A 144,179-nucleotide genomic window follows, 5' to 3' on the forward strand; every position below is an offset into this window, starting at 1 on the left:
GCATCTAGCCTGTCCAACCCCTTAAGAATTTTGTAAGTTTCTATAAGAGTACGGGTTGCTCATCGGTCGGTGCAGAGTGGGTGGGTCGAAGGGGATCTGTTTCCACACCGTATCTGTGCCTCTAAACTACACCGGCCAAGTCATAATGTTCATAATGGAAATAGTAGAATTAGGCCATTCGGCCCATCGCGTCTACTCCGCCATTCAATCGTGGCTGATCTATATCTCTCTCCTAAACCCCATTATCCAGCCTTTCCCGCCATAACCCCTCATGACTAATCGAGAAACTACCCTATCTCTGCCTTCAACAAAAAACATCTCACAGTGGGTGAGTCTCTCTAGAGCTTTGTGTTTCATTTACAAATCATTATCCTTCAAAACCTGTACGTCTTTGGAGTGTGGGAGGAGGCAGGAGCACCCGGAGAAAACCCACGCAGGTCACGGGGAGAATGCACAATCTCAGTACAGACAGCACCCGTAGTCGGAATCGAACCCGGGTCTCTGGCGCTGTAAGGCAGAAATTCTGTTGCTGTGCCACCATGTTTCCCCAATTGTGCCTGTTCTGTTGTACATAAATACATAGACAATAGGTGCAGGAGTAGGCCATTCGGCCCTTCGAGCCAGCATCGTTATTCAATGTGATCATGGCTGATCATCCACATGCCTTGTTGTCTCAAGATATCAGTTTCATTCACCCAGAGAGTTGTGAGTCTGTGGAATTCTCTGCCACAGATGGTAGTGGAGGCCAATTCACTGGATGTATTCAAGAGAGAGTAGAATTTAGCTCTTAGGGCTAACAGAATCAAGAGATATGGGGAGAAAGCAGGAACGGGGTACTGATTCTGGATGATCAGCCATGATCATATTGAATGGCGGTGCTGGCTCGAAGGGCCGAATGGCCTACTCCAGCGCCTATCTTCTATGTTTCTGTGTTCCTTTAGTAAACATGCACGTAGGTGGTTTTGGAGTCAGTGCCCAGTAAGTTGCGCGCGGTGCATTTGTAGAAGCCGGTGTCCCTGTTGGTGGGGTTCTGGAGGACAAGCGAGCCTTGTGGGTGGAGGAACTTGTTGCCGATGAGCCGGGCTTGAGACGCGGTGGCGATGAGACGCGAGCGGTCGGGCAGCTCCCAAGAGATCTCAGCTCTGGGTATCGCCAAAGCCATGCAGTTGAGCTGCACAGAGGCGCCGTGCCGGGCGTAGGTGACGGGCGCGGGTCCGCTGGTGATTCGGGGAGGGTAGGAGATGACTATCACCGCCACGCTGGTCAGGGTGGTGCCCAGCTCGCTGGCCGCCCGGCATGAGTAGGTGCCCCGGTCGTACACCGACGCCTCGCGTACCCACAGGCTCCCGTTCAGCAGGAGGGAGAAGCGCCCGAGGGTCTGCGGTTTGCTCAAGACCGTGCCTCCGGGCAAAACCCACGAGAGCCGCGGGGTTGGAGACGGCGAGCCGCCGCTGACCAGGCAGTCGAGACGCATGCTCTCGCCGGGCAGGATCTTGACCAGGCTGGTGTAGCCACTGCGGATCTCCGGCTTGCGGCTGATCTCCAGGGTGACCAGCCTCTCCACCGAGCCCAACGTGTTGCGGGCGATGCAGCGGTAAGCGCCGGCCTCGGCGGCGGTGGGACCGCTGATGTGCAGCGTGCCGTCGCGCCCGTGGGACATCCTGGGCAGCTGCTGCCCGCTCGGCAGCCTCTTGCCGCTGGGCAACACCCAGGTCACCTCCGGGGTCGGGTTGCCCTTTGAGGAGCAGTTGAGGTCGACGCCTTTGCCGATCACCACGACCACTCCTGCGCTAAGCGGGTTGGTGAACGAGGGCTTCTCCAAGTCATTCCTCATCTCCAGTTGCACGGTGAGCCTCGCCTCTCCTCCTTCGTTGTGGGCGATACACACGAACTGGATACCGTCCGACTGCTTCAGGCTCTTGATGTCCAGGGTGCCGTTCCGATGCACCTTGATCCTGTCTCCATAATAAGGTGCGGTCAGGATAACATTCTCGTGCAACACCCACATAATCCGTGGAGTCGGTACCCCTTCGGCCCGGCAGTCAATGAGTTTGCGGCTCTCCCTGGTAGCTGTCTCCTTCACCACTGTGTTGGTGCTCCTCTGCCCGTTGATGCTGGGCGCTTCGACCACCACTCTCAGGGCGATGATCCTGGCGCTCTCCCCAGCCGCGTTACTGGCCGTACAGGTATAGTTGCCGCTGTCCGCCCTCTGCACCTTCTGGATCAACAGGGTGCCGTCGCTGCTGAGCTGGTACTTGGAGGACGGGGAGATCAGCCTGTTGGCCGGGGAGTGCCAGGCAATGCGAGGGGTGGGCTGGCCCTTGGCTTGGCACCTGATAGAGACCGACCCGCCGTGCGCCACCTCCACCAGCGCGGGCGAGTGGTCCCTGAAGGTCGGCGGCTCCGCCAACACCTTCACCTTGACCCTCATCTCGTCCTTGCCGACCCGGTTGACCGCGTAGCAGGTGTAGTCGCCTTCGTCCTTCAGGCCGACCTCGTTGAAGTACAAGGTGCCGTTGCCGAAGACGGTGTACCGGCGGGTCCTCGCCCCGCTGTCGTCCGACTGCAAGGCTTGGTTGACCATGGTGCCGTCGGGCAAAGCCCAGGAGATCTCCGGGTCCGGCAGCCCCGACGCCACGCAGTCCACCTTGAGGTCTTTGCCGGACATCACCTTGTGGTTGCCCTCTTGCTTGTGTTCAATCCTGGCCGGCTTCATCATCACGTGGACCTCCAGCACCATGAAATCATCCCCCTTGCTGTTTCTGGCCACGCACAGGTAGCCCCCCGCATCGCCCTCCGTCACCGAGAGAACCACAAGGGTCCCGTTGTCGTGCACTTTGATCCTCTTGCTGTAGCTGCAAAAAAAGCAAGACGGTTCGAGTTCAATGTCAAACAATTGAGTTTAGAGATTAGAGACACAGAAATATAGACAATAGGTTATTAAAATACAGGTACAGCAGGCAGTGAAGAAAGCTCATGGAATGTTGGCCTTCATAACAAGAGGATTTCAGTATAGGAGTAAAGAGGTTCTTCTGCAGTTGTATAGGGCTCTGGTAAGACCACACCTGGAGTATTGTGTACAGTTTTAATCTCCTAATTTGAGGAAGGACATCCTTGTGATTGAGGCAGTGCAGCGTAGGTTCACGAGATTGATCCCTGGGATGGCGGGACTGTCGTATGAGGAAAGATTGAAAAGACTAGGCTTGTATTCACTGGAGTTTAGAAGGATGAGGGGTGTTCTTATAGAAACATATAAAATTATAAAAGGACTGGACAAGCTAGATGCAGGAAAAATGTTCCCAATGTTGGGCGAGTCCAGAACCAGGGGCCACAGTCTTAGAATAAAGGGGAGGTCATTTAAGACTGAGGTGAGAAAAAACTTTTTCACCCAGTGAGTTGTGAATTTGTGGAGTTCCCTGCCACAGAGGGCGGTGGAGACCAAATCACTGGATGGATTTAAGAGAGAGTTAGATAGAGCTCTAGGGGCTAGTGGTGTCAAGGGATATGGGGAGAAGGCAGGCACGGGTTATTGATAGGGGACAATCAGCCATGATCAGAATGAATGGCGGTGCTGGCTCGAAGGGCCGAATGGCCTCCTTCTGCACTTATTTTCTATGTTTCTATGTTTTTATGTTTCTATGAGTAGGTCATTCAGCCCTTCGAGCCAGCACCGCTATTCAATATGATCATGGCTGATCACCCAAAATCAGTACCCCGTTCCTGCTTTCTACCCATATCCCGTGGTTCCTTTAGCCCCAAGAGCTAAATCTAACTCTATCTTGAAAACATCCAGTGAATTGGCCTCCACTGCCTTCTGTGGCAGAGAATGCCACAGATTCAAACAGGTCCTTCGGCCCACCGAATCTGCAACGACCAGCGATCCCCACACATTAACACTATCCTACACACACTAGGGACAATTTTACATTTGCACCAAGCCAATTAACCTTCAAACTTGTATTTCTTTGGAGTGTGGGAGGAAACCGGAGATCTCGGAGAAAACCCATGCAGGTCACTGGAAAAACGTACAAACTCCGTACAGACAGCACCCGAATTCAGGATCGAACCCGGGTCTCTGGCGCTGTGAAGCAGTAACTCTACCGCTGTGCCATAGTACCGCCCAATTGAAGAGATTGAAATTTAAAATTTGACCATTTGACAATTAGAGTCATACAGCGTGGAAACAGGCCCTTCGGCCCAACTTACCTGCACCGACCAACATGTCCCATCTACACTAGTCCCACCTGCCTGCTTTTGGCCCATATCCTTCCAAACTTCTCCTGTCCATGTACCTTCATTGTTTCTTAAACCTTGTAAATAGGACAGCACATTAACACAGTTAGTCAAGCTGCTGCCCTCATGGTGCCAGAGTTCCAGGGGTTCCATCCTGGGAACAATTCACAATTTCACAGAAGTCAATTAACCTACAATCCTTTACGTTTTTGGAGTGTGGGAAGAAACCGGAGCATCCGGAGAAAACCCATGCAGGTCACAAGGAGAACGTATACATTCTGTGCAGGCACTGCCCATAGTCAGGATCGAACCCCGATTCATAGGCTAATTAGCTTATATTCCACCTAGTGTGTGGGGACAGAATGAGAAGGTGAGATATAATGTAGAACTAGTGTGAATGGGTGTTTAAGAAAGAACTGCTGATGCTGGAAAAATCGAAGGTAGACAAAAAATGCTGTAGAAACTCAGCGGGTGAGGCAGCATCCATGGAGAGAAGGAATTGGCAATGTTTCGGGTCGAGCCCCTTCTTCAGACTGGGTGATCGATGGTCAGTGTGGACTCGGTGGGCCGAATGGCCTGTTTCTATCCTGTTTGCATTGCTTGGGGCACAAGGGAGAACATCCTTAAAAATAATAGGATGGGGGTGCACAGTGGCGCAAAGGTACAGTGGCTGCCTTGCAGAGTCAACGACCCAGGTTCGATCCTGACTATTGTTGCTGTCTATATGGAGTTTGTACGTTCTCCCTGTGGATTTTCTTCGGGTGATCCAGTTTCCTCCCACACTCCTAAGACGGTTTGTAGGTTAATTGGCCTTCGATAAAATAGTAAATTGTCAATAGTGTATGGGATAGTACTAGTCTACGAGATGATCGCTGGTTGGTGGGCCAAAGGGCTTGTTTTCTGTGCTATATCTCTAAAGTCTAAAGTGTAAAGTCAGGGGAATGGATGAGCTACCAGAGGAGGTGATTGAGGCAGGTACTATAACAACATGTGCTAGATATTTGGACAGGCACAGGGATAAGAAAGGTTTTCGAAGGATACGAGCCAAATGCAGGCAGGTGAGACAAGTGTAGATGTGGCACCTTGGTTGGCATGGGCAAGTTGAGCTGAAGAGCCTATTTATCACGCTATGATATCACAGCCACCACATATCCCTTTATCTGCTTCATAAGGCCATGAGTGATGGGAACAGAATTAGGCCATTCGGCCCATCAAGTCTACTCCGCCATTCAACCATGGGCGATCTACCTTTCCCTCTCAATCCCATTCTCCTACCTTCTCCCCATAACCCCAGACACCCAGACTAATCAAGCATCTATCTGTCTCTGCCATAAAAATACCCATTGACCTGGCCTCCACAGCCTTCTGCGGCAATGGATTCCACGGACTCACTGCCCTCTGACTAAAGAAATTCCTCCTGCTCTCCTTTCTAAAGGAACGTCCTTTAATTCTGAGCTATGACCTCTGATGACGTAGACATAGACATAGAAAATAGGTGCAGGAGGAGGCCATTCGGCCCTTCGAGCCAGCACCGCCATTCATTGTAATCATGGCTGATCGTCCCCTTTTAAATAACCCATGCCTGCCTTCTCCCCATATCCCTTGACCCCACTAGCCCACAGAGCTCTATCTAACTCTCTCTTAAATCCATCCAGTGGCCTCCACTGCCCTCTGTGGCAGGGAATTCCACAAATTCACAACTCTCTGGGCGAAAAGTTTTTTCTCACCTCAGTCTTAAATGACCTCCCCTTTATTCTAAGACTGTGTGGCCCCTGGTTCTGCTCTCGCCCAACATTGGGAACATTTTTCTGCTGGACTCTCCCACACGTTCGTGTTGCCACGCTGCCCGTACCTGTACCGCGAGTCCACGAGCACTTTGGAAGGCAGTCTCCAGAGCACCCTAGGCCCTGGCTCTCCCGCAGCCTGGCAGTCCAATTGCAGGAGGCTGCCGTAGGCGATGTCCACTTTCCGGGGGGACAAGGGTGTGATCTTGGCCACGGCCGGAGTCCTGTGGATGGAGATGCCCACCGTCCTTCTGGCAATGCCCACCACGTTGGTGGCCAGGCACTCGTAGGTGCCCACCTCGCGGGCGGACAGGCTGCGCACGTACAGCGTCCCATTGGGGAAGACGAAGAGGTTGCCGTTGATGAACTGGGAGGGCCGGATCTGCATGCCGTCGGACAGGACCCAGCGTATGTTGGCCGGGGGGGCAGCACGGGCGGTGCAGTGGGCATGGACCCCCTTGCCCGCCGCCGCCGAGATGTTCTCCGACCGCTGCTCCAGGATGCGGGGCGGCAGGGCCAGGACGTGGAGCCGGACGGTCACGGTGTCTGCCCCCACCGCATTGCCCGCCACGCACTTGTACACCCCCCGGTCGGAGAAGACGGTCTGCCGGATGGACAGGGTGCCGTTGGCGGAGAGGGTGACCCTGCGGCCGGAGTCGCCCGGCGCCCGCAGCATCCCCCGACCCGGCAGGATCCAGGCCACCTGCGGCCCGGGCATCCCCTGCGCCCGGCAGTCGGCCGCGAAGGGTTCGCCCAGGTAGCTGGTGGCCTCCCGGTAACGGGCACCGGCGATCCGCGGCTGCTGGGCCAGCACCACCAGCGTGACCAGGATCCGGTCCATGCCGTGGGCGTTCTGCGCCTCGCACATGTACTGCCCGCGGTCCTGCACCTCTGCGCTGTGGATGCCGAGCGTCCCGCTGGGCAGGACTTCAAACCTCCTGGATTTACTGCTTGCGGCCACCACTGCACCTGCAAGAAGCACAAAGCATTTAGCCCTTGGACCACTTCGTCATAGAGTACAGACCTCACTGGGATTAAGCGCAGTCACAGAGTCATAGAGTGTGGGCAAGTTGTGATCCACCCAACCGTTGCCCACACCGACCAACATGCCCCACCTACACTGACATAGAAACATAGAAAATAGGTGCAGGAGGAGGATTCATTGTTATCATGGCTGATCGTCCCCTATCAATAACCCGTGCCTGCCTTCTCCCCATATCCCTTGACTCCACTAGCCCCTAGAGCTCTATCTAACTCTCTCTTAAATCCATCCAGTGACTTGGCCTCCACCGCCCTCTGTGGCAGGGAATTCTACAAATTCACAACTCTCTGGGTGAAAAAGTTTTTTCTCACCTCAGTCTTAAATGACCTCCCCTTTATTCTAAGATTGTGGCCCCTGGTTCTGGACTAGTTCCAACTGCCTGCGTTTGGTCCAAACCTGTCCTATCCATGTACCTATCTAGATGTTTCTTAAACGTTGCTATTGAGGCAGTTCAGCATTGCGAAAGGACATCCTTGCTATTGAGGCAGTGCAGCGTAGGTTCACGAGGTTAATCCCCGGGATGGCGGGACTGTCATATGAGGAAAGATTGGAAAATCTGGGCTTGCATTCACTGGAATTTAGGATGAGAGGGATTCTTATAGAAACATAAAAAATGATTAAAGGACTGGCCAAGCTAAAAGCAGGAAAAATGTTCCCAGTGATGAGGGAGTCCAGAACCAGGAGCCACAGAAAAGAATAAAGGGAAGGCCATTTAAAATTGAGAACTTTTTCACCCAGAGAGTAGTGAATTTGAGGAATTCTCTGCCTCAGAAGGCAGTCGAGGCATATTCACTGGATGGATTTAAAAGAGAATTAGATAGAGCTCTTTGGGCTGGCAGATTCAAGGGATATGGGGAGAAGGCAGGCACAAGTTACTGATTGTGGATGATCAGCCATGATCACTATGGGGTGGGAGATTGCAACCTTCACGTGGTCCACTCTGTTTCAACGAATGCAATCAACCTGGCGTGCACAATCAAATAAGATCAAATAGAACAAGTTGTCCTACAACTTTAGACTGTGCACGCCATACGCAAGAAGAAGAAGTAGATCACTAAAATTTAGAAGATTGAGGGGGGATCTTATAGAAACTTACAAAATTCTTAAGGGGTTGGACAGGCTAGATGCAGGAAGATTGTTCCCGATGTTGGGGAAGTCCAGGACAAGGGGTCACAGTTTAAGGATAAGGGGGATGTCTTTTAGGACCGAGATGAGAAAAACATTTTTCACACAGAGAGTGGTGAATCTCAGGAATTCTCTGCCACAGAAAGTAGTTGAGGCCACAGTTCATTGGCTATATTTAAGAGGGAGTTAGATGTGGCCCTTGTGGCTAAAGGGATCAGGGGGTATGGAGAGAAGGCAGGTACGGGATACTGAGTTGGATGATCAGCCATGATCATATTGAATGGCGGTGCAGGCTCGAAGGGCCGACTGGCCTACTCCTGCACCTACAGTATTTTCTATGTTTCTATGTTTCTATCACAATGGATGGCAGTGCAGGCTCAAAGGGCCAAATGGCCTCCTCCTGCACCTATTTTCTATGTTTCTATGTAATACCAACCTCAACTACCTCCTCCGGCAGCTCGTTCCGTACACCTACCACGATTTGCGTCACCATACACCCTTCTGATTCCTATTAAATCTTCCCCCCTCACCTTAAACCCATGGCCTCTGGTTCTCAATTCCTCTACTCTGGGCAAGAGACTCTATGAGTCTACCCGATCTATGGATTTATGCACCTCTATGAGATCACCCCTCATTCTCATAGACACTTACAACATTGAATCCTAATCCTACCTTGACAACTTTTGACTTTAGAGATACAGCATAGAAACGGGCCCTTTGGCCGACTGAGTCGGCGCCGATCAGTGGTCCCCATAAACGAGCACTATCCTACACAGTAGGGGCAATTTACAATTTACAGAAGCCAATTATCCTACAAACCTGTACCTCTTTGGAGAGTTGGAGGAAACCGGAGCACCCGGAGAAATCCCATGCGGTCACAAGGAGAAGGTAAACAAAACTCCATCCACACAGCAGCCAAGGTCAGGATTGAACCCGGGCCTCTGCAACTGTAAGGTAGGAACTCTACCGCTTCACCACTGTGCTGCCCCAAATTTAGCTTAGGGATACAACAGGGAAACAGGCCCTTCGGCCCACTGAGTCCATGCCAGCCATCGATCACTCCTTCAGCGTAGTTCTACGTTAGCCCACTTTCTCTCCACACCCAACGCACTTGTGGGCAATTTGCCAGAGGGTCAATTAATCGACCAAGCCATCGCTTGCGCCCATGGTTTCTAATTGTGTTTTGTACCAATTACTTTTTTTGCGTAAACCTTCATATTAAAAATGATTTTTATGATGTATACAGCCCTTTTTTCATGGTTTTACAAATTTTTCTTTATCTGTTTCATAAGTTCCTGGGGGCAGAATTAGGCCATTTGGCCCATCGGGTAAACTCCGCCATTCATTCATAGCTGGTCTATCTTTCCCTCCCAACCACATTCTCCTGCCTTCTCCACACAGCCTCTGACACCCGTACTAGTCAAGAGCCTATCAATCTCTGTCTGAAAATTATCCATTGCCTTGGCCTCCAAAGCCTAGAAATGGGAGTCATTGGCAGGGAGGTCTTAAAGAATAAGAGTAGAATCTGGCCATTCAGCCCATCAAGTCCACAATTCCATCATGGCTAATCTACCTCACCATCCTAATCTCATTCTCCTGTCTTCTCCCTATAACCTCTGACACATGTACTAATCAAGCATCTATATCTGCCTTAAATATATCCACTGACAACTTCCACAGCCTTCTGTGGCAGTGATTTCCATAAATTCACCACCCTCTGACAAAAGAAATTCATCCTCACCTTTCTAAAGGTTTTATTCTGAGGCTGTGTCCTCTGGTCCTAGACTCTCCCACCTTTGCCTGTGTGTGAATGTGTGTGAATGTGTGTGAGTGATTGGTGGTGGTCGGAGGGGCCGTATGCGCAGATTGGCTGCCACGCTTCCGTCAGTCTGCCCCAGGGCAGCTGTGGCTACAGAAGTAGCTTACCACCACCGAGTGTGACTGAGGAGTGAATGAATAATGCGATGTAAAGCGCCTTGAGTATTAGAAAGGCGCTATATAAATCCCATCCATTATTATTATTATTAGTGGAAACATCCTCTCCACATCCACTCTATCCAGGCCTTGCACTATGAAGGAAGTTTCAATGAGGTGCCCACTCATCCTTCTGAACTCCAGCGAGTACAGGCCCAGTGCCATCAAATGCTCATCAGACATTATTAACTCAATCATTCCTGGGATCATTCCCGTAAATCTCCACTGGACCCTCCCCAATGCCAACGCATCCTTTCTCAGATATAGGGCCCAAAACTGCTCGGATATAGGGCCCAAATCTGCTCACAATATTCCAAATGCGTTCTGACCACTTCATTTCCCTCTTGGAAGGAACCTGCCACCACCACACCTAGAACAGATTGGGTAGACCTTCAGCTGACTGGATAGAGAATTGGCAACATGGAAGGAAGCAGAGATTGATGGTGGAAGGTTGTTTTTCAGACTGGAGGCCTGTGACTAGTGGTGTGCCTCAGGGGTCGGTGGTGGGCCCATTGCTGTTTGTGGTTTATATCAACAATCTGGAGAACCTGTGCCCCATCCAGGTAACACATCCATTTGTCCCACAATCCCACCGCCCCTTTCCACCTGTATCCCTTCCTCTGGCTTCACATCTCCCTCCTCCTCTCTCATTATCTTACACCCTTTTTTCTCCTTTTAACCTCCAGCCTTCGTCCACCCATCCTGCCAATTAAACCCAGTTCACCTCTATCCAACTATTACTTGCCAGGATTTGTCCCACCCTCTCTGAATTCCCAGCTTTCTCTTCCCACTTAAATCAGTCTGAAGAAGGGTGCTGACACAAAACGCCACTGATCCATGTCTTCCTGTTGCCAGGCTAGCTGAGTTACTCCAGCACTTTGTGTCTTTGTTTTGTATACCGGCATCTGCAGTCCCTTGTGTCAGGCTATCCATGTCTTTGAGATTATGCTGCCGGATCTGCAGAGTTAAGGGCCTGTTCCACTTGGGCGCCATTTACGCGATATCATTTACGCGTCACGATGCACGACGCATGTACCGTGACGCGTTACGTGCGACACATTACGTGCGCATGGTGCGCATTACACGCGCATGTTGCATCGTGACGAACGCAGTGACGCGCCCCAGGATTTTGGGATGTACAAAAGCTCCGCTCGCCATCTGCGTGACGCGCAAATGACGCCCGTGGGACAGGCCCTTAAATCTAGCACTTTGTGCTTTACACACTATAATATTACGGGCAACATTCTTGCAAAGTTGTATTGAAGGCCAGCACACCTAAAATATCTTTCCTAGCACGGTGGCACAATGGTAGGGTTGCTGCCTTACAGCACCAGTGGTCGATCCTGACTACGGGTGCTGTCTGTACGGAGCTTGTACGTTCTCCCCGTGACCGCGTGGGTTTTCTCCGAGGTCTTCGGTTTCCTCCCACACTCCAAAGACGTACAGGTTTGCCGGCAAATTGGCTTGGAGTATCTGTAAATTGTTCCTAATGTGTAGGATAGTATTAGTGTGCAGGGATCACTGGTCGGTGTGGATTCAATGTGCCTCGCAGCTGCTATCAGGCAACTGATTCATCCAACCACAACCAGAGAGCAGTCCTGAACTACTATCTACCTCTTTGATGACCCACGGACTATCCTAGATCAGACTTTACTTACTGGCTTTACCTTGCACTAAACGTTATTCCCTTATCATGTAACTGTAAATGGCTCAATGAAAATCATGTATTGTCTTTCTACTGACTGGATAGCACGTAACAGAAGATTTTCACTGTACCTCGATACATGTGACAATAAACTAAACTGAAACTGTTTCTGCACTGTATCTCTAAACTTGACAAAACTAAGATGGAAGATATAGTTGACCTTTTTTCAGAGAGAAAATCTCTGGAATGAGCAGAGTATTAGCTTGCCACGACTTGGTAAGGATTGGGTGATTGAAAGACCATAAACATTATAGGCACTTCCTGAGTTTATAGCCTTGTAATTTACAGCAATTCCAAAGCAAGTTATAAAATGTCTTATCACGAAACCAGCAATTTTTTTAAAATCCGCTATTACCCAATGGTGGATCTTATTACACTAGCACTGCAGACCAAGTACCAATTAGAGGCAGAGTCACACAGCATGGAAACATGACCTTCGGCCCATCTCGTTCATGATAACCAAGTTAACTAAGTTACATGGGCAAGAGGGATATGGGCCAAACGCACGCAGGTGGGACTAGTGCAGATGGGACATGTTGGCCAGTGTGGGCAAGTTGAGCTGAAGGGCCAGTTTGCATGCTGTAAGACTCTAATGCCACTTAGGAAACCTGAACGGAAACCTCTGGAGACTTTGCGCCCCACCCAAGGTTTCCGTGTGGAGGTTGCAGGTGGTTGCCGGAGGTTGCAGGTAGTGGAAGCAGGTCGGGAGACTGACAAAAACCTCCGGGAACCTCCGGGAACCACACGGAAACCTTGGGTGGGGCGCAAAGTCTCCAGATGTTTCCGTTCAGGTTTCCTAAGTGGGACAGGGGCATTAGACTCTATGACTCTATCCAAGCTAAGTTCATCCCATATGCATGTGTTTGGCCCTTAACACTTTAAACCTTTCCTATCCATGTGCCAAATGTAATAAAAATAACTGAAAATTCCTCAAGTGCTGCGGTTAGATTTGAACTCAGGTTTAGGTCTCCAGATTACTAGTCCAGCAGTTTAACCATTGCACTAACTGCATACCTAATGATGTAAATTGTTATTCTTTATGCTTTATGTTAGATAGCATTTTATCGAGATGCATTACAGCATGGTTTGGGAACAGCTCCATTCAATTGCAGTGAAATGGAGAATTTGCCGTGAAATTACACAAACAGACCTCCCTTCCATTGACTGCACCTCAATCTGCCTCAGTAAGATCACCAGCAAAATCCATGACAAGTCTCACTTCCTATTCTCCCCTACCATCAGGCAAGAGGTACAGAGGTATGAAAACACACATCTCCAGATTCAGGGACGGTTTCTTCCCAGCTGTTTTTCCCATCAGGCAACCAACTCATCCCATCAACAACTAGAGAGTGGTTCTCAGCTACTAGTTACCTCATTGGAGACCCTTGGATTACCTTGCACTAGATGTTATTCCCTTTAGCTTGTAGCTGTAGACTGTGGACGGCTCGATTGTCATGTCATAAGTGACAGGAGCAGAATTAGGCCATTCGGTCTACTCTGCCATTCTATCAGGGCTGATTTATCTCTCCCTCCTAATCCTATTACATAGATACATAGATACATAGAAAATAGGTGCAGGAGTAGGCCATTCGGCCCTTCGAGCCCGCACCGCCATTCAATATGATCATGGCTGATCATCCAACTCAATATCCCGTACCTGCTTTCTCTCCATACCCCTGATCCCTTTAGCCACAAGGGCCACATCTAACTCCCTCTTAAAAATAGGGATTAAATATATTCTCCTGCCTTCTCCCCATAACCCCTGGCAGCCATACCAATCAAGAAACTATCTAACTAAGCCTTAAAAATATCCATTGATTTGGCCTCCACAGCCTTCTGTGTAAAAGAATTCCACCGATTCACCACCCTATGACTAAATAAATTATTTCTCATCTTCCTAAAGGTACGCCCTTTAATTCTGAGGCTGTGACCTCTGGTCCTAGACTCTCCCACGTGGAAACCTCTCTCACTATTCGGGTAGGTTTCACCGAGCCCCGAGCCCCCACCCATTCTTCTAAACTCCAGCTAGTACAAGTCCAGTGCCATCAAACAAATGTAATCACCCATATAGTATTTCCCACTGACTGGTAAAGGGCCTGGCCCACTTACACGACCTTTACAGGCGACTGCCGGCACCCGTGATAGGTCGCCGAAATTTTCAACACGTTGATAATTCAGCGGCGACCAGAAAGACGCTACGACTCTTTGGAGACTTCTCACGACCATAGGAGACCTCTCAGGACCGTACGGTCGTGAGAGGTCTCCTATGGTCGTGAGAGGTCACCCGTGACATGTCGCCAGGGGTCGCCCGTATGGTCCTGCGAGGTCTCCTATGGTCGTGAGAGGTTTCCAAAGAGTCGTGGCGTGTTTCTGGCCACCGCTGAATTTTCAACATGTTGAAAATTTCGGCGACCTATCACGGGTGCCGGCAGTCGCCTGTAAAGGTTGCGTAAGTGGGACGGGCCCTTTAGCACGCAACAAAAGCCTTTCGCCGTACCTCACAGTACAGGTGACGATAAACTATGCAAATTAACTAATTATGCTATAACTCCAGGTGTGTAAACTAGGCACGGAATCTCTCTTACCTGTTGATATCTTTGACCAAGTAATAACAGGCTTGGGTTCCCCACTCGCTTCACAGGGAAGATATGCATCCATCTCAGCTTTCACCGACACGGTCAGGGAGTTACTGGTGAGTATTTTCGGGTTGGTTTTTGTGGCTCTGAAGCTGGGAGTTGGCAGAGTCACGCCGGCCGAGCCTTTGTCCGCCTTGCTGGAGACCAGCGAGTAATAACCCCTTCTGTTCACCAAAGCGTTACTAAACGGTTGTCCGGTGGTGGCCGGGGTGGGCGTTGTTGTCTCGGTGGGCGCAGCCAGCGGTTCACCGGCCACCTTGGCGGTGGTGGCTAAGCCTTTGACGTTCGTAAACTGCACGGGAATCTGCATGTAATTGAACTTTGGGTTGCCCCGGTTCATTTTGGACCTTTGGACGACCTTCAAGGGTGGTATGTGGTTCATTTTCTTATTAGCCCTTGAGATGCTGCCTGGATCGGGGACCATCTTATTGCCGGGTTTGTTGAATACCACCGGGATGGTTCTCACCGGTGTTACCAAGGTGGTCGCGGGGGGTTCGGGGGACGTCTCCCTGGGCTTAGACGCGTCCGGCAGCATCCTCGGGGCAAATGCATGGGGATACATCTGTCTGCTATTCACCACAGACGCTCCAGTGGTGGAGGGAGAAGTTCTGTTCATCGCTGTCGGGACGAGGTATTTTTGTGTCATTTCCACACGCACGTATTTGGGCGATTTGCGGCGTGCGTCGGTGGTGGACACGGGCACCGTCCGGAGCCGGACCCTGCCACCCTTTGCAGCCCACGTGGAGTTGCTGGCCGGCAGGGTTTGTTTTCCCTGGAGTCGCTGCCAGCCCCTGGTGTAGTGTTTGGGAAAGATCCTCTGGGGAACAGCATTACTCTCCGGCGTTTTCACCGCCCCCATCCTCTCTCCTTCCCATTCCTTCTTCCCGACGCCCAGCTGAATGGTCGAGGGAGGGGTTTGTCCCTCAGAGGTAACTCCACCCGGTTTAACGGTGGGAGACGGAGTTGATTTGCCCTCTGTTGAGGCAGGGTGGGAGAGCAAAGCAGGAACGGTGGCCGGGGTTCCAATATTCGGTGGCCTTCCCGGGACGATATTTTCCTTCCCCGTCCCCTTGCCCACAACGGCGGCGGCGGGCAGCGAAGCAAGAGTATTGCCATGAGAAAAGGGAGGTATTCTTGCTGGGACATCAACTCTGTGGTCCTGAACTCCAGAATTCCCACCGGCGGGAGGTAGCACTGGTGATTGAGGACTCGTCCCCAAAGCTGTTGCAGTTGGCACTTTGACCACGATGCTCGATGCTGGAGTACTCCTTTGTACCTTTATATTAGAAGCAGTGGTTGATTCCACACGGTAATGCTCCAGTACTGTTGGCGTTGGCACTTTGACCACGATGCTCGGTGCTGGAGTACTCCTTGGTACCTTTATGATAGAAGCAATGATTGATGCCACACTGTTATGCTGCAGCACTGGTGTAGTTGGCACTTTTACCACAGTGCTCGATGCTGGAGTGGTCCTTGATAGCTTTATATTAGAAGCAGTGGTTGGTGCTATACTGTATTGCTGTAGAACTGTAGGCGTTGGCACTTTGACCACAGTGCTCGGTGCTGGAGTACTCCTTGATAATTTTATATTAGAGGCAGTGGTTGATGCTATACTGTAATGCCCCAGAACTGTTGGCGTTGGCACTTTGACCACAGTGCTGGGTGCTGGAGTACTCCTTGATAATTTTATATTAGAGGCAGTGGCTGGTGCTATACTGTAATGCCCCAGAACTGTTGGCGTTGGCACTTTGACCACAGTACTCGGTGCTGGAGTACTCCTTGAGCCCTTTATATTAGGAGCAGTGGTTGGTGCTATACTGTTTTGCTGTAGAACTGTTGTCGTTGGCACTGGGGAAGCTGGTGGTCTAGCAGTGGGCTTGGTGATCAGAGGTGACGCGGGGGCCGTGGTGGCTGTGTATTTCGGGCCGTAGCGCAGTTCGTAGTGGCTTTGGATGAGCAGAGTTTTGGACAGGTGGAGGTGGTGCGTGGGGTTGGCGGCTTTGGGGGTCTGCGCGGTTGGAGGTGGGTTGGGCCCCGGCAGCGTGGGACGGGAAGGCGAGGTCGGGGGCTTGCCTGGGCGTTCGGGCTTCACAGCGACCGGGACCTTGGCCGGTTGCTCGGTGGTCAGTCGCTGCGCGGCGACCTTGTGGTACGACGTCGGGACGGACTCGTCTCCTGTCGTAGCCTTGACCTTTCTAGTCGGAGCCGCTTTCACAGCCGGATCAGCCGTTGATGTCACGTTGGCCTTGGCCTTCCGTTGTAAGCTCTGCCTAAATCTCTGGAGCCGATACCTCCTGCCAGGGCGCCTTCTCTTGCCGTACCTCCGAAGAGGCAGACGTCTTCTCTCCGGCATCTGTGCGTTGGAGTTGGCGGCAGTAGTGGTCGTGGTGGTCGCCGTTGTCGTGGTGGTGGTCGTCGTCGTTGTCGCAGCGTTGGACCCCAACGAACTCGCTGTAGATGCTCCGGCCGACGAGGTGGGGACAGTGGCCGGAGTTGTTCCAACGTGATCAGTGCTGGTGGGAGCGGTGGTCGTGCGAGGCGTGGTGGTCGTACCAGCCGTGGTGGTCGTACCAGCCGTGGTGGTCGTACCAGCCGTGGTGGTCGTAGACGGCGCGACAGTACTGGTCAATGCATTGGCCACTGTGCTCGCTTCTTCGGGAGTGACCACCGCTGCAGTGGCGTTGCTCGTCACACTGAGGTTCTCCCTGATGGATGAAGTAGCGTCTTTCCCACCGGTCACAGCCGGGGTGTCAAGTATAGTCCTGACGGGGTGGTCCAGACTCTTGGCCACCCAACTCTTCACGATGTACTCATCCCCGTTCAGTTTGTGAAGAAACCCTTGCTTGGCGTCTATCCCAACTTCCCCGAGGGTCAGGTTGAAGTTAATGAACAACCCCGTGGCTTCGCTAGGGTGCATCTCGACCGGCGGGTGAGGAGTAGCTGCCGTACTCAACATCTCGGGGTCTTCGCTGGACGGCTCGGAAGCGGGCTCTGGCTCTGGCCCTGGGGCAGCAGTGGATGTGGACCACCACTGTTCCGAAGTGGCCTCTGGTCGTACCTGAGCCGGCGGTGTTTGGACATCGAGGCGGGCCGTGGGCGTGCTCACGTGGATTAACTCGTCCGCCGTGAAATTCAGATCCCCGTTGCCCGACGAGTCTTCCTCGTCGAGGTCATCGATGGGGTCGGTGGTCTCCATCGGGGCCGGGTGGGGTTGGCCAGTGGGTGCGGGCGCCACCGCCTTGGGGGCCGACTTGCCCCTCACCTTGGCCAGGATATCAGCCCACTTGCGCGGGTCGATCTTCCTATTGCTCACGTTGATCCGCCGGTGGGAGTCCAGTCGCCTCCTGCCCTCGGCCGCCAACATCCCGCGGCCCCTCTTCATGCCTCTCCTCCTCAGATGCACGTCCCTGCCGTGGTCCACCCTGGGGTTGTGGTGGGCTCCATCTGCGTGGAGCTTCCTCCTCCTGCTGAACGGCCTGCCCGTGTACGAGTCGAAGGTGACCTGGCCCTGACTCTGGAACGGCGCCTCGTACCCCGAACCCACCTCCTCCCGCTCCGTTTCCTTCTGAAAGCCGGGCTTGAAGTAGAACTTGGGAGAAGGTTTCACCTTCTTCACCTTGTTCTGGCTGGGCACCTTCTTGATGACGGCCACGTTGACGGTCAACACATCCAACCCGTACCTGTTGGCGGCCACGCATCTGTAGTGGCCGCTGTTGCCGTCGTGGCCGCCGGCGATGACCAGGGTCCCGTTGGCCATGACCGAGCCGGCCTTGGAGATCTTCGGGGAGATGAGCACGCTGTTGTTGGGAAGGATCCAGCTCAGTTGGGCGTCCGGTATGGAGTTGGCCGCGCAGGGCAGGGAGATGGTGTCGCCGTAGGGCACCGTGATGCCCTTGTCGCCCACCTGAGACGCGTCCACTTGCGCCGGCTGGACGATCACCCTGTAGGTGACCGTGTCCGTGTCCTCCTTCACGGCCGCCGCGCACTGGTACAAGCCCGAGTCGTGGACCTCCACCGACTTCACCACCAACCGGCCCGTGTTGGACACGGACACGCGGTTGTCCTCGCTGGTGTAGGGTGCCGTCACCTGGCTCCCGCCCGGGAGAACCCACCTGATAGACGGCCTCTCGGACGCGATCACCTGGCACTTGATCTGCAACATATTCCCCGTGACCAACACGTGGACCATCCTAGTCCTGTCGTTCGTTTTGATCAACACCCAGTTGGTTTTCTCCTTGGTTGCGTTCAGCACGGAAATCAGTTGGGACAGCTGCAGGGAGAACTCCAGGACCACGTTGTTGGCAATGGTCAGCTTCCTATCCAATTTGATGTTGACATCATCTTGCATTAACCAAGAGGGAACGGCTGTGATATTGGCCCTCACGTCGGTGTAGTAGAAGGAACTATTGTCCACCGCCTGCCTGTATTCGAAGCACGGGGGCCCGTTCGACACCACCAGGGTCTTCTTTAATTTCACCGGGGTTTCGCTGTAGTAGGCGATGAGTTTCCAGAGCTTCTCCATGCTGTCCTGGTTCATGGAGCAGGTGAGTTGCACGGCGCAGCTGACGTTCACTCCAATGTCCTGGTCGCTCAGCCGGCCAAACTGCTTGTGCCTGTCACTTCGCAGACCGTGGACCTGGCAAGACACGTCGTTTTGGTTGCCATGCTGGTCGGTTAGGTTGAGGGTCATCCGCCCGAGAGGTTTCTGGTACTCCTCCGGCCAAAGGTCTTCCCCATCGTCCGCTTCCCACTCGTCCCCGCGATTCTTAGTCAGCGAGGATTTGATGGTCGGCTTGGCGCAGGCCATTTCGTTGGAGCTCATGGTGAACAGCTCCCGCTTGCTCAGCAGCTTGGGGTCGGAGCACACGGGGCACACCCGGCCTCGGGGGTTAGAGCGATCCTTCTTGCACTTCACCACATCTGTGGGCGAGAAAGAACGGATTTAAGACTAGGGCGGCAGGGGTCATAGAGTCATACAGCGTGGAAACTAACCTTTCAGCTCAAGTAAGCCCGGCTCCCCACCCCCCACCCCTCTCTCCTCACATCCCTCCCCCACCCAAGTCGCACCAGCTTCTCGTTCTCACCCAACAAACAGCTGACAATGTGTCGGAAGGAACTTCAGATCGAAACATAGAAAATAGGTGCAGGAGGAGGCCATTCGGCCCTTCGAGCCAGCACCGCCATTCATTGTGATCATGGCTGTGAGAAAAAACTTTTTCACCCAGAGAGTTGTGAGCTAATGAAATTCCCTGCCACAGATGGCAGTGGAGGCCAAGTCACTGGATGGATTCAAGAGAGAGTTAGATAGAGCTCTAGGGGCTAGTGGAGTCAAGGGATATGGGGAGAAGGCAGGCACGGGTTATTGATAGGGGACGATCAGCCATGATCACAATGAATGGCGGTGCCGGCACCGGAGGGACATGCAGTATCTCTGGAGGGAAGGAACCGGAGCTCCTCGAGAAAATTCACACAGGTCACGGGGAGGTCAGGAACGTACAAACTCTGTACAGACAGCACCCGTAGTCAGGATGGAACCCGGGTCTCTGGCGCTGTAAGGCAGCAACTCTACCGCTGTGCCAACTACCGCCCTAATAGCACATATTCCAATTCCTTCTCTCACGTTATGCTTCATCTGCCCACCACCCTCATGTGGTTCTGTTATATCATCGCGATGTGGAACTAGTGTGTAGAGGTTGGGAGTTCATGTTGTAGTTGTATAAGGCTTGGATAGATTGATAATAGACAATAGACAATAGGTGCAGGAGTAGGCCATTCGGCCCTTCCAGCCAGCATCGGCATTCAATGTGATCATGGCTGATCACCCCCAATCAGTACCCCGTTCCTGCCTTCTCCCCATATCCCCTGACTCCGCTATCTTTAAGAGCCCTATCTATCTCTCTCTTGAAAGCATCCAGAGAACCTGCCTCCACCGCCCTCTGAGGCAGAGAATTCCACAGAGAGTCCCGCCATCACGGGAATTAACCTTGTAAACCTATGCTGTACTGCCTCAATAGCAAGAATGCGCTTCCTCAAATTAGGGGACCAAAACTGCACACAATACTCCAGGTGTGGTCACACACAACAACGTACCTCGGTGACTGCCAATCACCCCCCCACCCCCCGGACACTTATTATTATTTATTTAAATCATTTGCTATGTCGCTCTTCCAGGGAGATGCTAAATGCATTTCGTTGTCTCTGTACTGTACACTGACAATGACAATTAAAATTGAATCTGAATCTGAATCTGACTAGGGCCCTGTACAACTGCAGAAGGACCTCTTTGCTCTTATATTCGATTCCTCTTTTTATAAAGGCCAACATGCCATTCGCTTTCTTCACTGCCTGCTGTACCTGCATGCTTACTTTCATAGACTGATGTACAAGGACCCCAGATCCTGTTGTACTTCCCCTTTTCCCAACGTGGATGTGGAGAGGATGTTTCCACTAGTGGGAGGAGAGTCTAGGACTAGAGGTCATAGCCTCAGAGAAAACCCATGGGGAGAAAGTACAAACTCCGTACAGACAGCACCCGAGGTCAGGATCGAACCCGGGTCTCTGGCGCTCTGAGGCAAGCAACTCTGCTGCTGCACCACTGTGGCGCCCATCGTTTCTACATCCTTGCTTCGCAAGTCTCAGTGATTACCTCCAGCCTCCTTCCCCCAGTTCAGCAGCCACTGTAGTCTGCAGTCACATCTCCATGGGTTGTCGTGCAGATAGATGCTATCCAGCTGTAGCAGCTGACTCAGCATTTTCCCGGGCAGCGTGTGGATGGAATTATCAGCCAAGTAGAGGTGCTTTATTGATGAGAACTTAAAATGCTGGAAGAATGAGAAGGTCACAAAGGTGTTGGGATGGATCTGTTGCAATTTGTTCCCTTCCAGGTGCACAAGGGCCAGCGAGGTCATCCCGTAGAACGCGCCGGGCTGAATGAATACTATCTTGTTGTGATCCAAGTGCAACCTTTGCAGATTCACCAGTCCCTGAAACGTCGTTCCCGTTATGGCAGTCATTTTATTGTAGCTCATTTTCAGCGCCTGGAAGAGAAGACAAAATTACATTGACTAAAACGAGGCAATTCCAAAACCAACACTAAATCAGTTCAAGATGCTTCGTAAGGCTTCGACCAAATTGCCACGGATTTACAGTAACAAGCAACACATGTACACTATTCACAGATTATTGAGGCGATTAGTCTTGTGTTTCCCACAGGGAATTGTTGGACTTTGTTGAACATTCTTGGGAGGTTTGAGGGAAATATTGGAGATGGAGGGCATAAGGTCATATGTAATAGGAGTAGAATTAGGCCATTCGGCCCATCAAGTCTACTCCGCCCTTAAATCGTGGATGATCAATCTCTCCCTCCTAACTCTCTCAATTCTATATAACCATATAACCATATAACAATTACAGCATGGAAACAGGCCATCTCGGCCCTTCTAGTCCGTGCCGAACACTTACTCTCACCTAGTCCCATCTACCTGCACTCAGACCATAACCCTCCATTCCTTTCCCATCCATATACCTATCCAATTTATTTTTAAATGATAAAATCAAACCTGCCTCCACCACTTCCACTGGAAGCTCATTCCACACAGCTACCACTCTCTGAGTAAAGAAGTTCCCCCTCATGTTACCCCTAAACTTCTGTCCCTTAATTCTGAAGTCATGTCCCCTTGTTTGAATCTTCCCTACTCTCAATGGGAAAAGCTTATCCACGTCAACTCTGTCTATCCCTCTCATCATTTTAAAGTCCTCCATCAAGTCCCCCCCCTTAACCTTCTGCGCTCCATAGAATAAAGACCTAACTTGTTCAACATTTCTCTGTAACTTAGTTGCTGAAACCCAGGCAACATTCTAGTAAATCTCCTCTGTACTCTCTCTATTTTGTTGACATCCTTCCTATAATTGGGCGACCAAAATTGTACCCCATACTCCAGAATTGGCCTCACCAATGCCTTGTCCCCATAACCTCTAATACATGTACTAATCAAGAAAGGAGGAAAAATGAAAAGAGAACTAGACCAGGAGCCAATGGATTATTTCCTTTGGAGAGATGGAATGGGTGACGTTTCATGTCAAGACCCTTCTTCAGACCCGACCAGAAACGTCACCCATTTCCTTCTCTCCGGAGATACTGCATGTCCCACTGAGTTACTCCAGTTTTTCTTCTACGGTGTAAGTTCAGAGGTTCATAAGTGATAAGCCATTCGGCCCATCAGGTCTACTCCACCATTCAATCGTGGCTGAACTATCTTTCCCTCTTAACCCCATTCTCCTGCCTTCTCCCCGTAACCCTCGACACCCGTACTAATCAAGAATCTATCTATCTCTGGCTTAAAAATATCCACTGACTTGGCCTCCACGGCCTTCTGTGGCAAAGAAATCCACAGATTCAACACCCTCTGACTAAAGAAATTCCTTCTCATATCTTTCCTAAAGGGCCGTCCTTTAATTCTGAGGCTATGACCTCTAGTCCTAGACTCTCCAACTAGTGGAAATCTTTACATTATTTTTTCGTTGCAGTATTTTAATTAGCCACAAATGGGATTCCTCCTCTGCCAAATTTTAATGAAGGAGTTCTGAACCACCGTGTCTGTAAAATGTAAGAAAAATTATAAGGGTCGCAGGGCAGCAGGGTGGTGCTGCGGTAGAGTTGCTGCCTCACTGTGCCAAAGACCCCGGGTTCGATCCTGATAATGGATGCTGTCTGTACAGTGTTTGTACCTTCTCCCCCGTGACCGCATGGGTTTTCTCCAGATGCTGCCGTTTACTCCCGCACTCCAAAGACATAAAGGCTTGTGGGTTAATTGGCTTCTGTAAATTTTAATTCAGCCCTGGTGTGTAGGATAGTGCTAGTGTTGGCATGGAATGAAGGGCCTGTTTCCACGCACGGTTTCTCCAAAGTCTAATGTTTGTAAGTCAAGATGTTTTCTCAACTTTACCCAGTCTCTTAAAGTGGTTGACGTAACAACCCGTTCATAGAAAAATAGAAAATAGTTGCAGGAGTAGGCCATTCGGCCCTTCGTGCCTGCACCGCTATTCAATATGATCATGGCTGATCATCCAACTCAGTATCCTGTACCTGCCTTCTCTCCATACCCCCTGATCCCTTTAGCCACAAGGGCCACATCTAACTCCCTCTTAAATATAGCATGTTGGAAGAGGCCTGGCAAGTCATTCCAGTGTCAGAATAGGTTTTATCACCATTTCTCAAGAGAAATAATGAGCAAGGTTTGATGATTTATGGCTGAATAGTTTTTTTTATTTCAAACTGACAGCTTGATAGAGTGGATGTGGAGAGGATGTTCCCACTAGTGGGAGAGTCTAGGACCGGAGGTCATAGCCTCAGAATTAAAGGACATTCCTTTGGGAAGGAGATGAGGAGGAATTTATTGAGTCAGAGGGAGGTGAATTTTTGGAATTCATTGCCACAGAAGACCGTGGAGGCCAAGTCAATCAATATTTTTAAGGCAGAGATAGATAAATTCTTGATTACTCTGGATGTTGGAGGTTATGGGGAGAAGGCAGGAGACTGGAGTTAAGAGGAAGAGATATATCAGCCATGATTGAATGGTGGATTAGACAATGGCCAAATTCTGCTCCTATCGCTTATGAATTTAAGATGTAAACTTAACTTCAAGAAGGAGGTGAAGGTCCTGGAAAAGGAACAGTAATAGATGACTAAATTGGTTAGAAGACTGAGCAATTTTAGCCTCAGGGTAAAATTAAAGAAGCTAGGTTGGTTACTTTGGAGCAGAGAAGTTTGAAAGGAGATTTGATGGAGGTGAATAAAATAGATAATTATTGTGGAGGTAAACAGTGGCCTTTAGCTAGGGGCAGGGTGAACTGATTTAACATTCTGCACAGAGGATACAGGAAGAATATGAGTAAACATTTTTTTAGTTTAGTTTAGTTTTGTTTAGATTATTGTCATATGTACCGAGGTACAGAGAAAAGCTTTTGTTGCATGTTATCCAGTCAGTGGAAAAACTATATATGATATTTTCAAGAGAGAGTTAGATTTAGCTCTTGGGGCTAAAGGGATAGGGGGGAAAAGCAGGAATGGGGTACTGATTTTGGATGATCATATTGAATGCTGGTGCTGGCTCGAAGGGCTGAATGGCCTAATCCTGCACCAATTGTCTATGTTTCTATACATGATTACAATTGAGCCATCCACAGTGTACAGAATCATTATAGTGGGAATAACATTTAGTGCCAGAAAAAGTCTGTAAATTGTCCCAAGTGTGAGTAGGATAGTGTTAATGTGCGGGGTGATCGCTGGTCGGCATGGTCTTGGTGGGCAAATGGGCCTGCATCTGCGCTGTATCTCGAAAGCCTCTTGAGTCTAAAATCCAATCAAGAATCTGTCAAACCCCACTTTAAAAATACCCAATAACACGGCCTCCACAGCCTTCTGTGGCAATGAATTCCACAAATTCACCACCCTCTGATTTTCTAAAGGTAAATCCTTTTATTCTGAGGCTGTGCCCTCGGGTCCTAGACTCTCCCACTAGTGGAAACATCCACCCCATCCAGGTCTTTCACCATTTGGTACGTTTCAACGAGGTGTCCCCTCACCTTCTAAACTCCAGCGAGTACAGGCCCAGTGCCGTCAAAAGTGCTTCACCCAGAGAGTTGTGAATCTGTGGAATTCTCTGCCTCAGAAGGCGGTGGAGGCCGATTCTATGGGTATTTTCAAGAGAGAGTTAGATCGAGCTCTTAAAGATAGCCGAGTCAAGGGATATGGGGAGAAGGCAGGAACGGGATACTGATTGTGGATGACAGTGAATGGTGGTGCTGGCTTGAAGGGCCGAAAGGTCTACTCCTGCACATTGCAGGGGAGAGATAAGACTTTGCCTTCCATCACAGTGAGGCGGAGATTCGCTGTGATGGATGTTTGTGTAAATTGTGTTGTGTCTTGGTTCTTCTACTTGTGTGTATGACTGCAGAAACCAAATTTCGTTTGAACCTCAATGAGGTTCAAATGACAACAAATAAATTGTATCTACACAAAAAAGCTGGAGAAACTCAGCGGGTGCAGCAGCATCTATGGAGCGAAGGAAATAGGCAACGTTTCGGGCCAAAACCCTTCTTCAGATAAATAAATTGTATAATTGTATCATTATCGATTGTCTAAATGCTCATCATTATACTTTACATTCATTCTTTTGCAAAAGAAAACATAAATGCAGTTTTAAACAGCTTATACGATATAAATAATGTACCAAAGCCAGGTACTACCTGCAGTGAACTCAGGTTTTTGAAGACTTTATCTGGAAGATTTTGAATGTCATTGCCGTGAAGCATCAGAAGTTCCAGTCGCTGCAGACCATCGAAGAATTCCTTGCGCACGCTCTGTATGTTGTTGAAGCTGTACAATACAGAAGAGTATCACTCCTATTATCCATGTGGAAAATCCAACTAATGCAGTGCTTTATAGGGTTAAGGGCCTGTCCCACTGTACAAGCTAATTCAAGAGCTCTCCCGAGTTTGAAAAAAAAAATCAAACTCGTGGTAAGCACGTAGAATGTACGTAGCGGGTACGTCAGGACTCAGGACATCTCTTAGCGGCTCGTAACGCTAACGGCAGGTACTCGGGAAACGTGGTAAGCTCGTGAAGACTCGTGAAGATTTTTCAACATGTTGAAAAATGTCCACGAGAGCCCCGAGTACCTACGAGCGGCCATTACCGTAATTCTCCGAGTTCGAATCAGGGGAAACTCGGGAGAACTCTTGAATTAGCTCGTACAGTGGGACAGCCCGTTAAGGAGGGAGAGATAGATCATCCATGATTAAATGGCGGAGTACACTTGATGGGCCGAATGGCCTAATTCGACTCCAATTCCTTCTAACCTTCTGACCTTTATCGAAGTCAAAGATCACTCTTTCTCTCTCTCTCTTTTAGTTTAGTTTAGTTTAGAGATACAGCGAGGAAACAGGCCATTTGGCCCACCGAGTCCGTGCCGACCAGCGATTCCCGTACACCAACACTATTCCACACACACTAGGGACAATTCACATTTATACCAAGCCAATTAACCTACAAACCTGTAATTCTTTGGAGTGTGGGAGGAAACCAAAGATCTCGGAGAAAACCCACGCAGGTCACGGGGAGAACGTACAAACTCCGTTCAGACAGCGCCCGTGGTCAGGATTGAACCCGGATCTCTGGCGCTGTGAGGCAGCAACGTGTCACCCTCAATCTATACCAGACATTTTACTTGTCAGAAAGATTTCTTTCTTTTCGTCGCATTTTTACTTTTATACGATTTGAACGTCGACTTATTAGGGAATTTAATGTACAGAGATACTGCGATGTTTGACTATACTCTGCCTGTCACAAAACACAATGTAGCAGACAGTGGTGTTTTGAAGAAAGGACGGCACGGTGGCGCAGCGGTAGTGTTGCTGCCTTACAGCGCCAGAGGCCCGGGTTCCATCCTGACTACGGGTGCTGTATGTACGGAGTTTGTACACTCTCCCCGTGACCACTTAGGTTTCCTCTGGGATCTCCCGCTGAGTTTCTCCAGCATTTTTGTCTACCTTCGATTTTCCAGCATCTGCAGTTCCTTCTTAAACACTTTGTATAGGATGGTGCTAGTGTATGGGGGAGCTCGCTGGTCGGCGTGGACCCGGGGGGCTGAAAGGCCTGTTTCCGCGCTGTATCTCTGAACTGAACTAAGCATAACGTGTAGGAGTAACTCAGCGGGTCTTGAGCTAAAGTCTCTTGAGAGAGGTTTGAACCCACATCCCTTTGACTCAGCGAGCAGAGTCCACCACTAAGCTATAGCTGAGGGCATGCAGAAATCATAGACATAGAAACATAGAAAATAGGTGCAGGAGGAGGCCATTCGGCCCTTCGAGCCAGCACCGCCATTCATTGTGATCATGGCTGATCGCCCCCTATCAATAACCCGTGCCTGCCTTCCCCCCCATATCCCTTGACTCCACTAGCCCCTAGAGCTCTATCTAACTCTCTCTTAAATCCATCCACTGACTTGGCCTCCACTGCCCTCTGTGGCAGGGAATTCCACAAATTCACAACTCTCTGGGCGAAAACGTTTTTTTCTCACCTCAGTCTTAAATGACCTCCCCTTTATTCTAAGACTGTGGCCCCAGGTTCTGGACGCGCCCAACATTGGGAACATTTTTCCTGCGTCTAGCTCGTCCAGTCCTTTTATAATTTTATATGTTTCTATAAGATCCCCCTCATCCTTCTAAACTCCAGTGAATACAAGCCGTCTTTTCAATCTTTCCTCATATGACAGTCCCGCATCAAATTTACCAAGCGCATACAAAGTTACTTATATAAAACCTTGGGGTTAAGTATTGTCATGGAATCAGAGGTATATTGCTTTGAAACAGGCCCGTCAGCCCAACGTGCCCACACTGACCAACAGGCCCCATCTACACTAGTCCCACCTGCCTCCATTTGGCCCACATCCCTCTAAACCTGTCCTATCCATGCACCTGTCAAAATGTTTTTTAAAGATTGTGATGTTACTTGCCTCAGGTAACTCCTCTGGCGGCTCAATCCATATACCTATCACCCTTTGTGTAAAAACGTCTGTTTCTAGACTCCCCTACTCTGGGTAAAAGACCACCCTGGCCACTCTCTCATTTCACCCCTGGTAGAAGGTACAGGAGCCTTAAAACTGTAACGTCCGGGTTCAGGAGCAGCTTCTTCACCAACAGCCATCAGGCTATTCTATACGGCCATCGTAGAGTCTGTCCTCACCTTCTCCATCATGGTCTGGTTTGGCTCAGCCACCAAGCACGACACCTGGAGGCTGCAGCGAATCGTACGATCAGCTGCACACTGCAAGGGCCAGGAAGCGAGCCGGCAAGATCATCTCTGACCCCTCTCACCCTGGCCACAAACTCTTTGAATCACTTCCCTCTGGAAGGCGACTCCGGACTGTCAAAGCTGCCACAGCCAGACATAAAAACAGTTCTTATCCACGAGTAGTTGCTCTACTCAACAGCCAAAAATCTGTAGCCTCCCTTTGATCTGGTATTTTATTTCATTCACATGTTTAAACCACAATGTTTTATTATTAAAGTTTAATATTTTATATGTCATTCTTAATTGGTTACTGTATGTTGTGTTGTTACTTGCGAGCGGAGCACCAAGGCAAATTCCTTGTATGTGAACATACTTGGCCATTAAGCTTATTCATTCATTCATTCATTCATTCATTCATTCATTCATTCATAAATAAAACATTCTTGACTTTCTTGTCTCTGTGCATTGACCCTATAATTTCCTTTCCAAGAAACATAGAAGCATAGAAATTAGGTGCAGGAGTAGGCCATTCGGCCCTTCGAGCCTGCACCGCCATTCAATGTGATCATGACTGACCATCCAACTCAGTATCCTGTACCTGCCTTCTCTCCATACCCGCCGATCCCTTTAGCCACAAGGGCCACATCTAACTCCCTCGTAAATATAGCCAATGAACTGGCCTCAACTACATTCCGTGGCAGATAATTCCACAGATTCACCACTCTCTGTGTGAAAAAAAAATGTTTTTCTCATCCCGGTCGTAAAAGATTTCCCCCTTATCCTTAAACTGTGACCCCCTTGTTCTGGACTTCCCCAACATTGGGAACAATCTTCCTGCATCTAGCCTGTCCAACCCCTTAAGAATTTTGTAAGTTTCTATAAGATCCCCCCCTCAATCTTCTAAATTCTAGCGAGTACAAACCGAGTCTATCCAGTCTTTCTTCATATGAAAGTCCTTACATACCAGGAATCAGTCTGATCTTATGCACATATGCACATCTCCTGATCTTATGCACATTGCTGTGCAAAATTTTTGCAGCTTGGTAGATACTCCAGCTATGGAGTAACCATGCCTTATGGATTTAAGACATCATGCTGATGATGGAACCAAGTACTTACCCAAAATTGATCCTCTCCACCAGCTTCGGTATTCCAGATGGCACAGCTGTCAGAGATCGAAAAGTGCAGTGGACTTCAGTGGAAAAGTAGCAGGCACAGGGTTGTGGACAGGAGAGGGTGAAGCCTGGATAGCCCAGAGACAACATCAGTACAATGGAGAGAGTTACCACAGGGATCAGGTGGGATGATGCCTCACACATCATTGCCTTCCTTCAGTAAGCGTTACCGGATTAGGAATGGTGCAGATGGCGGAACGAGAGACGGCGCTGTATGTTGTAAGCTCTTCGAGTGCTGTACAATCTACCTAGCTTATCTTCGTGTTGTACCTTTGACAAACGACGAGCGTTTCACCAAGTCGGGTGCTTTTTAAAAAGTGTTACATACAATTCTGGCTCATTCTGTTGAGAAAGAAAGAAAAAAACATTTATCCACTGATCTACTGTTATCCAAAAACATGAGGCACAGTTCGAGTAAAGGACCTTTCATTGTCCATTCCCTGATTCCATACAATCTGACCCGACCATGAACAGAATGATCAACCCAGCCAGGAAGCGAGCGGGCAAGACCATCTCTGACCCCTCTCATCCTGGCCACAAACTCTTTGAATCACTTCCCTCTGGAAGGCGACTCCGGACTGTCAAAGCTGCCACAGCCAGACATAAAAACAGTTTTTATCCACGAGTAGTTGCTCTACTCAACAGCCAAAAATCTGTAGCCTCCCTTTGATCTGGTATTTTGTTGGTTCACATGCTTGATCAATGGTGTTTTATCATTAATGTTTTATTATTATTAATGTTTAGTGTTTTCTGAGTCATTCGTAACTGTCACTGTATGTCATGTTATTACTTGTGGGCGGAGCACCAAGGCAAATTCCTTGTATGTGAATACTTGGCCAATAAACGTACTTACTTATTGCTTCACATAAAGGTTCAGCATGACTTTTCGCTGCTCAGGGACTAAATCCAGGAAACTTCCACGAACCATGCATGATCATAGATTATAATTTTTTTTCAAATATTTATAATTTATCTCTCCTAGTTCCATGTTCTGTCTTAAGAAAATTAATTGTTTTTTTTAATAGAAAATATATCCAATTATTTTCAATAATAATATTTCCAAAACAAACAACAGCCACCACCATGCTCTGGGTAGTGTTGTAGAGCAGAGGGATCTAGGAGTACAGGTGCATGGTTCCTTGAAGGTCGAGTCGCAGGTAGATAAGGTGGTCAAAAAGGCATTTTGGCACATTGGCCTTCATCAGTCAGAGTATTGAGTATAGAAGTTGGGAGGTCATGTTGCAGTTGTATCAGACGTTGGTGAGTCCGCATTTAGAGTATTGTGCATAGTTCTGGACACTGTGTTATAGGAAAGATGTCGTCAAGCTGGAAAGGGTACAGAGAAGATTTACAAGGATGTTGCCAGGGCTAGAGGGTCTGAGCCACAGGGAGAGGTTGGGGCAGGCTGGGACTCTATTCCTTGGAGTACAGGAGGATGAGGGGTGATTTTATTGAGGTATATAAAATAATGAGAGGAATTGATCGGGTAGATGCACAGAGTCTCTTGCCCAGAGTAGGGGAATTGAGGACAAGAGCACAAAGGTTTAAGGTGAAGGGTAAAAGATTTAATAGGAATCTGAATGGGAAATTTGATGGTGATCAGAGGGTGGTAGGTGTATGGAACAAGCTGCCAGTAGAGGTAGTTGAGGCTGGGACTATCCCAAAATTTGAGAAACAGTTAGACAGGTATGCGGATAGGACAGGTTTGGAGGGCAGATGGGACTAGTGTAGCTGGAACATGTTGGCCGGTGTGGGCAAGTTGGGCCGAAGGGCCTGTTTCCACACTGTATCACTCTAGGACTCTATGACTCTATGACCACCATAAAACAAAGTTACAAAATATTCGTAATACTAAATATTAAATGACTATGTTATGGGCCAGTCCTACTTACGCGACTTTTTCGGCGACTGCCGGCACCCATCATAGGTCGTTGCAGGTAGCGGAAAGTTTTCAACATGTTGAAAACTCTTTGGGCAACTAAGGAAACGACTCACGACCATACAGGCAACAGCCCGGCCACATGTCGTGGGGTGAAGCCCGTATGGTCGTGCGTTGTCGCTCAAAGAGTCGTAACTTGTTCTGGTCGGATTTTCAACATGTTGAACATTTTCGGCGACCTGCTTGCGACTATGATGGGTGCCCGCAAGTCGCCGAAAAATTTGCGTAAGTGGGACAGGCCCTTTACAATTCTGGTCCAGGATGCATTCAACACAGTGCCCATCGGTCCTGGAAATCCCCCACTGAATTGAATTTGAATTGAATTGAATTGATTTTATTAGGGACAGTGCATATTAATAAACATTTGCATGTAATACGCAAGATTGTAGCCAGTAGCTAATTTCCATCTTTAGTCCCACACAAGGTAAACACATCCCAAACAAGGTAAAAACAAAAGACAAAAACAAAAAACAAAACAAACAATATGGTTTAGCCTGCAGTCATAACATAGAATAAATAACAAACACTCAACACAGTTTAAAGTCCCAAAGTCATTGTCTCTTCCCTCCTTGCTCTCCCTCTGCGCTGAGGCAATCCAAGCCTCCGATGTTGTGACCCCGCCGGGTGATGGTAGGTAAGTCCCGCAGGCTGAATCCGTGCTCCGCAAACGGGCCGGTTCAAACTCCGCGGCCCGGGGCGGTCGAAGCTGCCGAAGCTGCCGTCCTCCAGTCCAGCGGACGCAGCTGTAGTTGCGGGGGCTCCGGAAAACAGAACTCGAGCTCCCGATGATGTCGTCCACTGGCCCACTGGCCCGCGGCCGAGCCTCCGAGGCTCCAAAGTCGGGTCGGAAGTTGTGCCGCACCGCAACCACAGCCCCGAAGTCGGCCAGGCTCATGTTGGTAAGTCCTGGCTCTGCTCCACAGCCTCCACAGCCTCGAGGTCGGTCGCAGTTGGAGGCCGCCAGCTCCGCGGTAGGCCTCAGCGCAGACGGACACGGAGACGGGGGATACGACAGGAAAGGTCGCATCCCCCCCCGAAGGAAGAGTCAAAAAACATATTACACCCACCCCCCCACACACACACACAGCCAAACAAACCGAAATAAACCGCAAAAACAGGACAAAGGAAAACAAAAAACAGAAAAGACAAATGGACTGCAGGCGAGCCGCAGCTGCAAGGCAGCACAGATGGACAATGGAATCAAGGGATATGGGGGGAAAGCAGGAACGGGGTGCTGATTTTGGATGATGAGCCATGATCATATTGAATGGCGGTGCTGGCTCCAAAGGCCTGCACCTATTTTCTATGTTTCTAGGGCACCAGGGCACCCAGGCACGGACATAACCCCGGTGAAGGGGCAGGCAGTCGGCTTGGAAGAAAGTCAATTGTTGGCAAAATGGAAGAGTTGGGAAGGTGGGGGGGGTGGGGGGGGGGAACAGCAGAAGGTTCTTCTTCTTCTTCTTGCGAATGAAACATAAATAGACCAAAGGAATAGTTAGATCTCAAGTCGGGTGTTGAGCAGCCAGGTTGTTGTCTCTGTTGGCGTCAATGTCTGCCAGGCCCTGACACAGCTCCATTTGGTGGGTGGTAGAGCGGGCACCCAGAGATGACATGGTTGGCTGTCTGTTGTTCTGCTCCACATTCACAGGCTGGGCTCTGGCGGAGGGAGTCCCCATCTCCACAAGCTGGCGTTGAAACACCCAACTCCAGTACAAAGTCTGTTGAGCTTCAACCATGCTCCTCTGCGGAGCTCAGACCGCAGAAGCAAGATTCCATTATCCATCGCTATAGACTATGGATATGCCATTTTGTCACATTTTGTCTGTTATTCATGTTTGATAAAAGTGACAATGCCATGCATAATTGAGAATCATGCTCAAAGCTCTCCCATGTCAACAACTCTCATAAGCACTGAAATATTTGTAACTTATGATATCATTACTTAAGATTTTTTTCATTTTTAGTTTTGGTTTTAGAGATAAGAGCATGGGAAACAGGCCCTTCAGCCCACCAAGTGCATGCTGACCAACGATCACCCGTACACTAATTCTATCCCACACACAAGTGACAATTTACAGGAGCCAATCAACCTACAAACCCGTACATCTTCGGAACGGGGGAGGAAACCGGAGCACCCGGAGAAAACCCACGTGGTCGCAGGGAGAATGTGCCAACTCTGTACAGACAGCACCCGAGGTCAGGATCGAACCTAGCTCTATGGTGCTGTAAGGCAGCAACTCTACCGCTGCACTGCCGTGATCTTGCCTTGCTGGCACAATACAGTTCAAACCAACTCTTACCCCGTGGCAATCCCTTCTCTCTCTTTTTCATCTTCTCATTATCTCTGTTTCATTGTTTTACTCTCTGACCTCCCTCTCTCTTTTCCTTCTGGCTTGTTTTGATTGAAGGTGCCATGAGAGCCACTAAAGTTTAGTTCAGAGATGCAGCTCGGAAACAGGCCCTTCGGCCCATCGAGACCGTGCTGACCAACGATCCCTGCACACAAACACTATCCTACAGACACTGGGGACACTATTCACATTTATACCAGGTCAATTAACCTATAAACCTGCATGTCTTTGGAGTGTGGGAGGAAACAGGAGCACCCGGAGAAAACCCACGCAGGTCACGGGGAGAACGACGGGGGACGACAGATGGCACAATGGGCTAAGTGTTCGGCTGGCAACCGGAAGGTAGCTGGTTCGAATCCCGCTTGGAGTGCATACTGTCGTTGTGTCCTTGGGCAAGACACTTCACCCACCTTTGCCTGTGTGTGTGGATGTAATTATGTGAAGCACTTTGGGGTCAATGCAAGTTGACTAAAAATGTGCTATATAAATAAAGAAATTAAATTTAATTTAATTAAAAATTTTAATAATTTTAACGTACAAACTGTGTACCGACAGAACCCGTAGTCGGGATCAAACCTGGGTCTCTGGCGTTGTAGGCGCTGTAAGGCAGCAACTCTACCATGCGCCACCGTGCTGCCTATACTGTGCCATTGCTGCCTGCTTGGACATATGACAGCTTGTGGCATTTTTGGGATAGAGTTTGGACAGCAGCTGAATGTTATATTGCATTACCTTGCCGGAGATGCCATTGTTTTCCGGATCGTATCTCCGGTCGCTCTGCGGCCTAACATCGTGGAGCTGGAGGCCTCGCTCGGGACTGACTTTGAGCCCCACCGCGGGGACGTGGACTTACCGTCGGATCCCTTGCCTGGGATCGACGCTCCAACAGCAGCCTGCGGATTTCAACATCGAGGTGCTCGCCGTCTCGGGTAGAGACCGATGTCGGGAAGCTCCAGTCGCAGAAGGTTTCGACCAGCCCCGACCTGGGGTCCGATTGCCAGATGCGGGGGAACTGAGATCCCCCCCACCACCACCACCACCCGATGCAGGAGCTTGATCGTCCCGACGCGGAGGGCCCGCCGCTGGCTACGGGAGTCAAGATCATCCCGTCAACGGAATGCTCGAGGCCCCCGATCGCGGAAGAACAAAGAAGGGAAGAGATTGAACTTTTTTTCACCTTCCATCACAGTGAGGAATGTGGAGGAGTCACTGTGGTGATGTTTATGTTAATAATAATAATAATAATAATAAACTTTATTTATAAAGCGCTTTAAACAACCGCAGTTGCCACAAAGCGCTGTACATGAGAACTCATGGACAAAAAGTTATTACAAACCATTAAAAACCGTAAAACGAACGACTAAAAACAGTAAAAATTAAAAGACATTAAAAGCACTAAGAACAGGAGCAATGTCTCAGCCAGTGTCGAAAGCCAGAGAATAAAAATGAGTTTTTAGGGAGGATTTGAAGATGGACAGTGAGGGGGCCTGTCTGATGTGCAACGGCAAGGTGTTCCAAAGTGCCGGAGCAGCAACAGAAAAGGCTCTATCCCCTCTGAGCTTCCACTTAGACCGTGGCACCTCAAGGAGCAGCTGATCAGCTGACCTGAGGCACCGGGCAGGAGCATATAGGTGGAGCAGCTCAGAGAGGTTAGGCGGGGCGAGCCCATTCAACGATTTGAAAACAAATAAAATAATTTAAAAATGAACTCGAAAGTGCACTGGGAGCCAGTGAAGGGAGGCCAAAATTGGCGTAATGTGCTCCCTCTTTCGAGTTCCGGTCAAAAGGCGAGCGGCAGCATTTTGAACAAGCTGGAGACGAGCCAATGAAGCTCGTGCGACTCCAGAGTAGAGTGCGTTACAGTAATCCAGCCTAGATGTAATAAAATGTATTTTGTGTGTTCTGTTGTTTTTTATTGGTATGACTATGGCAAATTCCTCGTATATTGCAAAACATACTTGACTAATAAAGTATGATTATGATTATGATGTTGCATGGCATAATGCCAAACCTAGCAGCGTGACTAATGGTGAAGGATATACAGGGGTATGAGGATATTGGAACCTTGTGCAAAAAACAAGGCGCTGGAGTACCTCAGGAGGTTCCCTGTGGGGGGAAATGGACAGGTGCCAATTCAGGTTGCGACCCTTCCCAAGATCGCAAGAAATTGCAGAGAATTGTGGACGCAGCCTAGACCATCATGCAAACCAACATACCTTCTATTGACTCCATCTCCACTTCATGCTGCCTTGGCAAGGCCAGCAGCATAATAGACAATAGACAATAGGTGCAAGAGTAGGCCATTCAGCCCTTCAAGCCAGCTCTGCAATTCAATGATATCATATCTGATCACCCCCAATCAGTACCCCGTTCTTGCCTTCTCCCCACATCCCTGACTCCGCTATCTTTAAGAGCCCTATCTAGCTCTCTCTTGAAAGTATCCAGAGAGCCGGCCTCCACTGCCCTCTGAGGCAGAGAACTCTCTGTGAGAAAAAGTGTTTCCTTGTCTCCGTTCTTAATGGCTTACCTCTTATTCTTAAACTGTGGCACTTGGTTTTGGACTCCCACAAAATCGAGAACATGTTTCCTGCCTCTAGCGATTCCAAACCCTTAATAATCTTTTATGTTTGAATAAGATTGCCTCTCATCCTTATAAACTCCAGAGTATACAAGCCCAGCAGCTCCATTCTCTCAGCAAATGACGGGGGTGGGAGATTGCAACCTTCACGTGGTCTGCCCTGTTTCGATGAATGCAATCAACCTGGCGTGCACAATCAAATAAGATCAAATAGAACAAGTTGTCCTACAACTTTAGGCTGTGCACGCCATACGCAAGAAGAAGAAGAAGCATATGACAGTCCTGCCATCCCGAGAATTAACCTTGTAAACCTACGCTGCACTCCCTCAATAGCAAGAATGTCCTTCCTCAAATTAATGGACCAAAACTGCACACAATACTCCAGGTGTGGTCTCACTAGGGCTCTGTACAACTGCAGAAGGACCTCTTTGCTCCTCTACTCAAGGATAGGTCTCACTCTGGACACTTCTTCTTCGACCCGCTCCCATCGGGCAAGAGCCACAGCAGTGTCATAACGCACACCTCCAGACTCAGGGACTGTTTCTTCCCAGCAGTTATCAGGGGAATATACCATCACCATCCTATCATCAACTAGTAGGTATGTTGCAAAGCCTACCTGAAGCGTCGTTGAAAATCTGCCGTTGTGGGTGTGCGCGATTTTGGCGCCGTTTAGAGGGGGCGGGTTTAAAACGCGATTTTCTCTAAGCTGTTCCAATCGAAAATGTTCAGCCTAGTTAATTATTAACGAAAAATCGCTGGAAGACCCCGTCGCAAAAGCTATTATTAGTTTTAAAGGCCTTGAATAATAGTTATAGTAGTTTAAAAATCAATCTTTAAACCCGCGACAGCCAGCAACCGCAGGGTCCCATAAAGCAAACCACAGAAGTTAGGTTGTATATTTTTACATTAAAAAGGGCTTTTAAAGAACCCTTTATACAAAGTTTAATATTGCGAGTAGCTCAATTTGGCCCCATTATATCCCGCAGTATTTTTCTCGGCATTTGGGGGCACAAATCTACCGCAATGTGAACGTTCTAAACCAGCGCGTTCCACAGGGACCCACTGGAAAGCTGATTTAAAATGGACTTTAATTTGCAGCAATTGAACACTAAATTCCTTCCATTTGGCCTATAAATTAATGTAAATGAGATTTAAAAATCATGTTTTATTGTGAATTATTTGTGAATATTATTTGGACATTTAGGCTATTTAAAAATGTTAATCATTTATTAAGAAATGGATAGATGTTTAGATCTAGTAATTGAAGTCTGAAATTAGCTACAATTAGGTAACTAACTAATTATATGCTTTAATTTCAGGTCATCCAAGTAAGATTATTTTATATTTGTTTCAGAATGCTTCAATCTATGATAACTGAAAATTTCATTCAGTTCTCTTAATTTTTAAGAAAGTTATGGGCTTTTGACTGTTCACGATCACAGCTTTTTTGTTATGTCCATAGAAAATCAATAGGGAACAAGATGCTCATTTCCCAGTATGAAAATGGCCATAACTTTTTAAATACTTGAGATATGAAAGTGAATTAGGTGTCAAATTAAACTTATTTTTATGCTTTATCTGATGGGATAAATTACAGACTTGATTTTTAAAATCTCAAAATTTTGTAACATTGCTACAACTAGAGAGCAGTCCTGAGCTACCATCTACCTCGTGAGAGACCTTCGGACTATATTTAATCGGACTTTACTGGACTTTTATCTTGGACTAAACGTTATTCCCTTTATCCTGTGGATGTACACCGTGGATGGCTCGTTTGTAATCATGTATAGTATTTCCACTGACTTGAGAGCATGAAATGAAAAAGCTTTTCACGGTACCTCAGTACATGTGACAGCAACCTGAACTAAACTAGAAGGGTGAAAATTGGTACAAGTGCATGAGGGGAAGGCGTGAGGCAAACACTACCCATTCCATTCACCTCTCTTCATCAGCTTTCTCACATTTAATTCAGCATCTAAAGAAGGGTCCAGACTCGAAACGTCATCTGTCCAATGCTAAAGGAGACCCTTGATTAGAAAGGATGTCAGGGGTTATAGGGTGAAGGCAGAAGAATGGGGTTGAGAGGGAAAGATAGATCAGCCATGATTGAATGGCGGAATAGCCTTTAGTTTAGTTTAGTATCAGTTTAGAGATACAACACGCGAACAGGCCCTTCGGCCCACCGGGTCCGCGCCGACCAGCGATCCCCACACATTAACACTATCCTACACCCACTAGGGACAATTTTTACATTTACCAATTAACCTATAAACCTGTACGTCTTTGGCATGTGGGAGGAAACCGAAGATCTCGGAGAAAACCCACGCAGGCCACGGGGAGAACGTACAAACTCCGTACAGACAGCACCCGTAGTCGGGATTGAACCCAGGTCTCCGGCGCTGCATTCGCTGCAAGACAACAACTCTACCGCTGCGCCACCGTGACTAACCGTGACTTGATGGGTTGAATGGCCTAATTCTGCTCCTAGAATTTATGAACTTACGAAGTAACCAATACAGATCTGCAACATCTCAGGAACATCAACGACAGTCTACCTAAGATTCTGGCTGTGGAATTCCACGAAAAGGGAAGACATAGAAACATAGAAAATAGGTGCAGGAGTAGGCCATTTGGCCCTTCGAGCCTGCACCGCCATTCAATATGATCATGGGTGATCATCCAACTCAGTATCCTGTACCTGCCTTCTCTCCATACCCCCTGATCCCTTTAGCCACAAGGGCCACATCTAACTCCCTCTTAAATATAGCAAATGAACTGGCCTCAACTACCTTCTGTGGCAGAGAATTCCAGAGATTCACCACTCTCTGTGTGAAAAACGTTTTTCTCATCTCGGTCCTAAAAGATTTCCCCCTTATCCTTAAACTGTGACCCCTTGTTCTGGACTTCCCCAACATCGGGACAATCTTCCTGCATCTAGCCTGTCCAACCCCTTAGGAATTTTGTAAGTTTCTATAAGATCCCCCCTCAATCTTCTAAATTCTAGCGAGTACAAACCGAGTCTATCCAGTCTTTCTTTATATGAAAGTCCTGACATCCCAGGAATCAGTCTGGTGAACCTTCTCTGTACTCCCTCTATGGCAAGAATGTCTTTCCTCAGATTAGGAGACCAAAACTGTACGCAATACTCCAGGTGTGGTCTCACCAAGACCCTGTACAACTGCAGTAGAACCTCCCTGCTCCTATACTCAAATCCTTTTGCTATGAATGCTAACTTACCATTCGCCTTCTTCACTGCCTGCTGCACCTGCATGCCTACTTTTAATGACTGGTGTACCATGACACCCAGGTCTCGTTGCATCTCCCCCTTTCCTAATCGGCCACCATTCAAATAATAATCTAAGACATTTGGAAAAAAATCAGTTGCATGTGCAGGGGAGAATAATGGAAATGTGTTTGTGATTATTCAAGAGTAATTTAGTACAGGGTCAGTTATTTTGGAGTAATCGTAGTAATAATCCAATCAAAGTATTTGGATGCAGAAGTCTGAATTAAGATATGATTCATCAGTACCCAGAGTGTGTAATTGAGATTAGCAACAGTTCCAATGTCCTAATTTTTAAACTAACTTTCTCAGCAGAGTCTCTGCCAAATCCATTCAGGAAATATTACTCTCTGCAATATTTTGCTTCCTTACAACCAATCTGGCTCAGACACTACTAATGAAGGATGACAACCTCCAGGCCCTTTACTTTGATTTTTATAGGAAGTTTTCCCTCTTAATTTCAAAGTAGTGTCATTTATTAATGGGAAATAGATATTCATGTAACGTTCTTAAGTTGTTGGACAGGCTAGATGCAGGAAGATTGTTCCCGATGTTGGGGAAGTCCAGAACAAGGGGTCACAGTTTAAGGATAAGGGGGAAGTCTTTCAGGACCGAGATGAGAATTTTTTTTTCACACAGAAGGTGGTGAATCTGTGGAATTCTCTGCCACAGAAAGTAGTTGAGGCCAGTTCATTGGCTATATTTAAGGGGGAGTTAGATGTGGCCCTTGTGGCGAAAGGGATCAGGGGGTATGGAGAGAAGGCAGGTACAGGATACTGAGTTGGATGACCAGCCATGATCATATTGAATGGCGGTGCAGGCTCGAAGGGACGAATGGCCTACTCCTGCACCTATTTTCTATGTTTCTATGTTGGGCGGCATTATGGCGCAGCGGTAGAGTTGCTGCCTTGCGGCGCCAGAGATCCGGGTTCGATCCTGACTACGGGTGCTTGTACGTACGGAGTTTGTATGTTCTCCCCGTGACTGCATGGGCTTTCCCCGGGAGCTCCAGTTTCCACCCACACTCCAAGAGACAAACAGGCTTGTAGGCTCTTCTTCTTCTTCTTGTGCATGGCGTGCACAGCCTAAAGTTGCAGGACAACTTGTCCCATTTGATCTTATTTGATTGTGCACGCCAGGTTGATTGCATTCGTCAAAACAGGGCGGACCACGTGAAGGTTGCAATCTCCCAACCCCGGCTAATTGGCCTGGTATAATTGTGAATTATCCCTTGTGCATGTAGGGTAGTGTGAGCGTGCGGGGATCGCTGGTCGGCGCGGACTCGGTGGGCCAAAGGGCCTGTTTCCGCGCTGTATCTTTCAACTAAACTAAACTATGAAGGATCTCAGGGTAGAAACAATGAACTGCAGAAACTGGCTTACACAAAAGAGCACAGAGTGCTGGAGTAACTCAGCGGGTCAGGCAGCATCCCCAGAGAACATGGACAGGTGATTTACAATTCAAATTCAGACTTTAGAAATACAGCTTAGAAAGTGGACCATTGGCCCATCATGTCCGCGTCGATCAACGAACACCCCTTACACCAGTTCTATCCCACACACAAGGGACAATATGCAGGGACTAACCTTACTGTACCATTTACTGTTGTGTGGTGTCTTTTTAAAAATGCTGTTTTTTCCTTTTTCTTCCCTCCCTCCCACAAATATGTAATATGTGGATATGTGACTGTTCCATTCTGTTTGTTGTTTGTTTGTTTGTCTTTTTGCACAAAGTCCGTGAGCATTGCCACTTTTCATTTCACTGCACATCTCGTATGACTTGGCTTGACAGAAGCCAATTAGCCTACACGTCTTTGGAATGTGGGGGGGAAACCGGAGCACCCGGAGAAAACCCACGCTGTCACTGGGAGAACGTACACATTCCATATGGACAGCACCCGTGGTCAGGATCGAACCTGGGTCTCTACGCTGTAAGGCAGCAACTCAGCCACTGCGACACTTTACTGACCATGACATTTTTGGTCGGGACCCTTCTTCAGACTCTATGTCTCAGTGTTGGAAACAAATGGGATACAGCTGTGTTATCTACATATACTGATCTACTGCTTTAGCTGAGCTTTAATGGTGAATGGGTTCAGCATGCTTAAGGGCCTGTCCCACGAGCATGTGACTGCATGCGTCTAGCGCGACCTAACGTGGTCGCTTGAGCCGTACGGCCTCGCGGGGCCGGTCCCACTTCGATCGCCGGAGCCGTATGGAGTTGTGCGGAGCTGGTCCCGACATCGCGCGGGGCTCCGAAAAACTGACACTGTCCAAAAATTCCGCGCGGCAACGGCCTGCCGGCCCGCAGACACATTGAGGCCGTACGCACCGCCTCAACGGGCGTGCGCAGCGTCTCAACGGCGTACGCAGCGTCTTGACGCCGTACGTAACGCGCGAACTTCCCGCGGACTTCGCCCAAACTTCACGTCAACTCGTACGGGATCACTCAACCTCCACACGGCCCCCGCACGGTCCCCACTTCCGGTTTCGTCGCGCTTGCCGCATGCAGTCGCATGATCGTGGGACTGGCCCTTAAGTCCCATTGTACGATACGATGCGATAGAGCTTTATTCATCCCAGGAGCGAAGTCGGTCTGCCACAGTCATAAAAACACAACAAGATACATGAGACGTGAAATTAAAGTGAGGAGTGGAAAGTCCAGGGTAGGGGATGTGACAAGATTGGGGAGGAGGGGGAGTCAGTCTACCTCACAACAGTTTGACAGCCACAGGGGAAAAGGATCTCTTGTGGCGTTCTAGTGTGGTAATTTGATCCATGTAGAGAGCTATATATTTAAGAAGCAATAGACAATAGACAATTGATGCAGGAGTAGGCCATTCGGCCCTTCGAGCCAGCACCGCCATTCACTGTGATCATGGCTGATCATCCACAATCAGTACCCCGTTCCTGCCTTCTCCCTATATCCCTTGACTCCTCTATCTTTAAGAGATCTATCTAACTTTCTCTTGAAAGCCTCCAGAGAACCGGCCTCCACTGCCTTGTGAGGCAGAGAATTCCACAGATTCACAACTCTCTGGGTGAAAATGTTTTTCCTCATCTCCATTCTAAATGGCCTACCCCTTATTCTTAAACTGTGGCCCCTGGCTCTGGACTCCCCCAACATCGGTAACATATTTTCTGCCTCTAGTGTGTCCAAACCTTTAATAATCTTATAAGTTTCAATAAGATATCCTCTCATCCTTCTAAATTGCAGAGTATACACGCCCAGCTGCTCCATTCTCTCAACATATGACAATCCTGCCATCCCGGGAATTAACCTTGTAAACCTACGCTGCACTCCCTCAATAGCAAGATTGTCCTTCCTCAAATTTGGAGGTAAAAACTGCACACAATACTCCAGGTGTGGTCTCACTAGGACTCTGTACAGGCAATCTCAGCAGGTAAATAAAAGCATAGAATGATACAGTTGGCCCTTTGGCCCAACACATCCATGCCAACACGATACCCATATACATGTCCCATTTTTCTGTGTTTGATCCATATTTCTCTAAACGTTTCCTACCCATGTTTCTGTCCAAATGTCCTTTAAATCTGTGGAATTCTCTGCCACAGAAGGTAGTTGAGGCCAGTTCATTGGCTATATTTAAGAGGGAGTTAGATGTGGCCCTTGTGGCTAAAGGGATCAGGGGGTATGGAGAGAAGGCAGATACAGGATACTGAGTTGGATGATCAGCAATGATCATATTGAATGGCGGTGCTGGCTCGAAGGGCCGAATGGCCTACTCCTGCACCTATTGTCTATGTTTCTATGTTTCTAAGAGCCAAGTAGGCAACAGACCTGATGCAGGTGAACGGGATTAGTGAAAGTGGGCAGCATGGACATGACGGGCCGAATGGCCTGTTTCAATACTGAGCGACTTGTGATTCTAGGATATCAATGGAGTCTGTCTTTGTGAAAGATAAAATGACCCATCTGTCTCTTTGCCATGATCTTTGATGCTACAACGGAACGAAGAAAGGGTAAAATATGTTTTAGTTTTAGTTTTAGAGATACAGCACGGAAACAGGCTCTTCGGCCCACCGAGTCCGCGCTGACCAGCGATCCCCGCACGCTAACACTATCCGACACACACCAGGGACAATTTACAATTTTGCCAAACCTTCAAACCTGCTCGTCTTTGGAGCGTGGATGAAAACTGGAGCGCCCGGAGAAAACCCACGTGTACACAGGGAGAACGTGCAAACACCGTACAGAGAGCGCCCGTAGTCAGGATCGAACCCGGGTCCCTGGCGCTGTAAACAATTCTACCGAGGATAAATTGGCTGCCGATATGCCTGAGGCTCTTCAGAAGAATGGCAGCATAGTCTAAAGAGCGCTTTAACAGAGGTAATAAGCAAAACCTCTTTCCAGCTGCAGGGAAGCTGAAATCCAGATGTTACCAGTTTGGAATGAATGGAGAAAGAACCAGGAGGGAAATGAAGATAATAATTTAATGCTGTAAGGCACTGCGTTCATTGTCTGAAACGTTCATGGAGACTGGACACAAAATGCTGGAGTAACTCAGCAGGTCAGTCAGCATCTCTGGATGGTTAATTCCCCAGATGGAGGGACTGTCATATGCTGAGAGAATGGAGCAGCTGGGCTTGTACACTCTGGAGTTTAGAAGGATGAGAGGGGATCTTATTGAAACATGTAAGATTGTTAAGGGTTTGGACACGCTAGAGGCAGGAAACATGTTCCCGATGCTGGGGGAATCCAGAACCAGGTGCCACAGTTTAAGAATAAGGGGTAAGCCATTTAGAACGGAGACGAGGAAATACTTTTTCTCACAGAGAGTGGTGAGTCTGTGGAATTCTTTGCCTCAGAGGGCGGTGGAGGCAGGTTCTCTGGATGCTTTCAAGAGAGAGCTAGATAGGGCTCTTAAAAATAGCGGAGTCAGGCGATATGGGGAGAAGGCAGGAACGGGATGATCAGCCATGATCACATTGAATGGCGGTGCTGGCTCGAGGGGCCGAATGGCCTACTCCTGCACCTATTGTCTATTGTCTATTGATAGGAATGGGTGTCGTATTGGATTGAGACACTTCTGCAGACTGAGAGTCAGTGGAGAGGGAAATGAGAGATATGGAAGGGTAAGGTGTGAAAACGAGAGATCAAAGAGGAACAATAACCCAGAAAAATGGAGAATAGATCATTGTTGGTTTGGGGAAGTTGACCACGAAGCATTCAAAGTAAAATGTAATCAGGAGGATAGTCAAATTAGCCAGAGAACTAGGGTGGGGAGGGACGGAGAGAGGGGAGGGGAGGTAAGGCTAATGCCCCTGTCCCACTTAGGAAACCTGAACAGAAACCTCTGGAGACTTTGCGCCCCACCCAAGGTTTCCGTGCGGTTCCCGGAGGTTGCAGGTGGTTGCCGGATGTTGCAGGTTGTGGAGCAGGTAGGGAGACTGACAAAAACCTCCGGGAACCGCACGGAAACCGCACGGAAACCTTGGGCGGGGCACAAAGTCTCCAGAGGTTTCCGTTCAGGTTTCCGAAGTGGGACAGGGGCATTACTTGACGTTAAGGAAGTCAATATTCATACTGTTGGGTTGTAAGTTGCCCAAGCTAAATATGAGGTGCTGTTCCTTCAATTGCCGTTTGACCTCACTCTGTCACATATCCACAGCAACTATCCCAATGAAAACCAAAACTGGCTCCAAAAAGATAGATGCAAGTTTCCATGGAAAATGAAGGTAGTTTTTTCGAGACGTGTAGGAAGGAACTGCAAGAGCGGCACGGTGGCGCAGTGGTAGAGTCTCTGCCTCACAGCGCCAGAGACCCAGGTCCGATCCCGACTACGGGTGCTGTCTGTACAGAGTTTGTACATTCTCCCCGCGACCTGCGTGGGTTTTCTCCGGGTGCTCCGGTTTCCCCCACACTCCAAACACGCCCAGGTTTGTAGGGCAATTGGCTTGGTATAATTGTAAATTCTCCCCAGTGTGTGTAGGACGGTGTTAGTGTGCAGCGATCGCTGGTCGGCGCGGACTTGGTGGGCCGAAAGGCCTGTTTTCGTGCTGTAGCACCGAAGATACACTCTCCTTACACTGATGAAGGATCCCGACCCAAAAAGTCACCAATTCCTTTTCTCCAGAGATGCTGCCTGATCCACTGCGTTACTCCAGCTATAACTACACTGAGTTACTCCACCTGTTCTATATTCTGTTGTGCTGAAGCAAAGCAAGAATTTCATTGTCCTATCTGGGACACATGACAATAAACTCTCTCGAATCTTGAATCTTGAATCTTCACCTATTTCCTTTTCTCCAGAGATGCGGCCTGATCCACTGAGTTACTCCAGCTATAACTACACTGAGTTACTCCACCTTCACCTATTTCCTTTTCTCCAGAGATGCTGCCTGATCCACTGAGTTACTCCACCTATAACTACACTGAGTTACTCCACCTTCACCTATTTCCTTTTCTCAAGAGATGCTGCCTGATCCACTGGGTTACTTCAGCACTCTGTGTCTATCAGTTGAAGATTTTTCCAAGTTGTTTAAACAAGTTTGACGGGTCGGTTGGCCAGCTGCTTTTCATAAATAGTTCCTCTGCCAATGATTGATGGGGGCAAGGCCATATCCTGACTACATTTGACATGTTTGGCACCAGCATCATCCATTACGTTCATCGTTGTAGGTCCCAAACCAGCCTCCTGTGGAATCTGTACAATTCTTTGCCACAGAAGTGCTGTGGTGGCCAAGTCAGTGGATATTTTTAAGGCAGAGACAGATACAGTACGATGTCAGAGGTTACGGGGAGAAGGCAGGGGAATGGGTTTGGGAGGGAGAGATAGATCAGCCATGATAAAATGGCGGAGTAGACTTGAATGGTCGAATTCTACTCCTATCACTTATGATCTTATGATAACCGATATACAGAATAGAGTTGCAACATTATCTGTTTAGTTTAATTTAGTTTAGTTTGGAGATACAGCATGGAAACAGGCCCTTCAGCCCACCGGGTCCATGCCGACCAGCGATCCCCGTACACTAACACTATCCTACACACACTAGGGACAATTTTACACTTATACCAAGTCAATTAACCCACAAACCTGCATGTCTTTGGAGTGTGGGAGGATCCGAAGATCTCGGAGAAAACCCACACAGGTCACGGGGAGAACGTACAAACTCCGTACAGACAGCACCCGTAGTTGGGATCGAACCCGGGGGGGGGGGGGGGGTCTCTCTCGCTGTAAGGCAGCAACTCTATTGTTGCACCACCATGCCGTTCTTACATTTACAGTTACATATTGTACCCATAAGAACATTAGATAATGCAAAAGAAAAAAACTGAGTGAAAAATATACTGTAGTGTAGGAAGGAACTGCAGGTAGACACAAAATGCTGGAGTTGCTCAGACGGTCAGACAAAATCTCTGGAGAAAAGGAATTGGTGATGTTTTGGGTCGAGACCCTTCTTCAGACTGGCACAACCCATGCATTGTTTTCTCTGAATCCAATTCTTTTCTAATGCTTATAAGACAGCTCTGTAAAACGGATAGCAGGGAATGATGTAGTTGATATACTGCATCTATAAACAGAAAATAAACACTCGAAAATGTAACAATTAGTATCTGAGTGAAGACTTTAGATCAATGGGCAGCACGGTGGCGCATCGGTAGAGTTGCTGCCTTACAGCGCCAGAGACCCGGGTTCGATCCTGCCTACGGGTGCTCTCTGTACGGAGTTTGTACGTTCTCCTCGTGACCTGCGTGGGTTTTTCTCTGAGACCTTCAGTTTCCTCCAACACTCCAAAGACATACAGGTTTGTAGGTTAATTGGCTTCGGTAAAATTGAAAATTGTCTCTCGTGTGTAGGGTAGTGCCTGTAGTTGGTTGGCATGGACACGGTGGGCCGGGGGGGGGGCCAGTTTCCGTGATGTAGTTCTAAACTAAACAAAACTAATTTTCTAGTGTAGGAATTCAGAATTGTCCCTAGTCCTACAACTTTAGGCTGTGCACGCCATACGCGAGCAGAAGAAGAAACTGCCTCCACCACTTCCACTGGAAGCTCATTCCACACAGCTACCACCCTCTGAGTAAAGAAGTTGCCCCTCATGTTACCCCTTCTCCAACACCTCGAGGTGGGTCTTGTCCCAGAGAGCCAGCGTGGCTTCCTGGCCGAGCGTGGATCTGTAGACATGATATTTGCTGCACGTCAGATCCAGGACAAAACGCCAAGAGCAGCACAGTGACCTCTTTGTGACCTTTGATCTTCTTACCCAGGCCTTCGATACGGTCAGCAGAGATGTCTTGTGGAAGACAACGGAGAAGTTTGGCTGTCCCAGCGGGTTCATCACGATTATCCGGCAGTTCCACCACAGCACGATGGTGAAAGGATTGGATGATGAAGACGAGTCGGAAGCCTTCCTAGTGACAATTTCAAGTTGAAGATTCAAGATTCAAGAGAGTTTATTGTCATGTGTCCCTGATAGGACAATGAAATTCTTGCTTTGCTTCAGCACAACAGAACATAGTAGGCATTGACTACAGAACAGATCAGTGTGTCCATATACCATAATATAAATATATACACACATGAATAAATAAACTGATATATTGCAAATAACAGATAATGGGCTATTAATGTTCAGAGTTTTGTCCGAGCCAGGTTTAATAGCCTGATGGCTGTGGGGATGTAGCTATTGCTGAACCTGGTCATTGCGGTCTTCAGGCTCCTGTACCTTCTACCTGAAGGCGTGAAGCAAGGCTGCGTTCTTGCCCCTACGGTCTTTAGCATGGTCTCCTCCATCATGCTGACTGATGCTTTCTGTGACTGTCGGGATGGAATACACATCAAGTACAGGACTGGGTGATTCAACTTCAGGTGCCTGCCGGCTGTTACAAAGGTGTAGGAGACCGACATCAGAGACTTCTTATAGGGAGGTTGCACGCAGTCGAGGTCACGACCCGTGGCTCGTACTGTTGCCACGCTACGCCAACTGGAATACACGCGATGAACTGCAGGTAAGCACTGACCATGGCTTCCAATGTAGACAAAAGTGCTGGAGAAACTCAGCGGGTGCAGCAGCATCTATGGAGCGAAGGAAATAGGCAACGTTTTGGGCCGAAACCCTTCTTCAGACGTATGCTTCAAGGTATGGCTTCCAATGTAATGGACGTTTAAAAAACGCCAAAATAGTCAATTTTTGCGCTGTAAATAATTATGGAAATTGTGGTAAGCCTGAGAGACATTTATCCTACTTCAGAATTCCAATAGTGAGGAGAAATGATGGTAGAGAGAAACGACAACTGAAGGGACAACAACAGCTAAAGTGGTTGGCAAACATTGGCCGTGCAGATATCAAGATTGAAAATATTGGAAATTATCTTGTTTGCTCACTGCATTTAATCAACAGTTAAGAGCCTGTCTGTAAAGAGGAGTCATGAGCACACTGTGTCTTTACTACTGTTTATTGATAATACACAAACGTTGCTGCCCTAGCTGTACGTGGTCTGTCACAGGAGCTAGAGAGAGATCAATGGGTGGGGAGGTTGCCATTATACTTCTGATATGGGGAGTGGTTAGTAGTGGTGAGGTCACTATATTAAAGGTACATGCACATGTCATCTACATCCTTCCCCTTGGAAACAAAAAGCAACACAGTGGTGACGGGGCGACCACGTCTCATACGCTACGAGCAGGTAAGCAAACAGTTAAACAAACAGAGGAGCAAACAGCTAAGCAAATTCACCATAGCGGACAGGCGGCTTAACCAGCCGCCCGGACCGGGTACGCAGCTCGCCATCTCCCCGCTCTGCAGGAAGAGCAGGGGCCGGAGCGGGAGCGGGTGACCGAACCGGGGACCCTGGAGGAGAAAGAGGAGGCGGAGGCCGAGGAGGGGATGCAGGCACATCAGCGGGTGGACGGGCAGGCGAACGAGGGCTGGCAGGTGGAGAGCGGGGCTGGAAGAGCTGAGGTGGCAGGGTCCGAGGCATTCGTGGGGCGGCAGGCGGTGTGGCGGACAACGGAGGGGAGAAAGGATCGGCAGGCGGTGGTGGGGGCTCGTTGACAAGCCGCAGATGTTGGCAGGACCGGCGGTAGATGGTACCGTCGTGGTCGACCAGGTAGGACCGCGGCGAACCAGCATCACCGACGACGGTGGCAAGCTTGGAGTGACCGGAGGGGGACTGCATCCGGACAACTTGACCGGGGAACAGATGCGGGAAGGTACGGCAGGACTGGTCGTGGGAGCGCTTTTGCACCTCGTGCTTGAGGGCAATGCGCTCCTGGACAGCAGCCGGCTGGAGAACAGATGGCACGAGGGACCACTGGGTCACAGGGAGTGGAGGTCTCGTAGTGCGAGACATCAGACGCTGTGCTGGCGAGCCCAAGGCAGGGTCGCGGGAGATGTTTCGAAGATTGAGGAGGGCCAGGTAAAAGTCGGAGTCGGACAGTCTGCAATGCTCCAGCAAGTCCTTAGCACTGCGGACAGCGCGCTCCGCTAGGCCGTTGCTCTGCGGGTACTCTGGACTGCTGGTGTAGTGTCGGAAGTTCCAGCTGGCAGCGAAACCCCGAAACTCGGCACTGGTGAACTGGCTGCTGTTGTCAGATTGGAGGCTCGCCGGGGAGCCGAAAGTGGCGAAGTGGCGGCGCAGCTTCCCGATGCCGAAGAGGAGAGGGAGTGCAGCTGGTCGACCTCGAACCAGCTGGAATAAGAGTCAACGAGGACCAGGAAGTGTTTGCCACGCCACTCGAAAATGTCAGTTACGACCGCCATCCAGGGCAGTTCAGGGGCAGGCTGTTGCAGAAGCGGCTGGCGTTGCTGATGGGGAGCGAGGCTATTGCAGGTAGAGCAGGCGGAGACCCTCTCCCGGATGTCTTGGGCCATGCCGGGCCAGTAGAACTGACTCTGGGCGTGGGACAGAGTGGCCTCGGCCCCAGGATGACCGCGGTGGGCGGACTGAAAATAGTGGTCTTGCAGCGCAGCGGGCACAACCACCTTGTGTCCTTTCACCACCACGCCGTCGTGCAGCACGAGCTCGTCACAGACCAGGAAGTAGGGCTCGGCACCGGCCGGCAAGGATGAACGTCGGTCTGGCCAGCCCTGCCGGATGACGTCGGCAAGCTGCTGCAGGGCAGGATCCTTGGCAGTGTGCTTGACCAGGGACTGCATCTGCAGTCTAGACTTCAGGATGTCAAAAGCTTTTTGGTGATGCGGGAACCAAGCCCAGGCAGTGTCCTTCTTGATTAGCTCCCTCAGGGGCGCACTCAGCTCGCTGAGGTCGGGGATGAACTTGCCCAGGTAATTGACCATGCCCAGGAAATGCTGCAGGCTGGGCACGTCGGTGGGTGAGGACATCCCGGAGACAGCAGCCGTTTTTTGCGGGTCAGGCTTCAGCCCCGAGGCAGTAAAACCGTGGCCCACGTAAGTGACCTCCGGGACGCGGAAGCGGCACTTCTTTGGGTTGAGCTTGAGGTTGATTTCACGGGCCCGGTCCAGGACTTGACGGAGGTGGAGGTCGTGCTCAGCAACGTCCTTGCCGTAGACCAGGATATCGTCAACGATGATGGCACACGGCAGACCGGCAGACAGCTGCTCCATGGTTCGCTGGAATACCTCGCTGGCAGAGTTGATCCCGAATGGCATGCGGAGGAATCGGAACCTTCCGAAAGGCGTGCTGAAGGTGGTCAGGCAGGAGGACCTGACTACCAGCGGTATCTGCCAGAAAGAGCTCTTGGCATCGAGGACCGAAAAGACAGTGGGCGGACCAACCTGTGCAGCGACGTCCTCCACTGTTCGCATGGGGTAGTGCGGGCGTTTGATGGCCAGGTTCAGGTCCTTGGGGTTGATGCAAATGCGAATTTCACTTTTGTCCTTTTTCGCGGCAACGACCACGGTGGAGACCCACCGGGTGGGATCGCTCACCTCTTTCAGGATGCCCATGGTGACCATGTTGAGCAGCGTCGATTCCACCTTGTCCTTCATGGCAAAGGAGACGCGGTGCGGCGGGCGGATCACAGGTTCAACACTGGGGTCGACAGCAATCTTGTAACAGTCAGGGTATTCGTGCAGGGGGTCCATGAGGGTCCGCACCTGGTGGATATCACGGTGGAAGGAGACCAGGCCGAGGTCTTGGCACGCCTGGGCACCCAGCAAGGTAATGTTGTGAGAGTCTAGCAGGTAGAAAGTGAGGGGCCGAGAGGCCTTCAGGACCTTGCAGTGCAGGGTTGCCTTTCCCACAGGAATGAGCACGCCTCCCCCGTAGGCATGCAGACGGGAGTCGTCAGCAGTCACTATTTCATTAGTCCTTATCTTTTTGAAAAGGCTTGTTGACATTACATTTGTCACGGCCCCCGTGTCGATTTTTGCGGAGAAGGTCGAACCATTGACAGTAACCCGAACCGAAGGGTCCGTTATCAGGGCATGTGCATCCAAGAGTGAAAAAATGCTGGTCTCCCCCTGGGATGAACTGGTATCAGACAAAGGGAGTTCGTCAGGCTGGTACTGGGAACCAAGCTCGCTATCAGCTTGAGCAAGGTTGTTTAACATTCTCCGTGGAGCGGGAACTGGCTTCCCACGGGAGCGGCAAGCTGCAGAGAAATGGTTTAACTTCCTGCAAAAATTACATGTTTTGCCCAAGGCAGGGCACACATTAAACTGATGGGAGGCAAAATTGCAGTTGGGGCAACGTCGTGGGCTGTCGCCCCCGGGTGCAGGGGAACCCCGTTGCCGTGGCGGGCCAAGCGTTTCGCCGGCGGCCAGCAGCACTGGCAAAGTTAATGTCATGATCAACAGGCGACAGTGCCGAGGCGACAGCCTCAGCCATGCGGGAGGCGTGCAGAGCATCGTGCAGAGACAGGTCGGGCTTCCGCAGAAGTTCAGCCTTTAGCTTTACATCTAGAAGGCCATATACTAGAATGTCCCGGGTCACTTGATCGGGGGTCAGTGCGTCCAGGCGACAATGCCTGGCCATGTGTCGCAACGCGGCGATATAGTTGTCGATTGACTCTCCAGGGATCTGACGCCGGCTGAACATTTTAAAACGCTCTAAGATGCAGTTAGTGGGGATGTCGCACATCGCGGTAAACTTAGCCATAAGACATACCGGGTCTTGAGCATCTTCACCTGCACCATAGACAAATGACTCAGATCATTCCAGGGCATCGGGACCAGCCAGGTTGAGGAGCAGAGAAGCACGCATTTCAGCGGTGGCAGCAGGATGGGCGATCGTCACGTAGTGCTGGAAATTGCGTCTAAAGACACCCCACCGATGGGCAATGTCTGAGTCGAAGACAAGCACATCGGGCTTGCGGCAAGAGGTAGCCATGGCACGGGAGATAGAACAAGGGATAGGGAACTGGGTCAAAAGTAAATAAAACCCGACAAACAGGAGGCGCAGAGGTACGATTGTGACACCATGTAAAGAGGAGTCATGAACACACTGTGTCTTTACTACTATTTATTGGTAATAAACAAACGTTGCTGCCCTAGCTGTACGTGGTCTGTCACAGGAGCTAGAGAGGGATCAATGGGTGGGGAGGTTGCCATTATACTTCTGATATGGGGAGTGGTTAGTAGTGGTGAGGTCACTATATTAAAGGTACATGCACATGTCATCTACACTGTCCCACGGGCATGCGACTGCATGTGGCGAGCGCGACCTAACGTGGTCGCTTGAGCCGTATGGCCTCGCGGGGCCGGTCCCACTTCGATCGTTGGAGCTGTATGGAGTTGTGTGGAGCTGGTCCCGACATCGCATGGGGCTCCGAAAAACTGACACTGTCCAAAAATCCCGCATGGCAACGGCCTGTCGGCCCGCAGCCGCATTGAGGCCGTACGCAACGTCTCAACGCCGTACGCAGCATCTTGACGCCGTATGCAGCATCTTGACGGTGTACGCCTAGCGCGTGGCGTTGCGCAATGACGTCACCGCCCGGCGTGCCGTTGCGCGATGACGTAACCGCCCAACGCCGTGCGACGTCCAAATTCAGTCAGCCCACCTCCTGCCCAGCTGATTGGCGAGTATGATGTCGGGACCAGCCCCGCACAACTCCAGACGGCTCCGCGGTTGGAAGTAAGACCGGCCCCGCGAGGCCGTACGCCTCAAGCCACCACGTTTGGTCACACTAGATGCATGCAATCACATGCTGGTGGGACAGGCCCTTAAGGCATTGTTTGTTTTTTTTCTTAATTCCTTCGGTATCTAAAAAATTGCAGAAGTGTTAATCTGGCTGTAAAATTTTTAAATCGCCCATGGTTCTCAAGTGGGATTTTACGTGTAAAATGAAACGCTTCTGAAGCAAATTTTATCATTAAAAAAAAAATCACAAACCATACGTGGGTTTTGAATTACATTTTACTCAGATGCAAGTCAAGGAATGGCATAATTGTCAGCTGTTAATTGGACATAATCAACTTCAGCAAATTGCCAATATCTTTGAAAGGGAATGGGTATTTAAGCTGTCAGGACATTTTATTATTTGCCAAAACATACATCTATAGCAAAATAATAGAAAACTTACTTTTCCACACACCGCTCGTAAGTCTGGAGATTTTTTTTAATGATAAATTTAGCTTCAGACGCATTTTCTTTTTGCATGTAAAAACCCACTTCAGAACCATGGGCGATTTTTAAATTTTATCACGCCAGATTTATCACTTCTGAAACTTTTTGGATACCAAAGGAATCAAGAAAAAAGACAAATAATGCCTTACTGTTGATGAAATGCAGTGAGCAAATGATAATTGTCAATATTTTCAATCTCGATATCTGCACGGCCAATGTTCACCAACCACTTTAGCTGTTGTTGTCCCTTCACCTCTCGCTTCCCTATTTCTCCTCACTTTTGGAATTCTGAAGTAGGACTAATGTCTCTCAGGTTTACACCGATTTCCACAATTATTTACAGCGCAAAAAAATGAAAATGTTGGCGTTTTTTAACGGGTAAACAAATACAGTATATGCCGGAAGCTGCTATGTCCTCCACATGGACTGAGCTGCTCCGTGCATCACACCCTTTGTCCCGATGACCTTACGTACAACAGCCTCCTCTTGAATATCAAAGAAACTAAGGAGATGATCGTAGACTTTAGGAGGGCACATCATCCGAGAACGTACACACCACTGAAGATAAATGGGGATACTGTGGATAGGGTGAGCTGCTTTACATACCTGGGAGTCCACATCTCTGAGGATCTGACATGGACATCACACGCTGCAGCATTTGTGAGTAAGGCAAGGCAGCGCCTTTACCACCTCGGGCAATTGATGAAATCCAGAGTGTCTCTGAGGATCCTCCAGTGCTTCTACTCAGCAGCTGTGGAAAGCATCTTGTCCGGAAACATCACAATCTGGTTTGGGAATTGTTCTGCCCAGGGCAAGAAGGCTCTGCAGAGAGTAGTGCGTTCGGCCAAACGCACTATGGGAACTACACTCGCCCCCCTGCAGGAACTATACATCAGGAGGTGCAAATCCAGAGCCAGCAACATTATGGGGGACCCCTTCCACCCCTGCAACGGACTGTTCCAGCTACTACGGTCAGGCAAATGCCTCCGTTGCCATGCTGTGAGAACGGAGAGGATGAGGAGGGGTTTCTTCCCAGAGGCCATGAGGACTGTAAACTCCTATCTCACCAGGGATTAACTTACTGCACCATTCTACTGTTGTGTTGTGTCTTTTTTAAATTGCTGTTTTTTCTCCCACCAATATGTAATTACTGATTCTGTTCTCCCCCGTCTCCGCCTGCACCAAGGCTGGCGACCTCGGAGCTGGGGCAGCGTTCCAGCGGCAGCGGTCCGACTCCGGTGCTGTGGTGTTCCGGCGGCAGCGGCGACACGGCCTCGGAGCTGGGGCAGCGGCAGCGGCAGCGGCAGCAGCGACCCGACCTCGGAGCTGGGGCAGCGGCGACCCGACCTCGGAAATTTGGCCGCGTGCCCGGTGGACGACATTGTCGGGAGCTCGCAGGTCACAGGTTGGTGACCTGTTTTCCGGAGCTCCCGCAACAACAGCTGCGTCCGCTGGACTGGAGGGCCGCTGCTTCGGCAGCTTCGACCACCCCGGGCCGCGGAGTTGAACCGGCCCGTTCGCGGAGCTCGGATTCAGCCGCGGGACTGACATTACCTACCATCACCCAACGGGGTCACAACATCAGAAGCCTGGATCGCCTCGGCGCAGAGGGAGAATAAGAAGGGAAGAGACAAAGACTTAAGGCTTTTGCCTTCCATCACAGTGAGGAGGTGCCTCGTGAACTTAGTGGTGGATGTTAAACTGTGTTTATTGTGTGTTTTGTCATTTTTACTATATGTAGGACTGCAAGGCAATGAAATTTAGTTGACAATAAAGGCTACTTTGACTTTGACTTTGACTTTGATTAGGTGGCAGGTCAAAATCCCGGACACGGAAGCCTTGCAACCAAAGATCCTTTGGTCTGCACCCTCCTTCGGAAAGCCCAAGGCAGGTGGGCTGGCCATGTCATCCGAATGCCAGATTGTCGTCGGCTGCCAAAACAGCTGTTGCACGGAGAACTGTGTCAGGCAAGCGCTCAGTTAGGGGAGGGCAGAAGAAACGCTTCAAAGACTGCCTCAACGTGTCCCTCAAAGACCTTAACATCGATCTCAATACTTGGGAATACAAGATCACCACGGGAGTGGATGCGGCTGAAAAGAAGCGCACATCGCAGAAGCTCAGAAGAAACCTTGTCACACGTAGAAACATAGAAAATAGGTGCAAGAGGAGGCCATTCGGCCCTTCGATCCAGCACCGCCATTCATTGTGATCATGGCTGATCGTCCCCTACCAATAACCCAAACCTGCCTTCTCCCCATATCCCTTGACTCCACTAGCCCCTAGAGCTCTATCTAACTCTCTCTTAAATCCATCCAGTGATTTGGCCTCCACTGCCCTCTGTGGCAGGGAATTCCATAAATTCACAACTCTCTGGGTGAAAAAGTTTTTTCTCACCTCAGTCTTAAATGGCCCCCCTTTATTCTAAGACTGTGGCCCCTGGTTTATAAATCAGAGCATTGAGTATAGAAGTTGGGATGTAATGTTAAAATTGTACTAGGCATTGGTGAGGCCAATTCTGGAGTATGGGGTACAATTTTGGTCGCCTAATTATAGGAAGGATGTCAACAAAATAGAGATAGTACAGAGGAGATTTACTAGAATGTTGCCTGGGTTTCAGCAACTAGGTTACAGAGAAAGGTTGAACAAGTTAGGGCTTTATTCTTTGGAGCACAGAAGGTTAAGGGGGGACTTGATAGAGGTCTTTAAAATGATGAGAGGGATAGACAGAGTTGACGTGGATAAGCTTTTCCCACTGAGAGTAGGGAAGATTCAAACAAGGGGACATGACTTGAGAATTAAGGGACAGAAGTTTAGGGGTAACATGAGGGGGAACTTCTTTACTCAGATAGTGGTGGCTGTGTGGAATGAGCTTCCAGTGAAGGTGGTGGAGGCAGGTTCGTTTTTATAATTTAAAAATAAATTGGATAGTTATATGGACGGGAAAGGAATGGAGGGTTATGGTCTGAGCGCAGGTAAATGGGACTAGGGGAGAATACGTGTACGGCACGGACTAGAAGGGTCGAGATGGCCTGTTACCGTGCAGTAATTGTTATATGGTTATATGGTTATATGGTTCTGGACTCGCCCAACATTGGGAACATTTTTCCTGCATCTAGCTTGTCCAGACCTTTTATAATTTGATATGTTTCGATAAGATCCCCCTCATCCTTCTAAACTCCAGTGAATACAAGCCTAGTCTTTTCAATCTTTCCTCATATGACAGTCCCGCCATCCCAGGGATCAATCTCGTGAACCTACGCTGCACTGCCTAAATCACAAGGATGTCATTCCTCAAATTAGGAGACCAAAACTGTACGCAATACTCCAGATGTGGTCTCACCAGAGCCCTATATAACTACAATGTGATATGATATTCCATTCCATAGAGTGGTGGGAAAATAGAATGAGCTGCCAGAGGAGGTAGTTGAGGTGGATACTGGAACACTTAAAAGACATTCGGAAACATACATGGACAGGGAGAGCTCAGAGGGACATGGACCAAAGTCAAGCTTATTACCACCTGCATGACTTGGATGAGGCACAGGTGCAGCTCATATTCCCAGTGAAAGGACTGGAAGAAACTGTTCAATTGATAATACAAACTATTTAAAAAGATGGTTTTAAAGTAGGTCAAATGGAAACAACTAAACAAAACTCCGCGATAAGCCTTTTTGAAGTGTTTAGTCTGAATAGGATAAGAAATATATTTTGGCATGTACTGTTCAACTCATCTCCAGCATTTTGAGGACATTGGGCATTGTCTATGGAACTGATGCGCTACAATGCTGAGAACTATATTCCGCACTCTGTATCTCCCCCTCTGCTCTGCCTACTGTACTTGAGTTTGAACTGATTGTACCCAGGTATGGTATATCTGATCTGATGGATTGCATGCAAAACAAAGCTTTTCACTGTACCTCGGTACATGTGACAGCAATAAGCCTAAACATCAAAGTGAAATTTTGAACTGGATTAACTCAGCGGGACAGGCAGCATCACTGGAAAAAAGGAAGAGGTGACGTTTCGGGTCGAGACCCTTCTTCAGAGTCAAGTAAGAAGGGTTCCGATCTGAAACATCACCGGTCCACGTTCTCCAGAGATGCTGCCTGACCTGCTGAGTTAATCCAGCACTTTGTGTCTATCTCTAGTATAAACTAGCATCTGCAGTTCATTTTTATTATGGTTTATCCATTCCTACCATCAGTTCCACTGCCTTCAGCCATGAATTGAAAGGCTATGTCTTTAGAAGACAGAGGCAAGGAAGTGCGGATGCTGGTTTATGCCAAAGATAGACACAAAGTCCGACAGTAAATCAGCAGTTCAGGCAGCATCTCTGGAGAAAAAGGATGGGTGTCGTTTTGGGTTGGGAACCTACTTCAAGTTACTTACAGAAGGGTCCTGACCTGAAAAATCACCCATCCATTTTCTCGGGAGATGAGTTTGAATTTTGAGGAATCCAACCACCCACAGTATACAGATACATGGGTTTAATGCAAGATAAAGTAAACTCCGATCAAAGATAGTCCAAGGGTCCCCGATGTAAGACTGCTCTCTAGTTGTTGGTACAGCTAGGATGGTACAGTTACCTGGTAACACCTGAGAAAACAGTCCCTGAATCTGGAGGTGTGCATTTTCACACTTCTATACCTTTTGCCCAATGGGAGAGGGAGGAAGAGGGAGTGGCCGAGTTGTGACTCATTCTTAATTATATAGAAAGTAACTGCAGATGCTGGTTTAAACAGAAGACAGACACAAAAAGCTGGAGTAACTCAGTGGGTCAGGCAGCATCTCTGGAGAGATGACATTTCGGGTCAAGAATATGAAGAAGGGTCCTTCTGCAGTTGTACAGGGCCCTAGTGAGACCACACATGGAGTATTGTGTGCAGTTTTGGTCCCCTAATTTGAGGAAGGACATTCTTGCTATTGAGGGAGGGATGGCAGGACTGTCATATGCTGAGAGAATGGAGCAGTTGGGCTTGTACACTCTGGAGTTTAGAAGGATGAGAGGGTATCTCATTGAAGCATATAAGATTGTTCAGGGCTTGGACACGCTGGAGGCAGGAAACATGTTTCCGATGTTCGGGGAGTCCAGAACCAGGGGCCACAGTTTAAGAATAAGGAGTAAGCCATTTAGAACAGAGACGAGGAAACGCTTTTTCTCACAGAGAGTGGTGAGTCTGTGGAATTCTCTGTCTCAGAGGGTGGTGGAGGCAGGTTCTCTGGATGCTTTCAAGAGAGAGCTAGATAGGGCTCGTAAAAATAGCGGAGTCAGGGGATATGGGGAGAAGGCAGGAACGGGGTACTGATTGGGGATGATCAGCCATGATCACATTGAATGGCGGTGCTGGCTCGAAGGGCCGAATGGCCTACTCCTGCACCTATTGTCTATCGTCGACCGGAAAAGGTCGCCCATTCCTTCTCTTCAGAGATGCTGCCTGACCCGTTGAGTTGCTCCAGCACTTTGTGCCTATTTAGAGGGCATGCTTTTTAGAGGTCTCTGTCCACCACTGAAATTACTGACTGGTTGTTCCACACTCTAATCACCAGACCCAGATATAACAATATGTTTTTTTTTCCCGCATTGTGACCTGGTGCGGAGAATAAGGGCCTCGTCCCGAAACACCACCCATTCTTTCTATCCAGAGATGCTGCCTGTCCCGCAGAGTTACTCCAGCGTTTTGTGTCAATCTTGGGTGTAAACCAGCATCTGCAGTTCCATCCTATGCAGTGAAAAGCCTTTGTTTGTGTGCTATCCATTTGGAGAACAGACTATACATGTATACCATCTTCGGTGTTAACCAGCACCTGTAATTCCTTCCTACACAAACTGAGAGAGTGTTGCATTTTGAGACACTTGTACCAAGGGCGGGTTACAGTTCAGTTTCCGTTTAGTTTATTGTCACTTGTACTGAGGTACAGCGAAAAGCTTTTATTGCGTGCTAACCAGTCAGCGGAAAGACAATAAATGATTACAATCATTCCATTTACAGTGTATAGATACATGTTAAGGGGATAAGTGCTTAGTGCAAGATAAAGCCAGCAAAGGATAGTCCCATAACATGGTGGCACAGAACTGATACGGAATTTAGAAGATTGAGGGGGGATCTTATAGAAACTTACAAAATTCTTAAGGGGTTGGACAGGCTAGATGTAGGAAGATTATTCCCGATGTTGGGGAAGTCCAGAACAAGGGATCACAGTTTAAGGATAAGAGGGAAGTCTTTTAGGACCGAGATGAGAAAATCATTTTTTACACAGAGAGTGGTGAATCTGTGGAATTCTCTGCCACAGAAGGTAGTTGAGGCCAGTTCATTGGCTGGATTTAAGAGGGAGTTAGATGTGGCCCTTGTGGCTAAAGGGATCAGGGAGTATGGAGAGAAGGCAGGTATGGGATATTGATTTGGATGATCAGCCATGATCATATTGAATGGCGGTGCAGGCACGAAGGGCCGAATGGCCTACTCCTGCACCTATTTTCTATGTTTCTATGTTTCTATGCTCTAACTGCAGCCTCATACAACTGCAACATGACCTCCCAATCTATAAAGAGTAGCAATGTTTAGTTTAGTTTAGTGTGGTTGAGTTTGGTTTAGTTTATTTTCACTTGTACCGAGGTACAGTGATAAGCTTTTGTTGTGTGCTAGTCAGCGGAAAGCCAATACATGATTACAATCGAGCCATTTACAGTGTACAGATACATGATAAGAGAATAACACTTTAGTTAGTGCAAGATAAAGCCAGTAAAGTCTGATCAAAGATAGTCCGACAGTCACAGATGAGGTAGTTAGTAGTTCAAGACTCTAGTTGTGGTAGGATGATTCAGTTGCCTGATTACAGCTGGGAAGAAACTGTCCTTGAATCTGGAGGTGAGCATTTTCATACCTATACCTTTTGCTTGATGGGAGAGGGAAGAAGAGAGAATGGCCAGGGTGCAACTTATCTTCGATTTTGCTGATTATCCTTGATTTCAATAGACAATAGACAATAGACAATAGACAATATGTGCAGGAGTAGCCCATTGACCCATTGAGCCAGCATCACCATTCACTGTGATATGGCTGATCATCCACAATCGGTACCCCGTTCCTGCCTTCTCCCCATATCCCTTGACTCCGCTATCTTTAAGAGCTCTATCTAACTCTCTCTTGAAAGCATCCAGAGAATTGGCCTCCACTGCCTTCTGAGGCAGAGAATTCCACAGATTCACAACTCTCTGGGTGAAAAAGTTTTTCTTCATCTCCGTTCTAAATGGCCTACCCCTTATTCTTAAACTGTGGCCCCTCGTTCTGGACTCCCCCAACATCGGGAACATGTTTCCTGCCCCTAGCGTGTCCAATCCCTTAATAATAAGGGACCGAAAGGTGTTTAAACCTAATATTCTTATACTCTTCTCCTCTGAATGTTTTTCACTACTCTGTTCAGTTTCCATGTTGATTGCATTTGTTCTTAGGTGGGTTGTAGAGTGCTTCTTCTGCCTGCCAGGGCACTCTCATACAAATGCTTCACATAAAATCAATGTACAAATATATGTGGCCCACATAGATATTTGAATACAACAACTGCATCACAGCTTGGTTTGGGAACAGCTCCATCCAAGACCGCAGTAAATTGCAGTGAATTGTGGACGCAGCCCAGACCATCACACAAACCAACCTCCCTTCCATTGAAGGTAGACAAAAATGCTGGAGAAACTCAGCGGGTGCAGCAGCATCTATGGAGCGAAGGAAATAGGCACCGTTTCGGGACGAAACGTTGCCTATTTCCTTCGCTCCATAGATGCTGCTGCAACCGCTGAGTTTCTCCAGCATTTTTGTCTTCCTTTGATATTCCAGCATCTGCAGTTCCCTCTTAAGCACTTTGTCTACTCCCTTCCATTGACTCCATTTACACCTCACGTTGCCTCGGCAAGGCCAGCAGCATAATCAAGGACCAGTCGCACCCTGGCCACTCCCTCTTCTCCCCTCTCACATCGGGCAAAAGGTACAGAAGTGTGAAAACGCACACCTCCAGATTCAGGGACAGTTTCTTTCCAGCTGTCATCAGGCAACTGAATCATCCTACCAACAACTAGAGAGCAGTGATGAACTACCATTTACCTCATATTGTGGCACTCAAACTATCTTTGTTCGGACTTTACTGGCTTTTTAAAGCCCTGTCCCACGGTACGAGTTAATTCCAAGAGCTCTCCCGAGTTTAAAAAAAATCAAACTCGTGGTGAGCGCGGAGAATGAACGTAGCGGGTACGTCGGAGCTCGGGGACGTCTCTTAGCGGCTCGTAACGCCAACAGCAGGTACTCGGGAAGACTCGCTAACAGCAGGTAAGCACGGGAAGACTTGTGAAGATTTTTCAACATGATGAAAAATGTCCACGAGAGCCCCGAGTACCGACGAGTGGACATTACCGTAAATCTCCGAGTTCGAATCAGGGCAAACTCGGGAGAGATCTTGAAATGAACTCGTACCGTGGGACAGGGGTTTTACCTTGCACGAAAAGTTATTCCCTTACCATGTATCTGTGCACTGTGAATGGCTTGATTGTAATCATGTATTGTCTTTCTGCTGACAGGTTAGCACGCAACAACAACAAAACACTTTTTACTGTACCTGGGTACTCGAGACGATGAACTAAACTGAAACTGAACACTGGAGCAGGCACGGTTACATGGCGAGTGAGCGGGGCACGGCAAAGTTCAGGACATGCATTCAGCTGGGATATGGGTTCTTCTGCACCAATATTTGTTTCAGCGTGCAGTTGCAAGTGTTCAGAGACTTGAGTTGCCGATGTGTCCTGGGCGATGTTTTGTTTCCACCCCAGCCCGTCGAAGGCAGATGATTCCCATTCTCACACACGCACATTTATTAGAGAAGAAATCGCTTCCCTCCCCCTGGGGAACGTGTGAAATTCCCAGCCCCTTTCTCCTGCCATCCAATGGGCTCGCACGGTGCTCTTGTGTTTGCAAGATATATGCAACATTTATGCAATGTCCGCTACATTGCAGCAGAGATTCCAAGCCTTATTCTCGCTACTATACATCGCAATTCTACATATGTGTAGGAACGAACTGCACAGATAGATGCTGTCTTAACCCGAAGGTAGACACAAAATGCTGGAGTAACTCAGCGGGACAGGCAGCATCTCTGGGGAGAAGGAATGTGTGACATTCCGGGTCGAGACCCTTCTTCAGAATAGATTATAATCTAATATACACTTTATATCTTATTATAAATAGATAGGTCAAATCGTATTCAAAATCATTTTAAAAGAAAAAAAAAGCACAATAATTTGAAATAGTATTATGTTCCCAATATACCACTTAATTATACATATATAGATCAGAATGTAAACACGAGCATTTTAAATAATAAAAAATGGTTTGCAATATTAGGATCATATTAGTATGCGACCTGGTTACATACCGATAGTTCAAAAATGTTAAATGTAAACGGCAGCATTATTAATAATAAAAGTTATGTTCATGTTAATTTATAACGTAGTTATAGATCCATATGTCAAATTTTAAATGAAAACATGTTTTTAAAAAAACCACTTAAATTGTTTCAAAAGTTATGTTCCACCGCCACGTCAATCTGCAACATAGTTATAGATCGATCGGTCAAAATATAAACACAGGATTTAAAAAAAAACAATAAACGCTTCAGCAGTTTGCAAAGTTGTGGCCACGTTAATATGCAACATAGTTGGTACAGATTGACACAAAAATCTGGAGTTAACTCAGCGGGACAGGCAGCATCTCTGGAGAGAAGGAATGGGTGACGTTTCGGGTCGAGATCCTTCATCGGACTAGTTAAGGATAAGAGAAGCGAAAGGTATACCTTGAGGATCTAAAGCCGGAAGGCCATGAGGGGGGGTCCACGAGGAAGGGGTTCGTTGGAGACGGGAAAATGGATCAGTCTGAATACCGGAACGTTGCCTATTTCCTTCGCTCCTTAGATGCCGCTGCACCCGCTGAGTTTCTCCAGCACTTTTGTCTACCAAGCGAAAGATATGGACGGTGATGTTCAGAGATAAAGAACAATGAATGAAAGATATGCACAAAAGTAACGATGATAGATGGTAAAAGATCGATAGGTCAGAGGGTGGACGGAAGCATTTCAACAATAATTTCTCCAGCATTTTTGTCTACCTTTGATTTTCCAGCATCTGCACTTCCTTCTGAAACTCAATAAATAAACTCGATATTTTTGAAAAGTGATGTTCTACACTAATATACTAATAACACACTAATATGCAGCACAGTTATAGGTCAACATGGAAAAGGAAACACAATTTAAAATAGTTTGAAATGGTATTATTTTAGAAGTGATTTTTCAACATAGCAACGCTTAAATAAACAGCGGAATAAAACAGGCGTCATTTACCTTGTGTTTGTTTCTCTGTGGATGCTAGCCTGCAGTTGTGTGCAAAGATGCGACTGGGTCAGTTCGGAGTCAATGGTTTTTGTATACAGATGAAAGAGAATCATTAACTTCTCGGATGTGGACCAGCGCTGGATGTGCCTGGGTGCACATACACAACTTCGCCGCCCCCGTTTTAGATTCAAGCGGCGAAACAAACTGCAGGGCAGGCTTTAATTTTCAAGAAAACCGCCTCGATTGGGACACAAGCTCCTTCCTTGTTTCTCTCATAGTAGCAGAACAGAGAGAGGCTGCGTTGACTGATCCATTGCCCAGGGACTAGCTTCAGCAACTTTGCTTGGAGTTTCACCGGTTGCTTTGTCAGGAGTTGGATGTGGCAAATAGTAACTGCAGTGTGAAACAGCGAGGAAGGGAGCGAGAGACACGCGGCAGCTGGGAGATCCAAATCGCTTTTTAAGTTAGAGACGGAGTGATATGTCAAGCGGTTTCTGTGCATCTGAGTCGCTCCCTTTGCAAGACAGAGTGGAAACAGAGGGTTCGGGGAGGCTGTTAGACAAGGGGAGTGTTCGCTGCTAGGGGAGGGAGGGGAGGTTGGAGTGGTGTGTGTGCATACACTCTCCGGTCTGGGTTGGCTCGAGGGGAAGAATTGGTCGCTCGCTGCAGAAGGGGAGGGGGCGGGCAGCGTTATATTACACGCACAGACCTCCCTGTAGTGTGGGTGGAGACACACACTCACACAGATGAAGCAAAGCGGGCAACTCGCCTCGGTTTAACACTCGTTAGATAGAGTGTGTAGGACTAGGAAGGAACTGCCGATGCTGGTTTACACCGAAGACACAGGCTGCCTGGAGTCTATCTATCTATCTATCTATCTATCTATCTATCTATCTATCTATCTATCTATCAGTGGGTCAGGCAGCACCTCTTGGAGAGAAGGAATGGGTGGAGTTTCGGGTCGAGACCATTTCTTCAGACTGAGAGTCAGGGGAGAGGGAAAGGAGAGACGTGGAAGTGCACGAAGCGCCGGAGAGCAGGAGGAATCACAGAGGGGGGAGCAACGAGAAGAACTCTTGGCGGAGGGAGGAGGGGAACTTCTTCAAACTTCCCAAAGTTGCTTTCTTCTGTGTATTTCACACCTTACATGCCCTTGTGTACCCTTCCATACCTCTCGTTCCATCTAATACTCTACATGTATACAATCAACCTATATACAAGTTCAACAGATTAGACGCCAATTGCAGGAGAAACTCAGCGGGAATGGGTGACGCTTTGAGTCGAGACCCTTCTTCAGACTGGAGACTGAAGTCTGGAGATTGAAGAAGGGTCACAAAAATGCTGGAGAAACACAGCGGGTGCAGCAGCATCTATGGAGCGTAGGAAATAGGCAACGTTTCGGGCCGAAACCCTTCTTCAGATTGAAGAAGGGTCTCGACCCAAAGTCTAGTCTGAAGACGGGTCTCGAATCAAAACGTCCCCCATTCCTTCTCTCCACAGATGCTGCCTGTCCCGCTGAGTTACTCCAGCATTTTGTGTCTATCTTCGGTTTAAACCAGCATTCCTTCCCACACAGGGTGAAGGGATAGATGAGACAGCTGAGCTATTAAAACACTTTGGTTAGGCCACATTTGGAGGGGATTGTGTTCATTTCTGGTCGCCCCTACTATAGGAAGGATATGGAGGCTTTAAAGAGGGTGCAAGAGTGTTTTTTACCAGAATGCTGCCTGACTTAGAGGGTATTAGCTGTAAGGAGACGTTACTTACTCCTAACAAAGATAACTTACTGAAGTATATAAAATTAAGAAAAAAATAGAAACATAGAAAAATAGGTGCAGGAGTGGGCCATTCGGCCCTTCGAGCCAGCACCGTCATTCAATTTGATCATGGCTGATCATCTAAAATCAGTACCCCGTTCTGACTTTTCCCCCATATCCCTTGATTCCTTTAGCCCAAAGAGCTAACTCTAAAGGAGGCAGGTTCGATTTTATCATTTATCATTTAAAAATAAATTGGAAATGTATATGGACGGGAAAGGAATGGAGGGTTATGGTCTGAGTGCAGGTAGATGGGACTAGGTGAGAGTAAGTGTTCGGCACGGACTAGAAGGGCCAGATGGCCTGTTTCCGTGCTGTAATTGTTATATGGTTAAAGGGCCTGTCCCACTTAGGTGATTTTTTTAGGCAACTGTGGACACAGTCACAGTCGCGGCGTGACGCCGGAAATGCAACCACCCCACGACAATGTTCACGACAAGCTACCCCCTAGTCGATGTCAAGCTACGACAAGCTATGCCAACTGGCGACACAATTCCTCATGACTTGGGACGTCCACCTACGACCGCACCTACGACAACCTTGGACCGCACAGGCGACAACATACGACACCCGAAGTCAACCTACCTCCACCCACAACAAGCTACGACAAGCTACGACCATGTCGGCGACAAATGAAGACAACTGAAGATGTCTTGATGCCGGAACTGTTGCCGGTTGCCGAAGGATGATGTAGGTTGTGTCACCAATGGAATTCACTGAGGTCATGACCCGGTGACAACCAACGTCACCTGCCGTCATCCTGGGCGACAATGTACGACAGAACCTACGACAGGAGAAGACACGCAACGTCAGGCAACGACAGGCCCACTGTCGTCGAGCCCACTGTCGAACGTCAAGCCCACTGTCGAACATTTCAAAATTCAGCGGCGACAAGAAATAAGTAATGACACTTGAGGAGACCGCTCACAATACAGGCATCACCCCCGCGTCATGCCGCGACCATGTGGCGACAGACTATTTTTCGGCTATCGCCGAGAAAATCGCCTAAGTGGGACAGGCCCTTAAGTCTCTTTTGAAAACATCCAGTGAATTGGCCTCCACTGCCTTTTACTTAGAAAATAGGTGCAGGAGGAGGCCATTCGGCCCTTTGAGCCAATACCGCCATTCATTGTGATCATGGCTGATCGTCCCCAATCAATAACCCGTGCCTGCCTTCTCCCCATATCCCTTGACTCCACTAGCCCCTAGAGCTCTATCTAACTCTCTCTTAAATCCATCCAGTGATTTGCACTCCACTGCCCACTGTGGCAGGGAATTCCACAGATTCACAAACAAGCATAGCATGGGGTAAATTATTAGACAATTTTTTTGAGGGTGGAAACAATAACTATTCGAGGACACAGCTTTAAGGTGAGAGGGATTAACTTTAAAGGAGATGCACGGATTTATTTTACAAAGAGGGTGGTGGGTGCCTGGAATATGCTGCCAGGGGTGGTGGTGAAGGCAGATACTACAGTGGTGTTTTGGAGGCTTTTAGATAGGCACATGGATATACTGGGAATGGATAGGTATGCATCACATGCAGGCAGAAGAGCTAAGTTAACCTTGACACCATATTTGGCACAGATTGTGGGCTAATGGGCCTGTTCCTGGACTCTACTATTCTGTATTTTATAACCATGAGCAGCTCACACCTGCAAAACATAAGGTGATCAGACACTACATTTGGCACCTTCCTACACTACAACTGCTCAACACAATGGCAACATAAGTAACACAACAGAGAGATTTATCTTTTCAATCTGGATCAGGAAAAAAAAAATTTTATAAAATATGGGACAAATACCAGAATTATTTATTTTACTCTATTATTGAATTTCAAATCAGTTGATGAAATTAAATTCAACAATTGCTTTTGAAAGGAAGTTGGAACTATCTGTCTGTCTGTCTGTCTGTCTGTCTGTCTGTCTGTCTGTCTGTCTGTCTGTCTGTCTGTCTGTCTGTCTGTCTGTCTGTCTGTCTGTCTGTCTGTCTGTCTGTCTCTCTGTCTGTCTGTCTATCTATCTATCAATAGACAATAGACAATAGGTGCAGGAGTAGGCCATTCGGCCCTTCGAGCCAGCACCGCCATTCAATGTGATCATGGCTGATCATCCCCAATCAGTACCCTGTTCCTGCCTTTTCCCCATATCCACGGACTCCGCTATCTTTAAGAGCCCTATCTAGCTCTTTCTTGAAAGCATCCAGAGAACCTGCCTCCACCGCCCTCTGAGGCAGAGAATTCCACACACTTACAACTCTCTGTGAGAAAAAGCGTTTCCTCGTCTCCGTTCTAAATGGCTTACCCCTTATTCTTAAACTGTGGCCCCTGGTTCGGGACTCCCCCAATATCGTGAACCTGTTTCCTGCCTCCAGCGTGTCCAAACCATTAACAATCTTATATGCTTCAATGAGATATCCTCTCATCCTTCTAAACTCCAGAGTGTACAAGCCCAGCTGCTCCATTCTCTCAGAATATGACAGTCCCGCCATCCCGGGAATTAACCTTGTAAACTTACGCTGCACTCCCTCAATAGTAAGAATGTCCTTCCTCAAATTAGGGGACCAAAACTGTACACAATACTCCAGGTGTGGTCTCACTAGGGCTCTGTACAACTGCAGAAGGACCTCTTTGCTCCTATATTCGATTCCTCTTGTTATAAATGAGGTCGGTACCCCTGATGGGACTGGGCAATGTTCACAACTTTTTGGGATGGAGAGAGGCTGTAACTCCTTCCAAAAAAGAGCTTGATCCCAATGTTATAAAGCAGGGGTTAACGCTAAAGTGTGGTTGCTGCCACCACGTTCTGCAGTTGTTTCCTTTAAACAACTTACTGCTGTGAAAACTACTGGAGCTCACTAGGGAGCAGAAGCATAATGAAATGAATTATGTTGGAAAGTGAAGCAAAGATTGAATAAAGCCATTGTGGAGAGACAGCCATTAAAAGGAGGACAATTTATTTTGATTGTACTGTGGTCACAGAGTCTGGATACCAGACCCAGTTTCCCCCATGTGTCCCAACCCTCAGTCAATCCTGTTTAGTGTTTACATTCACTTTCTTGTGCCTGGAGTTTTACTTACAGACTTTCCAAACGTTGATTCAATGCAACTATTTTGATTCTGCTCTTTTTTTCAGGAGATGTCACAGGGAAGATGTTGGCAAGCTGGAACGGGAGCAGAGATAGATTTACGAGGATGTGTGTATGCAGGAACTGCAGATGCTGGTTCAAACCAAAGATAGAAACAAAATGCTGGAGCAACTCAGCGGGACAGGCAACATCTCTGGAGAGAAGGAATGGGTGACGTTTCTGGTCAATAGACAATAGACAATAGACAATAGGTGCAGGAGTAGGCCATTCGGCCCTTCGAGCCAGCACCGCCATTCAATGTGATCATGGCTGATCATCCCTAATCAGTACCCAGTTCCTGCCTTCTCTTCATATCCCTTAACTCCGCTATCCCTAAGAGCTCTATCTAACTCTCTCGTGAAAGCAGCCAGAGAACCAGCCTCCACCACCCTCTGAGGCAGAGAATTCCACACTCACAACTCTCTGTGTGAAAAAGTTTTTCCTCATCTCCGTTCTAAATGGCTTACCACTTATTCTTAATATTCGTCGAGATCTTTCTTCAGACAAGGATGTTGCCAGGACTAGAGGGTCCTGTTTTAGTTAATTTTAATTTATTAGGTTGTGTATGTGTGGGGGGGCGGGGGGAGAAACATGTTTTTCGTCTCTTCCTTCGGGGGGATACAACATTTTCTTGTCGTATTCCCCGTCTCCGTCTACACTGAGGCCTAATGGCGGAGCTGGCGGCCTCGTGTCTGTGGCGGCGTTCCGGCGGCGGCGACCTGACTTCGGAGACACCGTCGGGAGCTCGCAGGTCACAGGTTGGTGACCTGGTTTTCCGGAGCTCCCGCAACAACAGCTTCGTCCGCTGGACTGGAGAGCGGCAGCTTCGACCACCCCGGGCCGCGGAGTTTGAACCGGCCCGTTCCGGGAGCTCGGATTCAGCCGCGGGACTTACTTACCATCACCCGGCGGGGTCACAACATCGGAAGCCTGGATCGCCTCAACGCAGAGGGAGAACAAGGAGGGAAGAGACAAGGACTTAAGACTTTTGTCTTCCATCACAGTGAGGAGGTGCCTGGTGGACTCACTGTGGTGGATGTTAAACTGTGTTTTTGTCATTTTTATTATATGTATGCCTAGAAGGCACGAAATTTCGGATAATTTCGGACAATAAAGGATACTTTGACTTTGATACATAGGGAAAGGTTGAGTAGGCTGGGACTCTATTCCTTGGAGCGCAGGAGGATGAGGGGTGATCTTATAGAGGTGTATGAAATCAAGAGAGGAATAGATCGGGTGGATGCACAGTCTCTTGCCCAGAGTAGGGGAATCGAGGACCAGAGAACATCAGTTTAAGGTCAAGGGGAAAAGATTTAATAGGAATCTGAGGGGTAACGTTTTGACACAAAGGGTGGTGGGTGGACAAGCTGCCAGAGGAGGTAGTTGAGGCTGGGACTACCTGAGCATTTAAGAAACAGTTAGACAGGTACATGGATAGGACAGGTTTGGAGGGTTATGGACCAAACGCGGACAGGTGAGACCAGTGTAGCTGGGACATGTTGGCCGGTGTGGGCAAGTTGGGCTGAATATAATATATATAATATAATATATATCTTTTATTGTCATTGCACGTCAGTGCAACGTGATTTAGTGTGCAGCTCCACTGATGTACAAGAAAGGTAAATAAATACAATACATAAATAAACAAGCTGAAATGATTGACGTGACCATCTGATGGAGACTGTCCAAAGGGGGTGGGTGGGGGGGCACTCATTAGGGCCGGTTCAGAGCCGCTATAGCTCTTGGGATGAAACTGTTCCTGAGTCTGGAGGTTCGGGCGTAGAAGGCCTTGTAACGTCTGCCGGAGGGAAGTAGTTGAAACAGACCGTGGCAGGGGTGTGATGAGTCCTTATGGATGCTGAGGGCCTTCCTGAGGCACCGCGTGTGGTAGATGCCCTCCAAGGCTGGTAGCTCTGTCCCGATGATCCTCTGGGCCTGTTTCCGCACTGGACAGACAGCACCCGTGGCCAGGATCGAACCCGGGTCTCTGGTGCTTGTAAGCATTGTAAGGCAGCAACTCTACCGCTGCGCCACTGTGCTGCCCAATCCAGAGTAATTTTTTTATGTTAGACACTATTAAACAACGGAAGCAAATGCAGGTCAAGTCAAGTCAAGTCAAGTTTATTCGTCACATACACATACGAGATGTGCAGTGAAATGAAAAGTGGCAATGCTCGCGGATTGTGCAAAAAACACACAAACAAACAACCAAACAAACAAACAAACTAACAAACAGAATGGAACAGAATCACATATTCTTTTATATATATTGTGGGCGGAAGGAAAAAGGGGAAAAAAACAGCAATTTAATAAATAACTGGAATGGTACAATAAATTTAAATGGTACAGCAAGAATAAGAAATGTGTGCTATTAAAACAATTAATTTTACTAACTCCTGTTTCAGTTAGAAATAACAAACTCTTGCTCGCTACATTGCATGCTTTTGACATTGTGGTTTATTTTTAGTGTCGTTTCACAACCCACGAATGTCAAGTTCACCTGGATCTAGCGGAGTTACGATGAGATCGCCTCTTGATTCATTTGAAAAGCTTAGGTTAATTAGTCTTAAAACAGAAATGTACACTGTATAAATATACAGACATGTTCAGCATTATATATCACTGTCCATCAAGTACATTAGCCAGCATGACTGTAATTACATTATATGACTAGCTTCCTCCGGGTTAAGAACAAGCAAGCAGCAATCAGTTCCGTTTACTTTAGTTTAAAGATACAGCAGGGAAACGTGCCCTTTGGCGCACTGAGTCCACGCCGACCATCGATCACCAGGGTGACCACGGTGGTGCAGCAGGTAGAGTTGCTGCCATTATTAGTAATTAGTATTAACTTTATTGTCATTTCATCGAGTACTTTCATACACAGAAGAAACGAAAAATTGTTTCTCATCAGTTTTTGTCAGTGCAATTAATACAAACAAAAAATAAATACATACAACTTAAATATTATCATATCCAAAATAGACCTAAAATTGAACTAAAAACAGACATTCAAACCGAACAGTGACTTTACCTTGATAGATGTCCAGCTGTCAAGGTTAGGGAGAGGTTAGATGTGTGGGGAGTTGTGTATGTGTATGGGGAGGGGACACAGTCCGTTAACCAGTTTTATTACTTGTGGGAAGAAGCTGTGTAGCTGATGCTCCTGTACCTCTTCCCAGATGGCAGAATGGAGAAGATGTGGTGGAATGGGTGATAGGGGTCCTTAATAATGGAGATGGCTCTGCTGATGCTCCGCTTCTGATAGATCTCCAGCAGCAAAGGGAGTGGGGCACCAATGATCCTACTACTGCAGCAGCGTAGACCCGGGTTCGATCCAGACTACGGGTGCTGTCTGTACAGTGTTTGTACTTCTTCCCGTGACCACATGGGTTTTCTCCGGGATCTTCGGTTTCCTCCCACACTCCAAAGACGTGCAGGTTTGTAGGTTAATTGGCTTGGTGTGTGTGTGTCACCCGGAGAAGACCCATGCAATCACAGGGAGAATGTACAAACTCTGTACGGACAGCAACTGTAGTCAGGGTCAAACCCGGGTCTCTGGTGCTGTAAGGCAGCAACTCTACCACTGCGCCACTCAGCTGCCCTACAACCTACTCACACCCCCAAGTTAATAAGTCCTGAAGTTGACAACTAGCACCTACTGGTAATAACAAGTCTCAAACTACCAGAAACAAGCAACGGCATTAGCTGATTAATACCCAAAAGGACACAAAGTGCTGGAGTTATCCAGGCAACATCTCTGGAGAGAAGGAATGGGTGATGTTTCGTGTCGAGACCCTTCGTCAACTACACCTTGAGGAAGATGCTGTTGTCCTGACACTGAAGAAGGGTCTCGACCCAAAACATCACCTAGTCCTTCTCAGAGTACAGATAGATGATAGGGGAATGATGTTTACTGCAAGGTAAAGCGAGTAAATTCCGATCAAAGATAGTCCCTCGGTCACCATTGAGGTAGATAACAGTTCAGCACTGCTGTCTGGTTGTGGTAGGATGATTCAGTTGCCTGATAACAGCTGGGAAGAAACTGTCCCTGAATCTGGTGTGCGTTTTCACACTTCTGTACCTCTTTCCCGATGGGAGAGGGGAGAAGAGGGAGTGGCCGGGGTGCGACTGGTCCTTGATGATGCTGCTGGCCTTGCCGAGGCAGCGTGAGGTGTAGATGCAGTCAATGGAAGGGAGGTTTGTTTGTGTGATGGTCTGGGCTGCGTCCACATTTTGCTGCAATTTCTTGAGGATTTGGATGAAGCTGTTCCTAATTTGATGCGGAGTCTTTTGCAGTTGGTTCTGTAAATGCTACATACCGTGCTGGCTGCAGAGGGACTAAAGGCCCTGTCCCACCAGCATGTGATTGCATGCATCTAGCGCGACTAAACGTGGTCGCTTGAGGCATACGGCCTCGCTGGGCCGGTCCCAATTCGAATCGCGGAGGCGTATGAAGTTGTATGGGGCTGGTCCCGACATCATACTCACCTGGGCAGGAGGCGCGCCGACTGAATTTGGACGTCGCACGGTGTCAAGACGCTGCGTACGCCCTCAATGCGCCTGGGGGCTGACAGGCCGTTGGCGCGCGAAGATTTCGGACAGTGCGGGATTTTCGGAGCTCCGCGCGATGTCTGGACCAGCCCCGCACAACTCCGTACGCCTCCACGCTTGGAAGTTGGACTGGTCCCGCGAGGCCGTACGCCTCAAGCGACCACGTTTGGTCGCGCTAGACGCATGCAATCACATGCTGGTGGGACAGGCCCTTAAATGTTTAGCTTGCTGTGCAATGTGTTAATAAACTGGCCTGCTGTGCCCTGGAGAGGAACTTTGTTGGCTCCCCTTGTGGAATTTGACAAATTAAGTAGTTTACACAAGTTACTGCATGTCTTTCATTCAAGTTTATTTTTGTACTTTTTTTGTCTACCATCATTTCTCCTCTGGCTTAATTCCTTTAGCTTTAGCTTAGAGATGCAAGATGGAAACGGGCACTTGGGCCCACCGAGTCCGCGCCGACCAGCGATCACCCCCCTCACCAGTTCTATCCTACACACTAGTGACAATTTACAATTTACAGAAGCCAATTAAATCCAACAAACCTGCACGTCTTTGGAGTGTGGGAGGAAACCGGAGCGCCCGGAGAAAACCCACGGGGAGAATGTGTGAATCCCGTGCAGACACCACCCGTAGTCAGGATCGAACCTGGGTCTCTGGCGCTGCAGCAACCCTACAAAATCCTGGTCCTCACCTACAAAGCCCTCCACCATCTGGCCCCCACATATCTCACTGACCTCCTCTCCCCCTACCAACCCTCACGGTCCCTCAGATCCACATCAGCCGGTCTCCTCTCCATCCACAAGTCCAACCTCCGCAGCTTTGGGGACAGAGCCTTCTCCAGGGCAGCTCCCAGGCTCTGGAACTCCCTCCCCCAACTGATCCGCAATTCCGTGTCCCTCACCATCTTCCAGTCCCGCCTCAAGACCCATCTCTCCACCTCTGCCTATCCTTAGCCCCACGTCCCCCTCCCTTTTCATCTGTGCATTAATTGCCTCATATTGTGTTTTGAATTGAATTCTGTCTTTAATTTGTGTACTAGTCATGTCTCTACTATTTATTTCATTCCCCTTATATGTTTTTCCTCTACATGCTCAATTTTTGTAAGGTGTCCTTGAGACTCTTGAAAGGCGCCCATAAATAAAATGTATTATTATTATTATTATCCGGTCGCAGCTTAGTTTAGATTAGAGATACAGCGCGGAAACAGGCCTTTCAGCTCACCGAGTCCGCACCGACCAGCGATCCCCGCACATTAACACTATCCTACACACACCAGGGATGATTAACATTTATACCAAGCCAATTAGCCTACAAACCTGTACGTATTTGAGTGCGAGAGGAAGCCGGAGCACCCGGAGAAAACCCACGCAGTCACAGGGAGAACGTACAAACTCCGTACAGACAGCCCCTGCAGTCAGGATCGAATCCAGGTCTCTGGCGCTGTGAGGCAGCAACTCTACCGCTGCGCCACCAAGCCGTCCCATCGCAGTTTGCATGTGCTCTTTGCAAAGAAGGAGATTTCTCAAAATGTGCCTCCCCTCCTCTCTGGTGGGAATAAAGTTCCCACCTTTACTGGTGTTTCTGTCCATTGTTTCCCAAGGCAGGATATTATTTATAAAAACTCCATGCATTGATTGGAATGTTTGTGGAGCTGAGTGGATCCCAAGGGGACATTTTGCTGCATGTATATCTCCCGCTGGGATTGTTAAACAAGTACAACTTTAATGAATGCAGCTTTCGTTGCCTGAGGCCGCATTATGCAAAGTTTACAGAAGTTATGGGGATTCGATAATAGTTGCACTCAACCCTTTATGGTTTTCACCGAATAACATTCTCTCTCTGTGGTTTAGTTAAACTTTTTAAAGATTTCTTGAAACTTTTCATTCGAGCACTACTTCATCACTATTTTCTGTTCGGCTAACCAATGGCTACATCCTTTGCCTTAATCCGCCTCTCTCTGTGTAGAACTGTACACTGCAAGGGCCAGGAAGCGAGCGGGCAAGATCATCTCTGACCCCTCTCACCCTGGCCACAAACTCTTTGAATCACTTCCCTCTAGAAGGCGACTCCGGACTGTCAAAGCTGCCACAGCCAGACGTAAAAACAGTTTTTATCCACGAGTAGTTGCTCTACTCAACAGCCACAAATCTGTAGCCTCCCTTTGATCTGGTATGTTGTTGGTTCACATGCTTGATCAATGGTGTTTTATCATTAATGTTTTATTATTATTAGTGTTTTCTGAGTCATTCGTAACTGTCACAGTATGTCATGTTGTTACTTGTGGGCGGAGCACCAAGGCAAATTCCTTGTATGTGACTACTTGGCCAATAAACTTACTTACTTACTTACTGTGTAAAGAACTAGCCCTGCACATCTCCTTTAAACTTTAGATTTGGTTTTAGAGATAGTGAGCGTGGAAGTAGGTCTTTTGGCCCACAGAGTCGGCGCCAACCTCCCATCAACCGTACACAACCAGAGAGCAGTCTGAAGAAGGGTTTCGGCCCGAAACGTTGCCTATTTCCTTTGCTCCATAGATGCTGCCTCACCCGCTGAGTTTCTCCAGCATTTTTGTCTACCTACGACCGACCTCATTGTTGTCCCTCGGTCTATCCTTGATCGGACTTTGCTGGCTTTACCTTGCACTAAACATTATTCCCTTACCATGTACTGTACACCTCACGCTGCCTCGGCAAGGCCAGCAGCATAATCAAGGACGAGTCGCACCCTGCCCACTACCTCTTCTCCCCTCTCCCATCAGGCGAAAGTTAGAGAAGTGTGAAAACGCACACCTCCAGATTCAGGAACAATTTCTTCCCAGCTGTTATCAGGCAACTGAATCATCCCACCACAAAAAGAAAGCAGTGCTGAACTACTATCTACCTCATTGGTGAACCTCAGACTATCGTTGATCGGACTTCACTGGCTTTACCTTGCACTAGACGTTATTCCCTTATCATGTATTTTACACTGAATGGCTTGATTGTAATCATGCATTGTCTTTCTGCTGACTGGTTAGCACGCAACAAAAACTTTTCACTGTACCTCGGTACACGTGACAATAAACTAAACTAAACTGAACTAAAACAAACTAAACAAATCATCACTACTCTTTATAGGTTGGAAGGTTGTGTTGCAGTTGTATAAGATGATGGCGAGGCTGAATTTAGAATATTGCATTCAGTTCTGGGCACCATGTTATAGGAAAGATGTTGTCAAGCTGGAAAGGGTACAGAGAAGATTTACAATGTTGCCAGAACTGGAGGGTCTGCGCTACGGGGAAGGTTGAGCAGGCTGGGTCTCTATTCCTTGGAGCGCAGGAGGATGAGGGATGATCTTATTGGGGTGTATAAAATCATGAGAGGAATAGACCAGGTAGATGCACAGAGTCTCTTGCCCAGAGTAGGGGAATCGAGGGCCAGAGGACATAGGTTTAAGGTGAAGGGGAAAAGATTTAATAGGGATCTGAAAGGTAACTTTTTCGCACAAAGGGTGGTGGGTGTATGGAACGAGCTGCCAGAGGAGGTTGTTAAGGCTGGGACTATCCCCAACTTTCAAGAAACAGTTAGACAGGTACATGGACAGGACTGGCTTGGAAGGGTATGGGCCAAACACGGGCTGGTGGGACTAGTGTAGCTGGGACATGTGGGCAAGTTAGGCCGAAGGGCAGGTTTCCACACTGTATCACTCTGCGACTCTCTGGCTCTTTGTGATCTGGGCAGTCTCCCAATTCTGGCAATCAATCTTTTTCCTGTCACCGCTTCATCTGTTGATGCGTTGAACTCCTGTCTCCGTTATGTTTAAATTGAGATGTTCGCCATTATTATTATAAATGGGTTCGTGGCTCCACTAAACTATTTGCAAAAGGATCGTCTTGAGACAGAAGCAAATACTTGCATGTTAATCTTTAGTGCATTTGTACCTATCATAGAAACATAGAAACATAGAAAATAGGTGCAGGAGGAGGCCATTCGGCCCTTCGAGCCAGCACCGCCATTCAATATGATCATGGCTGATCATCCCCAATCAATAACCCGTGCCTGCCTTCTCCCCATATCCCTTGACTCCACTAGCCCCTAGAGCTCTATCTAACTCTCTCTTAAATCCATCCAGTGACTTGGCCTCCACTGCCCTCTGTGGCAGGGAATTCCATAAATTCACAACTCTCTGGGTGAAAAAGTTTTTTCTCACCTCAGTCTTAAATGACCTCCCCTTTATTCTAAGACTGTGGCCCCTGGTTCTGGACTCGCCCAACATTGGGAACATTTTTCTTGCATCTAGCTTGTCCAGTCCTTTTATAATTTATATATTTCTATAAGATGCCCCCTCATCCTTCTAAATTCCAGTGAATATCATGTTAAGCGATTGGGTGCCTGGGAACGGAAGTGTTTACCTGAATCCCCTCCGCTCCTCACTTCCCCCGCCTGACGACATTGCTTGAAACGGAATGTCCCGGTGAGGTCACCTCTGCTCCGAAGAGTTCCTCTTTGACTCAGGTTTCCAATTGCCTGGCTACGGGACAATATTATCAACATTTATTTCATGGCCATTCCAAGAGAGTAAATTTGGTGATTTACAAGAGGCACATGAGACTACACATGCTGGGCAGTTAAAGCAAACTCCTGCCTTGGGTCAAACAGAATGTTTTTGGTGATTTACTACATCATAGAAACATAGAAAGATAGAAAATAGGTGCTGGAGGAGGCCATTCGGCCCCTCGAGCCAGCACCGCCCTTCATGGTGATCATGGCTGATCATCCACAATCAGTAACCTGTGCCTGCCTTCTCCCCATATCCCTTGATTCCACTAGCCCCTAAGGTTCTATCTAACTCTCTTTAAAATTCATCCAGCGACTTGGCCTCCACTGCCCTCTGTGGCGGGGAATTCCACAAATTCACAACTCTCTGGCTGAAAAGGTTTTTTCTCATCTCAGTTTTAAAAGTCCTCCCCTTTATTCTTCCCTTTATCGAGCTCCTACTACTACCAGAGCGCCCGGAGAAAACCCACGCGGGTCACGGGGAGAATGTACAAACTCCGTACAGACAGGCACCCGTAGTCGGGATCGAACCCGGGTCTCTGGCGCTGTGAGGCAGCAACTCTACCGCTGCGCCACCGATCTGGGAAATCTGACAACTCATCCCCAGCGTATCTGAGCTTCAGAGAACGATTTTCGCAATTCAGACAGTCTTAAAATGGAGATTTCAAAGAGTAGGTCTATTCGCGGCCAGCATGCAAAATGTTGCCACACTCCAGCCCAACCCGGGTGGAAGGAATCCAGAATATGTGATGGAGGACCATACGGCAATGGGGCGAAGATGTTAACTCCACACACATCAGGACGCTTTAGTTTAGTTTAGTTTAGAGATACAGTGCAGGAACAGGCCCTTCAGCCCACTCAGTCATAAGATCATGTGAGAGGAGTAAAATCAGGTCATTCGACCCATCGAGGCCAGTTCATTGGCTATATTTAAGAGGGAGTTAGATGTGGCCCTTGTGGCTAAGGGGATCAGAGGGTATGGAGAGAAGGCAGGTACAGGATACTGAGTTGGATGATCAGCCATGATCATATTGAATGGCGGTGCAGGCTCGAAGGGCCGAATGGCCTACTCCTGCACCTAATTTCTATGTTTCTATGTTTCTATCAAGTTTACTCTGCCATTGTATCATGGGAGCCCGCAGGTCCCTGGTGGGAGACCGCTTTTCGGAGCTCCCGCAACGGCAACTTATCCCGCCGGAATCGCAGGGTTTAAATGAGCGGGGCCTTGCCTTGCCCGGCGCGGCTTAAACGTCCGCGGGCGGGACTTACCATCGCCCGCCGGGGGCTCTAACATTAAGAGCCTCGATCAGCTCGATGCAGCAATTTGACTGCTTGACTGCGGGAGAAGAATAAAGAACAGAGATATGACTTTAGCCTTCCATCACAGTGAGGATGTGTTTGGAGATTCACTGTGATGGATGTTTGTGTGGAATTGTGTTAATTGTGTGTTTTGGTCTTTTTACTGTTACGACTGCAGGAACGGAATTTCTTTTGAAACTTGTTTGTTTGAAGGACAATAAATGGCGTCCTATTCTATTCTATTCTATTCTATTCTATTCTATTCTATTCTATTCTTCCCATAACCTCTGACACCCCTATTAATCAAGAATATATCTATCTGTGCCTTAAATATATCCACTGGCTTAGCCTCCACAGCCTTGGGTGACAAAGAATTCCACAGATTCACCACCCCAGCCAAGATGCACCAATGCACACCAACCAACGACCCCCACACACCAACACTATCGTACGCACACTAGGGACAATTTACAATTACACTAAACCAATTAACCTACAAGCCTGTGCGTCTTTGGAGTGTAGGAGGAAACAGGAGCACCTGGGGAAAACCCACTCAAGTCATGGGGGAAACATACAAACTCTGTACAGACAGCACCCGTAGTCAGGATCGAACCCGGCACTGTAAGGGAGCAACTCTCCCGCCGCGCCACCATAGCGCCCAGAAGATGCAAACTCTAAAAGATGGCCAGGTCTCTTGAAGCTCAACAATAGCAGATCTCCCTGCTCAGCCAGTGTGTGACACTTGCCCCTTGATCAGCCCCTTCTCAAAAATGACTGCAATTCACGAGTCAGGTCAAGAGTGAAACATAGAAACATGGAAAATAGGTGCAGGAGTAGGCCATTCGGCCCTTCGAGCCTGCGCTGTCATTCAATATGATCATGGCTGATCATCCAACTCAGTATCCTGTACCTGCCTTCTCTCCATACCCCCTGATCCCTTTAGCCACAAGGGCCACATCTAACTCCCTCTTAAATATAGCCAATGAACTGGCCTCAACTACTTTCTGTGGCAGAGAATTCCACAGATTCACCACTCTCTGTGTGAAAAACAATTTCTCATCTCGGTCCTAAAAGACTTCCCCCTTATCCTTAAACTGTGACCCCTTGTTCTGGACTTCCCCAACATCGGGAACAATCTTCCTGCATCTAGCCTGTCCAATCCCTTAAGAATTTTGTACGTTCCTATAAGATCCCCCCCTCAATCTTCTAAATTCTAGTGAGTACAAGCCGAGTCTATCCAGTCTTTTTTCATATGAAAGTCCTGCCATCCCAGGAATCAGTCTGGTGAACCTTCTCTGCACTCCCTCTATGGCAAGAATGTCTTTCCTCAGATTAGGAGACCAAAACTGTACGCAATACTCCAGGTGTGGTCTCACCAAGGCCCTGTACCAATGACACCAGTTCAAAAAGCGTACAATTCTCATATGTGCCGATGACGGAATAATGAAATTTTAACTTGCAGTACCATAACGGGCCGGCAAACATGATACATACAGATCATATACAATGGACAAACATATATAGTCATAGAGTGCTACAGTGTGGAAACAGGCCCATCAGCCCAACTTGACCACATCAACAAACATGTCCCATCTACACTAGTCCCACCTGCCTGCTTTTGGCCCATATCCCTCTAAATTCCCTCATCCATACAATAAGATAATAACCCCAATACTAGTGCAAAAATCCTCTCAAAGTTAATGCAAACAAAGTCTATGGTTCTTAAAGATATTCCCATAACAAGCTAGGTTTGTGGGCCTGAGGAAAGGTCCAAACCCAAAATGTCACCGACCCATGTTCTCCCGAGGTGCTGCCTGACCCGTTGAGTTACTCCAGCACTTGTTGTGTAAACCAGCATCTGCAACACCTTATTTCTCCACTCTAGGGCTTGTTGCACCCAGTGTTGATGATAACATTGGATAAATAAAACGAGTGTGAATGGGCGATAATATGGGACTCATGTCAATGTGACCAGTGGTTGGCGTGGACTCGATGGGCCTCGCTGTATCACTAAACCGAAAAAAAATAGTCGTAAATGAACTTCAAGCTCCCACACCCGAAGTAACCCTTGCATCCCCCCCTCTCTCCATCCTTCCCCCGGCCACATCGTACCAGTTTCAAAGTCGTCTTGTTAAGTCTCAAGGGCCTGTCCCACTTACGCGACCTTGGCTCGCAAACTACGCGACCTCGTGGTCGCTTGAGGCGTACGGGCATCGTATAGCCGCGCGGGGCCGGTCCCACTTAGAAGAAGGAGTTGTGCGGGGCTGGTCCCGACATCGCGCGGGGCTCCGAAATTCTTGCAGTGACTGAAATCTTCGCGCGCCAACGGTCTGTCGGCCTGCATACGCAATCAGGCGCATTGCGGTCGTACGCAGCGTCTCGACGGCGTATGCCTAGCGCGTGGCGCTGCGTGATGACGTCACCGCCCGATGCCGTGCGACGCCCATATTCAGTCGGCCCGCGTCCTGCCCAGCTGATTGGTGAGTATGACGCTAATTACATCATGCGCGAACTTAGCGCGTACTTAGCGCAAACTTCGCGCGACCTCCGCTTCCGGTTGGTCGCTCCAAACGCACGCAATCGCATGCAAGTGGGACAGGCCCTTCATTGTCTGTAACTCATTCTCACCTAGCACACAGCTAACCTTTTCTGCGTATCTTTCATTCATTTGCTCTATATCTCTCTACATCACCGTCTAATATCTCTCGCTTCCCTTCCCCCTGACTCTCAGTCTGAAGAAGCGTCTCGACCCGAAACGTCACCCGTTCCTTTTCTCCACAGATGCTGCCTGACCCGCTGAGTTACCCCAGCTTGTTGCGTCTACACCCGAAATAATATCAGTTGTGGGGAAGGTTTTCTGTCTTGAAACTGTTTGGTTAATGCGTTTTTTTATATCGTGGTTGTTCCACACGTTTTCATTTGGATTGGATGTCATGAAAATGGTTACAGATGAGGAGATGTACAGCTGGCATCTCATTGCTGTCGTTTTGTTACACACAGGAGGGTCCACAGCTCTGCTCACTGTTTGGCAGCTTTATCAGTGAAATCATTGACATGTTTCTCCCACCTACTGATCACTCCTGGGCCTTCGTCCAGCTCCGGTCCCAGCTGAGCGCAGCTGCGAAAGGGGAAGTATATCTTGTGGGCACGTAGCAATTCGACAGCGCTGGGCCCGTACTCGCTGGCGTTTAGCAGGGTGAGAGAGGGGACCTCATTGAAACTTACCGAGTAGTGAAAGGCCTGGATCGAGTGCATGTAGAGAGGATGTTTCAACGAGAGTCATACAGCTTGGAAACAGGCCCTTCGGCCCAACTTGCCCATACCAGCCAACACATCCCATCTAAACTAGTCCCCACCCACCTGTGTTTAAGAAGGAACTGCAGATGCTGGAAAATCGAAGGTACACAAAAATGCTGGAGAAACTCAGCGGGTGCAGCAGCATCTATGGAGCGAAGGAAATAGGCAACGTTTCGGGCTGGCCCGAAACGTTGCCTATTTCCTTCGCTCCATAGATGCTGCTGCACCCGCTGAGTTTCTCCAGCATTTTTGTGTATCCCCACCTACCTGTGTTTGGCCCAGGATGCGAGAGGGATGGAGAGAGAGGGAAAGCAAGGGTTGCTTGAACTTAGAGAAGTCAATATTCATACTGCTGGGGTGTAAGCTGCCCAAATGAAATATGAGGTGCTGTTCCTCCAATTTGCGCTGGGCCTCACTCTGACAATGGAGGAGGCCCAGGACAGAAAGGTCAGTGTGGGAATGGGAGGAGGAGTTAAAGTTGTAGTACCAGCCTCAACTACCTCCTTAGACTCTGTCTGCCGAAGGGGTTCGACCCAAAATGTCACCTATTCCTTTTCTGCAAAGATGCTGCCTGACCCGCTGAGTTGCTCCAGCATTTTGTGTCGACCTCCTTTACCAACTCATTTCATAGGCCCACCACCCACTATGTGAAAAAGGTTCTGGGGAACAGGTAGAGAGCAATGGAAAATATTCAACATAATCTGAAATGTACCAATTAGTTCATCATACACTTGTAAATGGGGTGAAACTAAAGGGCCTGTCCCACTTGCACGCGATTGTGGCGTTTGGCGCGACCAAACGGAAGCGGAGTTCACGCGAAGTTCGCGTTAAGTTCACGCGTGACGTCATTTACGTCATGCTTACCAATCAGCTGGGCAGGAGGCGGGCCGACTGAATTTGGGCGTCGCACGGCGTCAGGCGGTGACGTCATCACGCAACGGCACGCCGGGCGGTGATGTCATCACGCAACGGCACGCACTAGGCGTACGCCGTCAAGACACTGCATACGACCGCAATGCGCCTGCGTGCCGACAGGCCGTTGGCGCATGAAGATTTCGGCCACTGCCAGGATTTCGGAGCCCCGCGCGATGTCAGGACCAGCCCCGCACAACTCCGCGCTTCTATGTGGGACCGGCCCCGCGCGGACATACGGTGCCCGTACGCCTCAAGCGACCACGAGGTCGCGTAATTTGCGAGCCAAGGTCGTGTAAGTGGGACAGGCCCTTAACCCTGTCACGATCATGATTAATGGGCACCATTATAGCATAGGAAAATAGTTTTCACTGGTGATTCTTGACCAATATTTCTTCAATATTCCTGTCAACATTAATTGAAGGTTAGAGATACAGCATAGAAATAAAGCCATCTGCCCACCAAGTCCATGCCGACCATTGATGGCTGGTTCACACGAGTTATGTTATCCCACTTTTCCTACACAATTTCAGCAGCAATTTACAGAGGACAATCGACCTACAAACCTGCACACCATGGCAAGGCCACCAGCACAATCAAGGACCAGCCTCACTCCAAACATTCCTTCTTCTCCCCTCTCCCATCAGGCGAGAGGTACAGAAGAGTGAAAACGCACACCTCCAGATTCAGGGACAGTTTCCTCCCAGCTGTTATCAGGCAACAGAAACATCTTATCACCAACTAGAGAGCAGTGTTGAACTACCATCTACCCCATGAGAGACCCTCGGGCTACCAGACTTTAGTGGACTTTATCTTGCATGAAACATCATTCCTTTTTTTCTGTATTAGTACATTGTAGATGGCTCGATTGAAATCAAATATAGTCTTTCCTTTGAATGGATAGCAATCAACAAAAAAGCTTTTCACTGTACCACGGTACACGTGACAATAAACTAAACTAAACTAAATTAAACTAAATTAAACTAAACTAAACTAAACTAAACTAAACTAAACTAAACTAAACTAAACTAAACTAAACTAACTAAACTAACTAAACTAACTAAACTAAACTAACTAAACTAAACTAACTAAACTAAACTAACTAAACTAAACTAAACTAAACTAACTAAACTAACCTAAACTAAACAAACTTAAACTAAACTAAACTAACTAAACTAACTAAATTAAACTAAACTAAACTAAACTAAACTAACTTAAACTAAACTAAACTAAACTAAACTAAACTAAACTAACTTAAACTAAACTAAACTAAACTAATCTAAACTAAACTAAACTAACTAAACTAAACTAACTTAAACTAAACTAAACTAAACTAAACTAAACTAAACTAAACTAAACTAAACTAAACTAACTTAAACTAAACTAAACTAAACTAAACTAAACTAACTAAACTAAACTAACTAAACTAACTAAACTAACTTAAACTAAACTAAACTCAATTAAACTAAACCTTTCCACCTGTTTTATGCCATTTGCAATCTTGGATAAGTTATGTTCTACCTCACCCCTAGGCAATTAATATAAATACTAAATAATTAAGGGCAGGAACTGATCGTTGGATTAATATAGCACAGAAACAGGCCCTTCAACCCAATTCACCCACGCTGACCTATGATGGATGATACATTTCCCTCTATATCTTTCCTATCCATGTACCGGTCAACATTATCGTTTATGCTTGATGTTGTCAGGACTCACAGGCCTGAGCTATAGGGAGAGGTTGAAGAAGGAACATTCCTTGGAGCGTAGGAAGATGAGGGGTGATCTTGTCGAGGTGTACAAGATTGTGAGACGAATAGATCGGGTAGATGCACAATCTTTCACCAACAGTTGGTGAAACAAGAACCAGAGGACATAGGTTTAAGCTGAGGGAGATAAGATATAATAGGAACCTGAGGGCAACTTTTATACACAAAGGGTGGTGGGTGTATGGTAGGTATGTAGTTGAGGCAGGGACTATTGCAACATTTAAGAAACATTTAGACAGGTAGACGGGTAGGACAGGTTTCGAAGGATGTGGGCCAAATGCAGGCAGGTGAGACTAGTGTAATTGGGGCATGTTGGTCGGTGTGGGCAAGTTGGGCCGAAGGGCCTGTTTCCACGCTGTATGACTCTAAGACTCTATGTTGTTACTGTGCCTGCCTCGACCAATTCCTCTGGCAGCTTGTTCCATAGACCCATCACCCTCAGAGTGAAGCTGTTGCCCCCTTAGCTTTACATTCCCACTAAATCTCTCCCCTCACACCTGGACCATCCTTTTAAGGTGTAAGTTGAAGAAAGCCACTGAAAAATGCTTGCAAGGGACCCAGTTGGATTCACAAGCAACTGCTAGTGATTTGTTATGAGCAGCGTAGCCTATAAAATGAATCGGTTATAAGAGGGAAAAAATGTACCTTTCGTATTCCCCATCTGCCATAGATCTATTTAAGGAGTTTTGCAAAGATTTGGACTGGTACCAAATTTCTGAAGTATTTTGTTCTTTGATCCATTGCTCTCGGTTCATTCTGATATCAATTCAGAATAGACTCTGAGATTCCTGTTGGCAATCATTCAAAGCACAAGAGGATTTTTGATGTTTGGTGCAACAGCCCTGTAACTTCTGGTGGGTTGAAGGAGGCAGAAGTGGGCACATATGCAGTTGAAAGCCGGTATCATCCACATTATCTTAAACCAGTGGAAAGAATTTAAAGGGTGAATGGTATTTTCCATGCAAGGTAAGAGCATAAAGTCCCCTTAGAAAACTATCAAAAAATTCTGCTCGCAGCCACAATATTTCACTTTCTTCAATTTTGATATAATGTTCAATGTTTGGGACTGAACGGTAAAAAGGTCACAAGTGATTGGAGCAGAATTAGGCCATTCAGCTCATCCAGTCCGCCATTCAATTATGCCTGATCTATCTCTCCCTCCTAACCCAATTCTCCTGCCTTCTCCCCAAAACCTCTGACACCCGTACTAATCAAGAATTTATCAATCTGCCTTGAAAATATCCATTGACCTGGCCTTCACAGCCTTCTGTGGCAAAGAATTCCTCAGATTCACCACCCTCTGACTAAAGAAATCCCTCCTCATCTCCTTCCTAAAGGAACGGCCTTTAATTCTGAGGCGATCTCCAGTCCTACACTCTCCAACTCGTAGAAACATCCTCTCCACATCCATTCTATCTAAGCCTTTGACTAATCGGTAAGTTTCAATGAGGTACCCTCTCATCCTTCTAAACTCCAGCAATATACTTGGCAAGCAAGTATTTTTGTATGTGTAGGAAGGAACTGCCTAGGGAGGTTTATACACAAGGTAGACACAAAATGGTGGAATAACTGGGCGCAGCGGTAGAGTCGCTGCCTTACAGCACCAGGGACCCAGGTTCGATCCTAACTACAGGTGCTGTCTGTACGGCATTTGTACGTTCTGCCTGTGATCTGCATGTGTTTTCTCCAGAATCTCCGGTTTCCTCCCACACTCTAAAGACGCACAGGTTTGTAGATTAATTGGCTTGGTGAAATTGTAAATTGTCCCAAGTGTGTGTAGGAGAGTGTTAGGTTATAATAAATATTATCAACATTTATTTCATGGCCATTCCAATGGAGTAAATGCGATAATTTACAAGAGGCACAAGAGACTACTCATGCTGGAATCTGGGCAGTAAAAGGAAACTCCTGCTTTGGGTTGAGCGGATTATTTTTAGTGATTTACTACATCATAGAAACATAGAAAATAGGTGCAGGACGAGAACATTTGGCCCTTCGAACCTGCACCGCCATTCATGGTGATAATAGACAATAGACAATAGACAATTGGTGCAGGAGTAGGCCATTCGGCCCTTCGAGCCAGCACCGCCATTCAATGTGATCATGGCTGATCATCCACAATCAGTACCCAGTTCCTGCCTTCTCCCCATATCCCCTGATTCCGCTATTTTTAAGAGCCCTATCTAGCTCTCTCTTGAAAGTATCCAGCGAACCTGCCTCCACCGCCCTCTGAGGCAGAGAATTCCACAGACTCACCACTCTCTGTGAGGAAAACGTGTTTCCTCGTCTCCGTTCTGAATGGCTTACTCCTTATTCTTAAACTGTGGCCCCTGGTTCTGGACTCCCCGAACATTGGGAACATGTCTCTAGCGTGTCCAAACCCTTAACAATCTTATATGTTTCAATGAGATACCCTCTCATCCTTCTAAACTCCAGAGTGTACAAGCCCAGCTGCTCCATTCTCTCAGCATTCAACAGTCCCGCCATCCTGGGAATTAACCTTGTAAACCTACGCTGCACTGCCTCAATAGCAAGAATGGGGACCAAACTCAATTTAGGGGACCAAAACTGCACACAACTGCATCCCGCTGAGTTACTCCAGCAATTTGTGTGTATCTTCAGTGTATCCCAGATAGAATATTGAAACTCTTACTTGCTGCAGCACAACAGAATATGTAACATAGTACACTGTAAACAATATAATAAATTAGAGAAAAACAGTTACGTGTTGAAAAAATGGTGGCGTTTAAGAGGGTTTTAGATGGGCACGGATATGCAGAGAATGGAGATATATAGACCAAGCACTCCCAGGCAGATGAAGTCTATGAGGGGGGAACCTAATTGAAACATACAGAATAGTGAAAGGCTTGGATAGAGTGTTTCCACTAGTGGGAGAGCCTAGGACTGGAGATCATGGCCTCAGAATTAAAGGACTTTCTTTTAGAGAGATGAGGGGAAATTTCTTTAGTCAGAGGGTGGTGAATCAGTGGGATTGTTTGCCACAGAAGGCTGTGGAGGCCAAGTCAGTGGATATATTTAAGGCAGCGATATATAGATTCTTGATTAGTGCGGGTGTCAGAGGTTATGGGGAGAAGGCAGGAGAATGGGGTTAGGAGGGAGAGGTAGATCAGCCATGATTGAATGGCGGAGTAGACTTGATGGGCCGAATGGCCCAATTCTACACCTATTCCTTATGACTTTATGACATTATTAACCTGGTATCTTGTTCCGCACTTACTTTGTGGACCAAAAGGCTTGTTCCTTTCCTATACTGTTCTATATTCTACTTGGGTAGAATGGCTTTAATGTGTGCTGCAAATGAAATGGCTTGCAATTTGCAGAATTACACTCCAGTAGTACTTTGATAAAAAAAAAATCCCCCAGGCCCCTGAATGCTTGTATGGGTTTCTTGTAGCTCAGAGCCGAGAATGAGACAAGTTCTGATTGAATACTTGAAAGGATAAAAGAAAATTGGCCAACACAAAGGTGATGGAAGGCAACTTGACAGAACTTGAATCTCTGCATCTGTGAACCGCACCAATCTTCTGACAGACTCACTCTTACGTAAGAAAGTCAATCCTTTGCAATTAAGTCAAAGAACGGCCATCAAGGAAGGTTATTACATAGAAACATAGAAAATAGGTGCAGGAGTAGGCCATTCGGCTCTTCGAGCCTGCACCGCCATTCAATATGATCATTGCTGATCATCCAACTCAGTATCCTGTACCTGCCTTCTCTCCATACCCCCTGATCCCTCTAGCCACAAGGGCCACATCTAACTCCTTCTTAAATATAGCCAATGAACTGGCCTCAACTACTTTCTGTGGAGAGAATTCTACAGATTCACCACTCTCTGTGTGAAAAATGTTTTTCTCATCTCGGTCCTAAAAGATTTCCCCCTTATCCTTAAACTGTGACCCCTTGTTCTGGACTTTCCCAACATCGGGAACAATCTTCTTGCTTCTAGCCAGTCCAACCCCTTAAGAGTTTTGTAAGTTTCTATAAGATTCGCCCTCAATCTTCTAAATTCTAGCGAGTACAAGCCGAGTCTATCCAGTCTTTCTTCATTACGGAAAGTGGTGTACACTGCCCAGTCCATCACAGGTTCTGACCTCTCCTCCATCGAAGGGATCTACAGGAGGCGCTGCCTCAAAAAGGCAGCCAGCATCATCAGAGACCCACACCACCCTGGCCACGCGTACACATTTCACTCCTGCCATCGGGAAGAAGGTACAGGAATCTGAAAACTGTTATCTCCAAGTTCAAGAACAGCTTCTTTTCAACAACCGTTGAGTGAGGGGCAGCACGGTGGCGCAGCGGTAGAGTTGCTGCCTTATAGCGTCAGAGACCCTGGTTCGATCCTGACCACAGGTCCTGTCCGTATGGAGTTTGGACATTCTCCCTGTGACCGCGTGATTTTCTACGGGGCTTTTCTCCAGTCTCCTCACACATCCCAAAGATGTGCAGGTTTGTAGGTTACTTGGCTTCTGTATATTGTCCCTAATGTTAGTTAGTTAGTTTAGTATATTGTCACTTGTACCAAAGTCCAGTGAGAAGCTCTTGTGGAGTGCTAACCGGTCAGCGGAAAGACAATACATGATTACTATTGAGCCATTTACAGTGTATAGATAAATGAAAAGGGATAATGTTGTGTGAGATAGAACCAGTGTACGGGTCATTGTAGGCTGGCATGGACTCGGTGGGCCGAAGGGAGTGTTTCCACGCTGTATCTCTAAACTAAAGGGCCTGTCCCACGAGCATGCGACTCCATGTGGCAAGCGCGACCTAACGTGGTCACTTGAGCCGTATGACCTCGCGGGACCGGTCCCACTTCGATCGCCGGAGCCATATGGAGTTGTGCGGAGCTGGTCCCGACATCGCGCAGGGCTCCAAAAAACTGACCGTGTTCAAATATTCCGCGCGGCAACGACCTGCCGGCCCACAGCCGCCTCGACGCCGTACGTCACCCGCGAACTTCCCGCGGACTTCGCTCGCACTTCATGTCACTCACTCGACCACCGCGCGGCCCCCGCTTCTGGTTAGGTCGCGCTTACCGCATGGCGTCGCATGCTCGTGGGACAGGCCCTTAACCTAAACTAAACTAATAACAGGATACCGATACTTTATTTTAGATTACTTTGAGAACATACAAACTCCGTACAGACAGCACCCGTAGTCAGGATCGAACCCAGGTCTCTGGCGCTGTGTGGCAGCAACTCTACCGCTGCGCCACCATGCCATCCGTGCAAGTAAGAATATTTTTTATCCTTTGTCAGTACCTATGGCATAGAAACATAGAAACATAGAAAATAGGTGCAGGAGTAGGCCATTTGTGCCTGCACCGCCATTCAATATGATCATGGCTGATCATCCAAAATCAGTACCCTATTCCTGCTTTTTCTCCATATCCCTTGATTCAGTTCTAAGAGCTATATCTAATTCTTTCTTGAATACATCCAGTGAATTGGCCTCCACTGCCTTCTGTGGCAGAGAATTCAGAAAAAGGTTTTTTCTCATCTCAGTCCTATATCACTAGGATATCTGAATTTTCCTGAAAAGGGGATTAATAAAGTATCTATCTATCTATCTATCTATCTATCTATCTATCTATCTATCTATCTATCTATCTATCTATCTATCTATCTATCATCTATCTATCTAGCTATCTATCGCTTATCTAGCGAGCCATCCATCCATCCATCCATCCATCCATCCATCCAGCCACCATCCATCCATCCATCCAGCCATCCACAGCCATCATCCAGCCATCCATCAGCCAGCCAGCCCCAGCCATCCATCCATCCATCCATCCAGCCAGCCATCCACCCATCCACCATCCACCCATCCACCATCCATCCACCATCCAGCCATCCATCCATCCACCCATCCATCCATCCACCATCCATCCACCATCCATCCTCCATCCATCCATCCATCCACCATCCACCATCCATCCACCATCCATCCACCATCCATCCATCCATCCATCCATCCATCCATCCATCCTCCATCCATCCATCCATCCATCCATCCATCCACCATCCATCCATCCATCCATCCATCCATCCATCCATCCATCCATCCATCCATCCATCCATCCATCCATCCATCCATCCATCCATCCATCCATCCATCCATCCATCCATCCATCCATCCATCCATCCATCCATCCATCCATCCATCCATCCATCCATCCATCCATCCATCCATCCATCCGCCCATCCATCCATCCATCCATCCATCCATCCATCCATCCATCCATCCATCCATCCGCCCATCCATCCATCCATCCATCCATCCATCCATCCATCCATCCATCCATCCATCCATCCATCCATCCATCCATCCATCCATCCATCCATCCATCCATCCATCCATCCATCCATCCATCCATCCATCCATCCATCCATCCATCCATCCATCCATCCATCCATCCATCCATCCATCCATCCATCCATCCATCCATCCATCCATCCATCCATCCATCCATCCATCCATCCATCCATCCATCCATCCATCCATCCATCCATCCATCCATCCATCCATCCATCCATCCATCCATCCATCCATCCATCCATCCATCCATCCATCCATCCATCTATCTATCCATCTATCTATCCATCCATCCATCTATCCATCTATCCATCTATCTATCTATCTATCTATCTATCTATCTATCTATCTATCTATCTATCTATCTGTCTATCCCCTTATTGTTAAACTGTGACCCGTGGTTCTGGACTTCCCCATCATCAGGAACATTTTTTCTGCATCCAACCTGTCCAATCCTTGAAGAATTTTATATGTTTTTATAATATTCCCTCTCATCCTAAATTCCAAGGAACACAACCCCAGTTGAAACCATTCTTTCATCATATGTTACTTAAACACACATGACTCTTGAAGTGACATGACCTGAAAGTATAGTAACTCTTATAAAAGAATATTGGCCCTCGGACTACCCTTGATCGGACTTAGCTTTACCATATAACCATATAACCATATAACAATTACAGCACGGAAACAGGCCATCTCGACCCTTCTAGTCCGTGCCGAACACGTATTCTCCCCTAGTCCCATATACCTGCGCTCAGACCATAACCCTCCATTCCTTTCCCGTCCATATAACTATCCAATTTATTTTAAATGATAAAAACGAACCTCCCTCCACCACCTTCATTGGAAGCTCATTCCACACAGCCACCACTCTCTGAGTAAAGAAGTTCCCCCTCATGTTACCCCTAAACTTCTGTCCCTTAATTCTCAAGTCATGTCCCCTTGTTTGAATCTTCCCTACTCTCAGTGGGAAAAGCTTATCCACGTCAACTCTGTCTATCCCTCTCATCATTTTAAAGACCTCTATCAAGTCCCCCCTTAACCTTCTGCGCTCCAAAGAATAAAGCCCTAACTTGTTCAACCTTTCTCTGTAACTTAGTTGCTGAAACCCAGGCAACATTCTAGCAAATCTCCTCTGTACTCTCTCTATTTTGTTGACATCCTTCCTATAATTAGGCGACCAAAATTGTACACCATACTCCAGAATTGGCCTCACCAATGCCTTGTACAATTTTAACATTACATCCCAACTTCTATACTCAATGGTACACAAAATTGCTGGGGAAACTCAGCGGGTGCAGCAGCATCTATGGAGCGAAGGAAATAGGCGACGTTTCGGGCCGAAACCCTTCTTCAGACTGATGGGGGGTGGGGGGGGGGAGAAGGAAGGACTCAATGCTCTGATTTATAAAGGCCAGCACACCAAAAGCTTTCTTTACCACCCTATCTACATGAGATTCCACTTTCAGGGAACTGTGCACAGTTATTCCCAGATCCCTCTGTTCACCTGCATTCTTCAATTCCCTACCATTTACCTTGCACTAAACTTTATTCCCTTATCATGTATCTACACACTGTGAATGACTTGGTCGTAATCAAGTACTGTCTTCCTGTAGACTGGATAGCGAGCGGCAAAAGCTTTTCACTGTACCTCGGAACACGTGACAATAAACTCATTTTGGGCGACTCCGGAGTTATAATGTGTTGCACGGGATTACAATCAATGGCGAATGCTCACTCAATCCCTTCCAAATAATTAATGGCACAACTCTGATTCCAAGGTTTCTGATTCATACCCCATATATCTAGACTCGGTAAGGTTCCAGGGGTTAAAGAAAATTCATTTATCCAATTCACCTGATAATTACGTCTTCACAATGCTAACGTAAGTGTTAACTCGTGTGTCGACCTGCGAAGGTGCGTCTGGATGTGCGGGATAAACTCCACTGACAATGTCTCCTTGATGTCTCCAACTAAGAGTGTTACATTGAGACTCTCAAGCCATTCAAGTCTAAAAGCTTTCCTTTTATCTTGCCCAGATGCGGGTGGGAGGCATTGAGTAAGCCTCTTTTCGTCGTTATTGTTCTGGTCCTCATCCAAGAAAGAAACAAAAATGAGTTATATTACTGACTGGATAGTTACATATATCATATTTAATTGGAAAATAATTCCTAAGCCCGTTAAATGAAATGACCCTGCTGAACCATATTCAGTCAAAGTAATTATTTCATTGCTGCTAAGAATCATCTGTCATTTGGATAGTTTGCCAGAACATTAGCCATTTTATATTTCGGATGTCTGACCACCACACATAACCCCACCAGCTCATGGGTGGGAAGGAACTGCAGATGCTGGTTTAAACCGAAGATGGACACAAAAAGCTGGAGTAATTCAGTGGGTCAGGCAGCATCTCTGGAAAAAAGGGATAGGTGACGTTTTGGGTCAAGATCCTTCTTCAGGCTGAAGACTGAAGAAGAGTCTCGACCTGAAACGTCATATATTCCTTTTCACCAGAGATGCTGTCTGAAGTGCTGAGTTACTACAGTTTTTTGTGTCCATCTTCGGTTTAAACCAGCATCTGCAGTTCCTTCCCACATAGAAACATAGAAAATAGGTGCAGGAGGAGGCAATTCGGCCCTTCGAGCCAGCACCACCATTCATTGTGATTATGGCTGATCGTCCCCTATCAATAACCCGTGCCTGCCTTCTCCCCATATCCCTTGACTCCACTAGCCCCTAGAGCTCTATCTAACTCTCTTAAATCCATCCAGTGATTTGGCCTCCACTGCCCTCTGTGGCAGGGAATTCCATAAATTCACAACTCATACATGGTTTGGCAGTAGGTACACAAAATTGCTGGGGAAACTCAACGGGTGCAGCAGCATCTATGGAGCGAAGGAAATAGGCGACGTTTCGGGCCGAAACCCTTCTTCAGACAAGTGTCTGCTATCTAGTTGCTTGTGCCCATGGTCTTCGAAGTGTTTACTTTAGTTTAGTTCATAGTCACGTGTACCGAGGTGCAGTGAAAAGCCTTTGTTGCGTGTTGGCAGAAAAACAATACGTGGTTTTAAATCGAGCCATTCACAGCGTTCAGATACATGATAAGGGAATAATGTTTAGAGCAAGATAAAGCCAATAAAGTCTGATCAAAGATAGTCCGAGGGTCACCAAAGAGGTAGATAGTAGTTCAGCACTGCTCTCTGGTTGTGGTAGGATGATTCAGTTGCCTGATAACAGCTGGGAAGAAACTGTCTCTGAATCTGGAGGTGTGCGTTTTCACACTTCTATACCTTTTGCCCGATGGGAGAGGGGAGAAGAGGGAGTGGCCAGGGTGCGAGATGCCCTTCACACAGAGAGTGGTGAATCTCTGGAATTCTCTGCCACAGAAGGTAGTTGCGGCCAGTTCATTGGCTATATTTAAGAGGGAGTTAGATGTGGCCCTTGTGGCTAAAGGGATCAGGGGGTATGGAGAGAAGGCAGGTACAGGATACTGAGTTGGATGATCAGCCATGATCATATTGAATGGCGGTGCAGGCTCGAAGGGCCGAATGGCCTATTCCTGCACCTATTTTCTATGTTTCTATGTTTCTATTATGCTGCGGGCCTTGCCGAGGCAGCGTGAGGTATAGATTGAGTCAATGGAAGGGAGGTTGGTTCGTGTGATGGTCTGGGCTGCGTCCACAATTCGCTGCAATTTCTCGCAATCTTGGATGGAGCTGTTCCCAAACCAAGCTGTGATGCATCCCGATAAAATGCTTTCTACAGCGCTGGTGTGAGCAACCACACATTTGCAGCTCTCTGTGGAGATAATGCAAGTACATCTTAAAGAAAGCAACTGACCATGATGGTGTATCTGGCGTTCTTAAGGAATCAGACAGGCTAGATGCAGGAAAAATGTTCTCCATGTCGGGGGGAGTCCAGAACCAGGGCTCACAGTATTTCCTTCGCTCCATAGATGCTGCTGCAGCCGCTGAGTTTCCCCAGCAATTTTGTGTACCCTCACAGTTTAAGAGTAAGGTGTAGGGCGTTTAGGACTGAGATGAGGAAAAACTTCACCCAGAGAGTTGTGAATCTGTGGAATTCTCTGCCACAGAAGGAAGTTGAGGCTGATTCACTGGAGGGGGTAGCCTTTAGTGTAAGGTAAAGCCAGCAAAGCCCGATCAAGGATAGTCCGAGGGTCAGCAAAGAGGTAGATAATAGTTCAGCACTGCTGTCTGGTTGTGGTAGGATGATTCAGTTGCCTGATAACAGCTGGGAAGAAACTGTCTCTGAATCTGGAGGTCTAATGGATTTGAAGACGGGTTTTAAATGTTAGCTTCAAGGCAGAGTCGGTATGTGGTGAGTCAGTGCATTGCCACTTTTCATTTCACTGCACATCTCATATGTGTATGTGACGAATAAACTTGACTTGACTTGACTTGAGTGGCTTGCTGCCAGTGCATGGGCTAAAACAAGCTAATGTCTGGTAGACTAGTCATTAAATGAATAGTTCAGCATCCAGAATATTGGCCCATCGAGCAACATCTGTGCACAAATTTAGTTTTGTTTAATTTAGATTAGAGACACCTATACACTAGTTCTATCCTGAACCCGAGGAACAATTTTACTGAAACCAATCAACGTACAAATCCGACACACCATGGGCAGCACGTTGGCGCAGCGATAAAGTCGCAGTGGGTTTTCTCCGGATGCTCCGGTGTCCTCCCACACTCAAAGACGCACGGGTTTCATGGCGTCCTAAGGTCATAAGTGACAGGAGCAGAATTAGGCCATTCTGCCCATCAAGTCTACTCCGCCATTCAATCGCAGCTGATCTATCTCTCCCTCCTATCCCCATTCTCCTGCCTTCTCCCCATAACTGCTGACACCCGTACTAATCAAGAATCTATCTATCTCTGCCTTAAATTGATTAGTAGGACTGGGTGTTACAATCCCTATGATTTCACTACAATTGACATTCTTGGGGATGACCACTAGGTGATTTTGCTACCAATCAGACACATCTTCAGTTGTGTACCTCAACGTCACTGGGCGTTTCGGCCTTTTATCACAAGACTCCCTCAGTCGAGGCAGGCCCACCGCAGGGTGATCAGACCTGGGTGTGTGTCTTGTGGTTAGCCTCTAGATGGTCACATGGCAGCCCAGACAGCATCTTTCCTCTTCAGCCACACCCAGTGACTGCTCCGTTTGGTGGCATTGGCAATTTCTTTTATTGCCCTCCTTTGTGCCTGCCCGCTGACTCCTACTTCCCTCAGGATAACAATGTTACAAAATGTTGAGATTTAAAAAATAAAGTATTTAATTTATCCCATCAGATAAAGCATAAAAATAAGTTTAATTTGACACCTAATTCACTTTCATATCTTCAGCATTAAAAAAGTTATGGCCATTTTCATACGCGGAAATTAGCATCTTGTTCCCTATTGCTTTTTCATTGACTTAACACAAAAGCTGTGACCGAGGACAGTCAAAAAGCCTATAACTTTTAAGATTAACATTTTTAAATAGCCTAAGTGTCCAAATAACATTCACACAAGAATTCAGAATATAACATAATTTTTAAATCTCATTGTCATGGGTTTATAGGCCAAATGGAAGGAATTTAATGTTTAATACCTGTAAATTAATGGCCATTTAAATCAGCTTGCGAGTGGGATTTTCTGGAACGCGACCATTTGGAGCGTTGAGATGCGGTGATTTTAGTCCCCGTATCGGTAGCAAATACACTGACGGTTCTTCGGGCAAAAAAAATCACCGTTTCGCAACTTAAAATGTGAATTAAATGCATCTTAAGAAACACTTTTATACATAAAAATAAACTACTTTCTTTTACCAGTCCCCTACATAAAATCCAGCCCGGTTGTCAGCATTGACGCTTCAGAAGCTGATTTTAAAATCACTCCAGCGATTAATTTGTAGGGCAAATTTTTTTTTAAAACACACAAACGCCCGTTGGAACGATTCTTTAGCAAAAACTTGCACTCAAATATAATCCAGGACCAGGTCGGACAAAAAAACGCGTTTTAACCCCGCCCCCCCCCCCCCCCCCCCTCAAACGCACCAAAATCGCGCACACGGCCAGTGGCAGAATCGCAGCGCCGCTGAAGGTAAGTATTGTAACATACCTACTCAGGAGCCTTGCGATGGAACTGGCTACAAAGCCCCTGCACCCCACCTCTTTCTTCAGTCTGAAAAGAAGGGTCTTGAGAGATGCTGCCGGTCCCGCTGAGTTACTCCAGCATTTTGTGTCTATCTTCAATTTTCTTGGCCCTGCTCTGGGAGTAGAAGTGGGGGCGGATCCGGATCGCAATGGCCGTGAGCCCCAGGCCGAGTTCGGCGATCATTTGCCTGCTTCTGCTGCTGTTGGAGGTGAGACGTTGCGTCGCGCCAGGGTCTTGGGCCTGTCCCACTTTGGCCGTCAGTTACGCGACAGGCCGTTGGCAAGCGAAGATTTTGTTCGCTACAAAATTTCGGAGCCCCGCGCGATGTCGCACACAACGACATACCCCTCCGCGCTTCTCAGTGGGACCGGCCCCGCGCGGCCATACAATGCCCATGCGCCTCAACGCGATGACGAGGTCGCGTAATTTGCGTGCCAAGGACGCATAAGTGGGACAGGCTCTTTAAGGTCTTTCAACGTGGAACCAGGTACATTGACCCAACTTGCCCACACCGGCCAACATGTCCCATCAGCACTAGTCCCACCTGCCTGCCTTTGGCCAATATCCCACTAAACCTGTCCTATCCATGCACCTGTCGAAATGTTTATCAAACATTGCGATAATACCTGCCTCAACTACCTCCTCCGGCAGCTCGTTCCATCCACCCACCAACCTTTGTGTGAAAATTTTACCACTCAGGTTGCTATTAAATCTTTCCACCCCCCCTCACCTTAAACCTATGTCCTCTTGTTCTCGATTCCCCTACTCTGGGCAAGAGACTCTGTGCATCTACCTGATCTATTCCTCATGATTTTGTACACCTCTGTAAGATCACCCCTCATCCTCCTGCGCTCCAAGGAATGGAGTCCCAACCTGCTTAACCTCTCCCTTAAGGTCAGAGCCCCTGGGTCCGTGTTTAGAAATTGTTTTCCCTGGAAACATATCCCAAAGTATATTTAAACTGACAGTAAGTGTCTTGTCAGGAATCACTCTTGTCCATATTCTAGTGGTGTTAGATAAAGGCTCTATTTTGTAAGTGATATAAAATCAAGTGTCTAATTCAGACATTCTCATCTCAAGACACAATCAACAACAATCTCAATCACTTGAAGACATAGAAGTTGGACACAAAATACTGGAGTAACTCAGCAGGTCAGGCAGCATCTCTGGAGAGAAGGAGTGGGTGATGTTTCGGGTCGAGGCCCTTCTTCAGTCTGAAGAACCCAAGTTACTCCAGCATTTTGTGTCTATCCGGTTTAACATCAAAACATAGAAACATAGAAAATAGGTGCAGAAGTAGTGGGGAGCAGTGTTAGCTGTGAGGAGGATGCTAGGAGGCTGCAAGGTGACTTGGATAGGCTGGGCAAATGCATGGCAGATGCAGTATAATGTGGATAAATGTGAGGTTATCCACTTTGGTGGCAAAAACAGGAAAGTAGACTATTATCTGAATGATGGCCGATTAGGAAAAGGGGAGATGCAATGAGACCTGGGTGTCATGGTACACCAGTCATTGAAAGTAGGCATGCAGGTGCAGCAGGCAGTGAAGAAAGCGAATGGTATGTTAGCATTCATAGCAAACGGATTTGAGTATAGGAGCAGGGAGGTTCTACTGCAGTTGTACAGGATCTTGGCGAGACCACACCTGGAGTATTGCGTACAGTTTTGGTCTCCTAATCTGATGAAGGACATTCTTGCCATAGATGGAGTACAGAGAAGGTTCACCAGACTGATTCCTGGGATGTCAGGACTTTCATATGAAGAAAGACTGGATAGACTTGGCTTGTACTCGCTAGAATTTAGAAGATTGAGGGGGGGTCTGATAGAAACTTACAAAATTCTTAAGGGGTTGGACAGGCTAGATGCAGGAAGATTATTCCCGATGTTGGGGAAGTCCAGAATAAGGGGTCACAGTTTAAGAATAAGGGGGAAATCTTTTAGGACTGAGATGAGAAAATCATTTTTTACACAGAGAGTGGTGAATCTGTGGAATTCTCTGCCACAGAAGGTAGTTGAGGTCAGTTAATTGGCTATATTTAAGAGTGAGTTAAATGTGGTCCTTGTGGCTAAAGGGATCATGGGGTATGGAGAGAAGGCAGGTACAGGATACTGAGTTGGATGATCAGCCATGATCACATTGAATGGCGGTGCAGGCTCGAAGAGCTGAATGGCCTCTACTCCTGCACCTATTGTCTATGTTTCTCTGTTAAACCAGCATCTGCAGTTCCTTCCTACAACAGTTTAGTTCCATTTAGTTTAGAGATACAGAACGGAAACAGGCCCTTCGGCCCACCGAGTCCGCGCCGACCAGTGATCCCCGCACATTAACACTATCCTACACTCATTAGGGCCAATTTTTGACAGATGGCACAATGGGCTAAGTGTTCGGCTGGCGACCGGAAGGTGGCCGGTTCGAATCCCGCTTGGAGTGCATACTGTCGTTCTGTCCTTGGGCAAGACACTTCACCCACCTTTGCCTTGGTGTGAATGTGTGTGAATGTGTGTGAGTGATTGGTGGTGGTCGGAGGGGCCGTAGGCGCAGAATGGCAGCCACGCTTCCGTCAGTCTGCCCCAGGGCAGCTGTGGCTACAGAAGTAGCTTACCACCACCGAGTGTGACTGAGGAGTGAATGAATAATGCGATGTAAAGCGCCTTGAGTATTAGAAAGGCGCTATATAAATCCCATCCATTATTATTATAAATTTTTACATTTACCAAGCCAATTAACCTACAAACCAGTACGTCTTTGGAGTGTGGGAGGAAACAGAAGATCTCGGAGAAAGCCCACGCAGGTCACAGGGAGAACGTACAAACTCCGTACAGACAGCACCCGTAGTGGGTATCGAACCTGGGTCTCTGGCGCTGCAAGCGCTGCAAGGCAGCAACACTACCACTGTGCCACGGTGCCGCCCTTGATGGTCCATTCTCAATTACGAGTGAATTAAAAGCCCAACATGTTGGTGGGTCAGGACTTATATATAGGCCAGGTTTGTCGACAAATTGCCTTCCCTGATAGACATTAATGACTCTGGTGGGTTTTCGCAACACTTCCGCAGTTGTGGAGACAAAGGTTTTTTTTTTAAATTCCAGATTTATTTAATCACATGGATTTATATGGCTCATGGCGCCGAAGTGAGATTCAAACTCATAATTCTTGATTAATGGTCCAGAAAACTGGCTCCCAGTCCAAAAACTTAACCGCTGCGCGACCATAACAAAGAGTTGAACAAACTTCAAAATTTATATACAATCCGGTGTTCAAAACAAGCAACCTTGCCAACTGATAGCCTCTGTACAGCCTAAAAACAAGCCCTTCAGCCCACCGAGTCCACGTTGGTCAGTGACCACCTAAGGGTTTGAACACGCTAGAGGCAGGAAACATGTTCCCGATGTTGGGGGAGTCCAGAACCAGGGGCCACAGTTTAAGAATAAGTGGTAGTCCATTTAGAACGGAGATGAGAAAAACCTTTTCACACAGAGGGTTGTGAATCTGTGGAATTCTCTGCCTCAGAATGCAGTGGAGGCCGATTCTCTGGATGCTTTCACGAGAGAGTTAGATAGAGCTCTTAATGATTTGGTAACTACGGAGTGTTCTCCGTTCCGACGCCGGAGTTCCATCATCCTGGCGAGTGGGCCTGAAGGCCCCGTCCACGGGTGAACAATGAGGAAGATGACTGAACTTTGTTGCCTTCCCTCACTGTGGAAAACGTTGATTCCGCTGTGTGGGGATGTTCATGGTAAATTCTATCGTGCGTTGTGTTCTTTTTACTCGTGTGGCTGTATGGTCACTCAAATCTCACTGTACCAACTGGTGCACGTGACAATAAATGTCCCTTGAACTCTCTTGAAATCCAATTTTGAACAAGAAAGATACAATAGACACTAGAAAATAGACAATAGATAATAGACAATGGCCCTTCGAGCCAGCACCGCCATTCAATGTGATCATGGCTGATCATCCCCTATCAGTACCCCGTTCCTGCCTTCTCCCCATATCCCCTGACTCCGCTATCTTTAAGAGCCCTATCTAGCTCTCTCTTTAAAGCATCCAGAGAACCTGCCTCCACCGCCCTCTGAGGCAGAGAATTCCACAGACTCACCACTCTCTGTGAGAAATAGTATTTCCTCGCCTCCGTTCTAAATGGCTTACTCCTTATTCTTAAACAGTGGCCACTGGTTCTGGACTCCCCCAACATCGGGAACATATTTCCTGCCTCTTGCGTGTCCAAGCCCTTAACAATCTTATAGAAATATAGAAACATAGACAATAGGTGCAGGAGTAGGCCATTCGGCCCTTCGAGCCTGCACCGCCATTCAATATGATCATGGCTGATCATCCAACTCAGTATCCTGTACCAGCCTTCTCTCCATACCCCCTGATCCCTTTAGCCACAAGGGTCACATCGAACTCCCTCTTAAATATAGTCAATGAACTGGCCTCAACTACCTTCTCTGGCAGAGAATTTCACAGATTCACCACTCTCTGTGTAAAAAATGTTTTTCTCATCTCGGTCATAAAAGACTTCTCCCTTATCCTTAAACTGTGACCCCTTGTTCTGGACTTCCCCAACATCGGGAATAATCTTCCTGCATCTAGCCTGTCCAACCCCTTAAGAATTTTGTAAGTTTCTATAAGATCCCCCCTTAATCTTCTAAATTCTAGCGAGTACAAGCCGAGTCTATCCAGTCTTTCTTCATATGAAAGGCCTGCCATCCCAGGAATCAGCCTGGTGAACCTTCTCTGTACTCCCTCTATGGCAAGAGGAGCAGAATAAAAACAGGAGTCTCATAATGGGAACGGTTTAGCCGAAATCTAAGAAGATAAGCGATACAAACGTAATTAGGTTAAACGGAAAATCTTCACCCGCAAAGGGAATGGTGATACGTGGGTCCTTCATGATGTGGCTGTTTCAAGCAACATCTGTTAACTTGGACAAGCCCATGCCACTCCTGCTGAGTTTAATTAAGCAGAAGAGCTTGGAACCTGATGTGGAATTGGTGACAGTTTGACACATTGAGGAGAGAGTTCTTCTCCATCAGATGTTCCACCACATTGAGATCCATGGCAGATAGCAAAGTCCAAGTTGATTTCTGGAGCGTGTGAGATATCGGCACGACTTTAGGCATGACCATCGAACAGATTCCAAATGCAGCAAGATGAATGAGCTGGATCAATGTAATGTGATTAGGTAGTTTAGTTCATGTTCATAGGTTATAGGAGCAGAATTAAGCCATTTGGCCCATCAAGTCAACTCCACCATTCAATTGTGGGTGATCAGTCTTTTCCTCTCAACCACATTCTCCTGCTATCTATCCATAAACCCTGACAACCATATAAATCAAGAGATTAGTAAGAAATCTCTTACTTAGTAGAAAAATGTCGAGCAACAAAATATAGCGTGTAAACAGGCCCTTTGGCCGGCTGAGTCTGCACTGACCAACACACACGTTCTATTCTCCACATGAGGGACAATTTACAGAAGCCAATTAGCCGACAACCTTCATGTCTTTGGAGTGTAGGAGGTAACCAGAGCACATGGAGGAAAGACACGCAGGTCACGGGAAGGACGTACAAACTCCATACAGACAGCACCTTTCGTCAGGATCAAACCCGGGTCTCTGGCGCTGTAGGGTAGCAACCCCACTGCTGTGCCACTGTGCTGCAATATGTCACGAGACAAAGAGTCATGGAGTCTTACAGTGTGGCGACAGGCTCTTTGTCCCAACTTGCCCACACGGGCCAACATGTCCCATTGAAACTAGTCCCACTTGCCTGCATTTGGCTATGATCCCTCCAAACCTGTCCTATCCATGTACCTGTCTAAAGCCCTGTCCCATTGTACGAGTTCATTCCAAGAGCTCTCCCGAGTTTACAAAAAAATCTAATTCGTGGAAGCACGTAGAATGTACGTAGCGGGTACGTCGGAGCTCGGTGCATCTCTTAGAGGCTCGTTAAAGCCCTGTGCCACTGTACGAGTTAATTCAAGAGTTCTCCCGAGTTTGCCCTGATTCGAACTCGGAGATTTATGGTAATAACCATATAACCATATAACAATTACAGCACGGAAACAGGCCATCTCGACCCTTCTAGTCCGTGCCGAACACGTATTCTCCCCTAGTCCCATATACCTGCGCTCAGACCATAACACCTCCATTCCTTTCCCGTCCATGTAACTATCCAATTTATTTTTAAATGATAAAAACGAACCTGCCTCCACCACCTTCACTGGAAGCTCATTCCACACAGCCACCACTCTCTGAGTAAAGAAGTTCCCCCTCATGTTACGCCTAAACTTCAGTCCCTTAATTCTCAAGTCATGTCCCCTTGTTTGAATCTTCCCTACTCTCAGTGGGAAAAGCTTATCCACGTCAACTCTGTCTATCCCTCTCATCATTTTAAAGACCTCTATCAAGTCCCCCCTTAACCTTCTGCGCTCCAAAGAATAAAGCCCTAACTTGTTCAACCTTTCTCTGTAACTTAGTTGCTGAAACCCAGGCAACATTCTAGTAAATCTCCTCTGTACTCTCTCTATTTTGTTGACATCCTTCCTATAATTAGGCAACCAAAATTGTACACCATACTCCAGAATTGGCCTCGCCAATGCCTTGTACAATTTTAACATTACATCCCAACTTCTATACTCAATGCTCTGATTTATAAAGGCCAGCACACCAAAAGCTTTCTTTACCACCCTATCTACATGAGATTCCACTTTCAGGGAACTGTACACAGTTATTCCTAGATCCCTCTGTTCACCTGCATTCTTCAATTCCCTACCATTTACCATGTACGTCCTATTTTGATTTGTCCTGCCAAGATGTAGCACCTCACACTTATCAGCATTAAACTCCATCTGCCATCTTTCAGCCTACTCTTCCAACTGGCATAAATCTCTCTGTAGACTTTGAAAATCTACTTAATTATCCACAACCCCACCTATCTTAGTATCATCTGCATACTTACTAATCCAATTTACCACACCATCATCCAGATCATTGATGTACATGACAAACAACAGTGGACCCAACACAGATCCCTGTGGCACCCCACTAGTCACTGGCCTCCAACCTGACAAACAACCATCCACCATTACTCTCTGGCATCTCCCATTCAGCCACTGTTGAATCCATCTTGCTACTCCACCATTAATACCCAACAATTGAACCTTCTTAACCAACCTTCCATGAGGAACCTTGTCAAAGGCCTTACTAAAGTCCATATATACAACATCCACTGCTTTACCCTCATCAATTTCCCGAGTAACCTCTTCAAAAAATTCAAGAAGATTAGTCAAACATGACCTTCCAGGCACAAATTCATGTTGACTGTTCCTAATCAGACCCTGTTTATCCAGATGCTTATATATATTATCTCTAAGTATCCTTTCCATTAATTTGCCCACCACTGACGTCAAACTAACAGGTCTATATTTGCTCTTAGACCCCTTTTTAAACAATGGAACAACATGTGCAGTACGCCAATCCTCCGGTTCTATTCCGTTTCTAATGACATTTGAAATATTTCTGTCATAGCCCCTGCTATTTCTACACTAACTTCCCTCAATGTCCTAGGGAATATCCTGTCTGGACCTGGAGACTTATCCACTTTTATATTTCTCAAAAGTGTCAGTACTTCCTCTTCTTTGAATCTCATAGTTTCCATAGCTACTCTACTTGTTTCCCTTACCTCACATAATTCAATATCCTTCTCCTTGGTGAATACCGCAGAAAAGAAATTGTTCAATATCTCCACAATCTCTTTTGGCTCTGCAGATAGCTGTCCACTCTGACTCTCTAATGGACCAATTTTATCCCTCGTTATCCTTTTGCTATTAATATAGCTGTAGAAACCCTTTGGATTTACTTTCACCTTACTTGCCAAAGCAACCTCATATCTTCTTTTAGCTTTTCTGATTTCTTTCTTAAGATTCTTTTTACATTCTTTATACTCCTCAGGCACCTCATTTACTCCATGCTGCCTATAATTATTGTAGATCTCTCTCTTTTTCCGAACCAAGTATCCAATTTCCCTTGAAAACCATGGCTCTTTCCAATTTTTACCATTTCCTTTCAACCGAACAGGGACATAAAGATTCTGTACTCTTAAAATTTCACCTTTAAATGTACTCCATTTCTCTTCCACATCTTTCCCATAAAACAAAATGTCCCAATTTACTCCTTTTAAATCCTTTCACATCTCCTCAAAGTTAGCCTTTCTCCAATCAAAAATCTCAACCCTAGGTCCAGTTCTGACCCTCTCCATAATTATATTGAAACTAATGGTATTGTGATCACTGGTCCCGAACTGTTCCCCAACGCATACCTCTGTCACCTGACCCGTCTCATTTCCTAACAGGAGGTCCAGCACCGCCCCTTCTCTAGTAGGTACTTCGATGTATTGCTGCAAAAAACTATCCTGCACACATTTTACAAACTCCAACCCATCCAGCCCATTTACAGAATGTGTTTCCCAGTCTATGTGTGGAAAATTGAAATCTCCCACAATCACTACCTTGTGCTTACTACTAATATCTGCAATCTCCTTACATATTTGCTCTTCCAATTCTCGCTCCCCATTTGGCAGTCTATAATACACACCTATAAGTGTTGCTACCCCTTTCCCATTTCTACGTTCCACCCAAATAGCCTCCCTAGACGAGCCCTCTAATCTATCCTGCCAAAGCACTGCTGTAATATCTTCCCTGATAAGCAATGCAACACCTCCACCTCTTGCCCCTTTAATTCTATCACACCTGAAGCAACGAAATCTTGGAATATTTAATTTCCAATCACAGCCCTCCTGCAACCATGTTTCACTGATCGCCACAACATCATACTTCCAGGTGTCAATCCAGGCTCTAAGTTCATCCACCTTTCTTACAATGCTCCTAGCATTAAAATATACACATTTAAGAAACCCACCCTCTCTTATTCTCTGTTTATTGTCTTTCTCTTCTCTCCCCTACATTTTGGGTCAGAGTGCTACCATTCTCTGCCTCCTGCCTCACACACTGACTGCTAGCTTTCCCAATTTGAGTCCCTCCCCCCAACCATACTAGTTTAATGTCTCCCCAGTAGCCTTTGCAAATCTCCCCGCCAGGATATTGGTCCCCCTTGAGTTCAAGTGCAACCCGTCCTTTCTGTACAGGTCGCACCTTCCCCAAAAGAGGTCCCAATGATCCAGAAACTTGAATCCATACCCACTGCACCAGTCCCTCATCCACTCATTTATCCTCCACCTCGCTCCATTCCTACTCTCACTGTCGCGTGGCACAGGCAGTAATCCTGAGATTGTTACCTTTGCAGTCCTTCTCCTTAACTCTCTACCTAACTCCCTAAATTCTTCTTTCAGGACCTCTTCTCTTTTTTTACCTATGTCGTTGGTACCTATATGTACCACAACCTCAGGCTCCTCTCCCTCCCATTTCAGGATTTCTTGGACACGTTCAGACACATCCCTGATCCTGGCACCAGGTAGACAAACTACCATCCGGGTCTCCTGTCTGTGTCCACAGAATCGCCTATCCGACCCCCTGACTATAGAGTCCCCTATTACAATTGCCCTCCTCTTCTTTTCCTTACCCTTCTGAGCAACAGGACCGGTCTTTATGCCAGAGGCCCGGCCGCTGTCGCTGCCCCCAGGTAGGCTGTCTCCCCCACCCTTACTCAAACATGAGTACTTATTTTCAAGGTGTACAGCCACCGGGGTACTCACCAGTCCCTGCCTCTGCCCGTTGCCCTTCCTAACTGTGACCCAGTTTTCTGTCTCCCGTGGTCTTGGAGTGACCACTTCCCTGTAACTCCTATCTATGACCTCCTCGCTCTCCCTGAGCAGACAGAGGTCATCGAGTTGCTGTTCCAGGTTCCTAACATGGTCCCTTAGGAGCCCCATCTCGACGCACCTGGCGCAGATGTGGACGTCTGAAGGGCACTCAGACTCCATGACCTCCCACATCTGACATCCAGAACAGTAATCTCCCCTGGCCCTCATTCTCCCCCTTATCCGAATACAATAAAGGCTTACCTGGGATACAAGCCAATCAGCTGCTTCCTCTAGTCCTGTAACGGCTGCTTCCTCTAGTCCGTTCGACCAATCAGAGGCTTCCACCAGCCCCCTTAATTTGAAGTGTGATCTGCGAATGGAACGTTGCAGATTTTGGTTCCTCCCCCTGTAACAGCTCCTGGGCCTCTGTTGAAACAAGCCCCGCGATGGGTTTTTTAACTCACCACACGGAGGTCGCTCCTCCCTCTGTAACGGCTCCTGGGCCTCTGTTGAAACACGCCCCGCGATGGGTTTTTTAACTCACCACACGGAGGTCGCTCCTCCCTCTGTAACGGCTCCTGGGCCTCTGTTGAAACAAGCCCCGCGATGGGTTTTTTAACTCACCACACGGAGGTCGCTCCTCCCTCACCAACGGCTCCTGGGCCTCTGCTGAAACAAGCCCCGCGATGGGTTTTTTAACTCACCGCACGGAGGTCGCTCCTCCCTCACCAACGGCTCCTGGGCCTCTCGTAATGGCCGCTCGTAGACACTCGGGGCTCTCGTGGACATTTTTTAACAAGTTGAAATATCTTCACGAGTCTTCACGAGCTTACCGCGTTTCCCAAGTACCTACCGTTAGCGTTACGAGCCCTAAGGGACGTCCCCGAGCTCCGACGTACCCGCTACGTGCATTCTACGTGCTCCCACAGTTTGATTTTTTTTTAAACTCGGGAGAGCTCTTGAATGAACTCGTACAGTGGGACAGGGTTTTAACACTAACGGCAGGTACTCGGGAAACGCGGTAAGCTCGGGAAGACTCGTGAAGATTTTTCAACATGTGGAAAAATGTCCACGAGAGCCCCGAGTATCTACGAGCGGCCATTACCATAAATCTCCGAGTTCGAATCAGGGCAAACTCGGGAGAGCTCTTGAATGAACTCGCACAGTGGGACAGGGCTTTAAATGTTTCATAATTAGCTGTTCAGAACATACAGGTTGCCCCCAGGTTACATTAGGGTCTCCAGGAACTAGTTTGTCACTTTCTTGGATTATCATTGTCACTTGTACTGAGATACAGTGAAAAACTTTGTTTTGCATGTCATCCAGGCAACTTGCTTTCCCTCTCTCTCCATCCTTTCCCCCTTCCCAGTTCTCCCACCAGCCTGACTGCCTCTGAGTCTCTGTTTATCTCTGTTTGCTTCGTTGTTACCTTCTCCCAACTAACAATGATCTATTCTACATTTTCCTTGATCTACATCCCCTTTTGTCCTGTTTTCACACCTTACATTTCCTTATCTACACAGTTCCTTGTCTATGTATCTCCCTCTCACCTGACGTCAGTCTGAAAATGGGTCTCGACTCGAATCGTCACCCATTCCTTCTCTCCAGAGATGCTGCCTGTCCCGCTGAGTTACTCCAGCATGTTGTGTCTATCTTCTCTATATAAGTACAGCAGGTTGAGCAAAGAGAAAAAATATAATACAGAATAGACTGTTGCAGCATTATCGGTTACAGTTACACACTATATACATGAGGACGAAATGTGTAGGACGGAACTGCAGATCCTGGTTTACACCGAAGATAGACACAAAATGCTGGAGTAACTCAGCGGGACAGGCAGCATCTCTGGAGAGAAGGAATGGGTGACGTTTCAGGTCGAGATCCTTCTTCAGACTGAGAGTCAGGGGAGAGGAAAGCTAGAGATATGGAAGGGTGCAAAGCATATTTAGATGCGCAAAAGGACAGATCAAAGCAGATGATAATCAAGGAAATATAGAAAGGGTCATTGTTGGCTGAGGGGAAGGTGACAACGAGGCATACAAACAGTAACATTAATCAGGATGGCAGTGAAACTAATCACAGAACTAAGGCGGTGGAGAGATGCTGCCTGCCCCGCTGATTTACTCCAGTATTTTGTGTCTATATACATGAGTACATCAGGTAATTCAAAAGAGAAAACAGATTTGAAATATAGTGTAGCAGGGAACTGCAGATGCTGGTTTACACCGAGCATAGATACAGACTGCTGGAGTAACTCAGCGGATTCGGCAGCACCTCAGGAGAAAAGGCATAGGTGACGTTTTGGGTCGGTTCTTCTTCAGACTGAGTTATAGAAAAATCAGTTATATAAAATATAATGGTACAGCCACAGAGAAAGTGCATTTATGAAAAAGCGCAAGGATGGCAGCAAGGTAGGATGGAGGATGGGGGAAATTCTTCCTTAGCATATCAGAGGTTTGTTCAAGAGTTTGATAATAGCAGGGTAGAATCTTTTGGGCGGCACAGTGGGGAAGGGGTGTAGTTCAGGTCCTCGAGTCCTGGCAATGTTGTTGTAAAGCTTCCCTATACCCTTTATACAGGGTCTTGGTGAGACCACACCTGGAGTATTGCGTACAGATTTGGTCTCCTAATCTGAGGAAAGACATTCTTGCCATAGAGGGAGTACAGAGAATGTTCACCAGACTGATTCCTGGGATGTCAGGACTTTCATATGAAGAAAGACTGGTTAGACTCGGCTTGTACTCGCTAGAATTTCGAAGATTGGGGGGGGATCTTATAGAAACGTACAAAATTCTTAAGGGGTTGGACAGGCTAGATGCAAGAAGATTGTTCCCGATGTTGGGGAAGTCCAGAACAAGGGGTCACAGTTTGAGGATAAGGGGGAAGTATTTTAGGACCGAGATGAGAAAAACAAATTTCACACAGAATATCTGTGGAATTCTCTGCCACAGAAAGTAGTTAAGGCCAGTTCTTTTCGATATTTAAGAGGGAGTTAGATGTGGCCCTTATGGTTAAAGGGATCAGGGGGTATGGCGAGAAGGCAGGTACAGGATACTGAGTTGGATGATCAGCCATGATCATATTGAATGGCAGTGCAGGCTCGAAGGGGCGAATGGCCTACTCCTGCACCTATTGTCTATGTTTCTATGTTTCCAGCAAAGAATGATGTGCAGAGGGATGGGATCCAAGTTTATCTTGGAGCCAGCGTTGACCTCGATGGGCCAACTGGCCTGCTTCTTCCGTAACAATTCTTGGATCCAGTTATTGAATGATAAACATGTGGGTAATGAAGAGGTGGCGGAGGAGGGCTTCCATTGAATGGAACATTGACACCAGATGAGAACTCCTCTGCAAGTATGGGACACACATGCACCGGAAGAGAGTCAATAAAATGGTTTATTGGACAAGTATGGAAATTGTGATTCAATATATTGTTGAGGATGAACGTCAGAAATGGAAAGAAAGTTTAGAAGAGTTTAGAAGAATGAGCCGGCCCCTAATTGAAACATACAGAACAGTGAAAGGCTTGGATAGAGTGGATGTGGAGAGGATGTTTCCACTAGTGGGAGAGTCTAGGACAAGAGGTCACAGCCTCAGAATTTAAGGACATTCTTTTAGGAAGGAGATAAGGAAGGATAAATTTATTTCGAGGGTGGTGAATCGGTGGAATTCTTTGCAACAGAAGGCTGTGGAGCCCAAGTCATTGGATATTTTTTAAGGCAGAGATAGATAGATTCTTGATTAGTATGGGTTTCAGAGGTTAGGGGGATAAGGCAGGAGAATGGAGTTAGGAGGGAGAGATAGATCAGCCAAGATTGAATGGCTGAGTGGACCTGATGGGCCGAATGGCCTACTCCTATACCTATTCCTATGACCTTATGAAAATGAAGGGATGAGAGATGTACAAATAAGAAACATCTTGAAAACATGTCCCTGACTAAATTGAGGAATACATTGAAAATCAGTGAACTCTATGTAGAAAAACAAGGAACTGCAGATGCTGGCTTACAAAAAAATGATACAGAGAGGAATATGGAAATCGCACGGAGTCTCTTGCCCAGATGATGGGAATCAAGAACCAGATGATATAGGTTAAAGTTAGGGGGGTCTGATTGAATAGGATCCTGGGGGGGGGTAACTTTTCACACAAAGTGGTGCTGGGTGTACAGAATGAGGTGTCGGAGGAGGGTAGTTGAGGCTGGGACCATCGCAACTTTTAAGAAACATTTAGACAGTTTATTGTCATGTGTCCCTGTATAGGACAATGAAATTCTTGCTTTGCAGGGGAAGTCTACCCTTGTTCTTCTGTGGGGGGGAGGGAGAGTGAGAGCAGAACTACGGGACACAGAGGAGATGTGGGTGAGTGATCCGTCTATGGTAGGGGGACACAATGGCGCAGCGGTAGAGTTGCTGCCTCACGGGGCTAGAGACCCAGGTTCGATCCTGACTACGGGTGTTGTCTGTACGGAGTTTGTACCTTCTCCCCGTGACCTGCGTGGGTTTTCTCCGGGATCGTCGGTTTCCTCCCACACTCCAAAGACCTACAGTTTTGCCGGTTAATTAGAAACATACAAACATAGAAACATAGAAAATAGGTGCAGGAGTAGGCCATTCGGCCCTTCGATCTTGCACCGCCATTCAATATGATCATGGCTGATCATCCAACTCAGTATCCTGTACCTGCCTTCTCTCCATACCCCCTGATCCCTTTAGCCATCTAACTCCCTCTTAAATATAGCCAATGAACTGGCCTCAACTTCCTTCTGTGGCAGAGAGTTCCAGAGAATGTTTTTTCTCATCTCGGTCCTAACGGATTTCCCCTCTATCCTTATGTTTCCTGCCTCTTGCGTGTCCAAGCCCTTAACAATCTTATAGAAACAGAGAAACATAGACAATAGGTGCAGGAGTAGGCCATTCGGCCCTTCGAGCCCGCACTGCCATTCAATATGATCATGGCTGATCATCCAACTCAGTATCCTGTACCAGCCTTCTCTCCATACCCCCTGAATCCTTTAACCACAAGGGTCACATCGAACTCCCTCTTAAATATAGCCAATGAACTGGCCTCAACTACCTTCTCTGGCAGAGAATTTCACAGATTCACCACTCTCTGTGTAAAAAATGTTTTTCTCATCTCGGTCATAAAAGACTTCTCCCTTATCCTTAAACTGTGACCCCTTGTCCTGGACTTCCCCAACATCGGGAACAATTTTCCTGCATCTAACCTGTCCAACCCCTTAAGAATTTTGTAGGTTTCTATAAGATCCCCCCTCAATCTCCTAAATTCTAGCGAGGTGAGGTGTAATTCTAAATTAGTGAGGTCTAATTGTAAAGTGTGTGTAGGATAGTGTGAGCGTGCGGGGATCGCAGGTCGGGGTGGACTCGATGGGCCGAGGGGTCTGTTACCGTGGTGTATCTCCAAACTAAACTAAAAACAAGAAGGGGGGGGGGGGTCTGGGGGATTTATTCAAGAAAGAGGACATCAGGGGGTGCAGTTTTTATAGCGTGTTTGCCCAATGCAAATCCAACAAGCGAATATAGATGTGATTGAGAGTGGAGTGTGTTTCGCAAAGCATCTGTGACACATGGTTTGTTTAGCAGACTGGCTTCGCAGGGCATGGATAATCATCAACTTAGTACATGGGCCAAGATCGCCAGCATGAGTTACTATTGCTTAGTGACTTGGAACTGAAAATATCGGACAAAAACTATGGAAGCATAGCGGGAGTTGCGAGCGATTTCGGGGGCAGCACGGTGGCACAGCGGTAGAGTTGCTGCCTTACATCGCCAGGCACCCCGGGTCCGGTACTGACTACGGGTGCTGTCTGTACGGAGTTTGCACGTTCTCTCCGTGACCTGCGTGGGTTTTTCTTCGGGTGCTCCAGTTTCCTCTCACGCTCCAAAGACATAGAAACATAGACACAGAGAAAATAGGTGCAGGAGTAGGCCATTCGGCCCTTCGAGCCTGCACCACCATTCAATATGATCATGGCTGATCATCCAACTCAGTATCCTGTACCTGCCTTCTCTCCATACCCTTTAGCCACAAGGGCCACATCTAACTCCCTCTTAAATATAGCCAATGAACTGGCCTCGACTATATTCACAGAATACATTATTGTTTCTAACCTCAAAAGGCAATAAAGGTGTTGAGACAGATGAATGAATGAATAGGTTTATTGGCCAAGTATGTACACATACAAGGAATTTGCTTTGGTGCTCTGCTCGCAAGTAACAACACGACAATACAGTAAACACAAAAACTGCACATACAACCTCAGGCACAGACGAGCGGACAGTATCGCCACAAATAGAACACGCTTTTTTAAGAGCTTCTTCCCTGCAACAGTGAGACTCTTGGCCAAAACACAACAAAATGAACTGATGTCCTGATATAGTGTTTGTGCAAGTTACAATGCTCTATGTGTCTTTTTTTATTTTTTTAAATTTTTAAATTTTTAATTTTAATTTTTAACTTAACTTGACTCTCTGAATAGCCGCACAAGAGTTCCTATGTGTGTAAGCACAAATGGCAAATAAAGTTTTTGACCTTTTTGACCTTTGACAATTAAGAATAAAACATTAAAACATTAAGAATAAAACATTATAGTTTAAACATGTGAATGAAATAAAATACCAGAGTAAAAGGAGGCTACAGACTTTTGGTTATTAAGTAGAGTTACTGCTCATGGAAAAAAGCTGTTTTTATGTCTGGCTGTGACATAATTGACAGTCCGGAGTTGCCTTCCAGAGGGAACTGCTTCAAAGAGTTTGAGGCCACGGTGAGAGTGGTCAGAGATGATCTTACCCGCTCGCTTCCTGGCCCTTCAAGTGTACAATTCGTCAATGGGGGGAAGGTTGCGGCCAACAGCCAACTTAGAACGGAGATGAGGAAAAACTTTTTCTCACAGAGAGTTGTGAGTGTGTGGAATTCTCTGCCTCAGAGGGCGATGGAGGCTGGTTCTCTGGATGCTTTCTAGAGAGAATTAGATAGAGCTCTTAGGGATAGCGGAGTTAAGGGATATAGAGAGAAGACAGGAACAGGGTACTGATTGTGGATGATCAGCCATGATCACATTGAATGGTGGTGCTGGCTCGAAGGGCCGAATGGCCTACTCCTGCACCTATTGTCTATTGTCTATAACCACCTTCTCAGCCGATCGAACGATTCGCTGCAGCCTCTGGATGTCGTGATCATACATGTCGTGATGTCGTGATCATATATGAGATGAGCATAATAAGATGAGTGGTTCAAAGGACTAAAAGCCAACTCATGCTCCTAGTTTTGAATGCTTCTGTGAAACAAAGGAAATAAGGTACAGCTGTTGGATAGCCAAGTCAATAACAATAATTTGTGCTTCTCACTTAATCTGTGTTCCATCCTAACTATTTTCTTCCATCTATGCAATTTGCAGTTCCTCCTAACTTGAAATGGCATCTGTAAACTTGGACATGCAATTCACTGTTCCTTGATTGAAATCATTAGAATAAATAGTGAAATTCTCTGAGTCCCCAGGGGAATACTACTTGTCATGTCCTGCCAATCATGAAAATATTCTCTTTATCTCGACTTCCTCTCTCCTGCCTGGCAACCAATTATCAACTCATTTAACAGTTGACTCTAAATGCGTGCACTTTCATGTTCGGGAATAATCACGTGAAGAATACTTGCAAATGCCACTGAAACATAGAAACATGGCTGATCATCCAACTCGGTATCCTGTACCTACCTTCTCTCCATACTCCCTGATCCCTTTAGCCACAAGGGCCACATCTAACTCCCTCTTAAATATAGCCAATGAACTGGCCTCAACTATATTCTGTGGCAGAGAATTCCAGAGATTCACCACTCTCTGTGTGAAAAATGTTTTCCTCATCTCGGTCCTAAAGGATTTCCCCCTTATCCTTAAACTGTGACCCCTTGTTCTGGACTTCCCCAACATCGGGAACAATCTTCCTGCATCTAGCCTGTCCAACCCCTTAAGAATTTTGTAAGTTTCTATAAGATCCCCCCTCATTCTTCTAAATTCTAGCGAGTACAAGCCGAGTCTATCCAGTCTTTCTTCATATGAAAGTCCTGACATCCCAGGAATCAGTCTGGTGAACCTTCTCTGTACTCCCTCTATGGCAAAGAAGGTTCACCAGACTGTACAGGTTTGCAGGTTAATTGGCTTCGGTAAAATTATAAATTGTCCCTGGTGCGTAGGATGGTGCTAGTGTACAGGGTGATTGTTAGTCAGCGCAAACTCTGTGGGCCGAGCAGCCCGTTTCGGTGCTGTATCTCTACACTAAACTAAATGAAAGCTCAGAGATCCTGGTTCAATCCTGACCTCGGGCGCAGCCTGCATGCAGTTTGCATGCTCTCCCTCTGTGCTCTGATTACCCCGACAACCGTAAGATGCGCGGGTTTGTAGGTCAATTGGCCACTGTTAATTATGTAAATCAGTTAATGAATCTGTGGGAAATTGATGGAGAGAACGGATTAGTACAAGATTAGAGGGAATAAGGGCATAGGTCATCAGGTCAAATGGAATAGGAGTAGAATTAGGCCATTCGGCAGGCAGTGAAGAAAGTGAATGGCATGTTGGCCTTCATAACAAGAGGAGTTGAGTATAGGAGCAAAGAGGTCCTTCTGCAGTTGTACAGGGCCCTAGTGAGACCACACCTGGAGTATTGTGTGCAGTTTTAGTCTCCAAATTTGAGGAAGGAATTTCTTGCTATTGAGGGAGTGCAGCGTAGGTTTACAAGGTTAATTCCCGGGATGGCGGGACTGTCATATGCTGAGAGAATGGAGCGGCTGGGCTTGTACACTCTGGAGTTTAGAAGGATGAGAGGGTATCTCATTGAAACATACAATATTACAAAGGGTTTGGACATGTTAGAGGCAGGAAACATGTTCCCGATGTTGTCCAGAACCAGGGGCCACAGATTAAGAATAAGGGGTAAGCCATTTAGAATGGAGATGAGGAAACACTTTTTCACACAGAGGATTGTGAGTCTGTGAAATTCTCTGCCTCAGAGGGCGGTGGAGGCCAGTTCTCTGGATACTTTCAAGAGAGAGTTAGATAGGGATCTAAAAGATAGCGGAGTCAGGAGGTATGGGGAGAAGGCGGGAATGGTGTACTGATTGTGGATGATCAGCCATGATCACATTGAATGGCGGTGCTGGCTCGAAGGGCCGAATGACCTACTCCTGCACCTATTGTCTATTGTCTAAGCCTACTCCACCGTTCAATCATGGCTGATCTATCCCTCCCACCTGACCCCATTCTCCTGCCTTCTCCCCACAACCTCTGACACCCGTACTAATCAAGAATTTATCTATCTCTGCCTTAAAAATATCCACTGACTTGGCCTCCACTGCTTTTTTTGGCAAAGAATTCCACAGCTTTGCCACCCTCCGACTAAATACATTTCTTCTCATCTTCCTCCTTAAAAAACATGCTTTAATTCTGAGGCTATGACCTTTAGTCCTAGACTCACCCGCTAATGGAAACATCCTCTCCACATCCACTCTATCCAAGCCTTTCACTCTTCTGTATTCTGTATGAGTGGTTGATGATCAGCGTGGACTCGGTAGGCCAAAGGGCCTGGTTACATGCTCTCTCTCTCTCTATGACAATGGCATTCATTCTGTGTTGGCTCAAAAAAGCTGAGCACCCAATCTTGCAAACACCCTGCATTACAAATAAGATTACGGGCAGCCACGGTGGTGCAGCGGTAGATTTGCTGCCTTACATCGCCAGGCACCCAGGTTCAATCCTGACTACGGGTGCTGTCTGTACAGAGTTGGTACGTTCTCCCCGTGACCACGGAGGGCTTTCTCAAGGAACTCCAGTTTCCTCCCACACTTCAAAAAAGTACTGGTTTGCAGGCTAAATGGCTTGGTTAAAGCCCTGTCCCACGGTACGAGTTCATTCCAAGAGCTCTCCCGAGTTTAAAAAAAATCAAACTCGTGGTAAGCACGGAGAATGAACGTAGCGGGTACGTCGGAGCTCGGGGACGTCTCCTTGTGCTAACGGCAGGTACTCGGGAAGACTCGCTAACGGCAGGTAAGCACGGGAAGACTCGTGAAGATTTTTCAACATGATGAAAAATGTCCACGAAAGACCCGAGTACCGACGAGTGGCCATTACCGTAAATCTCAGAGTTCGAATCAGGGCAAACTCGGGAGAGCTCTTGGAATCAACTCGTACCGTGGGACAGGGATTTTAAACAGTAAATTGTGTAGGATAGTGTTAATGTGCAGGGATCGCCGGTCGGTGCAGACACGGGAGGGCCGCAGGGCCTGTTTTCTGTGCCGTACTCTAAATTAATCTAAACCCCCCTGTCCCACTTTCACAACCTAATTATCGACCTCTGCCGAGTTTGCCCTTGACTCATACTCGCAGCATGGTCGTCACAAGGTCGTAGGAGGTCTTCGTAACTCTTCCTCACGCTCGTGAGTGGTCTCCGCGTACTCGTGGCCTCAAGTAGGTCGCGCCGTCTTTTCCAGCACGATAAAAAATGTTTTAAAAAAAGTCGGCATGGAGAAAATGTATACTTTTTACTCGTAGGTAGGTCATGGGTAGGTCGTAGTAAGTCGTGATGGTAGTCGTAGATAGTCGTAGGTAGTCGTGGGTAGGTCGTAGGTCGGCAACTGGCCCGAGAAAAAAAATGCAAACATGACATCATTTTATCATGTGATAATTTTCCACTCGTAGCTAGTCGTAGTTGGTCTTAGGTGTGGAAGACTGAGATCGAGGGGGGTCGTTGGAGGTCTTTTACTTTGGCGAGTCAACACGATCTTGACATTTTTTTCAACTCGTCAAGGGTCTACTAAACTCGTGGATTAGCTCGTCCAAGTGGGACAGACCCTTAAGCAGCGAGTACTGGTCCAGTGCCGTCAAACGAGCTGTGAACGGGTTGACAAGGGGTTGGACAGGCTAGATGCAGGAAGATTGCTCCCGATGTTGGGGAAGTCCAGGACAAGGGGTCACAGCTTAAGGATAAGGGGGAAATCCTTTAAAACCGAGATGAGAAGAACTTTTTTCACACAGAGAGTGGTGAATCTCTGGAACTCTCTGCCACAGAGGGTAGTCGAGGCCAGTTCATTGGCTATATTTAAGAGGGAGTTAGATGTGGCCCTTGTGGCTAAGGGGATCAGAGGGTATGGAGAGAAGGCAGGTACAGGATACTGAGTTGGATGATCAGCCATGATCATATTGAATGGCGGTGCAGGCTCGAAGGGCCGAATGGCCTACTCCTGCACCTAATTTCTATGTTTCTATGTTTCTATGACAATCTGGTTCATATTTCTCGGCTGAGGAAGTCAATTAACAGATGCCAGCGAAGATCCCTCATTCAGAAGCAAGACGTCTCTATATGTGTAAAGCTGGGCCTTCATTCTAAGTCGCACTCAGCTGCCTGTAGTTGGAGAACCTCGCTGTGTTTTATAGGGCAGAACCACTCAAGACACAGCGGGGCTCTGCTTATAATCAGGTTACTGGCTGCAGAGCTTCAAGCATGGAAAGTTATCAAAAATATTTCATGACACAAAACACCATGGAACTGAATCTGGGCGTTTTCGAATGACGCATATTATTTTACATGATACTGGCCCAGGCACTTTCTGTCTGTAAAGAGAGAATGTTCTGAGGGGGTCTACACGATTATGAAAAGCACAGACATGGAGTCATTTTTATCTTATTCTTGGTGGAAAAACAGAACTAGGTAGACAATAATGCTGGAGAAACTCAGCAGGTGAGGCAGCATCTATGGGGCGAAGGAAATAGGCAACGTTTCGGGTCGCGACCCTTCTTCAGAACTAGAAGGCAGAGTCGTTCAGAAATCCACATATTCTGAAGCACTGGAAGAGAACAGAGGGGCAATAGTGAGGGGCAAAATTGTGGAAGCATTTCAAAATAAGCTAAGTTCATCAGTGAGAGGAGCAGATTTTGGCCATTCGGCCCATCGAGTCTACTCTGCCATTCAATCATGGTTGATCTATCTTTCCATATATAACCATATAACCATATAACCATATAACAATTACAGCACGGAAACAGGCCATCTCGGCCCTACAAGTCCATGCCGAACAATTTTTTCCCTTAGTCCCACCTACCTGCACTCATACCATAACCCTCCATTCCCTTCTCATCCATATGCCTATCCAATTTATTTTTAAATGATACCAACGAACCTGCCTCCACCACTTCCACTGGAAGCTCATTCCACACAGCTACCACTCTCTGAGTAAAGACGTTCCCCCTCATGTCACCCCTAAACTTCTGTCCCTTAATTCTGAAGTCATGTCCTCTTGTTTGAATCTTCCCTATTCTCAAAGGGAAAAGCTTGTCCACATCAATGGGGTCCCTCTCAACCCCATTCTCCTGCCTTCTCCCCATAACCCCTGACACTCGTACTAATCAAGAATCCATCGCTGAGTCTTGAATAGATAAGGTGATCGCTGGTCGGCGCAGACTCAGTGGGCTGAAGGGCCTGTTTCCGCACTGTATCTCTAAAGTCCATAGGAACAGAGTTGTGCAAGCAATAAATGCTAGAATGGACCATTTGGACTGAATCGCCTGCAACTGCAATACAAATTCCATGTAAAAATAATAATTAAGGAAGATATCAGCCAGAGTATTGAGTATTGAAGTTGGGAGGTCATGTTGCAGTTGTATAAGGAGTTGGTGAGACCGCATTTAGAGTATTGTGTACAGTTCTGGGCACCATGTTAAAGGAAATATGTTGTCAAGCTGGAAAGGGTACAGAGAAGATTTACGAGGATGTTACCAGGATAAAGGGTCTGAGCTACAGGGAAAGGTTGAGCAGGCTGGGACTATTCCTTGGAGTACAGGAGGATGAAGGGTGATCTCATAGAGGTGTATAAAATCATGAGAGGAATAGATCGGGTAGATGCACAGAGTCTCTTTCCCAGAGTAGGTGAATTGAGGACCAGAGGACATAATTCAAGGTGAAGGGGAAAAGATTTAATAGGAATCTGATGGGTAATTTTTTCACACAGAGGGTGGTGGGTGTATGGAACAAGCTGCCAGAGGAGGTAGTTGAGACTGGGTCTATCCCAGTGTTTAAGAAACAGTTCGACAGGTACATGGATAGGACAGGTTTGGGGGGATATGGACCAAACGCAGGCAGGTGGGACTAGTGTCGCTTGGACGTGTTGGCCGGTGTGGGCAAGTTGGGCCGAAGGGTCAATTTCCACGCTGTATCACTCAATGCCTCTATAACCCATATGGTCAGCTAATGGGAGTGATAATCCATCCCAGAGGTTGCAGTGCCACCAAAACAACTAGTTTCAATGAGGTTCAAAAGGAAACTCGAGGTTTCGTTGGGTTGTTCGCGAACAAGGAGGTTATTATGAAATGTGTGTGAAGGGGCAGCAGATGCTGGTTTATACCATAGATAGACACTCCTATCACTTATGACCTTATGACAAAAAACTGGATTGACTTCGTGGGTTAGGCAACATCTCTGGAGAAAAGTAATAGGTGACGTTTCGTGTCGAAACCCTTCTTCAGACCGAGAGTGAGGGGAATGGAAAACGAGGGATATAGATGTTGATGAAGAGAGATATAGAATAAATGAATGAAAGATATGCAAAGAAGTAATGATGATAAAGGAGACCGGCCATTGTTCGGTGTGCGCTAGGCGAAAACGAGTTTCAGACAATGAGACTCAACAAGACGACTTTGAAGCTAGTCCAACAACTTGGTTGGTGGGGGGGAGGGACGGAGAGAGAGGGTCGCAAAGGTTACTTGAAGTTAGAGAAATCAATATTCATAGCGCTGGGACGTAAGCTGCCCGAGTAAAATTATTTCAGATAGTCACTGAAAGAGATGATTTTCCCCAACAATTGCTGGATAGTGAAGGGGAGAATGTTTCACCGTCTGTGAGAACACTGGATCACTGTAGATTGTTCTTGGAAACAGAGAGCACAAACAAAATGACATTTAAACACTTGTGTGGTGCTGCCAGATAAATATTGGACAATGGTGATGAATGGAATTAAATCAGATAAAAGCTCATTCAGCCATTTAAACATCTTCCGCCATTCAGTTAAGCCTTATAGAACCATAGAAATATAGAAACATAGAAAATAGGTGCAGGAGTAGGCCATTCGGCCCTTCGAGCCTGCACCGCCATTCAATATGATCATGGCTGATCATCCACAATCAGTACCCCGTTCCTGCCTTCTCTCCATACCCCTGATCCCTTTAACCACAAGGGCTACATCTAACTCACTCTTAAATATAGCCAATGAACTGGCCTCAACTACCTTCTGTGGCAGAGAATTCCAGAGATTCACCACTCTCTGTGTGAAAAATGTTTTTCTCATCTCGATCCTAAAAGATTTCCCCCTTATCCTTAAACTGTGCCCCCTTGTTCTGGATGTCCCCAACATCGGGAACAATCTTCCTGCATCTAGCCTGTCCAACCCCTTAAGAATTTTGTAAGTTTCTATAAGATCCCCCCCTCAATCTTCTAAATTCTAGCGAGTACAAGCCGAGTCTATCCAGTCTTTCTTCATATGAAAGTCCTGACATCCCAGGAATCAGTCTGGTGCTCCCCCATCCCTCCCTCCCCCAAGTCGCACCAGCTTCTCATTCTCACCCAACAACCAGCTAACAATGTGTAGGAAGGAACTGTAGATGCTGGTTTAAACCGAAGATGGACACAAAATGCTGGTGCAACTCGGCGGGATAATCTGTGGAATTTATTGCCACAGAGGGCTGTGGAGGCTGTGGAGGCTGTGGAGGCCAAGACAGTGGATATTTTAAAGGCAGGGATAGACACATTCTTGATTAGAATGGGTGTCAAGTGTTATAGACAATAGACAATAGACAATAGGTGCAGGAGTAGGACATTTGGCCCTTCGAGCCATTCAATGTGATCATAATAATAATAATAATAATAAATTTTATTTTCGGGCGCCTTTCAAATCTCAAGGACACCTTACAAAGATTAACAGAAGAGAAAAAAACATATAGTCGGAGAAAAATAAATAATAAGGACATCATCAATATAGAAATTAAAGATAGAAATCGCTCCAAAGACACAAAATCAAAAAACACAATGTGAAGAGAGAGCAGCGGCAGCTAAAGCGCGCCAGCGTCCACTCTCCCTTCCGACAGCCATCTTGGACACAGACTAAAATAGTAACCACTGTGGGGGAAGGCACAAAGTCCAGTCCCCAACCCCAGTTCTCCCAAAAGTCACGCCTATTGAGGCCTCCGCTATTGCCTCTACGGAGGCCCGATGTTCCTGGCCGTTCTGGCCGGGTGGAGTTGCCCCGGCGTCGGGAGAGTCCTCACAGCGGCTGGGCCACCTGGAACGGCCGCTTCCTAGCAGGGGATTGTCGGCTTCCGAAGCCGAGAGGGACGCACCGGGTTGGAGCTCCCAGGCTCCCGATGTTAAAGTCGGCACCGCCTGCTCCCGCTCCGCAGACCCGCAGCCCGGAGGTGTTGAACACGGCGGTCACAGCTCACCGGAGCTCCAGCGCGTCGATCCAGCGCGGCGACCCAGGCAAGGCATCGCCCGCTCCGCTCCACGATAGCGCTCCAGCGCTGTGCCACCAACGAAGCCGAGGTGCTGGGCGGTCCCCGCCAGAAAACGGCGCTCCAAGCCCGCTAGTAGGCCACGAGGACGGGTCGACGGGCAGCCCGGAGAAAAAGCTGCCTCACCGACCAGGTAGGGACCTAGAAGTAAGATTACCTCCTTCCCCCCCACAATAAGAAGTCCATTTCTCCTACAAACGAAAAACAAGACTAACTAAAAAACTGGGGAAAAAAATGGATTAAACAGACGGCTGCTGGTAGCAGCCGTTCCCCAAGATGGCTCCTCCTCCCTGGCTGATCATCCCCAATCAGTACCCCGTTCCTGCCTTCTCCCCATATCCCCTGACTCCGCTATTTTTAAGAAACCTATCTAGCTCTCTTGAAAGAATCCAGAGAATCTGCCTCCACCGCCCTCTGAGGCAGGGAATTCCACAGACTATGGGGTGAAGGCAGGAAAATGGGATTAGGAGGCAGAGATCAGCCATGATTGAATGGTGGAGAAGACGCGATGGGCCGAACGGCCTATTTCTACTCCTGTTACTTGCGGACTTGTGACAGTGGTAAGTCTTTTGCAGGAAGGAACTGCAGATGCTGGTTTACACCAAAGATAAACACAACATGCTGGAGTAACTCAGCGAGACAGGCAGCATCTCTGGAGAGAAGGAATGGGTGACATATCGGGTTGAGGCCCTTCTTCACACTGGTTAGGGAAAAGGGCTGCAAGTGATAGATGATGATGTGGTGAGGTAAAGAACAATGAATGAAAGGTATGCAAAAACATAACGATGGCTGTTTGTTGGGTCAAAACGCCAGCCATTCCTTCTCTCCAGAGATGCTGCCTGACCCGCTGAGTTACTCCAGCATTTTGTGTCTATATTCGCTTTCTTCCACCATCTGCAATTCCTTCCTACACATTATATTGTGTCTTACCCACTCCTCTCAGCATTATATAGATTTTATCAAGGTAACACTGCAAATAAATCAAAATCTGTCGACCTCAAAAATATCAAAACAAACCGTGTTAACTAGAGGGATACTTAGGGGCAGCGCAGTGGCGCAGCGGTAGAGTTGCTGCCTTATAGCGCAAGAGAAGGCAGGCACGAGTTATTGATAGGGGACGATCAGCCATGATCACAATGAATGGCGGTGCTGGCTCGAAGGGCCGAATGGCCTCCTCCTGCACCTATTTTCAATGTTTCTATGTTTCTATGAGACCCGGGTCTGATCCTGACTACTGGTAATATCTGTACGGAGTTTGTAAGTTCTTCCCTGGGACCGTGTGGGTTTTCTCCAGGTGCTCTGATTTCCTCCCTCATCCCAGAGACATGCAGATTTTAGGATAATGTGTTCTGCAAATTGTCCCGTGTGTAGAATAGAGCTAACGTGAGCAGGTGATCAATGGCCTGAGTGGACTCAACGGGCCCAAACTCTACCGCTGCGCCACCCTGCCGTGCTGACTTATCTTTTTTGGAGGATATTAAAGATGAGGAGAGAGGGAGACAGAGAAACGGGAGTGTTCAGGTTAAGGATAGGAACAAATTTCAAAGAATGAGAAAACCGCAGTGCCAGCTTTGGAGCGAGGGCAACATTCACGGGTGGATTGAGTTGTCTGTTTGAATATAAATTTGGGGAACATTCAAAGAGTACACTTATGTAGAGTCACATAGAGTCATACGGCATGGAAAGAGGCCACTTCAGTCTAACTCGCCCCCCCCGGCAACCAAGATACCCTATCTATGTTGGACGCAAAAAAGCTGGAGTAACTCAGCGGGTCAGGCAGCATCTCTGGAGAAAAGGAATAGTAAGTAAGTAAGTAAGTAAGTTTATTGGCCAAGTATTCACATACAAGGAATTTGCCTTGGTGCTCCACCCACAAGTAACAACATGACATACAGTGACAGTTACGAATGACACAAAACACTAAACATTAATAATAATAAAACATTAATGATAAAACACCATTGATCAAGCATGTGAACCAACAAAATACCAGATCAAAGGGTGGCTACAGATTTTTGGCTGTTGAGTAGAGCAACTACTCGTGGATAAAAACTGTTTTCTATGTCTGGCTGTGGCAGCTTTGACAGTCCGGAGTCGCCTTCCATAGGCGACGTTTCGGGGGAGGGGTCTCGACCCGAAACATCTCCTATTCCTTTTCTCCCGAGATATTGTCTGAGAAGCTGAGTTACTCAGACGTTTTGTGTCTATCTTCAGTTTAAACCAGCATCTGCAGTTCCATCCTATATACCCTATCTACATTAGTCCCATCTGCCCACATTTGCCACTAATCCCTATAAATCTTTCCTGTCTAAATGTCTTTTAAATCCTGTCATAGTAGCTGTCAACTATCTCTTCTCCAAACTCACTCCAAACGCAGCTCACTCCATACAGTCACCATCAAAGATCCTATAGCGGAGCAAGATAGACCACTCCTGCTAAATGCAATGGGCTGACGTGTAGTACGCAACGGAGCGGAACGTGGGCCTTTTTTTCATCCATTTTAGTAACCCGACCCGACCCGACCCGCAGTGTAATCAACGTTGTGGGGGGACAGTTTGTGTTAATAAATTATAATTCTGAAAATGAGGAGAAGATTTTTATCAAAGAACTTTTATTTTTATGATGATGTTTCCGTAACCGGCTTCCGTCTCCGCACTAGTATATTTGCTCCGCTACGGGATCTTTGGTGCTGAGACGGAAGCCGGTTACGGAAATGGGGCCGAAAATTACCCATGAATCTGCCCATGACCGTACTACGTCTTTTTCTTCGAGTGGGCTATCTTGCTCGCTATAGGATCTTTGGCCTCAACTACCTCCTCTGGCAGCTCGCTCCATACAGGCACCATTCCCTATAAGAATTGCTTAAAGAGTTGCTATTAAGTCTTTCCCCTCACACCTTAAACCTATGAGCTTTGATTCCTGATTCCCCTTCGCTGGGTAAAAGTCTCAGTGCATTCATCTGGAGTTTAGAAGGATGAGCGGGGATCTTATAGAAACGTTTAAAATTCTAAAAGGACTGGACAAGCTAGATGCAGGAAAAATGTTCCCAATGTTGGGCGAGTCCAGAACCAGGGGCCACAGTCTTAGAATAAAGGGGAGGCCATTTAAGACTGTGGTGAGAAAAAACTTTTTCACCCAGAGAGTTGTGAATTTATGGAATTCCCTGCCACAGAGGGCAGTGGAGGCCAAGTCACTGGATGGATTTAAGAGAGAGTTAGATAGAGCTCTAGGGGCTAGTGGAGTCAAGGGATATGGGGAGAAGGCAGGCATGGGTTATTGATTGGGGACGATCAGCCATGATCACAATGAATGGCAGTGCTGGCTCGAAGGGCCGAATGGCCTCCTCCTGCACCTATTTTCTATGTTTCTATCCTATCAATTCTTCTGGCACTCTGGCAAAATATTCCCTGGAGCACCAGGAAATAACCGGATGGAAGGAATTCAATATTAATATTGTCATTGGGAAAGGATCAAAGAAAAAAATAAAGTTAGGAAATCAAATGTACATATCATTTTGACCACAGCATTTAAAATCATTTATCATTTTATGTGTGGAGCATGAAAGAAATCTCTTTGACAGGCATATATTTGTCATTGCCCATGTACATTCTTTACTTGTGTGTAGCAAGGAACCGCAGATGCTGGTTTAAACCGAAGATGGACACAAAAAGCTGGAGGAACTCAACGGGTCAGGCAGCGTCTCTAGATAGAAAGGAATCGGTGACGTGTCGCGGTTGGGACCATCTTCAAACTGAGTCTGAAGAAGGGTCTCGACCCGAAACCTCAGCTATTCCTTTTCTCCAGACATGCTGTCTGACTCATTGAGTTACTCCAGCTTTATGTGTCTCAGCCATTTGGCTCAGCCGCCAAGCACATCATCCGGAGGCTGCAACGAATCGTTCGATCAGCAGAGAAGGTTGTTGGCTGTAACCTTCCCTCCATTGATGAACTGTACACTGCAAGGGCCAGGAAGCGAGCGGGCAAGATCATCTCTGACCCCTGTCACCCTGGTTACAAACTCTTTGAATCACTTCCCTCTGGAAGGCGACTCCGGACTGTCAAAGCTGCCACAGCCAGACATAAAAAACAGTTTTTATTGATTGATTGATTGATTACTTTATTAATCCCCTTATTCAGGGGAAATTCTGATGTCCTTGCAGCACACTAATAAAAATACAACACAGCATTCATAAAGAAATTCGACACCAAAACACCCCCCCACAGTGATTCCCACTGTGGGGGAAGGCACAAAGTCCAGTCCCCATCCTCTTGTCCACCCATAGTCGGGCCTATTGAGGCCTCCACAGTCGCCGCCACGGCGCCCGATGTTCTCGCCGGGTGATGGTACTCCGGCGTCGGGAGAACCCCCAGCGGCTTGGGGTGCCAGGAACGGTGGCCTTCCCACCGGAGACCGCGGCTTCCAAGCCAACAGACCACGCCAGATGGAGCTCCGCACACTGGTGATCTCGGCGAGATGTAAGTTCAACGTCGCAGCTGGCCGCTCCGCAGAACCGCGGCTCCACGATGTTTTCCTCGGCGGTACCAAGCATACTGGAGTCCCAGCGCGGCGACCCAGGAAAGGCATCGCCCGCTCCGCAATAGCGCTCCAGCGCCTCGCCGCCGCCAAAGCCGATGTTCTGCGCCGCCGCCAACGCCGACGTTCTGCGCCGCCGCCAAAGCCGATGTTCTGGCCAGGTCCCCTCAGGGAAACGTCGCTCCAGGACCCGCTGGTAGGCCGCGAGGACAGGTCGAAGACGCTGCTCGGAGGAAGGCAACCCCTCCGACCAGGTAGGGACTTAGAAAAGCAGTTTCCCCCTTCCCCCCCACCACCCCCCACACATAAAAGATTTAGACCCCCTGACTGTACACTTAACGAACTAAAAATAATAAAAAAGAAGGGGAAAAAACAGACAGCTGCAGGACAGGCAGCCGTTCAGGACAGCGCCTCCTCCGGATGATTATCCACGAATAGTTGCTCTACTCAACAGCCAAAAATCTGTAGCCTCCCTTTACTCTGGCATTTTATTTCATTCACATGTTTAAACTATAATGATTTATTCTAAATGTTTTAATGTTTTATGTTTTATTCTTAATTGTTTACTGTATGTCATGCTGTTACTTGCAAGCGGAGCACCAAGGCAAATTCCTTGTATGTGTACATACTTGTCCAATAAACTTATTCATTCATTCATTACATTCTTTACTCTGGGCGCTTCATGTGAACAAGTTCATTTTATTGGTGTATATTTAGTTTAGTTTAGGGTTTACACAGTGGAAATCTGCCCTTCGGCCCACCGTGTCCACCCCGACCAGCGATCCCCGCACACTAATACCATCCTACACACACTGGGGACAATTTACAATTTTACCGATGACAATTAGCCTGCAAACCTGTACGTGTTAGGAATGTAGGAGGAAAACGGAGCACCCAGAGAAAACCCATGTAGGTCATGGGGAGAACGTACAAACTCTGTACCGACAGCACCCGTGGTCAGGATTGAACCCGGGTCTCCGGCGTTGTAAGGCAGCAACTTTACCGATGCACCACCGTGGCACCCTGGTGTAGATAATAATAAACAAATCTGAATCCGATATCCAGTGGATATCATGGAGCTATCTTGGGCTCCAGATCTATAGCTCCTTAAAAGTGGCAGTGAAATAGATAGGGTGATAATGAAGGCCTTTGGTATGCTGGACTACATTAAGTTGGGGCACTGAGTATAAGAGGCAAGGACTCATGATGTATAATATAGTATAGTAGAGTATAGTATAGTATATCTTTATTGTCATTTTCCTGAGTACTCATATACCCAGAGGAAACAAAAAAACGTTGCTCAACCCGTGTCCATTCAGTGTGCAGTAAAAAATAAATAGAAATAAAAATACATATATCATGAACAAATTAAACACTCTACTCTCTACTAAACATCAACAGGCGTTCCGATCGGCAGCGGCACGACAGTGGCTCTGATGCAGTGTGTCCAGGTTGGTGGTTGGTGCGCGATACTTTGGCAGGGGGCAAAGTCCGTTTATCAGTCTTATAGCCTGCTGTAAGAAGCTGAGGAGCATCCTGCTGGTTTTGCAGCTAATGCTCCTGTACCTCTTCCCAGATGGCAGGATGAAGAATATGTGATGCGATGGGTGGTAGGGGTCTTTGATGATGGAGATGGCTCTGCAGATACATCTCTTCCTGTATATGTCCAGCAGGAAAGGAGTGGAGCACCAATAATCCTGCTGGCGGTCTTCATAATCCTGTCTAGTTGGTGCCGTTCGTACGCCTTGCAGCTCCCGAACCAGGAAGTGATGCCGTAGGTTAATGTGCTCTCGATTGTCCCCCTATAAAAAGTTTGTAGGTGTGTAGTGGGGAGACCTGCTTTCCGTAGTCTTCGGAGAGGGTGTAGTCGCTGCTGGGCTCTCTTGACCAGTGCTGTGGTGTTGGTTGTGGACATCAGGTCATCTAACAGGTGGAGTCCTAGGAACTTCACGCTGCTGACCCTTTCCACATCAGCTCCATCGATGTGCAGAGGTGTATGGTGTTGTTTTCCCGCCCTCCTGAAGTCAACCACCATCTCCTTAGTTTTTCCCACGTTGAGAATGAGAATGATGTAGTTCTGTAAGACTTTGTGGGTAGGAATGGGAAGGGGAGTTAAAGTGTATACGAAGGAACTGCAGATGCTGGTTTAAACTGAAGATAGACACAAAAAGCTGGAGTAACTCAGCAGGACAGGCAGCATCTTTGGGGAGAAGGAATGGGTGACCTTTAGCGAAAAGGGAAAAGAGAGATATAGACGTTGATGTAGAGAGATAAGAAACAATGAATAAAAGATTTGCAAAACAAGTATCGAGGATAAAGGAAACAGGCAATTGTTCGCTGTTTGTTGGATGAAAACGAGAAGCCGGTGCGACTTGGGTGGGGGAGGGGTGGAGAGGGGGAATGCCGGGGCTACCTGAAGTGAGAGAAATCAATGTTCATACCACTGGGATGTAAGCTGCCCAAGCGAAATATGAGATGTTGTTCCTCCAATTTGCGTTTAGCCTCACTCTGACAATGGAGGAGGCCTAGGACAGAAAGGTCAATGTGGGAATGGGAAGGAGAATTAAGGGCCTGTCCCACTTTCATGCGATTGCATGCGTTTGGCGTGACCAAACATGGTCGCTTGAGGCGTACGGGAACCGTATGGCCGCGCGGGGCCGGTCCCACTTAGAAGCGCGGAGTAGTGCAGGGCTGGTCCCGACATCGCGTGAGGCTCCGAAAAACTGACCATGTCCAAAAATCTTTGCGCACCAACGGCCTGTCGGCACGCAGGCGCATTGCGGTCGTACGCAGCGTTTTGACGGCATACGCAGCGTCTTGACGGCGTACGCCTAACGCGTGGCGTTACGCGATGACGTCACTGCCCGACGTGGCGTTGCATGATGACGTCACCACCCGATGCCGTGCGCCATTCAAATTCAGTCGGCCCCCCTCCTACCCAGTTGATTGGTCAGTATGACGCAAATGACGTCACGTGCGAACTTAGCGCGTATTTAGCGCGTACTTAGTGCGAATTTCGCGTGAACTCCGCTTCCGTTTGTTCACGCCAAACGCATGCAATCGCATTCAAGTGGGACAGGCCCTTTAAAGTGTTAACAACCGGGAGATCTTTGGTTAGGTCACATTTGGAGTATTGCGTGCAGTTCTGGTTGCCCCATTGCAGGAAGGATGTGGAGGCTCTGGAGAGGGTGCAGAAGAGGTTTACCAGAATGGTGTCTGGATTGGAGGGCACTATCTATGAGGAGAGGTTGGACAAACATGGATTGTTTCCTCTGGAACAGCAGAGGATGACGGAAGACCTGATGGAAAGATAAAATGTTGCAATGTACAGATAGAATAGACAATCAAAGCCTTGCTCAGGGTTGAAATGTCAACGACTAGAGGTCATAACTTCAGAGGTGTAGAGTTGAAAGGAGATGTCATGGAGTCATAGTTATATAGTCATACAGTGTGGAAACAGGCCCTTCGGCCCAACTTGCCCACGCCGGCCAACATGTCCCACCTGCCTGTGTTTGGCCCGTATCCCTCCAAACCTGTCCTAGCCATGTGTGGGGCAATGTTTTTCAACCGAGGGTGGTGTATGCCCACAGCACACTGCCATGGGTTATAGACAATAGGTGCAGGAGTAGGCCATTTGGCCCCTTGTGCCAGCACCGCCATTCAATGTGATCATGGCTGATCATCTCCAATCAGTACCCCGTTCCTGCCTTCTCCCCATATCCCTTGACTCCGCAATTTTTAAGAGCCCTATCTAGCTCTCTCTTGAAAGCAGGTTGTGGTGGAAGCAGATACAATAGTGCCATTTAAGAGGCTTTTGGAAAGGTCCATGGACATGTAAGAGTGGAAGGATCTGAATAATGTGCAGACATTAGAAATATAGAAACATAGAAAATAGGTGCAGGAGTAGGCCATTCGGCCCTTCGAGCCTGCACCGCCATTCAATATGATCATGGCTGATCATCCAACTCAGTATCCTGTACCTGCCTTCTCTCCATACCCCCTGATCCCTTTAGCCACAAGGGCCACATCTAACTCCCTCTTAAATATAGCCAATGAACTGGCCTCAACTACCTTCTGTGGCAGAGAATTCCACAGATTCACCACTCTCTGTGTGAAAAATGTTTTTCTCATCTCGGTCCTAAAAGGTTTCCCCCTTATCCTTAAACTGTGACCCCTTGTTCTGGACTTCTCCAACATCAGGAACAATCTTCCTGCATCTAACCTGTCCAACCCCTTAAGAATTTTGTAAGTTTCTATAAGATCCCCCCTCAATCTTCTAAATTCTAGCGAGTACAAACCGAGTCTATCCAGTATTTCTTCATATGAAAGTCCTGACATCCCAGGAATCAGTCTGGTGAACCATTAGTTTATTTGGCATTATGTTCGGCATGGACATTGCAGGGAGAAGGGCCTGACCCTGTGCCACACTGTTCTATGCTCTACGTACGTTCTATGATCCCGCTGATGTTAACACCACTTCAAACTAACCCGTGCATTCGCTCTCTCTCCATCCCTCCCCCACCCAAGTCGTACCAGCTTCAAAGTGTTGTCTTGTTGAGTCTCATTGTCTGTAACTTGTCCTCACCTCGGCCACACCTAACAATGGGCCTGTTCCCTTTCTCATTGTTTCTTTTTTGCATATCGTTCATTACATCGGCGAGACCTAGCGCAGGCTCGGCGATCGTCTCACTGAACACCTCCGCCCAGTCCGTCTTAACCTACCTGATCTCCTGGTGGCTCAGCACTTCAACTCCCCCCCCCCATTCCCAATCTGACCTTTCTAGCACAAATTGGAGGAACAGCACCTCATATTTCGCTTGGGTAGTTTACACCCCAGCGGTATGAACATTGACTTCTCTAACTTCAGATAGCCCTTGCTTTCCCTCTCCATCCCCTCCCCCTTCCCAGTTCTCCCACTAGTCTTAAGGGCCTGTCCCACTTGTAGCCGGCAGCGACTGTTGCGTGTGTCAGCATGCGTCCGCACAGCCGTCTGGAGTGCGTGACATCATTTGAATACCCAGTTTAGGATATTTACCCAATTTATGATATTTATGGTGATTTTCTAAAATGTCCCAGTTTCTTGAGTGGTGCTAGCAATTGGAAAAACTGCAGATGGAATGCCCCTATTCAAAAAAAGAGGTGAATGAAAAGTAGCAAGCTGCAGACCAAATTAATGTGTGGGAAGGAACTGCAGATGCTGGTTTAAATTGAAGAGACACAAAATGCAGAAGTAACTCAGCGGGACCGGCAGCATCTCTTGAAAGAAGGAATGGGTGATGTTTCAGTCTGAAGAAGGGTCTCGACCCGAAACGTCAACCCTGTCCCACTTGGCCATCATTTACGCGACAGGCCAGTGGCGCACAACGATTTCGTGCAGGACGAAATCCACACTCCTCCACACCACTCCATGCACCCGTCCCGCGCTACCCACACGCTAGCAGGTCGTGTAAATGGCGCGCGAATGACAGCCAAGTGGAACCGGTCCTTTACACATCTTTCATTCATTTCTTCTATACCTCTCCATATCACCATCTATATCTCTCGTTTCCCTTTCCCCTGACTCTCGGTCTGAAGAAGGGTCCCAACACGAAACGTCACCCATTCCTTTTCTCCAGAGATGTTGCCTGACCAGCTGAGTTACTCCAGCTTTTTGTGTCTATCTCCACTTCAAAGAAACTCTTTGCCTGAAATGATTTAAGATATTTCTCTCAGCATAAAATTATTAAAAGGAGTGAGGGAATAGGCAAAGGATATAACGGAATGAATAGTAAGTCTCAAATTTCATTATGAGTCAAGCAGAGGTAATAAAAGCTACGGAGGAAAGCTGGTAAATAACATCAGAACATAGGTCCACTAAGCTATAACTAACTCCAGAGCAAATATCTTTTCCAGGTAATCCCTCGGCAATCTCAGCAATATTGGAATATTAGGTAACTCAAGGTTTCATGGATATGTCCAAAGCCTATTGACTTTAGACTGGAGAGATACAGTGTGGAAACAGGCCCTTCGACCCACAGAGCCCAACAATTGCCGCGTATACTAGCACTATCTTACGCACTAGGGGCAATGTACAATTTACAGAAGCCAATTGATCCACAAATCTGAAGATAGACACAAAATGGTGGAGTATCTCAGCGGAATAGGCAGCATCTCTGGAGGGAAGGAATGGGTGACGTTTCACCTCCTTCAGGCACGACCCATTCCTTCTCTCCAGAGATGCTGCCTATCCCGCTGAGTTACTCCAGCATTTTGCGTCTATCTTCGGTTTCTCCAATATCTGCAGTTCCTTCCTACATAATAATAATAATAATAATGGATGGGATTTATATAGCGCCTTTCTAGAATACTCAAGGCGCTTTACATCGCATTATTCATACACTCCTCAGTCACACTCGGTGGTGGTAAGCTACTTCTGTAGCCACAGCTGCCCTGGGGCAGACTGACGGAAGCGTGGCTGCTAACCTGCGCCTACGGCCCCTCCGACCACCACCAATCACTCACACACATTCACACACAGGCAAAGGTGGGTGAAGTGTCTTGCCCAAGGACACAACGACAGTATGCACTCCAAGCGAGATTCGAACCGGCTACCTTCCGGTCGCCAGCCGAACACTTACCCCATTGTGCCATCTGTCGTCTACAGACCTGTACGTTTTCACAGTGTGGGAGGAAACCGAAGCGCCGATGGCTGCCTCCGCCTGCAGTCTGTTTGTCTGTATTATTTTTAGTTGTTTAATATATGTTTTTGGAGATTTTTGGGGTCATTTTATGTGTGGGATGGGGGTAGGGTAAGGGGGAAACCGTCTTTCAGTCGCCTCCTGGCGAGGATGCGACTATTATCCGAGTCGCGCCCTCGCCCCCCCCCCTCCTCGCGGCCTACCTACTGGATTGGCGCGGCCTTTCTTGCCGGGGACCGGACCAGAGCTTCAGCAGCGGCGGCGCAGCGTTGGATACATCGCAGAGCGGGCGATACCTCACCTGGGATAGCCGTTTGAGGCTCCGAGCTGTAGGGCCTGCTGCATCGACATCGCAAAGCTGTGGCTTGTAGACCTCCCACCGCGGGTGGCGCTGACCAACATCGCGGAGTCCTGGGACCCTCTGCCGGGGGCCGCCAGCGTTGAATCTCCGCCCAGCTCGGCCTGTGGATTTCGTGAGCCGCCGACTCCGGTGGCCGATTCAGAGGTCCAGGCTGCTGAGGCTGTTCCTCTGTTTGACGTCGGGGTTCCATGGCTCCCGGCGAGAGGGCCTGAACAGCAGGCCGCCCGTAGCGGCGACTGCGGTGGGCTCGTGAGGCCACGACCACGGGTGAACATTGGGGAACATCAGCGAGGAGGTTGACTGGACTTTGGTGCCTTCCCTCACAGTGGGGAACTTTGGTGCTGCTGTGGAGATGTTTGTGTTGTGGACTACTGTGTTCTGTGTTTTTGGGTTTTTTTATTCGTATGACTGTATGGGGAATAGCATTTCGTTGTCTCTTACTTGAAGACAATGACAATAAAGTTGAATCAAATCAAATCAAATCAAATCAAAATCCTAGCGGTCACAGGGTGAACGTACAAACTCCATACAGACCTAATGTTCAAGAAGGAACTGCAGATGCTGGAGAATAGTAAGATTAAACGAGAACTTACCAGTTTGAAGTTTGATCTGTATTTTATGAGGAGTTACGATGAGGGATTACGTGAAGAACCCGCTCAGTGCGCAGGCGCGGCATACTTCCAAGCAGCGGTGTGGAATCACAGATAGACACAGTTATTTGAAGTAAACATAGTAAAGATAAGGAGACATCAATTTATTAGTTTGATCCATACAATGAGGGTGGGAGCGGAGGGCACGTAATCCCTCATCGTAACTCCTCATAAAATACAGATCAAACTTCAAACTGGTAAGTTCTCGTTTAATCTTACTATTTTACTTCGGAGTCACGTGAGTGACTACGTGAAGACTTCAAAGCTCTGTGATTTCAAACCGTGTAACAGTTCATACTTCACTCGCTGCCGAAGTCATTCGAGGGAGGAAGTATGTTATCGTAATCAACCATGAATCTGTTTGTAAAAACAATAATGGTGTTATTAACAACAACAAGACCAATTGCTCCCCCGGGCTTAAATTATATATTTTTTGCAGATTCTTTTTCTGCAAACGATACAGGTTCTGTCAGTGGTTTGTTATAAAAGTTTGGAACGTATACTCCCTAGACCACCCTGCAGTAGCCAGGATGTGGTCCATAGGCTCGTCCATCCTCTTAGTTACTGACGTGGAAGCTGTTCTGGTGGAATAAGATTTTATACACGTTAGTATTTACTCCAGCAACTCCCAGTACCTGCTTGAGCCACTAGAGATAGTTTAGCTCGTCACCCGACCATGAGGTTTCCTGTGGCTGACCCATAAGGCTTTTTCCTCTCCCTCGGTATTCTTTATTGTGTCGATCTCTAAGTGGGTCATGACACATAAAACGTGGTTCAGGTGGGTATGCCCGGAATTTCATGACTGGACCTGATGTTCCTGGTCTGTTCTGTTTGGCCAACCCTTGAATGGGCATGTGACACTATCTGGTGTTATAACCATGTTGTCCCATCGCAGTAGATGGGAGAGCTGGCTCTTTGTGTTGATGTAAGGCCACCAGCATGTCCATCTTCAGGGTAGGCTGTTCCAGGGTGAGTGACCTGGCTGGTGATCATCCCCTAAGGTATGTCAGGATTTCACTGACATCCCAATTTGGGTGTACCTATTTCTGGGGAATGGATTGATATACCTCTCCTGTATCTGATCACCAGTGAGCGGTACCCAAGTTGAGTAGGCTAACAGAACATGTCCTTCATTGTGGTGAAGACCTGCCAGGAGCTCCAGTACAGTTTTTTGTTATAGTTGAATGTGTAATTCCTGTTTTGGAAACAGTGTACCATTTCTTGATGCTCCTCAGGTATGTTCCCTAGGATATGCGACGGAATGCTGTCATCAGGTTGATAGTGCTCCTGATCCAAGCACAGCAATGGTCTTCCCAATTCTGCAATTCTTTTAATGACCATGTCGAGGATCACTGGGAACCATGCTTGTGGACTTGGTCCACTGTAATTTGCGTAGTACCCGACTGATGAAGCCGTAGTACCTATTGAAGAGGTAGAAGGAAAGGAAAACATAGAGATTAGGTTCCCCCCACCCCTCAATACGCGGGAATGTCTCCATTGCCGCTGCCTTGAGATTGGTTTCATGTGACGTAAGTTAGTACGTGGTGATTTAATTGGATATAAGGAATCGATATCTGGTGTCCATATTGCTTAGTGATTTCAGCAAATATTTTTGGTTTAAATGTATGTTTACAGTATTTAGCTCACCTGATAGGTGAGTTACTGATGGTCAAACATGTTTGACGACATACGGTTTCCAATTGTTAATAAATTGTCCCCTAATATCGATGTTCTCCGCCCAAGTGGTTTGGTATATGCCACCACTGATGTTGTTATCTTATAAACGAACATGCAAATTTGGTGGATTACTGAGCAAATGCTTCACTAGAATTAAGTAAGTTAATATATAACATGTTTAAGTCAATTCATATTGGCATTAAGTATTACAAGCTCAGTAACACATCAGGACACATAAGATGTTACTCAAAACAGGTGGAAGTGTACAACCATAATCCTTCCTGCCGATAAATTCCATGATAACACTACAGATTAATCCATTTGCCCCCATATTACAGGTATGGAGATAGTTTTGAACACTAGTATCTCAGCTCATAGGAAAGGTACAAAGTTCAGTAGCTGGTAATGCTGCTATATCCCAATTACTTTGCCACGTAGTTGATTGGTGGTTAATGCACCATGACTGATAGTCTTAATGAATACCAGATAACAACGTTGTGGATGGTCAACGTAAATATCTGGATATATATTTTGTGCACCGTTCCCAGAGGCACTGCAATACTGGGTCGATGCGTGGAGTGGACGGAGCAAGCCCCTATTCCATCTCCCTGTTCCAAAATTCAATTTAATATATGGTCCCTAGATAAGGGACGTATCAGATTATTAAACTGATAAGAACAGATACTACACTTGATCTTAGCCAAAAGGCCGAGAAGCGATGCAGCTAAAGCTGTATCCAAGGATAGTTTGTCGTTAATATATAGACATGACATGACGGAATGTTTCTAAGTGTCAGGGCTAGTTGATTCTGGATAACTTTGACTTAAATGCCGCAACGCTGATCATGGTTACTCCATCCAGGTAATTGCGGTATATCCGAAACTTATATGAGAAGGTACTGAATAGTGTGCATCTTCAAGGTCGATGTCTACCATAAAGTATCCTTGGATCCATGGTAGTAGTTACAAATCCCATGAATGGGTATACCTGGTGAAATACTCAAGTGGTTTATCAACGATGGTGCGACATTCACCATCGTGGGAGGGTAGACCACTTGGGGTGCTTGCTGAATTGGTGGCAAGATATTAATTCTATTCCCCTTGTATTTATTTTTTGGTATATAACTACCAAGAGTGATAACTTCCTAACCAGGCATGATTCATCCACCCCTTGTTAGTACAACCCTTAACCTTTATGTGATGGTAGGAACCATACTTATCTGTCTTCATTGTTGTTTTCTTCGGTTTCTGGTTCCTTGTTCTTGTAGGGACGATGTTTGTTGGGGGGTGGCACATTTTCCCCTGGGGCCTGCTCTGGGCCGTGGCCTAAAATGCTACAGGTTTGGCATGCAGGCCCCGAGCTTTCACCAGTACCATGAGGAAGACGCCCCTGGTGGACACGTAGAGGTACTGCTGTCTGGTTTAGTGTGGTGCTCATTCCAGACTCTGCCCTCTTGTGCCGAATAGTTTGAACACTTCGTCCAGTTTTTTAGGACTGGTTTGGTAAGTGCCAGGTAGCAGGATCTGTGCTTATGAGGTCGGCGTTCTCATAGTCCTGTTAATTTCATAGATTGAGGGCAGGTTTGTGAGTTCATTTCAGAAGTTATGAGGTATACCGTTGAACAGTAGGGTCAGGTGTTTTGCCATACTACCCTGCCCTTCTGGAATGAGCAGGTGGACATGATAGCCGACGTCAGGGTACCAAATGCATTTTTAAAATATTTAGGTTAAATGCGCTGCTCAATGTATCCCCCAATAATGGCGGGCACTTTGAGTAAATGCAATTTAGGGGAGGCGTGATAAAACCAACGCCTCATGGCTACCTGTCTTGGAGAGGTTTTTTGGAAAAGACAGGTAGTAAGCTGGCCATCAGTTGAGACTGAAAAACCATCTCGCTAGTGGTGGAGCCACATAGCGGCCACACCCAGCAGCTCTTCCTGATCCTGTACCTCAAGCATACTCCCGATATTGTAGCTCTTCCTGATCCTGTTCAGCCAGTGACCCCTCTTCATGACCAGCCCAGCCACTGGTCACCCCAAAGCTAACCATACTAAGGAGGAAGCGATGGGCAGTGCCTAGGCACTGTGGAGGGTATGCCTGAACCCTCCAGCGAGACTGCCCCTCTCGTAGCGTGTCTCGCAGGAGCTCCTGCTCCAGGAGCCGCTCCAGCGGCTCAGGCGGCTGTCTCTCTCCCTGCGGGTGGAGAGACGTCCCCTCCGACAAGTCGGAAGCCACCGGCCGGATGCCTCTTCGGATGGCTGAACATCCAGCCCGCAGCTCAGGCACTAGCGGGACTGGCTTCGGCGCGGTGTGGGGATAGCGGAACGCCCGGTTAAATGTTCCTACCGCCTTCTTCTGGAGCTTTTGTGCCTTGTAGTAGCGAGAGCGCCCCTCAAGCAGCGCGTCTCGCAGGCACCTGCTCCGTGAACCGCTCCAGCGGCTCAGGCGGCTCTCTCTCCCCCCGTGCGGGTGGAGAGACGTCCCGTCCCAAATCGGGAACACCTGCCGGATGCCTCTTCGGGTGGCTATACATCCAGCCCGCTGCTCAGGTACTAGCGGGCTGGCCTCGGCACGGTGTCGGGGAATAGAGGAACACCGGGTCGCTCCTACCGCCTGTTGCTGCCCCCCTTCCCCCCGACGGGAAACGTTCCTCCTCGAACGGGGGACAGTTTTGTTCCAGAGCCTTTTTCTCTGCCTGTAAAACACAAGCAGAAAAAGGGGCTCCCCTGTAAAAGAAAACCGACCTCAGGATACTCACCTGACGGTCCGTTTCTCTGTTGCGGGAGTGCCTAGCTCCTGCTGCCGCTGTTGCACTGCTGGCGTAATGCCGCGCCTGCGCACTGAGCGGGTTCTTCACGTAGTCACTCACGTGACTCCGAAGTAAAATCGAAGGTAGACAAAAGTGCTGGAGAAACCCAGCAGGTTAGGCAGCATCTATGGAGTGAAGGAAATAGGATACGTTTCAGGCCAAAACCCTTCTTCAGACTAATGTAGGGTGGGGGGAGGGCGGGAAGAAGAAAGGAACTGAGGGAGAGCTGAGAAGGGGAGGAGACAGCAAGAACTACCGGAAATTGAAGAAGTGGTACAAGGAGTAATACAGTGACATTCATTCATTCATGATACGACACGATCCAATACGATTCAATAGAACTTTATTTATCCCAGGAGGGAAATTGATCGGCCAACATAAAACAAAAAATACATGAAACATGAAATTAAAGTGAGGAGTGGAAAGGATTGGGGACGTGCAAAGATTGGGGAGGTGGGGAGGAGGGGGTGGGTGTGAGGGGAGTCAGTCTATCCCACAACAGAAGAGGGAGGAGTTGTACAGTTGATAGCCAAAGGGAAGAAGGATCTCCTGTGGTGTTCTGTACTGCATCTTGGTGGAACCAGTCTGTTGCTGAAGGTGCTCGTGAGATTGACCAGTGTGTCATGTGCCACATAGTGTGTCAAGTCATTCATGTGTCTGCATCGATGTGTTGGTGGAGGCCCTGCAATGGGCTGGGCCTTGATTTTGATCGGGCTCCGCTCTAAGAGGCCGACCACATGCATCGGACGCGGCCTACAGCGGCACAGAGCGGTGGAGGACATGGACAACATCGCCTGGCCAGGCCATTCTCTGCAACTCTGGTCCAGTGTTGCCACCTGGACAATGGGCCTTCATGGCCGAGTTAAGCTCCTGTCCCACTGTCCGAGGTAATTGAAGAGTTCTCTGGAGTATTCCGCTGATTCGAAATGGGAGAATGCCCGTAGCGGGTCCGTAGGAGTTCGTGGATGTCTTGTAGTGGCTCGTAACGCTAACGGTAGGTACTCGGGAAATCCGGTAAACGCGTTGTAGATTGATGATGCATGTGAGCCAATCATACACAAGCCAGCATCACTAACTCCACCCCTCTATAACACTTATACTAACACCCGTTCCCAGAACTTCCGTTCGAGCAGCCAGGATGCATTGATAACCTGTTGGCCTCAACGCTGCTAAGTGTACATTAAAGATGTGTTTAAATCACACACTGACTCTGGCTTTTGTTTACACTCGTGAAGATTTTTCATCCCTGCAAAAAAATGTCAACGCACCCATCACCCTTTGTGTAAAAAAGTCACCCCTCAGGTTCCTCTTCAATCTTTCCGCCCCTCACCAGAAGCAGATGATAACAATCTGCTTCTACTTTGTATCAATGGTGGAGTGAATGAACATTTGTGGAGGGCATGCCTATCAATTGAGCTGCTATGCCTTTACCCCTCTGCTCAGTCCACCTAAACCTACCTGATCTCCCGGTTGCGAAAACCTTTAACTCCACCTCCCATTCCCACACTGACCTTTCTGTCCTGGACCTCCTCCATTGACAGAGTGAGGCCTAGCGCAAATTGGAAGAACAACACCTCATATTTCACTTGGGCAGCTTACACCCCAGCGGTATGAACATTGACCTCTCTAACTTCAAGAATTCCTTGCCTTCCCTCTCTCTCCATCCCCAACCCCTTCCCAGTCAGTTCCCCAACTAGTTTGACTGTCCCTGATTACATTTTACCTCTGTTTGCTTCTCCGAGCTAACAATGATCTATTCTACATTTTCCATGATCTCCATCCCCCTTTGTCCTGTCTTCACACCTTACACTTCCTTATCTATGTATCTCACTTGCCCCTGACTCTCAGTCTGAAGAAGGGACTCGACCCGAAACATCACCCATTCCTTCTCCCCAGACATGCTGCCGGTCCCGCTGAGCTACTCCAGCATTTTTGTGTCTATGCCTTTTCTACTGTTGGGTGTTGTTGAAACTACACCCATCCAGGCAAGTGGAGAATATTCCTTCACACTCCTGACTTGAGACCAATGGACCATAAGACATAGGACCAGAATTAGACCATTCATCCCATTGAGTCTCCTCCGCCATTCGATCATGGCTGATCTTTCTTTCCCCTTCCATTCCCCTGCCTACTCCTGATAACTTTTGAAGCGCTTACTAATCAAGACCCTATCAATATCCGTTTCAAAATACCCAATGTCTTGACCTCCCCAGCCGTCGGTGGCAATGAATTCCACAGAACCACTAACCTGTGGCTAAAGAAATTCTTCATGGACGAACAAGTATGACTTGTACCTTCTCTACCATTGTATCTACCTATTTGTGTCGTTAAAATAGTCACCCATTGCCTCTCTTCTGACTTCAGAGATCACAATGAATGGCGGTGCTGGGTCGAAGGGCCAAATGGCCTACTCCCGCACCTATTGTCTATTGTCTATTGTCTATTAACTGAGTAAGAGAATCAGGAGTAGTTTAGTTAAGTTTTCTTTAGAGATACAACACGGGAACAGGCCCTTCGGCCCATCGAGTTCGCAACGACCGACGATCCTAGCACATTAACACTATCCTACACACACTAGGGAAAATTTACACTTATACCAATCCAATTAACCTACAAACCTGCATGTCTTTGGAGTGTGGGTGAAGATCTTGGAGAGAACACAGGAGGTCACGGGGAGAACGTACAAACTCCGTACAGACAAGCGTCCGTAGTCGGGATCGAACCCAGGTCTCTGGCACCGCAAGCCCTGTAAGGCAGCAACTCTACCGCTGCACCACCATGCCTCCCTAATATGCCCTTCAGTTCCAACCACTCCATATCCATCTTATCTTCGCATACTAATACTAATATTGCCTGGAATTAGAATCCTAAATATACCTTGGCCTACATCCGACCTAAGCACCTTACCTGATATAAATTACTATATTATATTATATTATAACCCCAATAGTCATCTTAAACCACAGATTCTTCATCAACATCCAATCTAACCGCAGGAGAAAAGTTAAATTATTGTGTCAGAATTTAAACAGACAAAATGCTATTTTGCCAACATTTTGATTATTTTTTTATCGTCTCCCTTGCAGAAGATTCTGACAGATCTTTGAGGCTTTTGGGAAAGATTAACTTCTCAAACTGGAATGGAGAAGTCATCGGGTGTAACAGGAGGAATTCATTCTGCAGAACAATGTTGCCAGTTAGAGTTATAAATTCATAGCCCCACACAGTACGGAAACAGGCCCCTCGGCCCATCTTGCATATGCTTACCAAGATACAATCCAATACGATACGATAGGACTTTATTTATCCCAGGAGAGAAATTGATCTGCCAACAGTCATTAAAAACACAAAATCCATGAAAGGTGAAATTAAAGTGACGTGTGGAAAGGCTTGGGGGATGTGCAAAGATTGGGGAGGTGTGGGGGGGAGGGGGGGGACTTAGACTCAGTCTACCCCACGACAGAAGGGGGAGGAGTTGTACAGTTTGATAGCCACAGGGAAGAAGGATCTCCTGTGGCGTTCTGTGCTGCATCTTGGTGGAACCAGTCTGTTGCTGAAGGTACTCCTCAGGTTGACCAGTGTGTCATGGAGGGAGTGAGCTGTATTGTCCAGGATGCTCCACAGTTTGAGGACCCATGTACAAAGATAGACACAAAATGTCGGCAATGGTGGGCGGCATGAAAGGCGGCACGGTGGCGCAGCGGTAGAGTTGCTGCCTTACAGTGGCAGAGACCCAGGTTCGATCCTGACTACGGGTGCTGTCTGTATGGAGTTTGCACGTGGGTTTTCTCCGGGATGTCCAGTTTCCTCCCACACTCCAAAGACGTGCAGGTTT

The 144,179-nt window shown here is 47.5% G+C and overlaps 1 protein-coding gene and 1 non-coding gene across 2 annotated transcripts; both read right to left on the reverse strand.

The window, feature by feature from the left end:
* Positions 1-834: 834 nt before the first annotated feature.
* Positions 835-65,180, reverse strand: mxra5 (matrix remodeling associated 5). Its single transcript, XM_033023355.1, has 7 exons — positions 64,515-65,180; positions 29,411-29,808; positions 25,747-25,876; positions 21,146-21,536; positions 14,449-19,419; positions 6,086-6,986; positions 835-2,855 (listed from the first exon to the last, which is right to left on the reverse strand). The coding sequence occupies exons 2-7, from the start codon at positions 29,611-29,613 to the stop codon at positions 938-940; spliced, it is 8,514 nt and encodes a 2,837-aa protein (XP_032879246.1). The 5' UTR covers positions 29,614-29,808; positions 64,515-65,180; the 3' UTR covers positions 835-937.
* Positions 65,181-138,064: 72,884 nt separating this feature from the next.
* LOC116974749 lies at positions 138,065-138,256 on the reverse strand. The gene has a single exon (XR_004412420.1). It is a non-coding gene; the product is annotated as a U2 spliceosomal RNA (small nuclear RNA).
* Between the last annotated feature and the right edge of the window lie 5,923 nt (positions 138,257-144,179).

The sequence above is a fragment of the Amblyraja radiata genome, chromosome 6 (genome assembly GCF_010909765.2).
Source record: "Amblyraja radiata isolate CabotCenter1 chromosome 6, sAmbRad1.1.pri, whole genome shotgun sequence".
NCBI classification, from domain to species: Eukaryota; Metazoa; Chordata; class Chondrichthyes; order Rajiformes; family Rajidae; genus Amblyraja; species Amblyraja radiata.

Bases quoted from the DNA above. Each gene is read 5' to 3' on its own strand.
- mxra5 (XM_033023355.1), bottom strand. From the start codon at position 29,613: ATGATGTGTGAGGCATCATCCCACCTGATCCCTGTGGTAACTCTCTCC. The intron at 25,877-29,410 runs GTAAGTACTTGG...TGTATTGTACAG, and splicing joins GTGGAGAGGATCAATTTTGG to CTTCAACAACATACAGAGCG. The intron at 21,537-25,746 runs GTAGTACCTGGC...CTTCTCTTCCAG, and splicing joins AAAACCTGAGTTCACTGCAG to GCGCTGAAAATGAGCTACAA.